This window comes from Lutjanus erythropterus, chromosome 19 (assembly GCF_056507025.1).
Source record: "Lutjanus erythropterus isolate fLutEry1 chromosome 19, fLutEry1.hap2, whole genome shotgun sequence".
In the NCBI taxonomy this organism is placed as follows: Eukaryota; Metazoa; Chordata; class Actinopteri; order Lutjaniformes; family Lutjanidae; genus Lutjanus; species Lutjanus erythropterus.
Genome location: NC_139335.1, coordinates 17,610,014 through 17,732,243, shown reverse-complemented (window position 1 = coordinate 17,732,243; position 122,230 = coordinate 17,610,014). Strand labels below are relative to the sequence as shown.

General features: G+C 39.6%; 3 protein-coding genes across 4 annotated transcripts; 1 reads left to right on the top strand and 2 right to left on the bottom strand.

The window, feature by feature from the left end:
- The first annotated feature begins 812 nt into the window (after window positions 1-812).
- On the top strand, window positions 813-11,104 carry bri3 (brain protein I3). The gene is made up of 3 exons (XM_084744437.1): window positions 813-1,436; window positions 5,127-5,235; window positions 9,688-11,104. The coding sequence occupies exons 1-3, from the start codon at window positions 1,292-1,294 to the stop codon at window positions 9,818-9,820; spliced, it is 387 nt and encodes a 128-aa protein (XP_084600563.1). The 5' UTR covers window positions 813-1,291; the 3' UTR covers window positions 9,821-11,104.
- Window positions 11,105-12,048: 944 nt separating this feature from the next.
- Window positions 12,049-61,787, bottom strand: baiap2l1b (BAR/IMD domain containing adaptor protein 2 like 1b). Its single transcript, XM_084743993.1, has 14 exons — window positions 61,360-61,787; window positions 55,903-55,978; window positions 54,809-54,895; window positions 43,205-43,266; window positions 40,081-40,152; window positions 38,180-38,314; window positions 31,915-32,067; window positions 30,536-30,691; window positions 29,335-29,449; window positions 27,508-27,715; window positions 23,833-23,895; window positions 21,560-21,785; window positions 12,566-12,612; window positions 12,049-12,473 (listed from the first exon to the last, which is right to left on the bottom strand). The coding sequence occupies exons 1-14, from the start codon at window positions 61,408-61,410 to the stop codon at window positions 12,401-12,403; spliced, it is 1,524 nt and encodes a 507-aa protein (XP_084600119.1). The 5' UTR covers window positions 61,411-61,787; the 3' UTR covers window positions 12,049-12,400.
- Window positions 61,788-83,427: 21,640 nt separating this feature from the next.
- nptx2a (neuronal pentraxin 2a) lies at window positions 83,428-102,120 on the bottom strand. Of its 2 annotated transcripts, none has more exons than XM_084744911.1 (5): window positions 100,979-102,120; window positions 98,082-98,325; window positions 92,948-93,192; window positions 87,008-87,187; window positions 83,428-85,614 (listed from the first exon to the last, which is right to left on the bottom strand). In XM_084744911.1, exons 1-5 carry the CDS (start codon window positions 101,426-101,428, stop codon window positions 85,387-85,389), a joined length of 1,347 nt encoding a protein of 448 aa, XP_084601037.1. In that variant the 5' UTR covers window positions 101,429-102,120; the 3' UTR covers window positions 83,428-85,386. The 2 variants fall into 2 exon arrangements, with proteins under 2 accessions (XP_084601037.1, XP_084601036.1); XM_084744910.1 differs by having other exon boundaries at window positions 98,082-98,328; window positions 100,979-102,119.
- Window positions 102,121-122,230: the final 20,110 nt, after the last annotated feature.

Sequence of the window (122,230 nt, the reverse complement as noted above, 5' to 3'; positions counted from 1 at the left end):
AGAAACATGGAGCCTTAATAAATACACCAGGGTATCCCAGACAGAAAAAATATATTGTGCAGAAAAATACATTTCATGTTTATGTTGTTGCTTGATTTATGTAGCTTACTTTATGCTTTCTCTTTGATCCTGTGGTTGCTTGTTTGCTCACATTTGTGGATTACTTGTCATTTGTATTTGATTATGTATAATGCTTACTGAGGTGAGATTCCTTCTATAAACCCTAAGTTTTTTTTTTAATATTACCAACACAGTTTCAAAAAGAATCATATCATAAAACATTCCATTTAGGAGAAGTAGAAGACAAGACAATAAATCCAAAAGTCACAGAAAACGTCTCAGACATTTCATTTAGAAATACCACATCATTTAATGATTGGGAGCCAAGATTTTAATAATAATAATAATAATAATAATAATAATAATAATAAAAATCCAGTATCGCCACCTCCAGGTGGTGGACTGATTTTTTCTGTCCTTCAAAAACCTGCAGCCTGCTCCTCTGATTTAATCTGATGATGTGAAACCATTATTATGCAACACTGAGGGTAGCCCACTCATAATGAGGACAGCAATTATGTAAGTTACAGTGTAAACAAGTTTGCCCTCCACACACTGGGTCTTCTCAAACTGTGATCTTGTTTAACTAACCTAATAAGCTATAAACACATACAAAGACTGCATTGTAGGATCCACACAGGCCTATCATGACCATCAGTCGTGTGCTGCTGCTGCTGTGGAGCTGCTGGCTCTGCAGTGCTCTCTCTGCACTGCATGCAGCCTTTTATTTTCATGAACTGTCGCTTTAAGAAGCCTTTCAGTGCGCAGAGGCGCTACAGCAGCTCATCACATGATTCTTCTCTTGTGACAATCCAGACAGAAAGGAAAAGCCTTTCTCACTTCCAGCTGAGTTACAAGGTGCTGCGATGACAGATTACTGTTGTTTTGGCACCGCAGGACCAACTGTACGGAGGGACATGGAGTTAAGTTAACCACTAACAGACTGACTCAGCCCATTCCTGCCTTCAAACTGGACGTTTGGTGAAGATTTAGGGTTGTTGCGCCGACGGGGACAAAGTTGGCGCATGGAGAGGGACGAAGTTTCATTTTGGCGCAGCGTCTTTTCTTTGTTTTCTTTGTTTTTGTCGCCACTGCGTGTCAACCAGCGCCGCACGGCTCGTCTGGCAACAGAAGACGAGTAATACTTCAAGTCTTGACCGTTTCTGTTGCCGAGTTTGTTAAGTTAAGGACAGAGAAGCAGACAACTTGAGGACGCGTTACGTCGGGTGAGATGGTGGACAGCAAACCACTTCTTCAGGACAGACCTCCCGCCTACAACACCGTCCCCGGGGCTTATGAGTACGGCCCGCAGCAGCACGGCTATGGAGCCATCCCGCAGCCCGCCCCGCCGCCGTACCCGTACCCCGACGGCCCAGGCAAGTACCCAGGTTATGTTGCACTCCACACGGTCACGCGTTCACCAGAGACGACCCGGGAGGGACGAGGGGGCTCACTGTGTCCACCTCAGTCTGCGTATCACAGGTGCTTGTGTTCAGCCTCTGGGAGCGTCAACAAGTCAAAGGTTATATTTTGAACCGGCTTAAAGTTATAAACACCGTCAAAGAGTCATTAGTTTCGTTTATCAGGCGGTCCAGTGTGGCGCATGCGCAGTATGACGATAGCGATGTGTTATTCACTGACCGGTTTTTTGCATAGATTAGAAAATATGCGCTTTTATAAACCCTTTGGCAGGCATCAAGAATAACTGTATAGGAAAACCCAGTCTTCTCGTGGATGATGTTGTTTGCTTATGTAGGTCATGTAGAGGAAATAAGTAATAAATAATTATTCCTTGTAGTAGCTTGAAGTAAAAGTAGCAATTTTATTTATTTTATATTACCTTTATTTAACCAGGCAAGTCATTAAGAACAAATTATTTGCTGGCAAAAGGCAAGAGTCTCTGGAGGAAAAGGAAGCAGAGACACTGAAAATTCTCCATCACAAGTAAAAGTCCTGCATTCAGAATTTCAACAAAGTAAAAATATGACAGAATTAGCAACAAAATGCACTTTAAATATCAGTAATAAAAGTAATTATTATGCAGAATGGCCACTCTTCTGTTATATTATTAGGTAATTATTATTGATTTGTTAATATATTGTTAATATATAAGTGGCACTTTAATGTTATTGCTGTCAAAGTGGGCCTAATTTTAACTATTTTGTGTACTTTTGGTAGTTAATCTGTATTAATTGATCTTATTTTCATAACTGATCATCTGAATTTGAAAAGTAACTAGTAACTATAGTGTGTAAATAAATTTAGTGAAGTAAACAATACAATATTTCCCTCTAAGTTGTTGTGGAGTATAATTATAAAGTAACATAAAATGTAAATACTCAAGTAAAGTACCATAAAATGCTAGTTAAATACAGTACTTGAGTAAATGTACTTAGTTACTTTCCTACACTGTGGACTACCATGTGCCATACTGAGTCTGCAGGTTGTCATCGCCTGAGCAGGTCCCCTCAACTTGTATGAGTGCTAAATAACATTCAAAATGTTTCCAAAAGTTTTACTCACAAAATGTGCTTAAAGTATTAAAAGTACTCACTGACATATTATTATATGACAGTATCATATAATGTTAATACTGATGCATCGCTGTGTCATTTTATGTTTTATACAGTTAGGCAGTTTAGTTCAGTGGCTGTCAAAGGTTAGGGTGGATCCCCCTGCAAAGGATCACAAGATAAATCTGAGGGGACAATTTGTACTCGTACATTTGACTTTTGTTTTTGCTACTTAAGTGAAATATTAGATAATTCGACCTCACCTAGTCTGTGCTCTTATAGTAATCAACAGAATGTGAAATTTGTTCATGTTGAAGTTTTGGCAGTGTGCAGGAAGCTCTGCATCACCATGTTGAGCTACTGTACTTGAACAGCATGTGTGTGTTATATGTGAAGGAGGCAGCCTTTGTATTAGAGCTGCAGTGAGTGCAACAAGGAAGTTATACAGTCCTAAAACGAAGCTTCATTTCTTACAATTGCATGTAATTTCCTGCCTGCTCAGTCAGGTGGTTTTGGTCCTCTCTGAAGATGACAGTAGTATGTTGCTGCAACTGAAAGGGATAAGTGTTATTGAATAGTGTATTAATAAAGTCTGTAAAGTAGAGCAGCAATGGTTAATCAATTAGTTGTTAACAATTAAAGTAATTGCAAGCTATTTTGATAATCGATTAATTGGTTTAGCAAAATTTAATGAAAAAAGTTCAAATTCTTTGATTGCAGGTTCTTAAATCTGAATATTTTCTGTTTTCTTTAGTCTAAATCTGAATATCTTTGAGTCGAGAACATCATTTTGACCTTTTGGGAAACACTCATCAACATTTTCTGACATTTTTAGACCAAATAACTAATCGATAATTGTGAAAATAATCAAAAGTTTAATCAACAATGAAAATAACTGCAGCTCTATCGTGTTCTGTCAGAGTTTTATTGTCCCTCGCGGGGTCCTTATCAGACTAAACGTGTTGATAAACGTTTCTGAGAAGTTTGGTTGTGGTATCAAAGTTCACTGTGTCACACAGATATCACTGCAGATGTACACAGGTGGGAGAAAAAAAATCAATATGGCCCGAGAGTGAAATGAACAGTGAATCGTTCTGCAAACACAGCCACACTCTCACTTTCTCCAGCCGGATTTTGGTTTTAGAAAATAGATTATAAGACATGCGAGGTTGTTTGTTAATGATTGAAACTTCCTTGTAATTACTGATAGAGAGATAGACGCCCCCAGTTTGAAGAAGCAGCAGGAGTAGTGGTGTAGGAAGCTAAGTAATATACTACTGTGGACAGGGTCAAAATGTGTTCTAAAAAAAAAAGAAAAAGGTCCCATAATATGAGTTAAGTATGTGCTATATTTAGGATATATTCATCAGTTTTCCAATAGGAAAATGCTGCGTATATAAGCCAAATATCGCCCTTTCCAAAGCAACCAGACTCCTTCGGCAAGAGAAGAAATATTACCTTGGGAGTTGCTGATCTAGTGCTGCCTCCTTTGGTTATTTTGTTTGTGTTATTGTGTGACTTCTGTGAATACAGACTAGCCATTTACAGCACTGAAGCCACACAGTAACACAAGCTAACCATTTTAGGCAGTGGTCATAGAAGTATGATAGAAACTAGACAGGGCTTTTCCGCCCAGCCTTGTCTCCATTTTTTTCCCGGTGGCTGTGGTGTTGCAGCAAGAAATTCCCCTGCAAGCCAAAAGCTTTTTCCCCATAAGCCACCATTATAAAAGAGACGTTTGTTAAACTGCTGACAGGACACCTCGAACTGCAAATAAGGTCAATTATGACTCATTATGTGATGAATTGTGAAACTTTTCTAGAGCCAAGAAAAACGATTTAAAATTCAGTGACTTCATCAGCATTTTAAGTCTATGGGCCAAGCGGGAACTTGTGGGCGGTGGTAAGGAGGGAAACACTGCTGTGCATATTCAGTTTCTTTATGCTCAGGAAGTAAACCAAGAAACTAGAAAACTCTTTTGGAGCATATGGAAGGCTAGCAGTTCTCATTAAACTGAATGGCCACCATCTTTGCGTGAAAATAAACTAAATTCACCCTACGCTTAAACTGATTTTGATTTTTTGTGGCTAAATCATGTCTTGCTGCTGACCCTGTCCACACCAGTACATTGCTTAGCTTCCTGCTTCTTGCTTCTCTAAACTGGGCACGTGCCGTCTGCCATCTACTTTAGGAAAGCTTAAGTAGCTCGTACTACTCCACTTAAAATAATCTTAAATATCCCTTTAACTCGACTTTAAAATGGCAAGTACCGACTTGCACAACCTGCAGTGTCACGTCCTTTCATTGTATCAATACTTAAAGTAGTTTATTACCTCATGTTTTGTTCCTCTCTACTTCAGTACTACCTGACTGTGTTGCTGAACGGAAGTGCAGTCTCTGGTTTTGAGTGTGTGTCACTGCTGAGTCTGCAGGGTCACAATGATAACAAAATCATTTGAGTGAAACTTAAAAATCACAACATGGGATGTTAATCTGGCATAAAATTACACGTGTATATATAACATGAATGCCATCTCCTTCTGTCAACCACAGGATACCCATCAGCCCAGATGGGCCCTGCCGTATCCCAGCAGCCCTATGCCGGTACTTACACCATCATCCAACCTTCTGTAGTGGTGGTGGGAGGCTGCCCCGCCTGCAGGTGAGGACACACACATACAAACATACATATTGGAGTGTGTATATTCTATAATCTGTGGTCTTACTTCTGTCTAAACTTCACTCAGTATTGTGATGTCAGAAATATGGTTTATTTTATTGACATTTGTTTCCAGTGAGAAATGTGACTGTTGCTGCTGTAAAAGCAGCATTTATGTGAAATATCCAGTTCTAATCCTGTTCTGAAAAAAACAATTATTTTGTAATGAAAAGGAACCAACAAAAGTACTCTTAAAGTACCAGCTCGATAAGCGGTGCTGGTAAGAGTGGTAGTATTAATGAAATCCTACACTCTTAAAGGGTTCTTCATCCTGTCCCCATAGGAGAACCCATTCTGGTTTCTGGTAGAACCCTTTATAAAGGTTCCACTTTGAAACCTTGGAAAGGTCTACCTGGAACCAAACAAAGAATTATGCTGACAACAATCTGTTAAAGTTTTCACCCAGATGAGTGGTTCTACAGAGAACCCTTCTATGGTGTACTGGTTCCAGCCAGAACTGTGCCTGTGGGTTCAATCCAGAACCCTTCCAACTAGTAACAAGAACGCACCATGAAAGTTCTACCAGGAACATTTTTGTATTGCAAGGTTTTTTTCTAGAACCGACCTAGGGGATTATACACAGAACCTTTTTATGTTCCAAGGGTTTTATCTAGAACCCACCAAGGGGGTTCTACCAAGAGTTTTATGTTGAGCAATGTCAGGCAACATTTTTGTATTCCAAAAATTTTCTGTAGAACACACTCATTGGGTTCTACATTTTATGTTACGGTACAAAGAACCCTTGACGAAAGAGTTCTTCAAGGATTGTTGAAATCCTTGAGGGGTTCTCTGGATAAAACGACTGAATCCTTAGTCTTACAAAGAACAGTTCTTCTTCAAAAAAGGATTCTTCCGAAGCTAATGGTTCTGCATAGAACTTCAGCCCTTCAGTAAGAACCCTTATTTCTGAGAGCGTGATGATATCCATCCCAGCAGAGGGATAATATGGTCACATGACGTCACATGAAGTGTCCTACATACATCAGGACACTGATTTACAGTTTGTACACAGAGAGCAAATAAAGAGAACAAGTGAAATGAGACGAATGACGCCCACCAATGAAATGAGACCTTTAGATGAGCACGTGGCTAAATATGAGTGTCCCATGCTCACTGTGACTAACTGTGGTTTCTGAGCATAGTTCCTGTTGAGGCTCGATTCATCGCTTTCTCTCTGTGTGTCTTTATTTGCACGGTTATATTTTTACCATCTGTGCGTGAGTCTTCGTCTGCGCGTGTGTTTTCAGACCCACAGTGTGACCTGATATCAAGTGGACGTGACCTTCATTTTTGGAAGACAGTTTTATGTTGGTTTCACTGTGCTTGAGTCAACATCCTGTCAGTCAGATGATTTTCAGCCTCAGACATGTGACGGGGTTGGTCAGGTCACACCGAGGCCCAAGGTTGTTACAGGACACAGTTCACAGGAGCAGCAAATGGAAATTCGACGTGCTTCCACCCAGTGGTTGAATTTGAATAACCAGACGATGCTGTATAAGCTATTCCAGGAACTACAGGAATCTGGTTGTGTAGCTTTTAATTTCAGAGCAGTGCATCAGGATGGTTTATTGTCATGAAGTGAATGATTACCTCGTGAGCGCAGTTCTGTTTGAACTGAAAGGTTACAGTATTATTTTTGTTCTTGCTTAGTAATCATCATGACTGGCAGTTTCTGAAACTTACTGTATTGTGAAATTACACAACGGAGAAACCTCAGTCTTAAAGGCTGAGGCTGACTGACTCCACTCTGTAATTAGCCAAGACTGCAGTGTCTTTCCTGTGACTACAGAATAAAAACCACAGCAACGCTTTCTACACAGGTCAAGACTGTAATGCATTATAAGCAAATTCATAAGACATTACAATACATTTATAAAACCTCTTATAAATGTTTAGAATGCTGCATGAAAACCTATAATAAGTTTTATAAAGTATTATAAGTAGTGTACATAATGTATCATAAATACCTTTATACCTTCATGCCAAAGTGACAACAGTGTCCTGGGTTAGACAGCACATTATAATTAACATAACTTTAGCCACTTATAAAGACACAGTTTCTGAATTGGAACACTTTATACAATTACTAATAACCGTATACTTATCCCATCACTTTACTTCAAGCTCACAATATCATGCTACAGTGTATTATTGATGTTTATAAGACATTATTTGAGTAAAGAAATATAGAATTTATAATCACTTATGATGTGTTTGAGCAGTTGTCTATATAACTGACCACAGTTAAAGCAGTTATAGTGTGTTATAAGTGTCCGTTGTCACTTAGGCATGAATATATAAAACATTATAAATGCTGAACTTAATAATATTTTATAAACAGTCTTAACATGCATACATATTCTAGACATGGTTTGCTATGCTCACAATCTGATTTATTGTTTTGCTGTTTACATTATGCTTTAAATGTGATATTTATCAGATTCCAGTGTGAACTGGTCACAGTCCTGAACTGACCTGCACGCACAAAAGAACAATAACAAAGACGTCACATGCAGCACGCTGTTGTATGGAATAAACATGGAGACCATTAAAGTGAAGGATTACGGTTTCATTTATAAGTTGACGAGCAGAGGAAGCCAATGAATTCATGACCAGATGATAATGAGGATGAGGCAAAGAGAACCATGTTTTTGTGGAGCAATGGCTGCTACGTCTGTGTGCCAGTTTGTGTGGACACGAGTCAGGAGTGGTGGGATTGTGACGAGAATAGCTTCGCAGAATAAGATGTCATCCAAAATTTTAGGATGCCAACGGCTACTGTTAACTACATCTGTCAGCGCCTCTTCACAAGAGTCTTTCGAGAGGCGAGTGAGTCACGTAAAAGTTACATGAATTCTGATCTGACTGTTCAAACTGAGGTCTGAAGTCATGGGAAAATGATCTGATTCACATACGAGCAAAAAAAATCATTTATTTGGGCCACTTTTGCCTGTAGTGTGAATGTAGTTATGGAAAGGGTTACCAAAACCAAAACCTTAGAAATAACTACATGACAGCGCTTACATGCTACTTCCTGACAGTAACATCCAGTAAGTTGTGTAAGTCTGGAGTATGTAAAACACTCAGAAGTGTCTGGTACAGTTTTAGTCAGTATTTGCATCATAGCCGTGTGACCTCTGTCAGTGAAAGCCACAGTTACTGGCACCAGTGTTCAAATACATTGTGCAAATACAAATACTTGTGACATGGCACAGCAGCACGGTGTGGTGTGGTGTGGTGCCATGGTAGACCAAACTGTGTTTGCCGACAATGCAGTGTAAGCAAGCCTTTTTTAATAAGGTTAAACACAGTTCGTCACTGCAGCAGAATCTAATATGATCAATGCAATTAAAGCCTATTTATTAAGATTAGTTCTGTTTCATCTAAACCCCCAAAAATCCAGAGTTACGTGACACTAATAGCATTAGAAGCAAGTGCTTTCCCAAGTAGCTTTTCATTTCCCGTCTCGTCAGGAACGAGGTTGATGCTTTTCATTTGTTAATTCCTTCTCAAAGCCTCCAGCTGATTTACTGGCCACGCTGGTCGGCGCGGTGCGGTCATGAGACCACGGTTAGCACTTTGTTCACCGTGACTCTGGATGAAAGCTGCTGCCTTCGACACACAGCCTTCAGAACTAGTTTTTTCATGTTCTCTTGAAAACCTCATACAAAAAAACAGTGTACTCCTCTCCTTTCAACCTTTTTGCAGTAAAACTATTAAATATCATAAGCCAAATACTTAACAACCATTACATCTTCCACACAAAAATATTAAAGATATGGAAAAAGTTAATGTTTTGTAGATGGTCTAAACAGTCTTTCACATTAGGAGAACTAGATTTCTTCTGACTTAAAAATAGAGAACTATAGAATGTTTAATGATTTTCTTTCTTTGTTTCTGGGGTTATGAAAAGAAACTAAGAAACTTGGCGATAAAAGGGCCAGACTCAAACTGAACAGTGTCGTCTTGATGGTTGTTTACTTTGAAATGTCAGAGCATGGCTCAGATTGGAGATAATAACTACAGATAAGCATCCAGTAAAGTTTTATTAGTGTAACAGAATTACTGGTACTGATATGTGTCAGTACTTTTGAACTGGGTCATGACGGTCACGGGGCACAGTCATAAACATTGTAAAATGAGCAAAATGTGTTAAGACTCTAGTTTAAAGCCCGGAGTCTGTGTAACAATAAACTGCACAATTATATTGCCTCTCTTTGTAGCCATTCTGTGTCTCTTTGTAGTCATTTTGCATCTCTTCATGGTTGTTAAACCGTCCAAAAAAAAATATTCAACAACGTTTGTTGTGATTAAAATCCTGTGTGTGTCAGTATTTCTGTAATGTCTGTGCTCCTCCCTAATGCTTTCTGGTGTGTGTGTGTGTGTGTGTTGTAGAGTTGGTGTCCTGGAGGACGACTTCACCTGTCTGGGGATCCTGTGTGCCATCTTCTTCTTCCCCCTGGGGCTCCTCTTCTGCTTCGCACTGCGTCAGAGAAGGTGTCCCAACTGTGGCGCCACCTTCGGCTAGAGGGACCAAACCACAACTCTCACGCACCCGCTCGTGCTCCCATGCGTACACACATCTACACACACATAATCCAGCATTTTTGTGTCTTTTATTTTGTTATCTTTTCTTAATATTGCACATATTGCTGTTGCCATTATGTTATGTACAACAAATGATCAAGATGATATTACCATGAATTATGACGTGAGTTTTTTTTATTAGAGGCACGTATAGAAATCTATTTTCATCTGCTAGTTGAGGATATAATCTAGCGTAAAGTAAGTGTCCAGCTGTCGTCAGTGCCTTCACTACATGCTGAGTGATCATCAGAGATTCCATCAGTCATGATTTCTTCTATAGATTTAGCTCAGTTATCTGAGGATCTGAGCAGATTCCTTTATGTTTCGACAAGCCAGAATTAACTGAGGCACGTGACATTTTTGTGCCTGAGTTTCTGTTTTCTTTTTGGTCTTCGTTGCCATGCTGCATTTTTTTTTTGGTTAACATTGTGCTTAAGAACATTGTAGTCACCACAGCATCCTTGTAGATCACTGATATATTAGCTTCTTCCAGAAACGCAAACCTTTTTTTTTTTGGCTGTGTCACATGGAATAACACATACAACATGTTTAAAAAAAAAAACAAAAAAAAACGATCTTTGGACGTGAACTGTCCCGGCTGGAACAATGGACTTGCCTCAGACAGAAAGCCTGCACCACTTTGTCTGTTTTTGTTGATATTATTTCTTGGGGCCATATTTGCACTGACCGTTTGTTTGATGATTATTCTGCTGGGTTGTGCTTTTCCAGGGCCAATGCAGACCTCAGGTACATACAATCTGAAACGCCCTCGACTTTACAACCTCAATCACTGTTTGACTTCAGACTTTTACCTACTATAAGAGGACTCTTTATGTCAAAGCTCGGACTCCTCCTTTAATGTGTGGCGTTCCGCTTTGAGGAAGCATGCTGAGAGTAAAAGCTGAAGGAATCTCTCAATAATGTGTATAATCTCTGGATTTTTATCTTAGTACTGACAAGTCAAGTCACCCTGCCCCATTCCTCCCAACCAGACAATCAATCGAGAATGTCTATGTCCTTGTATCTGCAGTATGTCCATGTCTATGTCTTCCATCACAGCAAGAGGTTATAAAACTGTCCATGGCAGAAGAGAAGGAGAAATAACTGGGTGGGAGGTATTTAAAAAAAAAAAAATCTTGCTTTAGAAAACACACTACGCACGCTCGTATGATTGAGGTTCTTACTTTTTATATGAGTTACTGTAATTAAAAATGAATCCTACTTACTGGCTTGATTTGATTTTTTTACCTTTTGCAAATGCATGGACATCACTTCCTGTAAATACATGAAGAAATATAGTTACTTTACTGTGGAAGCCCATTTCTGCCAATGTGATAAGAAAAACAGACCTTTCTCAATAATAATGTAGTATCTTTGAATAATAACTCGAAATAATGGAGTGAAAATCTAAAAATAATGAGAAACTATCAAAATGACTGATATCTTAAAATGAGAACCTTTTCCAAAATAATGACTGAGTAGGTTACAATAATGAGAAACCATGAATAATTTTGAGTTTCTCATTTGAATGACTTGCAGGATCTTTATTTTCTCATCAAATATGCAGAAATAAGCTTCTATATTTTTCATATAATAAGAGCACTGAGTGAAAGACAACAAACTAAACAACACGTTGAAGAAATAAATCTTTATTTTTCATACAGCAAATTCTATTAAGGGTGTAATGAGTGGTTCACACTGTGGTCTTAAAATGCCATGTGTCACCATGATTCACATGATCATGTGAAGATGAGGCGACTGTCACAACTCATGTTCACAATTTAAAGAATGCAACAGGTACATGATACTTGTTTTTACAGTAGGTATGTGTGTCATTAAGGCAAAAGTCCTGTCTCCACGATGGTCTAGCTCTAAAAAGGTTAAGTTGGATGGCAAAGGACAATATTTAAAGCATCCGTTGTACAAATGTCTATACAAAAAGGATGAAGATCACTTGTGTGCCTTTTTGGATGCACCTCTTCCTCGCATCGGGGGTCACCAGCGTCTTAATATCACCACCAAGATGCAACGTTTTCATGAGGACCTGAAGGTGAAATGCAGAGGTCCTCTACAGTACATTCTTTTACTGTCCTATGGCAACAGAAAAGATTCCTAACAGTCATTTGGACGATGAACAAGCAACATCAACGGTATAAATACATTGCAGTATCTTCTTTGACCATTTTTATTAATCCATTTCAGGTAAGAATGTGGTCATTTAAATATCATCACCACAAACAGAAGGACAAAAATAGACATGGAAAATATATTTATATATCTTAAATATATGAGCATCTGTTCTGTAAAATAAAACGGTCCCAAAAGACTTCCTTAGAGAGTTTGCAGCAGTAAGAAGGGGATCCCAGATTCAAATGGCATTTTTTTTTTCTCTCTCAGTTCTGGCCAAGTTTTGTTTGGTTGCATCCAGACCAGGAGGGGCTGCTGCATGTCCTCGGACAGATAACACAGGATGGTGAAGGAGAGCTTGTGGGAATCCAGGGTGTGTAGAAATGTAGAGAGATCAGATGACCGGTGCTGAGCGGTCATTGGTGACCGTTGGACGTAGTCTGACTGTGGCGAATGGGTTTCCTCCCCTGTGGAGAAATGCAGCAGAGATGAGTGGTGAGTGTGTGTCTGAGTGAGGGGGAAAAGCAGACGATCTTGTTCAAGTTCTTAGGGGACTTACGCGAGGTAAGCAGGAGGAGGTCTCGTGATGCCGTTAGGCTGGGTTGTCTGTGGAGAAAACAGAAAGAAGGACTTAATCACGCCTTCTGATGCAATGCCTAAATCAACCCCAGATGCATTTACATCTGTTTGATGCACAGTAAAACCAAACACACACACACACACGCATAGTTTAGGCGGCTGAAGGATTGGACACACTGGATGAATGGATGGTGAAAGGCGTGGGAAAGACGGCATGCTGTGTCCCATCACGGGACAGTGTGAGGAATCTGGACCATCTGGAAATTCAAGCCTGTTCTTCATTCAGGTGCAGAAAGTTTTCTTATGATGAGACAAAGTCAGGAGGATGGATGAGGATTTTGTTCAAGACAGTAGCCATTTTTAAAATATATCCTTTCATTTAAAACTGTTATATTGCAAGTGGTTTTACCAGGGGTGGAAGTAACTAATTACAACTACTCAAATTACTGTAGGTCTTTGGGTACTTGTACTTTTATGAGTAGTAAGTCTGTAACTTCAGTCATACACAAGTACACATTGGGTAACATCAGTGGGTAAAAAGTTACTAATACTCTGATTAGTTTTTGTGAAGAATACTTTGTTAAAAAAAAGACATCAGTAGTTTTACTTCTAGCTGAGTAATATTTCAGCAATGTACCAATACTTGTACTTGTAATTACTCTTAATTATTACATTATTCCATGGCTATTACTAATATTCATGGCTCTCTTGGCTGATAACACCTTTTAGATGTAATTTTATTAATTAATGAAATAGAAAAATGCATTGGGTTATGTCGTAGATTTCATAATGTGACTGGTATTTGAGAGAGCAACATCATTCAACTGCATTATTTTATAACAATTTTATATTTAATTTTAGCTACAGATTTCTGCAGACCTTTTAGTTTATTGGACTTGTGAGCTCAGGCCTAGGCTGATGCTGATTATCTCAAAATGCCAGATAATCTGCCTGATTAATCACTAAACTCCTTCTATCACTGAACTACACCCAAAAATGCATCCTCTATTACATCACTGAATGACGGCAAAAAACACGTGACCATCCCCACCTGCTGCAAACAGAAAAAATATCCACCTTCCTGTGAAACACGGAAATGTACTTGCTGTCTTTATTCCATTATGTTTTACCTCATTGCATGTTCTAAATAAAAAAATCCAATGCATTTTATTCATTTATTCATTTCATTGGTCTTCATCTTGCCATGTAAAATAAAGCTATTTTAAATTTGCACAAACCCTACATTATGCCTTGAATTGTTTTTGAAAGAGATTTGAAGAGTTTTTTAGACCATGCAGTGAGCCTTCATAAGAAGGACTAAGCACAGTACACTTGAAGTGACAATGAATCCTAAGAGTTAACTCAAGGTTTAGGCTTTCTGACTACACTCTTTTCAAGATGTAGAAAAGAAAAATTCTAAAGTTATGAGTAACAAACACATAATGTCCTATGCATTTATTTTGTATTATCCAGTCGTTGCATCTTTCTGGCAGCAGGTGGCAGACTGGTGAGCTGAACAAGCAGTGCCTTTACTCAAATCCCCTCTAAACATAATTTGGGGTTTTCAGGACGATTAAAAACACACTGCAGAACACTGTTGTGCATCGTTAATACTTGAAAAACAGTTTTGGGGAATTATTATTAATATTATATTCCCTGCAATGGGATGAAATATTTAATTTCAACTGGTGTTGAGGTGATTTTTCATATAATACTGGAAATGTATGCACACATATGTACGTATGTTTGTATCTGTGTGTGTGTGTGTGTCTGTTGTAAAAATTATGTTTGAGAGGCAAGATATACTTGCTGTTTATTTTGAGTCTCGATTTAAAAGAAAATATAAGAAAAGACTCATGAATGACTCATTTCAGCCACTGTTTTCTGAACTATTTGTCTTTGTATACATGCTGGAGATAAATTGTTGATCCTCCTGACAGCCATCACTGTCTTCCACTTATCACCATGCAGTACTGCAGGGCTGCCACTAGAGGTCAGAAGTGTATAGAGCGACTGATGAGTCTGTCTGCAGATTTTTCTTTTTCCATCTCACTGTGGCCACTGTCATTTCCCACAGGACAGAAAGAGTTTCACATCTGTCCTGATGTTTGGATTGCAAATCATGTAGCAACAGTCACGCCACATTTCCTTATCCATGTCAACAGGTCTTATTTATTCTCCAAATAACATTCAGGGTCTGTTTACTTTTGTAAAACCACGACTGCAGTTTAACGTACACTTGAACAACATGCTGAAAACTCAAAGCGTCTCTTCTGTATGTTCTGTGGTCGTCACGATAGCAGAATTTTATTTTGCAATGCTGCAAGCCAAATTTCAGGCAGGACAATAAAGACTGAACTGAACTAAGGTCTTAGAAATTATTTTATAGATTCAGTACCTTCATTAATAAGGTTAGCAGTTTTTAAACATGTAATATTGAAAAAGTATCGGTACCTTGATACTTTTGACAACCTTGTCTGTTCCAGTCTTTAACTTTGAGTATCAACACTCGAGTGCTCCGCCCACCTCCTTCCTTCACACTGATACTCACTTAGGAGGTCAAAACCGTCCGTCTCTTAAACTTTCTCTGTAGATGTCAATCTCTCACATTTCTGTTTTTCTCTCCGTCTCAGCCCTTTAAATATATTCATTCCTGTGAGTCGTTATCTTTTCCTCAACACAAAGCACCAAACCAGTGAGGGTGCATTTTTTCTCATGGTGACAGTGCATTCCACGGTAAGCCCTCCTCCCCCGGCCCTCCTGTCTCCTCTCCCCTTCCTGCCCTCCTCTCACCTTTCTCTTTTTCTGGACCAACCTGCAACGCTGAAAAAAGTTTTTTTTCTGATTATGTCACAAGAATAGTCAAAATAAGAAATATTTTTGGGCTTAAAAGGAGAAATATGTAATATATTTACTGCAATGAATCATAAAATGACCATGTCATCAGAGAACACGGAAACATGGCAGGTTGAAAGCTACAGCCTCGGTGTCCTCCTTTGAAAACTCTATTCTAGTGTGTATTTTCAGAGCAGCTGGCTTTTGTTTTCAGGATAACAGGCTTAGCTTTACACTGACAGACAAATGACAGTTATAAACAGCTGATCAACTTACAGTGTGGGACTTATCATCACTTGTTACTGTCAAATTATAAAGTTGTGCTCATCTTTTGCGCCTGCAGTGTCCCTGCAGCCTGCCTGAGCTTCCTCGAGTCTGAGGAGGAGGGGGTGCGTGGGACTCAGTCACTTATATGCCTCACTATTGAACTGTTGTACTCATTTTGAATGCACAATTGTTACATGTTGCTCCTTTAAGATAATTCGGATTATTTGATTTTAAACTTTTTAAGGTCCTGCAGAAACCCTGAATGATATATGACAAAAAAAGAAGGAAATCCTCACATTTAGTTTAGTTAGTCAAAAAGTCGACTAATCATGTCAGCTCCAGTGTTTTTTTTGCATATTGTTGGAGTGTAATTTTTACAAATTCATCAACTAATAATAAACAGAAGAAAAAAACAACAATAAGAGTAAAAGCACAAAAACTGATACAGCAGCACACATATCATACTGACAATAATGTTCATGAAAATTGCGGCCAACTAACCCAACACACCAACACACAACCTCAGCCACCTACTATAGACTACTGTAGCCGTGGAGAACTTTTTCCCACACACAAGTCTATTCTGGGATCTGTGCATGTGTGTGTTTTGAGCAGCGTTAAAGAAGCAGTGGTTTGTGAGTCGCGACAAATGAATGGAGGATAAACATCCCTGGAAGCGACCCTTGTTTACCCTGGAAGCGGAGGGAGGGACAAAGCCGAGTGGGGGAGGGAGAGGCATGCATTGAACGATGAGTGTGCAGAGGTGGAGATAAACAGACAAATATCGACAAGAGGAACTGAAAGACGTGAGGAGAGAGCGACAAAGAGGGAAGCTGGGTATCGGGTTCACCCAGAGTGGAATTCCATCATAATGCCGAGTCTGAGGGGAGAGACGTCTGCTGGGTGTAGACTGACAGCAGAGATACAGACAAAGGCAGACAAAGGCAATCGTTGGCTCTACTACTGTACGTTTGCATGACTGTGGTCCAGATGAGTGGTAAATAATGAATACTGCAGGGGCAAACAGAGAAAAGTATCTCCATTTACCATCTGACCATTGAACCTCTAACTGGGTCAAACATCACAACCCACCAGAATAGACACATTGGCCATGTGTGTGTGTGTGTGTTTTGGTTGTGTAACTTCACTGTTTTTGGATTCTGTTGCCAGTCTAGGCCTTCCACGTGGTTATAAGTAGAGCTGTACTGAGTAGCTTGAAGCTTCATTTGTAATGTTAGCATTCAAATTCTAAAACAACTTTCAAGCACAGCGTAGTTTTCATTTTTCTTTTTAACTTTTCTCTTTGAAACTAAACTGAAAACAAAACAAAAAAAAGATTCAAGGCACTCTTCGGGCAAAAAGTTAAAAAGCCTTTATTCAGATGGCTATTTCATGATGAAATTCTGAAATTCTCTTTCACCATGAAATAGCCATCTGAATAAAGTCTTTAACTTTTTGCCAGAAGAGTGTCTTGGATCTTTTTTCTGTTTTGGACTTTTGCTTTCCCCACCAAAGAGCACCTTCATTACACTTGTTTGAACCTTCGAGCACTCCAGTCTCGTTCTTTTCTTTAGATACTTTTTATCAGTTACAGGGTTTTTCGAATTATAATATGGGGATTATTTGTCAGGGGCAAGCTTTAAGAAGTTCAGAGTAAGTATTACAAAACACACAACACTTTGTGAAGGCAGTCGACTCACAGTCATGAAGACATCCCAGTCTCAAATAAAATATAAACTGGAAAATTCCAGATAGTCCTGAATTACAAGCAGCTGTCCTAAAACCTGTCCTATTTGTCCCAGAAATTAACAGTTATAGATATAGATCACTTATGCAGGCTATAATAGTTACTACAAAATGCCCTGTCCATGTTTGTAAAAAAAATTACGTCATTGTTACTGACGTGTTTTCATTTGTGTATTGCACCGATCAAAGATAACAGATTGTTGATGTCATTCAATCTGATTTAAACCACATGACAGAGTGCAGACACCTTTAGTTAATAATTATTTCACTGTCAACCAACAACATAAAGTATTTGCTCATGATTACCACAATAGATCTGTAAACATTTAATAAATCATTACACAGAGAGACTGATCAGATATTTCTAGCCGTCTACAAACATCATTGGGACAGTGATTATAAAGTTGCAACTAATTATGTACTTATATATGTAACTTATGTACTATTTCAATCCAAACCATGATGTTTTCCTAAACCTACCCAAGTAGTTTTTGTGCCTGTATTTTTAAAGTCTATCTGGATTCAGCACATTCATTATAGCTGCAACACATAGGGCCACTGACCAAGCCGCCATATTTGATGAGTTGGTACTAGGAATGTGTTATCTGTAAACATTGTGTGGATGGTTAATGCAAAGTTGCGACTGACGTTTATAACACTTTGTGAATGGTTAAAAATACTATGTAGTGCGTCTATAAACATGATTTGGATGGCCATTATAAAGCTGCAACTGATGTTTACAAAACTTTACAAATACTTAATAAATGGCATATAATATTTATATAAGATGGTTATTATGAAGTGTTACCTAAAGGTGAAGTAACAAACAAGGTAAAAAAAGGTTATGAAGTGTATTATATACATGACCTAGACAGCTTTAGGCCAACAGCTAAAACATGAGGCTTGATTTGACTTGCAAAACAGCATATTGATCATATCATCCTGTATGTTCATTTCAGTTCACACGGACCTTCAGGAACCAACTCATTGGTATATTCAGTTCATCAGTCTAGCCTGGGGCTAAGAGGACTTTCATGTTAGCACAATCCTGGCCCCTTCCAAAGTGGGCTAACCCCAGCTTTAGCCTAGGGCTTGCTGGCCCTGCTCCAGAGCAGGGTTACCCTGAAGTTGTGGATTTACCTCCTGAAAATCGTTTGAACCTAAAAGAAAAAATGCCAGTGTGAGACAGGGCTAAAAGAAAGGAGTAGTCATGGAATGTTTTAAAATGTTCACATCGGCTGGTAAACCAACAGACATGTAAGCCTGCAGAGCTAGTAGAAGTGCAGTGATAATTATACAGTCCTGTGCTTAGCTTAACCCTGGTTTAGCAACATGTGTGTTAAAATGGGCTAATTAGCCCACGTTTGCAGTGTGAAAACCCCCATAGTGTGTCTAACATCCCAGTGTGGCTATGAATGTGATGGCTATGTAATGTCATCAACAATCAACAGGTAGACTGGAAAAGCAGTGTCCATGTGATATAATGTGTGTGTGTGTGTGTGTGTGTGTGTGTGTGTGTGTGTGTGTGTGTGTGTGTGTGTGTTCGTGCAGACCGGGCAGGTGCATTTAACCCTGATATACCACAACACATTTACATTTATGCAGCTCTGGAGAACAACACATGCTTTCGTAGAGGAAAACCGCTCGTTTGGTTGATGCTTTGCATGGTATGCAAAAGCATGAGCATTCATGAAGTAATGACTATAGGCAAGTTGGTAAGGGAGATAATATTATTTAATATAATATTCCTGTGCTAACGTTTTTGAGGCTGGACATATTGGAAAAAACTTGCTGCTCAGATACAAGAGGCATCATTCGTGATCATGTGCTGTGTGTGCACTGTCAGACTTCAGTCGCCCACACTGACCCACACTGTATGACAGTGACACTGCCTCTTACTGGAGACGAGACTCCGGGCAAATCATTATCAGCACACTGGGGATTATTGTAACAAAGGCAATCTTCTTTACAGCTGTGGCCTGCTCAGCCTCTGTCTGCAACCCCTAAAACCATGTAAGGATGAATAGAGTCCTTTTTCACCCTTTTTTTTTGTGAGTCAAGCTGGTGGTAGCTTTTTTAAGACAGTTCTAATCATTTTATTTCCTATAACAATAGAGTTTCTCTGTCAATCATAATCTAAGGTGAGATTTCATGGATCAAAACTTGTCCTAGTTTCTATAACCACTTACCCTGTTCAGGGTCACGTGGGGCTGGAAAGGGTCCAGAATGCCCTGGGCGAGAGGCACGCAAAACAGACAACCATGTTTCTACTCGCACTGATACCTGAGAACAATTTAAAGTTTCCAATCGACCTGATTGGGGGTTTTCATACAAGTAAGTCTCTATATATTTGAAAGGCCGTGTTCTACCTTTTCCAGGAAGATACACTCTTTTATGCTTCTCAGTGCTTTGATTATTTTTCCAGGCTGAGATCACAAAGAGTCAGATAGGTTATCAACAGAGGCGACAAGCTTTTATAGGACTGTGCTGGAAAATGAGTGAAAATTAGCGGGGTCAACCCGGGTGTCACGTTTCCATCACTGCTAATCAGAGCTGGAACAGGTAAATATCCATAACTACTGCAGAATGAATGCTGATTATACCCTTTCCCACTGAATACAAAAAACAGATATTAGTAGGTATAAAAGGGGCTCAAGTGTGTCTCCTCATTTTATCTCATTTTGAATTGTAATAAGATAAAACCGTACAAGCTCAGAATTTGTAGTAGCAGTACCTGCAGCAAACTCAGTGTTAAACTGTCCCAGAGTCCCAATAAATGATTTTTTATTGTGTACGTCAGCTGACACAGAGTGTATTGGAGAGGGGTCAGGTTTCTAAGGCAGACATAAAAAGCTCATCTGACACCACACACGCCCTCGTACCGTCATCAGCACTCAAGATAAGGCTGCCCAGCTGAAGGTACAGTAGGTATCAGGTGAGACGTAGCCTCACACTGCCAGTCCTGTCACGACACTCAGGCCAGGCTGTGCCAGCGCAGCAGAAAGGTCTGCCTCAAGACAGTAGGTCATATTGTTCAGAGCTGATTGGATTTCTTACAACAATACTTTTTCACAAGACAGCGCTTAAGTGTACTAGGCTTACTGTAACATCTGGCATAGACTGAGTAACATCAGCGAAGATGAATTTGATCAAATATCAGTTGATCATTTACTTTAATTTGAGTAAGCATGCATCTCTACAGCTGTTAAAGTTTGAGTTCACGACTAAAGTTTTTAATTGTGCAACAGAGCTCTGCTTAGACCTGGATTTACACATGTAAAACCTAGTTTTGCTAAAATTTGATTCCAGACCTAGAAAGTACAAAAGAGGAGCAGACAACTGTTAACTTTTGATTGCTCTGTATTCCTTAACAAAATGTTGAATTGTTTGCTAGCTGGCTAAAAATAAAAAATAAAAAATGGGGTCATGTTTGTTGTGTTTACAAAATGAGTCCATCTGAACACCCCCTCATGTTGTATTCACAACATTATGGATCAGAAGGTTTCTGTTAGCTCTGAGTTCATGACGTCGTGTTCACGACTGTTTATGTCGAGTTCCATTTAAAAACAGCCATTATTTGCTAACTAAATAAAAAGTTAACAAAATATTAACTGAACATTACATTACATTATTTGCTAGATAGCTAAAACATTAAAGCATTATATTGTTTGCTAACTAGCTAAAAACTCGGCCTAGTCAGCCTACCCACGATTGCTTGGCAGAGCAAAATGGTTTGGCAGAGAAATTTAATTTTGTGAGAAAACCTGTTGGCTGAATTATCAGCTGGAGTGAAAGAAAGAAAAGACGCATCAAGAAGTTCAGCTGGGTTGAGTCAGTCTATTAACTCTCTTTGATTATTTTGCTCAATCCATCTCAAAAAGGCAGCAACAGAATTCAATTTAAAGCCAAACTGAGGTTTAAAGAGAGGTTTAAATTTAATCTTTCTTAATTTTAAGGTAGTTTTAAAGTTGTGTGCAACAGAATTCTAATAACTTAAACCATGATTTAATCAGAGTTTAAAAATTAGGCTAATCCTTATATGTGCAACCCAGGCAAACTCTGCAAAAACATGTAAAATGTGAGATGATGTGAGCACAAAGACCAAATAATTGGCCCGCTGACTGACCGTGTTGTGATCAGATGAGGAAGAGGAGGCCGCAGAGGGCGTGGGGGAGTGCTGGTGGTTGTTATTTGTGGTGACGTTGCTTGTGGTCGAGGTGCTGACAGTGTTGCGCTGCTGCGGGGCGTCACAGTAGTCCGCCGGGGGGAGTACCATGGTCGCCTCGTCTGTCTCCGTGTCCTGATGGTGAAGGTTGACCACACTTCTACTGCGGTACGGGGTGGCAGACACACTGCAGAGGAGCAGGAGGAAGAGCAGGAGAAGGGGATTGAAACAAAAAGACAAAAATAGAACACGGATTTATGGGGGAAAAGGACGGATGAAAGATGGAGTGGAAGGAGAAGAGAGAGGAAGAAAGAGAAGGAGAGGGGGAGAAAAAGGCCACTTAATCAGACTAATTACAGGACTTTGCATGAGTTTCCTGGCATGTGTGTGTGCTCCTGTATTTCTATCTTCAAGGGCTGTATCTTGGGTTTAAGTTACCAATAGAATTAAAGTAAGGACGGTCTTAAAGTTGATGTTAGGCTTCAAGGCATTATGTTTAGATTAAGGACTAAATATGGTCTGCGGAGGGTCCTCATGAGGACAAAAGGGCAAGTAATGTATACTGTTGTGTCCCCCGGCACTGGTTATAGTTTAAACATCCTGTTTCCCCTAACTGGTAACAGTTGGCTGGCAGCCTCTCTGTGGGAGGTGCAGCACATTAAGATCTAATAAATTAATCCGACAGGGATTAGTCTCTTTGAAGAAGAGGCTGGAGTCGACTCTCTGAACCTTCTCTCTCACTCTCATCAGCAGCAAAATCTATTAATCAGCACACAACATCCTGTTTCCTGATATTTTGCTGAGCTTGTCTGAAAAGTCCAATTTTAGATTCATTTGAATTACACAGATTTGAGGGCTACACGATATTAATATGAGCAAAGAGATACTTAGAAGTGTTTTTAGGGTCAATGAACAGGGGGAAGTTTTCAAATGGCTTGTCCTGGGGATGCTTAAAGTAGCACCTAGGACACAAAGATACAGTGGGGACGGTAGAGAAACTTAATGTATGAAATTATAACGAACAACATTATATCACACTGGAAAACGGTGGATTTATCCCGCTGCATGGGGAATGATTCGCTGCCCCAAGCGAAGGAGTTCAAGTATCTTGGGATTTTGTTTATGAGTGACAGTAAAACGGAATACGAGATTGACAGGTGGTTTGGTGCAGCCTGGACATCCAGTTGGAGCTCAGAGTACAGCTACTGCTCCTTCACGTCAAAAGAAGTCAGCTGAGGTGGTTCAGGCACCTCATTAGGCTGCCTCCTGGACACCTCCTTCTGAAGGTTTGCTGGTTTGCTCCCACTGGGAGAAGACCCCAGGGTAGACTCAAAACCTGCTAGAGGGATTACGTATCTCCTCAGGCGTGGGAACGTGTCTGGATCCCCCAGGAGGAGCTGGAAAGTGTTGCTGGGGACATTGATGTGTTGCTGGAATACCCTGCTTAGCTTGCTGCCAACATTAACCGACCCGGACAAGCGGAAAAAAGTGAATGGATGGAACATTATATTATAAAAAATTAAATCATTAAGTTTGTGTATTATTGAATATATATAATTTTAATTGTTAGGCCTCATACTTGCTTTTAACTACATGTCTGCCTACACACCCCTATGCATTCCTACACATTATGGCTGCCTCCTGTATCCTGCGTCCACTGGAACGATGATTGCACGCGTCCTCAGATATCAGCATTATGCATGTGCAGGTTGGCATTTGCACTGCAGTTCACAATGATGTACAGCTAAAAATAAACCTGAAATAGTAGCTCAACCACTGACTAAATTAATAATGAAAACTGATTTTGGCTAAACACCTAGGGTGATTTAAATTTTTTATTCAGACAAAAGTGCAAAGAACAACCAGCAGAACTTCCATGGTGGACCAGAGTGAGTCAGTGAAGCAACGCAAGTTATGGGGAAAAAAGTTTTTAACCACTGTCCCAAATTGAAGTTTCTTTTTCATTCTACACAGTAAGTATAGTTTATGTTCCCCCTGAGGAATAGTATATTTCAAGCCTTGGATTGAGGTGACTGAAATGTGATTTCAGCACTGCAGGAATCAAAGGTTGAGGGATGGGAGAGTCCTCCATAGGATTCGAAAGGTTATCACTTTAACAGGAGTAACTAGAGGAAACACTGCCAACAATACAGTTGGCTGCAACATGAAACCTGCTGCTGTGTGTGTGTGTGTATGTGTGTGTGTGTGTTAGCTGCAACGTGGAGTCTCCTTACCTGTTGTTATTCACGAGAGGTTCGGAGAGTGCACGGCAGTAAGATGAAGGGAACCAGCCCCTCCTGCAAGACACGGACAAAGGGAGAGAGGCCAAGTTAGGGATGATTACATCTGTGGTCAGCTCTACTGCCGGTCTCCCTATCAGCTCTCATTGCACCGGAATCTGACAGCTTCTCTAGATGATTAGTGAAGAGCTCTGCTGCTCTGCCCTCAACAAAGTGACTTCCTCCACCTCTTAACCTGAAGATATAGAGACATTCAGGCAGATATTTATTTTCCCAATTAGTATTCATTTAGTGTTGTTGAGATAGTAACCTTTCCAAACTGCGGGGATGTCCGTAGGTCTAGTCTTCCAGAGGCTGTGACAACCTCAGTTTTTAAAGCTAGTGTGAAGATACTGGTAACATGAAACTGGAAGACCTAATGAATTCACTGATACCATGGAACTGATATGTGAAAACTGAAATTAAATAGAATTTAATCAATTAGAGATGCTTGCTTACTCGCTTATTAAAATAAAACTAAAATAAAAGATTTGAGAGCTGTAAGGACCCCCTAATTATGAAACAGAGGGGAAAAGCTAGTTAAAAAAAAAAAAAATAAATAAAATGTTACACTGTTTGCTAGCCAGCTAAAAAGTTAACGAAATAGCAAAATAATTTTCAGCTAAGCCATAATGAGAAGGCTAACTAGGCTAACCAACTTTTTCTCTGCTAGCAAACAATGTAATATTTTTTTTCCCTCCTTTTTTCCCTCCTAGCAAACAATAACATTCTTTGGCTTTGTAGCTAGCTAGCAATTTTTGTTAACTTTTAAACTAGCTACCAAACAATGTCACATTTTGTTAAAGAACACAAAGCAGGGGAAACCGAACAGCTCCCTGTCAGAACTCAGTTTGGACGAAGCTTGCACCAAATCTGCGTAATAAACGGGATCAACCCTAAAACTGGCATGACAGAGCCACCATATGCTTCAGTCACAATGCTACTATACACGTAAAATTATCAAAATCTGAACCTGCATAAGGATTATTAAAGGTTTATGACTACAAAAAAGGAGCGCTGGGCTACATCTCAAATTAATCTTCAGTTTCCCAGCTTTCAGATAGTATGTACCAGTTCTATATGGCATGCTGTGTTGACCTGCTATCTCCCCCTAAAGACCCTCTGCCTCCCTGAATGCAAATGACAAAAGTGGTTCTATAGTAGGGAGTGAAGGAGTGGAAGAGGTCAAAGCACTATTATAGTTCTCTCTATTGTTGTACGTACTGTGTGGATGTGTGCCTATGGTAACTATGGTAGCAAGAAGATGAAATTCATCACAGAAAAGACATCCTGATAAATGAATGCATCTGATTTGTAAAGAGAGGTGAATGTGTACTTTTTCCAAATTGCCTTTCTCCATTTGATTGCATCTTTCCTAACAACACATTTTATTCTCAATCTTTGCTAAGGTGCAAAGAAAATCAACAACTTGAATGAATCTAGGACTTGTGGTCAAGGTCTTATCTCAAAGTCACTGTGCTGACACAGAAGTGTGTTTGCCTGGAAGCTGAGTGAATCTTTGCTTTATTAAATCATTCAATGTCTCAGTCAGATGAGAGACCTGTGAGGTTTCTAGTGACCTCAGTATGAGAATTCAAGCAGCCATTTGTTCCTGCCCACACACAAACACACAAAAATAAACATGACTTCATTACAGAGTTGAAAAACAGAGAGACAACAATGTGATGAAGCTCATTAAATAATGACATTAAATTAATTCGACGTCGCTCCAACAATTTCTCACCTTGATTTGAAGAAAAATTGGCTTATTTCATTTAAAAAGAAGTCATGGGAGAATGAAAAGGTTTAGAAAATATGAGTCACAGCTTGTCCATAACACAAGCTCAGATCAAGGACTATGTGTCATTGTGCTGTTTTTCGTAATCAGTATGTAGCCAGCCAGCCTCTCCCCTATATGTGGAGAAATGTTAATATTTGCACATGTGGATTGGAGAGTAGGTGTTTTCTTCTTGTACCTGCGATAAAAAGGCTCCTACTGGAAAATACACCTCACTCAGTCATATTAATTTATTTATTCAGGGAATGGTTTTCCACTGAGAACATGTGCTCAGCTCTAATGATACCGCTGGCCACCTGACAGGTTCACTGAAAAAAACAGGGCATAAATAAAAACCTTGCTCAAGGACAGCTCACTAGTAATGGGAGTGTTTACTTTCCTCTAACAGTATTTTCCTGGACAGGTGGTCTGATGAGTCCACATTTCAGACTGTATTTGGAAATCATGGACGTCGTGACCTCAGGGTTGAAGAGGAGAGGGACCATTCAGATTGTTAGCAGCAATAACTTCAAAATCCAGCATCTCTGATGGTATGAGGGTGTGCTACTGCCCATATCGCCCAATTAGCGTCCTCAGTTCCCAAATGCTTACTGAGCGTTGTTAAAAGAAAAGGTGATGTATCACAGTGGGAAACATGCTTATGTCCCAACTTTTTTGGAACATGTTGCAGGCATCGATTTCAGAACAAGTGTATATTTACAAAAAACGATATGTCATCATGTGCCAAATGTTGGTTTATTACCAGTGCATTTTTCAGCTTTCTGTGATTAAAATGTATCTCTGCCTCGCTGACATTCATTCCTCAGTCCACCCATAGTGTGTGTGGGTATCTGAATCAGTCTAGGTGTTGCCAGGCGCGTTGCTGGGATACAATATCAAAGCTGATGTAAGACAAAGGGAGAAACCCAGCGAGAGACCCGAACGCATCAAAGCCAAGCCTCCTGCGGGACACCAAGTCCATCTTGTTAGATGCTGTGCTCTGATAAACATGATGATATACACTTTTAAAGCCTTTAGGTGCTCAAGCTCGTCCTGCCTTGCAGCCATGAGGCAGTAAGACCAAAGTTTTACTTCATGGCAGCCTCCCTTTTGATGGCAACTCAGAAATGATTCCTGTCTGCCCTTGATCAGTTTTTTGGATGAATTTGCCAGGTAATTTCCCTTGATAGTGATAAAGGTCAAACCTGATGAATGATTCAAATTCAAAAACACACTTCCAAGGGCTTCAGATCAAATTCCTGTTTAAAAAGCCAGACATCAGAGAGCCGGGGAGACCAGGCTTGCTCGGTGCCTGTCTGTGTGGGAGAGCAGGTGGTACTCTGAACTTCCCTCTCTGCCTCGCTCCAGTCCGCTACCGTACATCCCACCCTCAGGCCATACTTTACTTTGATTTCCTTATCAGTGGATGTTCCAGCTCAAGCAGCACTCGGCGAGCCTAGAGCTGCGTGCGTGCATCTACATGGTCAGCATAACAATCAGACGAGGGACTATCTGACCAGTCAGGACAGTGCAGTCCGACTCATATCAATAACCTGAGTGGTAGTCGAACAGAGGAACATGACAGGTGGTTTAAAATGATTGATGTTAGGCCATCATGAGGTAGGTTGTGATTACAGTCATTCCACACATACGAAGGACTCATTTCTTGTTAATATTCATTGAAATATGAAGGCAGTGGAGGTATATATTGATTGCATGTCCCTATACATGTAAAGCCTGTCCTTTTGTACTGTTCAGTATAGCGTGTACATATGTCTTCCCTTAATGGCGTAATTATAGTCTTCTGTAACACATCTGTTCGGCACAAATGCAACACGTGTGATTGCACTCACTTTCCGCTCTTCTCCAGTTCACCGTACATCCACCCGTCTCTCTCGTCGGGGATCAGGAGGATGATGACGTCTCCCTCGTCGAAGCTGAGCAGTGTGCTGTTGTTGCCGGCAGTGTGGGGGAAGATGGTGCGCACACGTGGTCGCTTCACTATATTGTTGAGGCCCGTGGCGACGGACACTGACCTGGCGAGATTGTTCTCCTCGTGGTCTGGTGGGGGGGGGATGGAGGAAGAAAGGTAAGGATGAAGCGGTGCTTTAAAGGGACAATTTGTATTATTTGATGTGGGGCTGTATGAGGTACTTACTGTATCTATAGATCTAGTGTCAGTGCATTACCTACAGTAGATGCCAATCAGCAAACCAACTCCATTGGCAAATCGGTTATTTTACCTCATAGAGCACCAGAGTTGCTGGACAACCACTGCTTAAATCTGTATTTGCATAACTGCGAGATTTCAACTAACCTTTCTTAACACCAAACTCACACAATAACACAAATAAAGTAAGAAATCGAGGCAGCAGTAGACCAGCAACTCCTGTATTCTGCAAGGTAAAATAACTGACTTGCTGTCTGATGACAAAGTATTTATTTTTTTTAGGTGGACGTTTTATAGTAGTTAAAATACCGTTTGTTGCTGACCCTGTCCACAGCAGTTCAATACTTTTTTTCTGTGTTTCTGTGCTAGTACCCCCCTCTGCTTCTCTGAACTGTAGACTTCAATAAATCCAAAGTATCCCTTTAAAGTTAATAGTCGCATCAACATTGCCAACATGCTCTCATTGACAATGTTAAGAAATAATGCTGATGTTCAGCATCAGCTCAATATCTATCAATTTATGATGAAGGGCAGTGAATCAAAGTGATTACATTTCATCCTCTGAAGACCGAGCACATCTGTAAACTGCATGGCGAACAGCATGGCAATTCATTCAATAGCTGTCAAGATAAGTCAAAATTTCAACCTCAAGTCATTAGAATGTATTCTCTGGGGACCTTAAATATCTGTAGCAAATTTCATGGAAACCCACTGAGGTTTTAAATTCCTTTTTTTTTTATGCTAGCATGTTTTTCTGAAAGTTGGGCATTGCAAAACACTGATGTCAAAATCCAATTATCTACGCTGCTGCAAACTTATAACCAGCAGGACTCATGGCAGAGAGGAAGAAATTTTGCAAAGCATGATTTCATTTCATGAAGAAAGATGCCTCGGTACTAGCTATAATGTCTGTACCATGATTCAAATAAGGGTGAAACACCAACGATATGCTAAAACATCTTTCTATACAATATGGGCTTAAATTCCAAGAATGATATGTATTTGACATTCTGCACAGTAATTCCACCTTCCCAATTGAGCGGCACGACTGTCACTGAGGGTAAATATCTTAATAACATTAGCGCCACACAGGCAGGTTTAGCAGATTTTTTCTTTGACCAAGAAACAAGAAATGGCGTACAAATATTCACTCATTTCATCCATTTTAGATGATGACAGACAGACTGTTACTGCAGCTAATTCTCTGGTTACAGCCAGCTCAGGAATCAATGAGGGCACTGAAAAATAATCGGATCGATAAGCAGAATCAATAATGGCATTGGTAGAAATGAAATCTTATCAATTCCCATCTCTAGCAATGAAGTGGGTGCAAAACTGAAAAGAAAAAAAAAAAAGACATCTAAACCCAAACTCAAGTGAAGCCAGTGCCATTATTCTTGGCGTCTTCACATTTAGGAAAGAACAGGCAGTTCTACTTGAAAAGCACAAGCTTAAAGGTACAGAGGGAGGTGGTAACTGAAAACCAGTGCCATACTGCATGGTGTGATACCTGTGCCGTTGTTGGAATTGATGGTTACACTGGAAGTGTTGTTCTCCTGGGTGAACATGTTAGCCAGAGGACTGGTCTGAGCCTTCAAAGGTGGGGCCGGTGGAGTAGACATGTTCTGAAATGAGGACATTAATCATAACATTGGCTAGTTGGGAAATGCACTTCAAAGTGTGCTGAATCGCCAACACATCACCTAACTGTTAACAGTAGCACTGGCTTCATCAAAAGCTAAATATAAACCCATAAAACATCCTTAGCAAGATACATATATTTGAAAGTGCCAAATCCAACATGAAGATCGTAACAAGTCATTTTAATGTATTATTGTGTTGCAGTAGTCTTGAAATAAGGACCTCCATTTAAGGGATAGTTTGGATATTTGAAGCAGGGTTCATACTTGTACATAGTGTATTACCTACAATAGATGGCAGTCAGCGTGCTCCCAGTTAGGAGAAGCAGCAGGAGTACCAGTGTAGGAAGCTAATCAGTGTACGGCTGTGGACAGGGTCAGCACCAAAACTGATTTTTACCACTTCAGAAAGTCTAAAAACCCCCCCCCAAACAATATGAATTCAACTGGACACTATATTTATAAGATTTTCCCCACTTTACCTTGATGTTAGACAGCATTTTCTGACAGGAAACCACATTTACATGAGCCAAATATTGCTCTCTCCAAACCAACCAAACTGTGGTGATGTTAGTAATTTTACCTCAAAGATCACAGGAGTTCAAAGCAGATCCAAGCAGTTGGAAAAAGCTGTCTGACAGTAAGGAAAGTGGTAAAAATATTCTAATATAGTGTACACTGAAACTCATATTGAAGTTTTTAATTTGGCCTTTTTTAGCTGGCTAAAAATGCATTTTGTTGCCGACCCTGACCACAGCAGAGCGTTGCTTAACATCTGCTTCTCCAAACTGTGAGTATGCCAAAGCCATCGCCATCTACTGTAGGTAATACACAATCAATATGTACCTCATATAATCCCACTTTAAATAATCCAAACTATCCTTTTAAGGTACATCATGCTTGATAAATGTAATGACTCCATGCATAATCATGGAAGTGTGATGTAATTGTTAGCTATCAGTCATGAATCAATCATCAAACACAAAGAAGAAAATACACTTTAAAACAAGGCAGCAACATATCTAGCAAAAGAAGATGTCTTTATTTGTCCCTTAATCCCTCCCATCATACCACACTGTGCCGTGACGGGGAGGGCGAGGGCAAAGGTGTGATGGAGATGGGCGTGCGCAGTCCCTCGATCATTGTCAGGACACTCTCGGGCATCTCGGTGGCATCATTGCACTGGTCCTGCCAGCTGCTCAGCTTTGCTGTCAGAATGTCTCTGGCCTGTCCAGCAGGCACGGACATGAGAAAAGATATTAAAAGAAAACATGAGTAATCAGTAGAGACACTGCACAAAGATTCTCATCACTATGGTAACATGATGCATCAAGAGTCCTGAGATTAAGGGTTTCTGAATAAATTTCACTAGCTGGTGTTTGGATGAGATTTAAAATGCTGAAGGTTTTGTCCAGTAATATATAAACTAACATAAAGACAGCTTTTCACCACAGCTGGAACACATGCTCTTAGAAATAAGGGCTCGTCTTGAAGTGCCGAGGTTCTACACAGAACCATTTGTTTATAAAGAATCCTTCTTCAGAGAAATAGGTCTTCAAAGATAACTGAAATCCTTGAACAACTCTTTTGTCAAGGATTCTTTGTTCCATAACATAAAAGGGTTGTCAGCAGGCACCACCAAAAATAAATTGGTTTAGAATCTGAAAAGTTGGTTCCTACCTGGAACCAAAAAATAGCATCAAGTTTCCAGAAATCTTAAACAGGAATAGTTTAACAACCATTTTGGTGGAAGAGCGTCTAAGGAGGGTTCTGGGTGGAATCATTACACCACAGAAGGGGTCTCGTTAGAACCTCTCATTAGGGGTTCTGGGTGAAACCCTTCACAGATGGTTCTAGGTATAACTTTTTATGTTGGGTTCTAAAGAGCACTCCCTGAGGACTCCAAGTGGAACCCTTCAAACTGGTTCTACCGGGAACCAAAATGGGTCTCCTACTGGGACAAACCAAAGAACCTGTCATGGTTCTAGTGAGCACCTTTATTTCTAAGAGTGTAGCCAGTAAAGTAAAATCCACAGACCTTGTTGTGAGTAGTTTTATGGAGGAACCAGTAGATTCTACAGCAGAAAGATCGTAGTTCATACATGAAACTACTCACAACAAGGTCTGTAGATTATCTTGGGTAACCAAGTCATGTTTTCTGGAAAGGGACATTGACCTTTCTATCTTTTTGGAGATTTAAGGACCACAAGCCAAGTGTCATTTAGCTCTAGTATACTAAAGACAAGGTAGAGATCTCTACAAATATGATTTACAATATCTCCAAAACTCAGCAACTCAAACTACAACACAAACAACCTAGACGGATAAAAAGCACTACAGGCCAGAGGATTAACGTGTTTTTGATTTTGGAGAGAACTATCCCTTTAAGTCGAGGAAAACATAATGTTCTGCTGGACTGTAAATAATGAAGGACTGGGAGTGTTTTGTACCTTGTCATGGAAGGAAGCGATCTGGTAGGAGAACATGCAGTGTTTGTCCACCAGGAAACAGAAGCGTCTCTTCTCCTCAAGCAGAGCCTCCTTACAGCCGTCTGCAATGAATAACTGCATGTCCATCTGACGGCTTGTCAACGTTTCAAGGCACTGAGAACAAACACACACGTACAGTATGCTAACATTAATATAATAAGTCCATTTGAAAGGATCGGAAACCATTATCGCTTGCTCACAAACTACCATCTCACATAGATCATCCTGTCTTATCTTCCCTGCCACATGGTTGCAGCCATCTAGCCCTTTTCACTGCCGATCTGTACACAAACCCAACAAGGGCAACTGATATGAAAGGAGCAGGGTGCCTTTCTGACACTCCTAATCTCTCTTTTGCAGGGGGAAAGGTGTCATTAGACTACAGTTTGTTGTTTTGACAGATTAAGTTGCACAGAGTGTTTAGTGAAAGAACAATACAAAAAGATCAAGAGGGGACAGGGCACAGCGGATGTCTTATCTACACCGGCAACCAAGGATTATAAAAGGTCAAAAGGCTACTGAAAGGATCCTTTTTTTCCTTTAAACATATACTTAATAAACTTAACACTTTTAAGATTTTCTTTTATCCACCATTCCTTGGCAAAGCTACACGTGAGATCCATACTGTCATCCTCATCCAACTGGCAGGTATCGGCACACCTGTAACGGCAGTTTATGCAGTGACACACACCCTGTCTATCCAGCTCTTGCAACCGTCTTCGAGGAAGCTGTGGTATGTTGGTGCATTTATATGTGAAAGGTTCAGGTTCTCATCTTTGCCCAGAAACATACTGGACATAGAAATGTGGCAGGTATTGGGTGGGAGAATGTTAGTGGCTTCAACCATATTACTGTGGATTTATGATGAAAAATGCTTAATTTGCTTTTCGGTTACTTAATTATGTTTGTATTACTGTTCCTTTGGGTGTAAAACACCCAGAGTAATCACACCCTCACAACTCATACAGAGAAATCAATACCACTGCATTATTTCTATAAATAATAACACCAAATAAGTGCAGTAATGATATACAGGGTGTCCACAAAGCCTCTTTACAATTTAAAAAAATATTACAGAGGCAGTTGATGATATATGTTAATCAGATTTGTCTATACAAATATATGTTTATGCTTTTGATTTTCCAGTCTATGCCTAATCCAACACAGGCCAACTCATTTTTTTCCTCAGCAGCAGCAGCAGCAGCAGCAGCAGCAGCAGCAGCAGCACCATAATAAAACATGAATTGTGTACGTCTGCGTGCGCACACAGCTAAGTAACTCTCAGTAGTGGTGAGGTCATCCTTGTCCACATAGTACCGCCTGCCTGCCTGACCGAATGAGAACCTGTCTGTCTGTCTCTCTGCCTCGTCTCGTCTCTCTAATGCCAGGAAGTCCTCGCATGAATCCGTCCGTTTAGAGCTGATGATATCTTGCTCCAGACCCGATGTTTTGATAACAGGTTTACCTTTGTGGCTCCGTGTCAGCGAGCAAGCAGATGCAAATGAATGCTGCCAACACGCACACCTACACAAATAACAGCAGAAACTGCACTTTTCCTCGTTAGTGCTCAGCTAACCCTCCTTTATTTCTCTTTTCCTGCCTCTGTAATATCACGTATAGGACCAAAGTCTGACTTAGGAGAAAACTTCAGGGTTCTCTGAGTCAAAATTAAGAGAAGTCAATTTAGTCAAGTTAAGACCTTTTTAATACCACTTAGAATGACATTTAAGTCCAACTTCACGGCCATACCTGCATGTACTTTTAATCTGTTGCAGTTACTGAGAAGAAAAATTAAATTAAATTACAATTACTCTGTGTACTTTTACAATTTTGTGCTTGCTGAGCTTGTGAAATGCCCTCAGATGTACTTAAAGCAAATTGTAATCTTGGATAAGGTTACTTGGAATACTCAGAACAGAGTGTGGTTTTATTCTCCCTGGAACAAGTCGCCTTTAAATTTTCAATGAGTCATACAAAAAAATATATATATCTTTTTTTCTGCAATTTCCACATGCTGCTGTAATTTAATTGCAACACAAATTTTGCTATGAAATCAGGCATTTTAGGCTGCAACAATCCAGAGATAAGCCTGTCAAATCCTGGATCGTGGATGGATAATAAACATGAAAAGAATCTGTATGCATATCTCTGCCATTGTGTGCACACAGTTTTAGTCATAAATGTACACACACTTTTATGTATCTGGCCCCAGATATACAAATATAATAATAATGATGTTTAATTATGGAGCACTTTTCCAAACACATGTAACAAAGCACTTCAAACAAGGCAGCAACTTCATAAAAAGCAGATCATAAAAACTCAGCCAATAAAACTCAAGCAAATAAAACAGATTAAACCAGCAAAAAGGGACTGTCAGTGAAAATCAAAGCAATTACAACAAATACAACCAGCAAAAGACAATCACTAAAAAAGCAAATTAAACCAGTAATGGGTAGTGAATGAAAATCAAGTAAATGTGTGTTCATCATGTGCATTCATTTAGCTACTTGAGATGCTTTCTATGGGATCATTGTAATTTTATTACTGTCGAAAGTATGTACCAAACTCACCACATTCATTTAAATTACTTTTGATTATTTTATACATTCTTGTGTTTTGTTTTGTTGTGAAATAATGTAGCATTTCATGCCAATAAAGATCATTTGAATGGAAAAGAATTAAGGGAAAGACCGAGTAAGAGAAAAAGAGAGAGTGAGGACCTTTCCAGAACTATACAAGTGGGCGGTATAATTTCTCCTAACAAGTGCTATTTCAACACACACATACGCATGCACGCATATACGCACACACCCTCTTAATCACTTTACATCTGTCAACACTGCAGCAAGCTTGTTGCTATGGACAACCTCTGTTTATCCTGAGAACTATGGGTAAGAAAGAGAAAAACACACTATGCATTTCCTCAAAAGATAAATCACAGTTTTCTTTCCTTGACACTTAACAGCCTAGTACATTTTTCAATCTGCTTTAATCTTGTGCACAGAGAGAAAAAACTTGTGCTCACTTTTTGTTGGAGAGTGTTTTAATCAATTGTTTGACAGTTCTGACAGTTCTTTATTTCATTTTAAATCCTGTCTCTGCTCTCTGACAGATCGTTCCCTGGCTTTGAAGTGTCTTTGGTGTCTCGTGAATCATCTTCTGCTGTAAACTCCTGCTTCTAAGCCCCGACACGCTGTCTGTCTGTTTGCCGGCCCCTCTCTGTTTTTGTCGGGTGTCTAAAGCCTAATACCTGGCCTAAAATCAGATAAGTGAGCACAGCAGCGAGCGAACAACACACTGACTCATGGCTTGGTGGGAAGATGAGGGGAGAGAGGAGAGGTGAGAAGAAAAGAAGGTGAGGGAGGGTTAGTCACACTGTACAGTGGGAAAACAGCGTGAAGGAATGAGGAAACATAAGAATGAAAGACATATGACAGAAGAACAGGAGAGGAGAGGAGGTAAGTTTGTAAGAAGACGATGGGAAAGAGTCATGCTCACACAGAAGCTTGTTTTTTAGAACTACATTAACTTCTTAATTTCAGTTGCTTTTTTGTAAAACACAGAGTAGCAATTAACTTTTTTCATCATCAAGTAATCCCATTTAGCCAATGAAATATATTTTTTTTAATTAAAAAGTTAAAAAATGCCTACCCAAACTTCAGAGGGCCCAAAAACGCAAAACTTTTTAAGACAATTATGAATGCAATTTAAAGACCTTTTCCACGTCCATACGGGCAAAAAGACTACAAAGGCTGTGGAGGAAAACTGGTGTCCCAGAAGTACTTGCAAATTAATTCTTTATGTTTTTCCGAGGGCTGTCCCCTACAAAGATTTTTTTCAGTCCAATCAGAGTGTGTCCTGCGGAGCATTTCTCCCTCGACGTCCAGCATCACTTGCCCCACACGCTCCTAACTCCTTTTCGTAATACTGTCAGAAACTTATAATAACTTATAAGTCACCTGCCCTGCGTGCTCCACTGTTGCTCCCTGGGTGAAGTGGCTGACAACATCTCACCTGCACTCCATTCCTATCTCTCCGCTTCACTTCCATTTCAGTTAGTTTTGTGGTTTGTGGTGATTTAGAGCCTCCGGTTGTAAAGTTTACAGCCTGTCATGCGGTTCCATTTTTATGTGCAAAATCACGCAGCTAAAAAAAAACAACCAACCCCTTGTTTCACTTTCTCTCATCAATTAACCACAAGCGCATGTTGTCAGCGGGATTTTTTTAATAAGCATGAGAGCCAATATAAAAATATACTTATGATTGTTACTTGTTGAAATGTTCTCTCTGTGCATTTTGTATGCTTCTATCTGTTTTATCCTGTCAGCTGACTGTAAGCTGACTTAAACAGTAATAAAAAAAAACACTGGTCCACTTGAAGAATCTCAGTCAGCTGAAGGGTCTCCAACCGATGATTCAAATCTTCAACTTTAAGGGGGCAGCTATTGTGTTTTTTCTGACTTTGCATGTGTCTTTAATGCCTTGAGTTCCCAGAATTTGAGCATTCTCTTGCTCAAAAAGACTTTTCTACACTTTTTAAGGACCCATGGAAACCCTGTGTGATAAATGACAAAGAAATAAAGGAAATCCTCATATCTGAAAATCTTAAACTTCAGAATGTTCAGCATTTCTTTCTATATTAATGCTTGAAAAATGACTGAAACGATTATCGATGATCAAAATAGTTACCAATTATTTTTCTGTCATGCAAAAAAAATGTCAACTTATCGCGTCTGCTCTGGTTGACACCATGTTTACACTCTGTGATTCTGGTTTCTGGATTCTGGAGAAAGTTAATTTTTTTTTCACCACTTTGTTTATATCAAGCAAATTTTTTTCTGGTAAGTTAATAGAAGTAGGAGGTTAAAGTTGCAATAAACCTGTATCTGTAGTGCATTTCCTTTTTGTTCGTTGCTGTCATTTTTAACTCTGCCAGGATAGGGGTAGGGTAGACAGTGTTGACAGAATACACAAACCCTTAAACATTCACAGACACACACACACACACACACACACACAGGAGAACAAGCTGCCTGACTGGATCGATGGTAGGAAGGTTATGTAAGATCTAACGCTGCTGTGCTCTCAGGGTTGCAGCTTTGAGATTACACTCTTCCAATTTTCATTGTGTGGACTCAGTGTGAGGGTGTGGTGGCGCCACGTAACGACGCCTCAAACTGTCTGTAATAACTTAACATTCCACAGTGGTTAATTGTGTACACTCAGGTAAACCATAAACGTAAGACAAAAATCCAATCAAAGATTTCTTCAGCTGAACATTTCCAGCCAGCTAACTGGCAGGTCCTGTGTTGTTTCCCTGTGAAACATCAAGCTATCTTTCTGCCAGTTCTGCCTTAAACAAACATGTCCTGTCTCCTGAGTCCACATATATTAAAACTTCCAGCAATGGGAAGTCCACTTTACATATTTTTTTCTATGGTTGTCCAGATACCAGGTCGTGATCGGATGACTGGCAGCCACTATGTGTTCAGAGGGTGAAACACTTAAAGGGTTCCTTCACCTTTTCCAAAGTCAAATTCAAGCATGTTTCAAGCATTTTCAAGGTGTACTTTCTTTTCCACCACTGTACAGCTCAGCTAAATGACATATTTATATACATAGAGATATGCTCCAAATGATTAGGCTTTATTTCATGTTTTCATCACATTATTTTATTTGCACACATATAAAATTAAAGCAGGCCTTATTGTGCTTTCAATATTAAAAACTATGTTTCGTGACAGAATTGACCCTTCTTATGTCCCTCCCCTTTTTCCAAGCTTGCTCAACTGTCATTGGAGCACAGAGAGCAAGGGGGTGGGACTTAGGAAGGGTTGTACAGTAGTCTATCTTTTTTATTTGAACATTCTTCTTTGTTTGGTTGTTTGTGCATGTGTGTGTCCACTTTCATCAGTAAGCATGCGGGAGGAGCAAGGTGGTGCAAGAGAGGACTGCATGCAGGTGTAAAAGAAGTGAACAACAAACACAGACCTTCACCTGCATGACTGCACAGATCAGACACTTCACACATTGTTCCCCACTACTGTTACACTGGCTTTGACATTGTGCATCTCAGGTGTCGAGGTTTGTGAATGAATGTGTCAGAGTAATTATGTCTATCCACATATGAATACACCTGTGTGTGTGTGTGTGTCAAAGAAAGAGCATCCATGTGTGATGTGTCACGTGTCTGTTGTGTTGGGTGCGTCTACGCCCAGCTCACCTCACTCTCTTTGTTCTCGTACTTGTTGGCGTTCTTGCCTTGGCTCTTTCTCCTCAGCTTCTTCAGGTCTGACTGGGACCTCTCCAGAGAGTCCTGCTTCATCTTGTGCTCCATCTGGTACCTCTTAAACGTGGCCTGGAGCAGAGCAAAGATCCACGTGAATGCTGGTACATCAACCTGGTGTTTGCTGGAACCATCTCGGGCAGCAGAAATCGTTTTGAGGGAAACTGTCTCAATACAGTTTTGAAATTTCAATTCAGTGGAGTAAAGATTGATGAAAAAAGTGGCATCTAACTCACATATAGGCGATATGTGAGTTAGATACCACTTAGCATATTTATACCATACATTTTCAAATAGTACAAACTAGAGCTGGGTGATACGAACAAAAAAACAAATATCACAATATTTTCGACCAAATACCTTGATATCAATATTGCAATAATATTGCAGGGATGACTATTGGTGGTTTACCAAAATAAATAACAAGATTTCTGATAAATCACCATCAGTAACGTGAATATAATGATTAAGTAGATAAGGACAAATAAAAGAACAGCTAGAACAGTCAGGTAAGTTCAGAAAATTACCTCACTTTACTTTAATGCATCCTTTAAAACCAGGAAACTTACCATATCATGATCTAACAATTTTAAAAGTCTAAGTCCACATTTGTTATTTCATTTGTCATACCTGATGTTTTATCAATACGTTTATTTGATACTGTGATACAGTCTTGCAGCTTGATTCTACTGGCCACAGCTGCGTCGGTTGACTCACACTACTGCTGGAAAAATAGAACCTTCTGTGTTGCGTAGCAGCAATAACTTCCATTAGGACATAAATTAATTGACATCTGCAGTCATAATATAAAGAAAATTATAGCACTGGTATAGCATTGGGTATTAAAGGGGCATCCTTTAAAGGCTTAGTCATTTGCTAGCATGGATGGTCGAAGTTCACTACTTTGTGAAAAAGTGTTTGGGGATGTAAGAACGTTTCTCAACAGGAAACAGCAAGGAATTCAGGGATTTCACCATCTACAATCCATAATATCATCAAAAGATTCACACAACTCAGAGAAATCTCTGCACGTAAGGAGCAAGGCCAAAAATCAACATGGAATACCTGTGACCTTTGACCCCTCGGGCAGCGCTGCATTTAAAACCCATATAATTGTATAAGGCATACTACATGGGCAAAGGAACAATTCGGAAAATCATTTTTAGAAAACACAGTTTGTCACTGCATCTACAAATGCAAGTTAAAATTCTAAGCTCATCTGAGAAGGACGGATGCAAAATTAAAAAGTGTGCTGTGGCCTGACAAGCCCACAATTCTAATTGTTTCGGAAATCATGAAACATCATGACCTCTGGGCTAAAGAGAAGAAGCACCATCCTGTTACCAGTGCTAACGTCAAAAGCCAGCATCTGTGATGATACCGGGGTGTTAGTGCCCATGGCATCATTCCCAAATAATTACTGAGTGTTGTTAAAACAAAAGCTGATGTGTCACGTAGTAAAGAAGCTCCTGTCCCAACTTTTTACAATGTGCTGAAGGCATCAAATTCAGAATGACTTTATAATTTCAAAAAACAATAAAGTTAATTAGTTTGGATATTAAATATATTGTTTTTGTACTACATACTTCAATTGAAGGTAGGCTGCAAATCATTGCATTCTGTTTCTATTAATGTTTTACACATTAATACACATGTTGCAACTTTTTAGGGGTTGGGGTTGTAGACAACAAACCAATGATGAGAACAAAAGCAAAACACACTTTTATACGACAGTGTGTTCTCATGAGGGGGATGGATGGAGTGCTGCTGCACTGAATGACTCACAAACAAACATGCATATTCGCTGTTGTGTGAGCGCACGCACACAAAATACTCACTGTCATGTATTTGACGTCCATGTCGGTCTTTCTCTCCAGCTCAGCTATTATCTCTCTGTGGAACCTCTTAAACTTCAGGTGTGGAGGAGGAGGGACCGGAGAGAGGAGAGGAGAGAGGAGAAGAAACACTGGTGATTAGAAACTTGATGGGGGGGGGAGGGAACGCAACAGTTTGTTAGCTTTGCTGTCAGTGGCCAACAGGGAAAATACTTAAAGTCTCAAAGAGAGAAAAGAAGAGCGATCATTTCAAGTGTAGCAGTGCATGTGTGCGGGGGTGACAGCCAAGTCCGAGGTTGCGCTTATGAATGAGTCAGAAACAAAGCGTGGGAATGCCCACAGACTTCGCTCCGTTTCTATCCAGCTCCCTCTCATTAGTGTGAGGGTGTCGAAGCGTTCCCATCGCCGAAGCCTTGTTGAGACGCGGTAGCAGCGCCCACATGGGACGGAGCAGCGAATTGGAAGACCCCATTACTGAACACACACAGATGACCTTGTCACATACACAACGCACAGCCTCATGGAAGTCTGTGAAAGGTTTTTTTTTCTCCATCATTTTCTCTGACCTGAATTGATGCTGTGACTCACCAACTGGAGTCCATTAACAAGTCAACCCACTCACTGATGCTGTTAGAAACAATGTCTCAGAGGAGTGCCTTGCAACTTTTCTGCCCCAAAGTTCAACTATAACAGGTTATTTTCAAAACTCTGGCATTATTTATTTTCAAAAACACAAAGCTTGTGCAACATCCTAAGAAACAAATCTTGAATATCTAGGCTAATAGTTCTGGGAGGACTCGACAATACAAATATTACCAATCATTGTGGTACAGCTCTGGAACTCCTTTTCCTTTAGTGCATGGACAGAAAGTTAATCAACAAGTATCAGTTATCTGCTGCTAGTTAGGTATGAGCAATTACATCTGTTTTCATTAGAGCTGCAACGATTAATCAGTTAATAAATTATTGAATTAATTGCCAACTATTTTAATAGTTGATTAAATGGTTTAGTTAATTATAAGAAAATAAATGAACAGACAATGAAAATATTTGTTAGTTGCAGCCCTAGTTTTCATAGCAGCTAGTTGTGGTTATTTGTGTCGCCAATACAACATCCAATCACCAGGCATATGGTGAGAGTGGGGAAAACTGACTCAAGCATTTTGGAATATAAAGCAGCAAACTTTCAATTCAGTACAGCACTAGGCCTAAGCCTGATGGGAAATGTGGGCTGCTACTAGATCTCACACAGTTAACCTGTATCATCCTTTGGGGACTGAAAAGTTTGAGAGGAGAGGAGACAAGCAGAACCATGAGGACTCAAGAGGACCAACACAGAATCTCTCGTCTACAAACAAAAAACAATGTATGTAGATTATGTCTATTATTGGTGATAATGAACCGGGCCAACAGATGCTGAGAGTCTGTGGGATTACACTGGAGCTTTCTCTGTCTCTGTCCAGAGAGAGCAGCACACTGCACCCAGGTTGCAAACTATAGCTTAAGACATTTATTCAGTGCCTTTTTATTGGCATCAATACAAATCATAGGGGAACTTTAACTCCTCTTATGGAGTGCAGAGCAAAGTTTTGGCGAGCAAGAAGATGGAAAAGATGAGATGCAGGAAAGAGACAGAAAACTGATTTGTAATTCAGAATTTAAAATTCACTTGTCACTTGTGCTGATTAATGGCGCTCAGCGGCTGCCTCACTAAAACATCTCTAAATGTGAGGGGGGCACAGATTCTAGAGATTATAACATCTTAGTTCTGATAGTAATTTAGTTAAAGCCTTAAGTTGCCTTAATATCAGCATAGGAAGAAACAACTGCTAATCATGCCTTTAACTGTCCATATACAGTAAGATCCCACCACCAATGGCACAAGCCTACCTTAAGTTATTTATCAAATAAAGATGCCAAAACTTATTTTAGTGACCCTATTCATTCTGACATTAAATCTTCCGCTAAGAATCTTGGTTTCACCGTTGATCAATACATGACTTTTGACCATCATATAATTAAACTCGTTAGCCCTGTCTTCTCCAGTTAAGAAACAACTCAAAAATCAGAAGTATTCTGTCCTCTACAGATCTTAAATTATCAGTCAGCACTTTCATCTTCTCCTGCCTCGATTATTGCAACTCCCTCTACACATGTCTCGGTCTAAATCGTCTACAGTTGGTACAAAATGCAGCGGCCAATTAGTTGTTGGCCTCACATTACCCCTTTTCTAGCATCCTGCCGTAGGTTTCCTGTAAAATATAGAGTAAATTATGAAGATCCTGTTGATTACATATGAGGCACTGCATGATCTTAAGTTAAATTTCTGATCATCTTGTTCAATATCCCACCCCTCAACGTCTCCATTATTCAAATTGTGGCCTTTTATCCATCCCTCGCTCCAAGTGCAAAACAAAAGATGACTGCACCTTCGCTGTTTTAGGTCTAAGCCTCGGGAATGTTCCAAATGAGATTTTCTAGCTTTTTTCTACCTCTTAACACCACAAAGTAAATCCCTTTGTTCAGTTCTTCAGCTCTGGAAACTTGTGAGCATTTGTCTCAATTCCGACCGTTTACAAATATTTACTGTAATAGCTTGATTGAAAAATAATTAAAGATGAAAGGATAATGAAAATAATTATTATTTGCAGCTTTACTGTGGTGTTAGCATGCCTGCAGCTTAAATTAGACTGCACTCTCTTAATGCACCAAACTGTAACAGCTCCAGCTGGTGTTTTCTCAGGGCATGTTGAGGCCTGTCGCCTGTTTTCAGCAACAGGTGCTCCTACCACCTAAACCTGTTGTTCCCTTCCTCACTAAAGCCTTGCTGTACTTTGCTTGGCCATAATGCTACTGTTGTAGATGTAGGTGAGGAGGGAGGAGAGGAGGCAACGTCTGTCTATCAAAGGTGGGAGGAAGAGAGTGAAAGCATCTGGCTGACTGTGTGAACAACTAACTGGTGTTTACTGCACAGAGGCTTCACTTGTGGCTGTCTGGAAATCTATTGAGCAACAGGTTCAGAGAGCGACTGTGTCTTGGGTGAGGCAATGCAATTATGAAGCAATTAGGTAACGCAGGAATTTTGAGGAAGCGCGTTCACAAGGGCAAAAACGTATTAGGCACTCACATTTTCCTCCAGCTCGAGATGAACCTTCCTGTGCATCTCGGAGATTTCCATCAGCACAACACCTGCCACACAGAAAATAAAATGTACACATTAATGTCAGCAGAAAGACAGCAGTGATCTATTGTCTGGTCTTCTGTCTGTTATCTAAAGATATTGGGCAACACAGTAACAGCAGTGTACAATGACAATGAACACGATGTATACACTATTTACTCTATATGGAGGAATCTATGCTGACAAATGACTGGCGGCATTTCCACCCTCAAACACCATTGAATGTTACCGGCTACAGATTATATTACAAAGGATTTCCTCTGGTGCGATGAAAGGAAAATAAATACATGTGCCTGGACCAGAAAAACTGGACCACCTACTGCTCGGCTAATCAAAAAGAGCTCAAATGGCAGGCAGCCACAAATTATAACCTTCTGCCTGAGCATGTTGCTCACAAAAGCCATCAAATTAGGATTAAGGAGCACCGTAATTATGTGGAAAATTGTAATTAAAGTGACCTCCCCAATACAGCACACAGCACACTGTCGGTCAGTGACTTAAAGGTCATCACAGAAATGACCAAAATCATAGTCGTACCTGAATTCACAGGACTTTGTGTTTCTCATAAAAACAAGCATACAACAAATATATAACATGCAAACTTTGAAGTCCTTGACTTGACTAGAATTACCACCTCATGGTTGTATGACTCCAGGGAATAATTTCCAGCAAGAAACATGTCGTCTTCACTTAGAGACTATTTTTACAGGGGACTACAGAGGTTTTTTATGAGACCACATTGACGTTACTTTGTTACATTACGTCAGACATTGCATCCACTAGAAAGGGACTGATGTGACACAGTGACCCCAAAATCTAATCAGTTCATCCTTGAGTCCAAATGGGCATTTGTGCCAGGTTTGGAGAAGTTCTGTCAAAGCGTTCTTGAGATAACACGTTCAGAAAGCATGGGACGGAGAGACACTGTTGTTGGTGTGGAGGTATAAAAATTTACAATTTTCTACAACCAGTAATTTAATATATAATAGAAAACAGTAAAGTGTCTTTGCTGTGCAGCGTCATGCAGTACTAAGAGCAGCAACTCTGCTCTGAGTCAGATGGCCTTCATTGCTGACTTGTGTCTAACATATTGTCTGTGGCCTGGACGGTGCCACCCACGGATTGAAAAGGCGTTTTTGGCTGTTGAGGTCCCCTGACAAACACCAATTTTAACACCCCTCAGATGTCTGTTTGCAAAAATGTGTGTGGTCCAATGGCTCTGATAACTTGTCTTTGCACAGATGGAGGGTCCTTTAATAGTAAGAAGCAAAGGTGAAAGAACAATGAAGAAAAAAACAGCAAAACTACAACACTACAATTTAAACTTCTCAACTTCTCTAATTTAATTTTTTTTTTTTTTAGAAGTTCCAGTGCCCAGGTTAGCACAGATGATCAAGGCTGCACATTTTAGCTTTCCTTGCATTATTGCTGGAAAAGGAACTAGAGACGCAGCGTTTCACTTTTTGTCTGTTTTGATCCGATTTCGATATCTGAATCAGGATATCTTCTGATACCAATACCTTTCCAATACCAGAGCTCTTTTTTCATTGTTGTTGTTAGTAAGATGACATGAGGTGGAAACTGAACTTTGGTTTTGTAGTGAAAAATTTTGTGGTGAGTTTTATAAAGTTAATTATAAAGTGTACTGTGTATCTTTTGTGTGCATGCAGGATTTATGTAGGATGCATGAGAGACTGAAGACTGGAACATGGGATCATGGGTCATCTTAAAAGCCGGATGCAAACTGTCAGAACGGAAACTTTATACTGCAGTTATGACTTTTTCCCGCACTGAGTTTTTCCCATGGGCATTTATTCTCCATGTACAGAAAGCAAATGCCATGACAAAAAACCTTCTTCAGTAGCCAACAAATACAGCTGCAGTGTACACAGGGGTGTCCACAGTGATGTGACCTTGAAACAATCTTTTAAAAACTGATTTTCCACTGTGGCTTCTGCTTCAGAGCACACGAACAGCCAATTTGTGCGTAATAAACAGAAGACATGGGCCCTCACAGAGGCTTCGGCTTGGTGAATAAACAACACTTTAGTCATTCAATATTTCCATATTTGTTTAGGTTTGTAGATGCGGTCAACTGATCGCGATGAATGCGAATAGGAGCCATCTGCACAAACCTCACAGAAAGGCTTTATAAAGAATAATAAAAGGGCAGCCGTCTTTCTCACTTCCCTGACAGGAATTACAACCACAACTTCAAAAATGTTAGGATGTTGCATAAAACAAATAAAAACAGAATGCAATGATTTACAATTTTTTTTCGATACATGATTAAAGTGAATAGGGCACAAAACAAGATATTTAATGTTCAAACTGATCAACATTATTGTTTTTGTAAATACACACTAATTCTGAATTTAATGCCTGCAGAATATTTAAAAACTAGCGTCTGGGAACTAAGGACACAAAATGTTGATGTTTTGAAAGTGAAATCCTTTTGTTATGAAGCCACTCTGTTGTAACACGTGCTGTATGTGTTTTGGCATTGTCTTGCTGAAATAAACAGGAACGTCTCTGAAAACGATGTCATCTGGATGGCAGCGTATGTTTCTCCATAACCTGTATGTACCTTTAATGGGGCCTTCTCAGATGTGACAGTGGCCATGGGCACAACTGTTTTCCCCAGTGTTCACGAGTGCAACGGTGCATGAAGTATCCTTTTTACAATAATGTGGGTTTTTAATGCAGCAGTGTCAGGCATTTAATAAGGTTTTCAGCCTTGGCCCTTTACATGCAGAGATTTCTCTGGATTCTCTGAATCTTGTAATGATTTTATTGGTTGTAGCGGTTGAATTGCTCCTGTCCCAACTTTTTTTTGAAAAATGTTGTAGGCATCAAACTCAGAATGAGTGTAAATTTACAAAAGTTTATCAATTTAAATATTGAATATCTCGTCTTTGTACTGTGTTCAACTGAATATAGGGCAAAAAAGATTGCAAACGTTTTAGAAATTGGGGTATTTGTGTTCATATACATTAAATCAACCCATCAAATATCTAAAATTATACAATTCCATCAGAGGTGGCGCCTCCAGAGGAAAAAAAAAAATACAATAACCTTTCTGTAACAGCCGTCTGACGTGTTATAATTTACTGCACAATCCCTGACAGACGTTCAACAGGCTGTCAGTCTGACCTATCACTATAACCTGTACATTCATCAGCATGTAAACAGTGCCCTTCCCCATTCAGTTTTTCTACACCTCAACTGCCCCACCTTTCCTTACAGCATGACTGGCTCTGTCAGTCAGCACAAACCAAGGCCAACAGATCATCCCTGTAAATCTGCCCTTTGACAGAGCAGAAGAAACGGGACGGAGGGGGGTAGCAACAGCTGGTATAAGAAGGGAGGAGAGTGTGTTAATATTTTCAGTGTGGCAGGGAAAGGAGCAGCAAGTGTTGGAGAAAACAGGTGAAACGTGATGGATATAGCAAGACAAAGCACCACATTACTCAAGAAGATTGAATGCCTCTGACCTTAAAGTCCTCTTATCTCAGCATAAGAACGTAATCTTAAAAAATGTCATCAGGTGTGGTATAGAGTCAAATACCTGATAGACTGGTTTATTTGTAGGAAACAGAAGTTGTGACTCACCAACTTATGACAATATCTGAATCAATGCAATGTGTCATGTTACTGGCTGTACACAAATGTCTTGGCTACAGTTAACGTCACAGGAATCAACAGTCTTTCTCTGGCAGTTCACACTCATTTGTTTATTGTTGTCACGGTCTGTAGAAAACGTTGCCAAGCAACAGGTGTTCTGAATCGAGCAAGGTGCAAGGGCAAAAGTGTGTCATGATGTGGATAACAGCCGAGGCAATCCAACGCCATTAGCTAACAAAACAAAACCAAGATAAACCCACACAATACAGACGGGCTGCCCAGAGCCCTGTTTAACCAGGATGTAAATGGGTCTGGAGTCATGGCCGGACACACTGTGCCTTGTGGAGCAGTTTTATATTCACTATTACAGGGCTGATAGCTGTTACTCTCAAAAAAAGGCTAGCGCTGACAAATCAGCAAGCTTAAATGAGAGGTTAAAGGAAAAGTTTGGATCATTTGATGTAAGGTTGTATGAGGTATCGTTAGTCAGCCCCTGTTTGGAGAAACAGAGAGATGCACCAGCACCGGCGCTAAGCCAATGTACTGTTGTGGACAGGGTCGGCAAGAAAATGTGTTTTAAGCACTTAAAAAAGATCCACCTAATCAGAAAAGTGTATGCACAATTTTCATCACTTTATCTTGCCGTCAGACAGACGTTTCTGATGGGAAACTGCCGTTATACAAGACTGCTATTGCTCTTTCGAAACCAAACTCCACTGGCAAAATAAGTAATTTTACTTTGCAGAACACACAAACAAACAGATTGAGACAGCAGTCAAATTACTTAATTCATCTATGAAGTTTGGCTGGTTTGGAGAGAGCAATATTTGGCTGATAGTGATGTTTTTTTCAGGTGGATCTTTTTAACTACTAATATAAAGACCCTGTCCACAGTAGTTCATGGCTTAGCTTCCGTGCTGGTACCCCTCTCTGCTTCTCCAAACTGGGGGCGTGGCAACCACGGTCTACTGTAGGTAACACACTGACTATGGATAAGTACCTCATACAACAAATAATGCCAACTATCTCTTAAGTATGTCAAGTATAACTTTTGATTTAGGTGTTGGGAGGGAAGGAGCCACACTGTGAAATGTGAAACTGCAGATTTAGAGAAGATCATCAGGAAATTAGTTTAACTCAGACATTTGTAGCAAACTCTCAGGACTCCTCTGTTTCAACACAGCTAAGTTATGGGAACGTTAGCACAGTATCTAGAGTGAGTGCGTACTTGTCCTTGGGGCACGGTAGTTCATGTCACAGTGTCAGAATGTGCTGTTTGAACAATACTACTTAATGATTTGAATCTGTTTCACCTTGCCTCTGGTGAGGTGTAAATCATGCAAGCAAACATGTCAAGTTCTGATGCGTCACCCTATGGGAGAGGCAAACTTAAGACTAAGAAAGACGAAAAATGCCATACGCCTTTCAGGGTTTTTCCCCAGCAAAGTTGTTAGGCCTGGTGGCAAGTGTCTTTTAGGAGGGCCCCAGCGTGGACCAGCGACAGACTCATGGCAGCTTTAAGGTAAAGGCCTGCAGTTTCTGTGATAGCATTATCACAGTCGGAGACACAGAATTGGGAATTTAAAAAAGCCGTAACACAGATTTCATACTTATTTCATCATGCCCTATATGAAATGTCCATAAATCTGGTGATAAAAGCTGATTGGAGATTTTACTACATATATTATAATGTATATCAGTTTATCTTAAAAAACACTGGATGGCAGAAAGATTAACATATAAAAGAAAATAAACATTCCTAAAATCTATTAGAAATTCCTAAAGAGATAGGACAGGGGTCTGCAACCTTTACCATCAAAAGAGCCATTTTTGGCCAAAAAAGGGGGAAAAAATCTGTCTGGAGCTGCTACTATTAAATGTTCTCTTTTCCCTGAAGACTTTTTTTTAACAGCCATAGCTCATGGAGACTCGAGAAGATGAGTCACCATCACAATTTAGAGGAAAAAGACACTGAGCCATAGACACAGTCTGATATTTTAGTTGATGAAATATTAACACTTTTTTTGAAATTTGGTGTACAACATACTGCAATAGATTTTTGAGTTTTGTGGCCAACTCAAACTTTTACAAACTTTCAGCTGACCTTTAGCTGAGATAATTTACTATTCTTCCTTAGATAAATTTATAGTAAAAGTTAAAGTTGGTGCCTCTTGGCCCCCCACACAGCTCGTCTTTGCCCAATTATTGATCGAGCTGAACAATTATTTACCTCACAATGTTTCCTACGCATTATTTAGCCAATACTGTTCCCTGCTTTTATATTCTGAATGGTGAATGTTGGGGGGGACTGCATGATGTGAATCACCAGTTTAAGATGACCGGTGCAATGACATGAGTGCCACCTGCTCTGAAATACTGGAGATAAACGGAAACAGTGAAGAAAGAGTTAAAATTAGGTAGAAAAGAAACCCACAGAAACTAGCTAGCTCCTCCGTGTGTGTGTAGAAAGGCAGAGACCCAACCTTGTCATTATAAATGCAACATATGAACAATGAACACTTGATTGCAACAGATATGACATTAAAAAATGTTTTCAAGCTCCATTCCTGAGCCCTGAGCTCTGTGGCTCGAATACAGCAGATTTAAAATAAAGAGAATGCAGTGTGAGAGTGAAATAAACCGAACTGAATGTGTGCAAAAAATAGAAAAAAAAAAAGAAAATAAAAACAACTCCCTACTTCAAGCTGATTTTTAAAAACAACATTTTGCTGGTAGCATGCAAAGCATCCCACAGTTCCTCCACTGTTTTTGATTGTGGGCAAAATAATCCTGGCATCTGAGAGAGCCACCTGACACACCATGCAAACATGCTTGGATTATGTAAAGTGGGCCTGATGCCATTTGAACAACAGGCCAGGACCATCAAAGGACAGCATGTGTGTTTGTGTGTGTGTGTTGGGGGGGGTCTGTGAAGCATCTGCAAAGCCCTTGCTGCTGCAAAAAGGACAAGATTGGACGAGATTCAATTCCCTGCGGATAACAAATTGCTGCACGGTCGTGGTGGCTCACACGCTGTTAAATACTCTTCAGATATTTTTTGGCATCAGTTATAGAGTCCCTATCAAAAATCTCAAAAGGAAAATGACAACATATTTTAGGCTCCAGCATCAATAACACTTAGTTTCACCACAAATACACTTAGAAGATATGAAGACTGAATGAAGCAATGCCCAAAATGCATGGTGTCTGTACATCCTGGTCCTTCAGATCAGATCTTAAAGGGATAGTTTTGAAGTGGGACTGTATAAGGTACTTATCTATAGTCTACAGCACGAGTCCCAGTGTAAAAAGCTAAACAATGTACTGCTGTGAACAGCAATCAATCAAGCAGCCTTTTTTCGATGAGGCAGTATTATTGTGTTTTTTTTAAAGGATTGTACTCTAACAGTTAACGTGACAATTAAAATGATAATACTAATCATTAGGAATCATTTGGAGAGAGTGAGATTTGGCTTATATAACTGCAGTTTCCCAGTGGAGAGGCTGTCTGAGGTAAGGCAAGGTAAAGCGATGAAAATGTTCTAAATATAGAGTATGCAGTAGGCAAATTATCCTTTTGACATTGCTAGTTGACCCGTTTGCCTGTTTTTTTTCTGATATGCGCTGCTGACATTCAGCTCATGCCTGTGCAGCAGAGCAGAGAGAAAGACGATTTTAAAACTCTCTATGTTTAGCTCTCAGTGCTTTTGCAGCTTCTAACTGAATCTCTGCAGTTTGAAGTTTAGTTTTTGCCCTGTGTTACTGTTTGTACTTTCAGGTATTTTCTTTATTTTACTGTTTTGTGTTTGCTTTCAACTGATAGGATTTGTGTTAAACTACTGCTGATGAAAACCCAACATTTCCTGGTTTTGCTGCTTCATTATAAAGGCTTTCGAATGACAAAATAACAAGGTACTTTTATTGTGAAGAAATTTTAGGAAATGAGACATCCACCATTTTATGACGCTCAACTGCAGACTAGCACTTCATCAGTACGTTACCTACAAGCAGGTGCAAACTCTGCTGAGTCAAACCAAGTCAAGCCAAGCAGCACAACTATGAAAAAGCCAGATGTTAGAGGGTGTTACGGAGTTTTTTGTCCAGTGAAAAAGTATGTTTTGCCACAGACCCTGTCCACAGCAATACATTACTTAGCTTCCATGCTGTACTCCTCCCTGCTTGTCCAAACTGGGGCAGTGTGGACCGCCATCTACTGTAGGTAAAACGCTGCCTATGGATATGCACCTAGTATAATCCCTCTCCAATTAATCTCAACTATCCCTTTAATTTTTGCTCCTGGTGTGACCAGGGAAGGAAACAAGTCAGATACCTGAGTGCTTGAATGAAACTGTTGACATCTGACCTCTAGCAGAGGAGGAGGGGGCGGGGGACTAAAGGAATTAAAGGAAGCAGGTAGGAGGATGAGGTGCACCGGTTGTCCAATGCCTCTCGAGAGTATCTGGTTTCAGGTTGGCTACGCGTCACTGAAGTTCAGGTTTCTGACGGGGCAGCTTCACTACGTCCAGGCTCCGAAACAAGATGCAGAGACTTTCTCATTCCTTGTGAAACACTTCATGTTTCTAACCAGAAATTCTGCTTCCTGATCGTTCTTCAAGCAGAGTTTACATTGTAGAAGAAGAGCCGCAGGTTGGACATCCTGACTCCAGCTATAATGCATCTGAGTTAAAAGGCCCGGTTCATTAGATTAGATGACTGTTTGCAGTGCCTATTTAATCACCCCCTGCTCTACATAATCTCCCATAATGACTCAGACTAAACTGATCTGTCATGAAACCAGAGTGCCTCTCCCCGTCTCTGTCTGTCTCTCTCATTCAGGGATTAGTGGGTGCTGGAGTGTATCCACAGGTCAGGGGTGAGTGTGACTCAGCCGGGACATCATGACTTCCCCCTACGTAAAACTGTTTTGTAATGCTAATGGCATGTCTACATCATCCCTAGGACTTATCCTTTCTACTTTTTACTTTTTCAAAAAAGGGGAATTTGTTCCTTTACTCTGAATATTATAACAGGCAATAATTGGGTAAAAAATCTGACTTTTTTTAATTACTTAGATGGAGACTGATAACAATCAGCAGTTTGTTTGTGTCCCTCCCCTCATTTCCTCTTCACTTCCTATTACAGGAAACATATTCCAAGCTGTACTCAATTTACTGTATACCGCTCTAAAGAATGTCCTGTGACAGCAGGAACCAACAACTTTTACAGCGTCAAATACAGGTGAAAATCAGTTCAAAGAGATTGGGTTTCTTTAAGTGAGTTGGACATGTGAGGGTGACAATTAAACACTGTCAAGCTTTTATCATGATGGCAAGGTGTCATGACATGCTTGTTGTTGCTTTTTTCAGACGGAAAGCGAAAGTAAACCTGCAAACTGAGTATATTTTATTACCTACAGATGACGAAACAAAGTGTTTCTGACATGTGATTATGTCTACGTCTAGAAGAAAATATCTGGGAAGAACAGAGACAATCTTAAGAGGACAGGAGACACAAATACAGTCACATTCACAACCCGATCTATTAAAGTAACTTTATGTAGCTATTGTACCTTAACAAACAGTTTAAAAATCATTTTGCTATATTGAATTGTAAAAGGATGAATGCTGCCTCTATCATTTCCACATTGTGCACCGTCAGCCTGTTCTCTCACTATGTAACTCTGGTGGCTGGTTCAAGTGCATAACGCTTTACAGCTAGTCGCATACCACCAACTATTTAGCTGATTCAAGTAAACATTAATGATATTTTAGGAAGAAAATGTTTTCTGATTTTCCTGCTCTGCCTCTGCTTTGCTAAATGTAGGTGGTTTTAGCTGGTTAGCTGTTAGCTTTGTTAGCCATACAGCCCAGACTTGGTGTTTACAATGCTAGCACACTTTGCACCGCTGGGAAGAGGAGGAGGTTTTCAGGCCTGAATTTGGGGGAAATACTGGTGGGAAGTGATGCCAATGCACCACAGGGCTGTATTACAGAAACTTTCCAACTTGCAGATCCTATCTTTAAGGAGAAATCTGTGACACATTTAATGTAATTTATCATAAAATGACCATGACAAAAATAACAAATATTACATAATGTTGCTTTAGTGTGATGGGCCACCCAAAATCAAAATTATGATTGATTTTGTTATTGACATTATGATTCACCTGTAGATTTCTGCAAAGCAGGCTGTTAAACATCAGTGGAGAAGCAACAAGTTTCAACCATGGTTGAAAGTATCAAAAATTCATTACAACGTCTCAAACGACTCCTGCAGCATAATTCATTTCTCAGTTATCCACTTTCTCATATGCTGCAAACACTTGAGTGTTTGCAACAAAAACAATGACTGTTTCCAACATGCTGAACAGATGGGACAGATGGCGCGATGGAAAGCTGAGATGTGAATCTATAATCACACTTTTGTGCACAACAAAGAGTTTTCAGCATTAGAATTCAGCGTAGCTAACATGAATTCAATCTGACCAGCCATACTTCTTCATTAGGGAGCAAACTTTCACAGCCAAACTTTAAGTCTACATGAGGTGAATGTTTCATTTTTTGGGTGGAGTATCACTTTAAGGACGTCAGGAAAATGACACCAGTATAACACCAGGCACGTCCCATTGTGCTGGTGAATTTAATTAGCAGTTTTGCTGCTAATCGGCAGGGGAGCTGAGAGACATGCAGCGGTTAAATCAAAGTGTGCCACTAGTGACTATGAGTTAGGATGCCAGACATCTTTGGACTGCAAATGAGCTTGTGGGAACTGAAGCCTGGGGAGTTGGCTAGAAACAAACAGAGAACCAAACAAACCCCGATGCAACAGTGTATTTCTGAGCTTACAACATGCACAGTAGTACATCCATCAGACGCATCACGCTGGCATTAATCAAAGTATGACTGCTGCTGTGTTCAAGCTACAGCGCTCCCTGTTTTATGTGATAATGAGACAATTTGACAGTTCAAACTTTTACTTATTCTCATTGTTTGCCTTCTTTCATCAAAAAAGGTACAACAATTTGCTCAAATTTGCAGATAATGCCACACAATGACCACAGTCAGTTTTAGATTTTGTATGTTACATTTAAGGATTTGCATGGATCCCCCAATGTATATCAAATATTTGATTCCTTATGAGACTCACTGCAGAATTCTCTGTCCACTGATATTATGCTCTTAATCCTTTATTGTACAGTGTTAGCTCTATGCAACATACTCATTTTTGGTCTTTTACACTCACAAAATATGTCCTCAATTATGGCACAATAGCAGTTTTTTAAAATTTGTTACATGACAAATGTTGAATCCCTTTTTGCATCCTTTCTCACATGATTCAGCTCCACCAAGTCTCTCCACAAACAGAAACTGATAACGTCATTTTACAATTTGGAAAAAAGTATTGTAATAAATGCCATTTAAATTTTAATCAATAATCTTTTTTTTCATTACTTACCATCATGTTACTGTGTTCTCTTAAGGTAATGCACACTAAAGTTTAGCCCCCAAAAATATTTGTTTAGAATTTCTTTAAATAATGTTTATTTGTTCTAATTAATAACCAAAACATCCTCTCTGTTTTTTTTTAACAACTGGCATCACAATGTATACCATAGAGGGTTATTTGTGAGGCACTACAATTAAATGTAAACAATACAAAGGAATGGTAGAATGAGAAATTTTGGTCTGATGTAAAGGGAATAGAAGAATTTATCTAGAAAATGTCTTCTGCTAATGTCCTTAACTTATGAACATTTCCAACACAAATACTGTATAAATACACCCTTGGAAAACAACAATAATTCTTCTGAGACTCAAGTGAGATAAACAGCTACTTCAAGAAAGCACGAACTATCTCCACAGTCTGCAGATCTCCCCCAGTTTATCCCAGTAGAGAGTCAGAAGACAGGGCAACATGGAAACTTACCTAATTCTCTGGAGACAGGAGACACTGCAGCACTCTCCCCAATCTTAGACATTGCATCAAAATACAACTTTCCTGCCAGGGTCATTGCTGGGAAAATGATAAAATGACCATTAATGTTTGTCAGAATAGTTTGGGAAATGTGTAGGCTCCCTAATAAGTGGTGAAGACCAGAACCAAAACCCTAAATATTATCTAAAATGAGCCATTTCATGAGCCTGTACTTTAAGATATGTTTTCTGTCGAAGTGGACTAATAAGTAAGAGGATCAGCTCAGTGGTAAAATCCTTTTCTCTCTCAGCCACCATTCAGTTACAAGCATCTGTTTTAAATACCTTGTGTTTAAAATGATACAATATCTGTTAATTATAATATCAAAAGTATCAAAGCTATTAAAAAAACTCTAATTTGACTTCAAGCATCGCAAAACCAGACAGTGTTGAATGATTTTCAGTGGGGCTGTGTGAGGTACTTATGGATAGCCAGTCTATTATTTACAGTAGATGTCGGTCAGCACGCCACCAGTTTGGAGAGGCGAGGAGTACACCAGCATGAGAGTTACGCAATGAACGGCTGTGGACAGGATCGGCAACAAGAGGTACTTTAGCCACTTAAAAGAATCATTATCAGTTTAAATGTACACCATTTTTAAAATACTTTCGCCACTTTACTTTGCCATCAGACAGGAAACTGCTGTTGTATAAGACAAATATCACTGTCCCCAATCCAACCAAACTCCTTAGGTGAAATCAGTTATTTTAACTTGCAGAACAAAGGGAAATCTGAAAAGGCTGATGGAAAGATCAAGCAGTGAAAATATTCTAAATATAGAGTACACTTACACTGTTATTGATTGTTTTTAGGTTTGGGATTGTTTTTAGACATTCTTTCAACTGCCTAAAATACCTTTTGTTGCTGTGCCTGTCTTTAGCAATATGTTGCTTTGCGTCCATGCTGGCGCCCCTCTCTACATCTCTAAACTGGAGGCAAGTTGACCAGCATCTATTGCAGGTAATACACCGACTATCGATAAGTACTTCATACAACCCCGCAACAAATAATCTGAACTATCCATTTAATGTAGTAAAAATGCTCACCAGCCACTGATTTCTCATAGTTCTTGCCCAGGTTGACCAGATTCCTCAGTCCTGGGTTGAACTGGTCCATCACACTCTGGGTGGGCGGAGACAGACGGAGAGACAGAGTTAGTCGAAATCTCACTTAAGGCTTTAATGGTCATGCGGTCGACACACCACCAAAGTTAACAGGTAGGTGACTGTCCACCTGACTGAGTGACATCAGGTGTAATAAGGTGGGGAAGAGTGAAATATACACAGTCATGTTAGACTCTGCTGACTATTTATTAACAGAAACTATAAACTATGACCTTTAGGCGCAAATTCAACTGCATGCTACAGAGTGTGACATGGAAAATGACACAGATGGAAAAATGAAAGACAATCCTGCAACAAGAAAAGAAAGAATAAAAGTACGAGAATGAGAGGAAACAAAGTGAGGTCCTCATTCTTAACATTCCTTGATCAACTATTATCCCTAATCATGTCTCAGCACTTATCTCTGTAATTATGTAAATTACTGAGCTATGAGAGGATACAGTCTTAACTCAGGTTCTCACCCAAGACCAGAACGCAGGAAATGATACAACTACGGTAAACCACCTTAAATAACACGTGGCAAACAGTTTTTCATGAGGCAGCAGGGATCACAAAGAGGGATGTAAGTAAGTATTTTCATTGCACATTGATCTGTCAATTATTTTCTCAAACAATGGATCAGTTATTTTTAAAATGTCAGACAATGGTGAAAAAATGTTGATTATCATTTCCCATCTCTAGAGATGACGTCCTCTGATGTCTGGGCTTTTTTACACAAAGATTTTCAGTTAACTGTGATAGAGGACTAAAGTAATCAGAATATATTCACATTTCAGGAGGCTGGAATAAGTGAATTTTGACTTTTTTTTTCTTAAAAAACATTACTCATACCGATTACCTAATTATCAAAATAGTTGATGATTAACATAATAGTTGACAACTAATTGATTAATTGTTGCATTTCTAATCACAAATATCTGATTCAGACCTTTATATGTAACTTATAAACAGGCCCACACAGAATCTGAACCATAGAATTCAGACACTTCCACAGATTTTAAATTAACAGAGATGCCGCTTGTAAAACTCAATGTTGTGTAGAACATTACCAGTTATTCATGCATTTGTTTGCATATGTGTCGAAGTGGTAACTGTTGAGAGATAAATGATTTATGGTTTCTAAAATTAAGTTTTGGTTCCTTTGCCCCACATTGATATTGTCAGACTTAGGGCTTTGAATTTTTATTTGAAATTCAAACAGTCATTCAAGCATTAGGCAAAAAGTTAATATTGAAACTAATGTCCTGTTTGGATTCAAAATTTACAGTCTACAAGCACAGCAGACCATCTGAAATAGTCTGCATTGTGATTCAGCAGAGAACTGTCAGCTCGATCTGTTGCATGCCCTGTTGACAAATCAGTTGTTTTGTTTGCCACAAAAGAGGAGGACACAACAAGCAAAGCTGTCTTGAGCAATTACAGGACTCTAAAAATTTTAACCATATGGGCAGGATTTTGTAGACGTGCACACTTTGGCAGATCAACACTAAGTTGGACTAAGAGGCAAAGTATAGGCTAGTTTGAACAATATATATACAATATATAACATATTTTGTTGTTGGACATAATCGGTAATATTGTCTAGTATAAAGTTATGATGGTCAATTTAAGAATTAATCTACAGTAAGTTAAAAGTCGCTTGTGTCAAATGTGCAGGAAGGTCTAATGTTAGGTGTGGTGCAGTCATGTCAGCAGTACAAGGAGCCAAAAAGTGTATCTTTGTAAATTGCTGATCACATAAATATATATTTAAAAAAAAAACATCTTTGTTTTCAGTTACAATAAGGCATGAGGTCTGCTGTGTGTTTAATTTGGGGGTTAGGGCAAAGAGTAGGTTAGTAAACAACATTTTAGGTTAGAGTTTTGTTAGTTTAGCCAGAAAGTGACAAGATGGCCCAAAGCAAGCTGACAAGATCATCCATCAGGCACACAACACTCTGTATAACACAGCACTCTGGGAAAATACCAAGTTTTTATGGAGCCCTGGACAATTACTACAACAGTGAGCTTATAAAACAACGAAAATAATGTTGGCAACAACATTTGATTGAATGTTGTGTTATTTCAAATTCATTCAAACTTGATTTTTGGACAAAAGTGACAGCCCTAGACAGAATTCATGAAATATATATAAGCATGAGATCATTCACATTACAAAAATCCTCAGGCAGCAAGGACATCATATCTTGGCCTTTGTTTGCTGTATTCTCATGTAAACAGAGAGCATTCTGGGAGCCTTGGGCTCCTGTTGATTATAGCTGCGAGCCAGAGGTGAGGGCTGCCGAGGAGCCTGCTGTATAATCTTACCACACAACACACACAGCCAGCTAAATTATTAAACCTGGAGTCTTTTTCCTGCATTTCATCACACACAAGGAGCTGTGGGGGCTGTCCCAAGAGGAGGCTGGAGAATAAAAGCTAAGCAAAGAAATGCTTGTGAGAAAAGCACTAGGTCTGTTTTTTTTCACCTCCACTCTTTGTACATACTCACCTTCACTTTGCCACCTGTGGAGTGCAACATGCGCACCTGGCTGCAGTGTGGCAAGTTAAAACTCTTCTTTGGAGAACTGAACGGTTTAGATTTATCTTTTAATCCCAGTGAAGTCACATAGAAAGCAGTGATCCCTAAGGAGCTACTGACCATTTATTAAAATAGTTTTGAAGGACACTTTCCCCACTGTCAAACAGTGCAAAAAAAGTAACAGCAATTCACTTTCAAAGCAGCCACTTATCTTTGGAAAATAAATTCAGCTTAATTACTGGAGGCACAGATGCCAGAGTACACTAAAGATCAGCTCAAATGATGCTGATCAACCGAGGCAGCACTTTAATGAGGAAGTGGCACTCCTAGGGTGGGGCTATTTTCTTCAAAACCACTGATCCAAACTCACTAATAGTCAGTTAATTACTGGCTCCCAGAATCTCTCTGCACTCCAAGTAAAGACAGTTTCATTAAACTGTTGCAGCACTGTAGTCTGTCTGTATCTGAATGATGCAGAACTTAAAGGGACAGTTCCAAATCAAAAATGCACATCTTTCCCCTGGGTTGTAGGGCTTTTAATCCATCTAGATTGTCTTGGTGTGAACTGCCGAATGTTGGCGATATCGGGCCAAGTGTCAACTTTCCTATTATTCAAGCAAATCTCTACGGCCAATATCTCCAGAACTCTGCAACTCATACGAAATCAATCCAAACACATAAATAGAACACAGGCAACAATAAAAATACATACTTTTGGTTTTTAGGTGAACCGTCCCTTTAAATGGAGAAGAAGTAAGACTAGGGATTAGTCTTACTTCTTCTCTACTTCTTCTAAGTGATAAACAGCTCTGGAAAAAAAAATTACCACTCCAAATTTTCCTCAATCAACATCTCTTCATGTGTGACAGCTATTTCAGCGTCTGTTGAATTCTGTCTGGGAAAAATGCTAATTGACGCTGTACGCTAGATAGCATCTCAGTGTTACTGTAAATAGGCCTAATTATCTCCAGGAGTAGCACGCTAGCTCAGTGTTTGTAGCTAGAAACAACAGCAGTGCATCGAAATGATGTCATTTCATTTTTCAGCAAAAATACATTCTGGATTTGAAACTTTTCAGGCAACACAAACTGAAACATCATTTATTGTTACTGTGACTTTAATAGTTATTCTACTTTGTATATCATTGTCTTAACAGTTGGACACTTGAATGTCTGCTTGCCAGTAATAATCAAATGCAGAGGCAATTATGCAATATGATAACGATGACATCATCTCACATTTAGAACCGGCCTTTTGAGGGAAAGAGTGATGCTCATGTGACCCAGGATGAAACCGAGTTTTACAAACCTGAATTAAACCGTTTAACTATTTTGACTATCCATTAATTGTTAAGAGTAATTTTTATGCAAAAATGGCAGTAAATGCAGTTTTCAGCATCTCAAGTATGGAGGTTCCCCACTTTTCTCCATTTATTATCATATTAAATTGAATATCTTTGGATTTTTGACTGACAAAACAAGACATGTAAACACAGCACCTTAGACTTTTCATTATCTTCTGATATTTAATACACATTGCAGCCCTTGATTAAACAGTAAAGTTGATATCAGCTGATAAATAAGCCAATTTGTTTGGAGGCAAAAGAAAATTGACTTCAGGCAAGTAAATTTCTGACTCAGTCTTGCAAGTGAAAATGCAACCCATTAACAAAGAACACTGTTCTGTATGAAGAATATCAGCCAGCACAAAACAGTATCAGCCCCAAAATCCAGTATTGGACCCTAGTCATTAGTGTACTAAATAAAATATGTTCATTTTATTCAAACACATACCTATAAATAGTAAAACCAGAAAAACTTGTAGTGGTCTCTATTTTTCAGGGTCCAACAATACTGGATTTCTGGGGCCAATACCAATATTAGGGCGTAATAACGTTCTGTTATTGATATATTATATTCTTTATACAGAACATAATAAACAAAATATAGCATATATACATAAATAAACATTTTTGGCAATGATCCCTCAAACACTTGGTTAACACTTTGACAAAGATAAGTAATGAAGGCAGGATATTTTTATTAATGATTATATTTTTCTTGATTAATTGATAAGTTTATGGTCCATAAAATATCAGAAAATTGTAAAAAAAAACAAAAAACTTTCTTGTCCACAATGATATCAGGGCATTTATACATAAACGCTCACTGGTATTTTAGTAATTATAAATAACTTTAAATAAAAACAGAAACACCACAAATATACGTATATATTTAACCTGTACTGAAAAAAAAAAGATCAAATACACAAAAATTGCTGCCTAAAGTGAAAAATAATCTGCACTGGGTTCTGTTTGAAAAAAAGTTTTCATCTCAGCACATACCATATATCAATATCAATATAGACTGATATAGCAGAGATATGCCAATATCAGGCTGATAATATCTGTCAGGCTCTTCTGTATATTATATTCTGTATGAAAAATAATAATTAATGATGTAGCTATCAAAATCTGATTTTTTCCCCCACTCCCTCATGTCAGTATCTGTCGAGCATTAGTCATTAGTTTACACAATGAAAAAAGTTTATTTTATTCAAAAACACACTTATAAATACTAAAACCAGAGAAGTGACTGACTATTAAGAATCAAAAAGTGGATTTATTCCAGCTTGAGTTCACCTCTCACTCCATCTTTGTTACTATGAGCCAGTAAACGGTTTGACCACCTGAGCACCGCTGATTAGAAACACCTGTTAACCGCTGCTCAGGCGGTAAAAGTCGGCTGAAAGTTGACCAGCAGCAGCTCGGACCGCTTCAGCGGTGGACACACACAGGTATGGAGGTATTTTTGTTCTGGTGTCGTGGTCACACCTGTTGTATTCACACCAGCACCCACCTTGTATGTACTTTCAGTCAGCTTGGACACCTCCTCCACGCTCCTCGACATGTTGAACGTTAGATCCTCCAGACGCCCGACAGAGGAAAAAACAGGAATAATTATTTAAAAAAAAAAAAAGAAAGAAAAGAAAAAAAAAACAACAAGTGACCAAACCTACGGACACATAAAATTCCTCATAGCCAGCAGGAGACGCAAGACGCACACACAGCAACAACAAAAAAAAAGATAAAACTGAAGAGGGGGAAAAAAAAGTATATAAGCCCAGAGACGGAGCTGCTGTCTGTCGGTGCTGCTGCTGCGTGTGAGCGCACAGAAAAGAGCTGAGCTGTCAAACTTGTTGTAGGTGGTGAGTTGAGAGGAGGGGAGGAGGCCTGTTTGTGGAGGTAGGGAAGTAGGAAAAGGTGGTGGACAGGTGTCAAGTCGACCGGAATGACGAGGAGGGGAGAAAAAAGACACTTCCGGTTGGCTGCCTTCAAATTAAACCTCCACGTTGTGGGTTTTCCTAAACCGTTGATCACAAAGTGTTGAAGCCCCCGAGGAAATCTGAACACATTGTGTGAAATAAGATGACCTGGTAACTGATATTTTACAGGAGATTAATATTTTTATTCTTTTTTATTTTTATCTATTTATATTAACATTGTATGATGCCGTCTGCCTCTTCTTTTATCCATATTTCTAGTCATTTTTTTGTTGACTTTTGTCTTGTTTTCATTGTTCTTATCTTTTTAGTACTCTCTTTGTTTTTTTACTATGTCTTAGTGTCTTTTGCTTTCTTTTAATTCTACTTCAATTTCAGCATGATTTTGTTTTGCTTCTGTTTGGCCTTACTGTGTTGGCTTACATTGTTTATTCTGCTCCTTTGCTTTGTCTGTCAAAGCACTTTGTAAACTCTGTTTTAAAGGTGCTAAATAAAGCTATCATTATTGTTATTATTATCATTGTTGTTGTTATTGATAAAGGCTTTCTTACCCTTAAATTGACAAGCATTTATAAATAATTTAGGAAACTAATTCTATTTTCTAATGTATGAAGGCTAGAATAACAAATTTTCATGATTTTTTTAAACATGATTTTTCAATTTACACTCTGTGTCTCTCGAGATAGCGTAGACTGGGGACTGTTGTGACAATTCCTTCAATCGGACACTTGCACATGTTCAGTTAGACCCTCTCCCCATGCAGGAAGACAGAAACATTCAACATCTGCTGCTGTATTTACTGAAAAAAATAATATTTTGAAGGTAAGTAATTTCATAAGCTGTATTGTACTGTTCTGACCTTTTTATGAATCAATCAAAACTCGCTTAGTTTTGAATCCTTCTTTTGTTGATATCTAATAAACATGATTAGAATGTGCTGAGCTTGTGTGTCTAGCGGGCACATGATGATCTGTCATGACTGATAGATTGGGGACAGCCGCAACATGTTGCCAAGCTGAGCAGCCAAATCAAAACAGACCACATAAGCCATTGTGGGGTACATGAAAGGAACCAAATCTAATCTTTGAATAAACAAGGAGCTATTAACATTTATAAACTAAACATCGTGTTCCTGTTTGTATTCTACCATCCCCCATGTGCTTCCACTACACAAGCAATGTCCCATCAGCAATGAAAGTTGAGCAAACAGGGAAAATGCTGTGAGAGTTTCAACCGTGTATAAATAATGCACATTTAAGAGTAAAATAACATCTCCATCAACAGTGAGCCAGTGGTGATGGCTGAGAGTTTCAAATACCTTGGTATCACCATTGACACCCACAAACGCTGCCAACAGAGACTCTCTGCCATCCGCACTTTCAGTCACACCCCACCTTCTGCTCCTCCTGTACAGGAGTATCACAGAACCCATCCTCTTCTATTGTTCCACATGTTTCTTCCCAATGCTCACCGTCACCAACAGATCCAAACTACTCAAAATCACACGATGCCTCTAAAATCATCGGTCTCCCTACCTCAAACCTCTCAGCCCTCATTAACACTGGCATCACATGCAAGACACTCACAATAGCACATGACCCCAGCGACCCCCCAAACTCCTTTTTAGACTCCATTTTCCATCGGGCCGCAGACACAGATCCCTGATCTGTAAAAGAGCATCTATCTATCTAAATATTTCATACTTTTGTATTGTTGATTATCTGTTGATTATGGGCCTCAAAACATATGTATATCTGTGAGTGATTGTTCCTGCTTTATGTCCTTATCTGTGTCCATGAAGATACAGACATTCAAAGCTTGATTATAAAGTTTTAAAAATGGTATTCACTATTTTTCAACAAGAACATACCTATAAAGTTAACCTTAGAAAACATTTTTCTAAAACAAATGAATCTGTAAGAAGGACCACAAAAATAAATGTTGATGTTACATAAAAATTACATTACATTAAAATGTATTACCTTGCTGACAGAAGATATATGAGGGGAATAAAATCATGAGCTTGTCAAATGCCAAGGCTGCCCTAAATCAAGGGAACATGTGCCAAAAGTGGCCTGGGGGCCCAAAATTGTGTGGTTCTGCAATATAGAGTTTATACAGGAGGCTCAGATTTAATAATGATGATATGTATGTTTAAAAAAACAACCTTGTGTTATGAGCATGTCTGTTTCATAGCTGGTTTCACTTCTTATGACTCCACTGTCGATTTAACATCCCTTTTTGACTCTTAAAATCTCGTTTAATTTTTGTGCTTTTACTTTGAAGGCCTACTTTGAAGTATTGTCCCGGATGTCTCTGTCTGGCTTGACAGTTGCTGCAGGCAGGTGGAAAAAAAAGGTGGACAACAGACGGAATACTGGAGATGGGCGCTCCCTGGAGGCAACTAATCCATAATACAATGAAAGCACACATCACACCATCTACTGCCCCTCTGCCAACCAGGGTAAAGTTTTAAAACACACGAATTTAAGATATTTAGACAGTCTTAACTTTCTTTAACTGTGGAAGTGTTAGTAATAATTTATGTGGACAAAGTATCTTCTTATTTTTTATTTTTTTTCCTTTTATACATCAGTTTCTTCCCTGTTTTTACCAGTGGTTAAAACTGACAGAATTGTGCTGTCCAACTTAAGCTTCAGTGTTACAACTTAAAATAGTACATAATAGATTTATTAGACTATTTTGCTAAGATTTTCTACAAGCTTGCAGTGATACTTTGTAAAAAAAAAAAAATTAAAGCATTATTTATATAAAGTAGCTTAGATGATATTTGTTGTCTTAAACAAGTAACAGATTGTTGGATGCAGGGTTCATTACACATATACCAGGCAAAACAGTTGTATTTCTGACATTAGAAGCTACAGGTGGGAGCTGCCTGTTTGAAATGGCACATGATGGCATGGACGAAGTTTCATAATTTACCACTAGATGTCCCTCATGGTCAGCTGATTTTCTCACAGGCTGGGAGAAGTTTCACAACCTTTGAGACAAAGAAAATCAACATATATTTGCATGACATGCGTGTAATTGTAAATACGAATCTCTTGCATGCTTTGCTGTTTTGCATGTTTTAATATTCAGTGGTGTTTTGAATATCTTTACTTGCTTTCTTTATATTTTATGACAAGCTTACATGATTAATACATGATCAATACAACCTCGCATACAGGCTGTGCACGTTTTTGTAGTATTTGGACGTCTTGACAGCAAATCAAACAAAGCAAGGGCAAATATCACGAGTATCAATTGCCAGAGTAAATATCCCTAGCCTTTGCTTTGTAAATGTCATTTGATGTTAAAACTATGGAAAGCTCCCCGCAGCCATGGGGAGCTACAAAAGGAGCTGAATGTAAAATGAGATTGTACCCCGAGGCACTGAACACATACCACTGCTTTTAGCCCCTCAAAATGCTGTAAGGTGACACATACAACGTAATTAGTCTCCAAAGACTCTATGTGAGTGGTATTCTATTTTTCTTTATCTTGCTGTTATCTCCTGCATCACAGCCGTCCTGACAACCTCCCACTGAGTTATGTTCCTGTAGGCAGCAATCAATACTAAGAGAATGTAATGCTAAATAAAGCAATATGAGGGTCAATTATAACCAGTCGCTCATATTTCTGAAAGGCTGAAAAGTAACTTCAGACTTTCACTAACTTCTGTGAGCTCACAGACAGATGTGAGGTAGTAACAGATTTCTACAGTGCTTTTTTTTGTGAAGTTATGGAACTTCATACATATGGCTCACTATTTCAAAGAAAATATTCAACAAATTTACAATGCAGAGTGAGAAAACGTAGACAATTTTAAGTGCAAACAACTGGATGGTGCATAAATGGCTGCTTATTGAGAGTTAGATTTAGAATAGTAATAGAATATAATTTAAGATGAAAAGGATCTTAGCAGTGTTTTGAGATCAGTCTTGGTTGCGACACTTTTTCAAGGGCTCAGTCTCAGAAATATCAGGCTTTGTGATGAGAGAAACTCATGTTGACACTTACGATCACATTTTTTAATAATCAGCTGATTATGTGAGTGCAGTTATCTCTCCCAGGTGGAAACAACATTCACGTTCATTAATCGCAAACTGATCTGTTCAGTTTACCGTTCACCAAAAAATATGTGCACGTTCAATCAACGTCACTCTTTAAGCACATTTATGCCACAAAGTGGCACAAAGTCTCAGTCTTGATACACTCCTTGTGCATTCATTCAATACCCATACTACCATACTATTAAGTATGGCAGAAAAAGATTTATTATATCCCATACAAAGTATGTCAAATGTGATATTCCAAAGATAACAGGATGTGCAACTGCATCTGGTCGCATTTTGCAGTATGGAAACCAGCATGCTTATCCGGCTTTTCTGATCCTTTGTGATGGGTGTATGAGCAATGGGGTCAAAGTTCAAGGCACCATGTTATGAGGAAGTAGTATATCCCAGTTGTATGCATACTTCATGCAACAGTATGTACTTGGTAAGGGCAGCTACAGTACATACTAAAAATAAAAAGGAAAAGAATGTGATTTGGAATGCAGGGTCAAGTCTTGGACATCTCTCGGTCTCAGTTTAGGGGGTCTTTACTACAACACTGCATCCTACAGTTTTGAGCATGAGGTGTACATCTAATCTTCCAGCCTAAGTGCACCTGGCCTCACTGAGTCTGCTGTTTACAGTAAATAGTCATGCCCTGACAGAGAACCTTTTTGACATTTGGACATCTAATTGTTATCCAAAGTTGACATGTCCATCAGTTGAACGCAGACACCCAGACAGTGTGCTGTGACCTAACTAAAAGACTGCAGATAATGAAGCACCTAAATGTTATTGTTATGACAAAACAGCAAATAAAATTATCTTTTAAAAGGAGATCAAAGAAATATTCGTACTATGATTCATATTTTTTCGAAGTAAGGTGCCATGGTGGCCTACTGGAAGGGGTGTTACTTTACCTCTATATTTGTAGGTCAGAGCATAGAGCTGATTAGATCACCCCTAGTAACTGAAATTAATGCCAACAAGTAATTGCAACCATGTTCAATTTTTGACGCATAGTGGCAGCATACAGCAGGGACTTATTCATCTTGTATGGAGCCTAACTTAAGTGTATCATAATGTATCAGGGGTGGAATTAATCTGCAGATGCTCTGGTTCAAGATGAAACAAAACTTTTCTATGGATGTCATTTTTTTGAGACATAGCAAAGCCCAAAGTGTCCTGGTAGTTGTTGAGGGCTTGCGGCCCCTGTGAGTTAAGTGGACTTAGGAGTCAGCAGTGTCGAGGTTTTTCAAAAACAGTGAAGAGGCCCTTGAGCCTACAGTCATGTGCACAAGAAATGTTAGCCTGATGAGTCTAGTAGTATGAGAGACTACTTGTGGACAAGGCTGGAAGATCCACCCCCGTTGGTCACTCAGGGATGTACACAGCTTTGCAGCCCCTTATGCCTGATGGAGATAATAACTCTCTGTGTCCCATCATCCATCCATTTACTTAATCAGTGACTGGGTGGACCAGTCAACCAATCATAAAACCTGTCAAACTACCCTTAATAAAGTGACATTATTAGCACCAACTAGGGACCAATAAGAGATGGACGAAAGAAAAACGTTGAAGCACAGAATACAAGCACTGCACAGTGTATTAATATGCCTTTGAGTAAGTTATATTGTTCTCTCTGCCAGTGTTGTCCAAGCTATTTGTAACCTCTCATTCTTGTCTCTGTCGTGCATGTCTCCTCAAGGACAGCCTCCCATCTGTTATGACGGAATAGTTAAGTCCACCAAAGCATTCAAAATTCAGTCCACTTATGCTGTGCCAGCAAGGCCACCTCCTTTTCAGACGTGCCATATTTTTTCTCGGCAGCGCTTCACAGTATCAGTAAGTAGACAATGGAGACAGCTTAAGAATTTGCTTCTTGCCCTTGAAGATGGTACACGATTTTGCCGTTTACAATCCAGGAAAATAGCTGGGTGAAATAATAATTTGCGAATATGCTTATTTTAACCCTCACTCTCTGAAACTCTTTGTTTCATTTGTTTATTTATTGACGTCATTCTACTATTGCTAAAATAGTGGTTGGAATAAAACCGAGGAAGATTAAGGTAAAAAACCTCAACTCCTCACTATGCTCAGCCATTTTGACCAGCACTGGGGTGCAGCAGTGGACAAGAGGGCTATTATTTCCTCACTGAGCTGCAATGCTGGAGCTCATTAGTTTCACCAAGCAAGATCATAAATCTAGCCTTAATCTGTGGGGCAAACTGGAGACCTGAAGCCAAACAACTAATTCTCAAATACAACATTGTTTCCAAGTAACAGCTTGACCAGATTTGGCTCTTTTCATGCAATAGAACAACTGCATCAGGAGGACGACAGATAGTGAATGCCATGGTGCATTTAGGGGAAAAACAACAGCCTAGGTGTCACAGTGGCTGCAAAAAATCCATTAGATGAGCAGTCTTCTTCAGCATCACCGTGTTCATAGTACAAATCATCAGTAAACACCAGGCGCTTAGCTCTGACAATCTCACCGTGATGGAAACAGAAACTGGGATTTTAGCAGCTTTTGCGTTGCACTGCATGAAATTATTCAGAGAAACTGTTTCCAAGTTGAGACAGGCATAAATCTCAGTCTAAAATAAAACAAGTCTTGAAGTTTAAATTTCAAACCCTAAACAAGTCATAATGCATAAACATAATTCCATTTCAACAACAGAGCCTCAACTTACCGTTCTTTGTGCATCTTTAAATGTCGTTTGAAATTGAAAGCGTCTCTGTGTAATTTTCAACCCAGTGTTTTGCATGCTGCACTTTGTTTTTTTGTTGATACATGAAAGAAATAATCTGTGGTATATTTTTTTCCGAACTGGACCGCAGTAACATAATCTCAGTTCTTCATGATTCTCTCCTTCAAAACTTGATTGGATGCTGTCTGACTGGTTCAAACAAAGTGGATCTGGGGAATTAGATGTCGACTTGCTGGGAATAAATAGGGCTAAAGCTATGATTTGTTGTGCATTAAAATATCTAAAAACACTAGATATATATTAGATATAAGTTTCCTACAAGCAAGATCATAAATCTGGCCTTGATCTTTATTTTCAGATACAACATTGTTTCCAGGTAACAGCTTGACCAGATCAGACCCGCTTTGTGCAACACAACAACTGCATCAAGAGGATGACAGATATTAAATGCCATGGTGCATTTAGCAGAAAAGCAACACACATCTGACATGCAGTAGCTGCAAAATATCCGTCACATGAGCAGTCTTCTTCAGCCTCACAGAATTCACGGTACAAATCATCAGTAAACACGAGGCGCTGAGCTTTGACAGCCGCATAGTGATGGATACAGAAACTGGGATTTTAGCAGCTTTTGGGTTGCACTGCACCAAATTATTCCCAGAAACTTTTTTTCCAAGTGAGGCAGACATAAATCTCAGTCTAAAATAAAACTTGAATAGATGATGTGTTGGTGCCTGGAGGAGGCTGGAAGTACTTGAGCAAGAGAAAAACTTCATATGTGAAAATAGATTTTTAAATGAATGGATTTAAGGGGGTCAAAACTATTTCCCACGGATTTAAAATCTTATTTTTTACAGGGCTGCAGATAGACAAAATGCCCATTTTGTCATTTCTCAGTGGTGGAAGCATGTTTCTAAACTCATTCTTATTCCAAAGTGATGAGAACAAAGGTCAGAATTTTTATTCTTATGTGGAGAAACTGCAGCTTCACGAAACGGCTGAGTCATCTGTGCAGGTTATTCTTCAACATTATACTGAGGAAGACAAGAGGGGCTGATTTAATGAACAGCAGGCTTACTACAAGCCAATAAGTAACAGAAGGATTCTTGTAAACAGTGCAAGTCACACTTTTTGCCATTTTATTTTCCACTCATGTCCAGTAACATCCACATTTAAAGGTGAGTTTGACTTTTAATGACTAATCACTCTCAGGGCCAAGAGCCAGGTCTCTGTTGACCTTATAAATGGGTAAAATAAATCAGGAAAGTACCTTCAGTGTTGGAGGTGGAAATGGCTTCGCTGGACCTCTGAAATGATTGTACACACCCTCATGCAAACACTCGCACATTCGCACACACACACACTAGTTAACAGGCTTGGGCACCCGGGGGTACACAGCAGCAAGCGTTTGCTCCTGATGATATTGCGGTCAGCAGTGTGTGAAAATTTAATAACATAGTCGATGTCAGGCGCCACATCTCGCTGGATCAGCCGTCTCGGGTAAAACTGCCATGTATGAGCTCTCCATGCTTCAGTGACACCACAAAACATTTACAAACAGTGAACAGAGCAGCCATGATCCCTGTATCAACAACAACTGGTATTTTTATCCATCGGAGGACTGGGTTTATTTGCTTTAGTTGAAGGCTACTGAACATTTTGACTGTTGTGTTTTTACAACTGGAATCTGAACAAATCTGAGGGTCATTCTGTTTTGTGGAGATCAAGTCTCAAGTCTTTGAGTCCAGAATCAAGTCTCAAGTTCCAAGTCCTAAACTTAGAATTTTAAATCCTAAACAAGTCATAATGCCCTCATCACAAAATTATGGAAGTATAATCTACCCTGATGTTATTTGTTAGCCCTCCAGCTAACATATTTTTCATGGCTAACCAACAGCTACAACCAAGTTTATTGCATATTAGTTTATGGTATGCATTTAACTGTATTGTAACAGGACACTTCACCCCTTATGAGTAGGATGTTTGCTAAGAGAATTGGATCATTTTCATTTCATAATAGCTATACACAGAGTAAGCATTTTGGAAACATTTTAATTACTAAATTTAATTACTGAAAAGTTTCTTTTTTTCCTCGCCAGTTTAGCTAGAAAAATTATCCTGGTGAAACTTTTTATTTTCTCCAACTATTTTTTTCTTTTTCTCTTGAAAAAGATTTTTTTTTTAACCTGTTTCAAAGATGAAAAAAAAAATACAAGAACTTTTCCACTAGCCCTTTTGTCCATGCTGAATCAAACTTTGCCACGGTTGATTTGTATTTCCATTACTGCTTTTACTGCGCCAAGCCGTGCAGAACCGTGCCTTAGATGGACTTTATCTGGAGTGGGGCCAAAGTGAGCCCAACCCAGGCAGCCTGTGGTGATGTCTGGCTGACTGTAGCCAACCCGTGATGAACCCCCCTTCTATCCTGCAAACAAGCCTGTGTTGCAAGTTTTGACTCTCAGTTTCAGTCTCTCAGCTTGTGTCTCTGGAGAGCAGAGGAATATATTTTTCAGCTCTCTGTACTTTTATAGCTTCTAACTGAATCTCTGTGATTTGAAGTTTTGTTTCTCTCCTTTTGCTGCTTCATAATTAGAGCTTTTAGATAACAAAATAACACGGGGACTTTTATTTTGAAGAATTTATCAGAAACTTAATGCGTATGTGTATTTGTATCCAGTGTTTTACAGCTTCTCAACTTGAGCTGAGCTGAAATGCAAATCCTTGCCAGTTTGAATCCAAGTTATGTGACCCAACTGCATATCTCTGCTGTTTTGAGCAGGAAAAGGAAATCTGGATGCAGTTTGCTTGAATATACAACCATAATCAGTAAAAGTCATAGAGAAAATGCACCCATTAGTGATGAATAATATTAAACAACATGAGAGCAAACAATGATTGATGCAGCCCTGTTTGAATCAGGGATGTGTGGGTCCTTTTCTTGACCTGCAGTTAGAGCAGGCTTATTGGGCTAATCGGTGTAATTTTGAAAATGCCACAGGTCACAAATGAACTTTTGTCGTCAGGAGAAACAAATGGAAACTGAGCCCGAACACCGTGCTCTATACATCGCTGCCTGTGGCCTTGTGCACTGTAGTTCACATTTAAAGTCACAAGCAGTTGCTATTTTGAAACTCACCTCCATGCCTGGTGGCAGCAGACTTTAACGTGATCACTGATCCCATAATCATTGTGTTTATGCAGAACTCCCTGTAGAATCCAGACATTTTTGATCACACCAAACATCTCAAAGCTGCGAACGCTCGTAATGCGGCACTGAGACATCTCGCCCACGAATCTTGTCTGAATGAGACAAGAGCTGTCATTTTCTTTAGCAACAAAGCTCTGCGCTCAGGGACCTTGATTCCGTGTGTTTGAAGGCTCTTCACACACAAACTCACACACGCACACACACATGCACTAATTGCTGTTTCTGTCATCACTATGCCTTCCCTAAATACTCAAGGTTTGTATTTGGGTTAATTACACTTTCCTAATCCCTCTGAATCTATGACTTGCCATCCGAATCTTATGACAGACGAGAGAGGCTTTATACTGATTTTGTAGTATCACCATCCAGACATTAGATGCATTTTTACTGCAAAGCGAATAGGGCATAGGTGGCTAAATGAACATCTTGTGTTTGTGTTTATAATTTATATGAGAGCATGAGATGGTTTCCAAAGCAAGCAGCTCTTTATCATTTATATGAGAACATGATATCTTTAATTCTCATGATTTGCTATATGAGCTGCATATTCTGGGTGTATCATGGTCCCTTAAGTCCACGTGTCAAGAAAGATTAATAAGCCATGTGGTTTGGTGAGCCGTAAACTGTGCTGAAAAATCACAGTCAAGAAGTGTCCCTCATGTCTAATTCACTGGTCTGCAGGATAGACAGACAGAATAGAGATTCAGGCAGAAAATCATCGTGCATTTTGTACACCAAAGGTAAAGGATGTTTAAAGGTGTGTTTGTGTGTGTGTGGGTCTGAATTTTCCTGCGGTTGATTAACCATGGATGTGCAACTCAACCTTGAGTGGGTACATATTTACACAGGCTTTGAAACCCTCCTCAAAGGGCAATGTGGAAAGCAGTGGAAATAATGCAATGTCCTCCAGCTCTTTGAGCATCGCACCATGTGGCTCGACAAATCCCCTATGAGCATATTAGAGATGTCACAGAGATATGAGGATCTGTAAGACAAACTTTGTTTTACAGAAACACTGGCTGAAAAAGGCAGCAACAGATGCACATCAGAATTCAAAGCAAAAATGATTATCTGGTACCAGGCTAAATTGTTTCAAATCATATTTACAAGATAGGGATTATTTTGTGTCAATTACTAATTATGAATCTGAACAAACAAAAATCACATGCAGGGTTCCTTAAGGCTCCATACTTAGACCTCTTCTATTCAACATCTATGTGCTCCCCCCTGCTCAGATTATGAAATACTATCACATCGCTTAATGCACTTATGTAGATGACGCACAACTCTACGTACCAGAGTCACCAAGGGCAGGAATTTCATAGAGGCCATGAAGGCCATCGCTGCTGTACAACCTCAGTTTGGCCTTAAGTCTATAAAAAAATTGTATGTACTGAAGCCACAGTGGCCATGATGTCCTGCCCTCGCTGCCCCAGCTGTTTTTTCCGTTTTCCCCTCTGCCTCGTGTGTCTTTTGTTGAGATTCTTAATCATTATTTGGCAACAGCAAATAAAACTAACCAGTCGTCGGTTTGATTTCTTGCCTGGGAAACTGGGCTATTTATGACTATAGTTTGATGAATTAGCAAATGAGCTTAATTTAATGAGTTGAGTGAACTCAGAGCAGTACATTAATTCAACCTAAAAGGTTTCAAGTCAGAACAGCTCATGTTTATAAGTTCTGAAAATAAAAAGTTTAAATTGATTTAACTACAGTATTACTAGACTAGAGTAACTAGATTACTAAAATGTATCCATTTACATTAAGTTAACAAGAAATTAGTAGTTGAGTTCATTAAATTTCTGTATGTTTTACAGTGTAGACACTTAACTTCTTCTTAGAATAATCTGTAACTATTGTTTTATATTTGTGTGCTTTCATTTTTTGTTTTATCTTTTAATTGTAATTTTAATGTTTTCTTATGCTTTCTTGTCTTATTTGTAATTTATTTTTTGCTCCCGTGAAGCACTTTCAATTGCCTTGTGTCTAAACGGTGCTATATATAAGTAAACTTGCTTTTCACTTTTTGCTTAACATCTTTGATGAGCTGTGTGAGAGCCATAAAACATTTTTTGCACAAACTTTAGGTTCATAAACCGTATGTCCATATTCATATCCAGCAGGATTACCTCCAGAGCTGAAAATGCTATTAGTGAGTAAAAGGATTGCTTCTCAGTGTCTATAGCCTTGTGAGGAATGACTTGTCTAGTACAAGCCTTCCATCAATTATGCAAAATTTACCACCGTTAATGTGAACAACCTTGAAACTCTTGTGGGGCTTTGGCACAATGAGTCAGTCCAAACTCTCGTTGCGATCAATCAAAGCCACTGTAACTCAGGTGAATGATGGGCTGCTTGGCACAAACCAAGCCTGCGCCAAGTGCCTGCTTCCCTGTAAATCTCCTCCGGCTGTGCATATCAAAAGCATTTGCTGTCACCCTACCAGAATATATGAGCGTTTGATTATCTAATGGTGTCTTCTACTATTCATGAGGCATTGTTATCAAGATTGCATTGAGTAAAGTAGAACAAGGCTAAAACATGATCAAATTATGCAATTCTCCTTTGATTCAGTGCATTGCCTCATAGACCTGCTGTGTGTGTCTTATTTTGCGATGCATGCTTGTATGCAGAAAACTCTCATTAGCTGTACATCTGTGCATGGCTCCGAGTTTAGTTTGAACAAATACAGACTCGCAGGATTTCTGTGAACGCTGTGACAAATAACTGACAGAGTGGGCACACAAATCACTGACTAATCCAATCTATCCAGTCACTAATAATGTGTTTAAACGGCATGAACGCAAACACATTTAGATGATAAACTGTCCACTTTTCTAGTGTTATGCATACATGAAGACACTGCACATCTGTTTCAACTTTATCCAGAATCCTCTCAGCCACGTGGAGTCTGCCGGAGGAACATATGCGTAACGTGATGACACTGACCTTGGCAGTGAGGTTGTTGATCTTGCCTGCCTCATTCTTATCGTATAATAACCATTCCTCTCACACTACCCTTAGACGCACAGATGGTTATTTTTCATGCTCTCAGTTACTCTGTCAATCCCATTTGCTCCCTCAGAGTCAAACGCTCAAGCATCAAGCTCGAACTATTGTTGCTTTTTCAGACCATTCACTGAAACACGCTCGGCTGTCCATGCTCCTCGTCAACCTGTAGCCTCGTCTGTCTTTTGTGCAGACTAAAGTAATAAACTAGAGAGTTTCCCGCTTGATCCAAAGCAGGATGGGCTTATACTGTCAGCCAGTGGGAACAGGAAGTTCATGTTCATAAATAGTGCACTCTATAAATAGGGCCTACATGGATTTATGTCCACAAATAAAATGGTTTTATGTCCTCAGATCCCTCTCCCGATGAAAGTCACATGATCTGCTAATGTCAGTAGAGAGCAGGGCTTAATCACACCAGCAGGAGTGTGTGTACGTGTGCGCACACGGTCTGTGAGCTGGTTGGAGGGAGGGTGGGTTCATCTCTTGGGTAGGAAACGTTGGCTGGTGGTGATTTTGTTAGCAGCGGTGGAATGATCTAGATAATGCACTTATCCATGGCCCCTCTGGGGGAAGGCGAGCCACCGACATCTGATTAGATTCCACAAAGATAAAAGGATCATGATGAGTCACATGTCTAGTTTATTACTGGGTGACTTTGGGAGTCTATCCCATGAATCAACATCAGATAACAAAGTGATGACTTTCTGTGTTTAATCTCCAGTCAAGAAAAACTGATTTGTTTATCTCACTTGCATTTTTTTTTTATCTTAAGCGACTGAGCTGGAAATGAGGTGAGTTTTATTTTCACACCTGCACCAAGTCAGATCATATCTTGTTCTCCATTTTTCCAAATAAGACACAACTGATTCTCACTACTGTTCATAGATTTTTTGATTGAGGGGAGAATCGAGGAATGTGAATTTAGGAGAAACCTGAAATTCCCATGTGAATCAATTACAAAGCATGACAGTTTGACAGAGCATGCAACACTAATAAGACGTAACAAGGCGTAAGGTGTACTTTTTTATCAAATAAGACAAAAAATAGAAATAATATGTTCTTTATTTGACTGCAAACAAATACAGCTATACCCTAATACACCCAATGGTCCACTAATAAGACAACAAGAAAAACTTGCTCTAAAATTAACTTAAAAATTGGAAATGTGTTCTTTATTAGAGGTAATTAGAGACACATTATAGCAGAACTGTACTGTAAACTAAAGTGAAAAAATCTACTACTAATATGTGAACCACATCTACCAAGTAAGTTGTATGTTGTAGCCACTTTCTGAAAATTTGTTGTCAGAGCATTTCTGCCAGCCAGCCAGCGGAGACATATCCCCCACACATTATCTCCCATAACACCATAGCATGTTGAGATGATGTGTTAAATAATGAGATTTCCTTTGGCAAATATTGACAGGCTACATATGGACAGAGCTCGCTGTTTCCTCTTGTTTCAAGTGTTTCTGCTGAGCTGAATTAACATGCTGTGGAGAGTAGCTTCATCTTTGCTGTACAGTGATGACAGTGGCATTGATCATTTCATCTAACTCTTGGCAAGGACGCAAATAAACATATTCTCCAAAATGTGCTACTATTCCTTTAAGACTTTAACACAGAATCATGTGAATTTTCTCCACAGACAGACTCCACATATAAAAGATATTGCTGCACATCTCCACCTTTCCCAAAAAGCAAAATTCAAGGCTCTCTAACAACCTTGAAACTAAGAGGTGACCCAACAGGCTCACAAATTTCCACTGTAAATTTTGTTACAGGCAAGAAAATAGAGGCAGACACGGGCCATTTTACAGTCAACATCTTTATTTGTTGCAGTGGAACACAGATGTTTTGGAGAAAATAGTACAGCCGCTTCAGTGATGCACAATGAGAGATTTGTAGCTGCAGAGCTTTACTGCTTGTTGCAAGACAGACAGAGGAGGGCTGTGTTAAATTTGCAGTCCACACAGGTGCTAGAAAGCATGATTTAAAGAGATTGTGGGAGAGATTTAAGCTCTCGCCTTTGCAGGCAGAAAATTCAGCCTATCTTCCAGGTTCATTATTATAGTTTTTCGGTAGAAATCCTACAGTCGGCATTGTTATAAATGTAAATGGTCTCTGTAGGAATATATTATATCATCCTCTGAAATAAAAGAACAAAGTGTGTCAGTAAATCTATTGGGCTTTGTAATCTGAGCATGAAGAGGTGTCAGATTTACAATTTTCTACTATGCTTGAAAATACTGAGAAATGCTTAACAGAATAAAGATGAATGAATATCTTCATCTTGCATTCAGAAGCACTTTGATCTTCAGAGAGATGGCGTTACAAACTGTCATACAGCAGCTGTTTCTTCTTTCTGTGCTGATTAATTTGTTCATCCCTCCCTCACGTCATCTGTCTTAAAGCTTTTTTATTCTCATTTCCCCAAAACAACATTTAAAGGGACAGTTCACCCAAACAATCAAAAACACATTTTTTTTCTCTTACTTTTAGTGCTATTTATCCATCTAGATTGTTTTGGTAAGTTGCAGAGTTCTGGGGGTATCGACAAAAAAAAAAAAAAAAAAGAAAGAAAGAAAGAAAAGGCAAAACATAAACGTTTGAAACTTTACAGCAGTGTCTCTCTACAAAAATCATGACCTGGTTACTGAAGATAATCCACACATGTCGTTGGGAGCAGTTTCATGTGGGAACTGTTTTATTTCTTCTTAAGTACATTGTACAACTGTATCACTGTGCAGAATAAAGCGTGAATCTAGCCATGGTTGAGAGGCTCATGCTTGTGACAGCGCGGGATGTAAACATTAATAGTATCCTCCTCGACTGAGCTGTAACCTCTTGTCTACACCATGATACAGTTGGCAAATGTGGTTTGGTAGAAGGATGATAGTCTCACATAGTCAGACCTATCTCCACCTGTTTCCACAGCACTCAGCTCATGCTAGCTTGTTTATGTTTGTAACTTTAGCAATGAGATGCTAACTTGCCATTTTCAGTGTGTAGGTTGTTGTTGTTTCCTGTGGTGGAGGGTATTTTGAAAAAGAAAAAAGAAAAGTGGATAGGGTATATGTCACCTGAAACACCCACAGTGTACATCCGGTGAGTCAATGCATTTTCATCCCAACTCGTCACATACCGATGAAATGCCAGTGCACCTCGGCTTCTGATACTGAGGCAGAAGGTACCCTTTAGATGCAGCATCTGATGCATGCTTGCTCACTCATGTGTCACTCCATACTCATGACACAAAAGTCATGTGACACACATCACATGATGTACCTTAAAACCTTTAATAAAATGAACCCTGGTCTCGTGGGTGAAAGTTCTATGTTTGCTTGAACCATGTTCACCCCACCTTCTCGATGTGTGGACTTTCTCCCTCTTTATATTACGTCAACAGCCCGGGGCTGTATACAGCATCTAGAGTATTTCATGATGGGAGTGAGAGTGCACTGGGTGAGTCACGCTAGAAAGAAAGTAGTTCCCGAATGAAACTTCTCAGTAAAAGGTCTGTGGATTATCTTGAGTAACCAAGTCATGATTTCTGGGAAAAGAGTTTTTCAAGTCATTGCAGTTTTTCAAATGTATTTTTTTTTATGCTTTGTGCATCACAAGCCCAGTGTCATCTAATTCCATTGTATTGGAGAGAAGGCAGACATCTCAATGTCTCTAAAACTCTGCAACTCACACCAAAACTATCAAGATGGATAAATAGCACTATAGGTAAGAGTAAAAATGTGTATTTTTGACTTTGTGCTGAACTGTCCCTTTAAGTTGCTCTCCACAACTGACTGAGTATAAATAAGTAAAATTGTGTGAAAATATAGAGCAGATATGTTTGGCCTCTTCTCCTGCAGAAAAAATGTGTGCTGTCCATCCTCCTAAAATGAGTGAATAATACTGTACCAACGGTGATCTGATAATAATAATAAACAATGTCATTTCAGCGAAGGCAACATATTGTGAGGAAAATGAGAGCACTTCTGTGTCTAATTTAAAAATGGCTGCCAGACAGAACCAGAGACGGGAACAGAATATAACATTTTTGATGCATAATTTTATAAAGGCAGTGATACAGGCTGAAGGGGGTTTGCGGGTCTCACTAATAGTCTGTGACATCCAAGAAAACAGCAGTTTTCGAATGCCTTGGAGAGCTGTGCCTTCTGCACGGGCTTTTCTTCCATCAGGCTTTAATTACTAAGCCAAAGGACTTTTCTTCTCTCAATTCTGAAACTTGTTTTTCTCACAGTCTTTACAGAGCTCCTTCTTTGGGGCTCCGTGGGGACTCCATGTGCGAGAGAGGGTGCTAGGAGCAGAATGGCACTCTTAACTCTACCCCCTCCCCCCCCCCACACCCATCTCCTTCAGCTCCTTGTAGATCTGTGTGTGTATCCAGTGGCAATCAAATACACTCGGTGTGATTTGATTTTAATTATGGGCTTTTCACACACTTTAATATGACCTTGGGCAATGTTGGAAAAGCCACATGATCCTGAGCAGCGAGAGAAGAGCATACGGATGTGAATGAAAGCTTTAATAATAAAAATGTGCCAAATAATTATTCACTGTCACTCTATCCAGTCATGTGTAATGGGTAAATGGACAAGCTGGCAACGCCACTGAATTGGTAATTTGTTTTTAGTGATGTACTGTTATCATTACATCTGGAGCAGCTGCTCAGATCATTTCTCCACAAACCCTGCAGGATTTCCCTGGCTGGAAATCTCCCTTTCAAACTCAACCGCAGTGGGAGAAAAACTCAATAACTGGAACAAATCTACTCTTCAGACCCGATACACCGACAAAGTGTTGCTTTCTGTCACACACCCACAGACACTGACACACAAACGAACTCATTGTTTATCCTGTTGAATCATACCGCTGTCAGAGAGACAGATGATATCTGTAACAAAGATGACGCTTTTCAGTTCAATTCCCCTCTCAGTTAGTTCTGAAAGATAATTTGTCTTACACACAACATTCAACAAACCTGAGGGAGAATGGTTGCAATTAAAGCAGGGGGTATGATGTGACAGCAGCAATCAGTTGTCATAAGCCCTGCCACAAAACTTTTGTTGAGTGTCACAAGCAGACGCAATGCCTCCTCAGTCTATCTCTGCTCTGCATTAATAACACGACGGAGGTTGAAGTCACCACATTCACACGGTGGCCATTTTCCTCTGATGTCACACTCAGCTCAAATGTCGTAGTGCTGCGTTCCAGATTCCAGATTACAAGTCATGCAGAGCCTTTTAGTGCCGACGTCATGATTATGTCACAGTGTTAGCTGCTGGCAAACAAAGAGGAACCTTGAGGCAAACTGAATCACCTCAGAGTGGTAGACCACATAACCAAGTGATCATCCCGCTGTATTGTTGGGTGCCAGAATTTAAGGCGTAAAGGCTCAGAAGTTTTATTGCATCCCAGCTGCCATTGCCGGTCAAAAATACAATGACAGCTGGGGTTAAATGCAATAAGACGAAACACACACTTTATATCACATAAGGTAAAAGTAACCTATTGACTGTCTGCAATACAAAAAATAAATAAATGTGGCCAAGATGTGGGTTCATATTTCAGAATTAATCTAAACCTTTCTTACGATATTGTGCAACACTATCAAACAGTAATGTTAGCTAAGAAGTAGATGAATGCTAACGTTACCTGGTAGCTAATGGGATTTCAAATATGGGCTTGAAATATGTCTCGATCTCCCTCGATTTTTACAGTCCATTGTCTTTTTTGTTTGGCAATCAATCAAGATGCTGTGAAATGAAGATGTTTTGTCCAATTCTCTGCGTTTATGTGACTTGGAACCTAGAACACAGCAGTACGACTTTCGAGCTTCCCGCCCTGAACGTGGCATCGGAGAAAAATGGCTGCCGTATGAGCATGGCGAATGGGGTCGAGACTCAAACGCTCATGTTGTGGAAAAAATGAAAAAGATAAACCAGATGTATAATTTTATCTCTTTCCTTCTTTCTTGCATGTGAGCGTAGGACCCATATTGTCTTTTTCTGCAGGAGTCTTTTGTTCCTTAGACTTCTGAGGAGAATTTACAATGTGTTTTACACAAACTTATGTATTTATCATTTATTTAAACACCAGTTGTTTTCTTTAATAATTCATTTCTGCATAACTTTTGAGAACATCGTGATGTGCAGGGATTGTTACAGTAGCAATGCAATGAAAATTAGAAGCATGGAATATGCTAAAAAAAAATGTCACACATACATATTTCACATTGCTAGTTGTCTGTCAGAGGCCTCAAATTGTTGTTCTGTTTAAAAAAAAAAACAAAAAAAACAAGGAGCCCTGTGGTGTGTCACCACCAACACACTGACAGTAGCATCAACAGAGAGCGCTGAGGAGAATGAAGAAGGCTCACAGTGTCCTACATTGTAGCAGCTCCCATAATCCGCATGGGCAGATTTTTTCATTTCCACCTGGATGTCTGCCAGTCCAGAGGATCTCTCCACTGCTGACAACATTACATTGCCCAGATGAGAGGCTGTATCCTTCCATGTGTATTATGGCTAGTCCTACAAATGATATGGTTATACCAACTGGACAGACATCTATATTCTTCTTTTTTTGTGTGTGTGTAACCAGAAATGTCAAAATACTGAGCTTTGTTATCCTCCATTAAAGAGGAAGAGGAAAAGAGGAATCCTGGTGTAGGAAGCAAATTAATGTACTGCTGTTTGCAGGGTCAGCTTAAAACATATTTTAGCCACCTATAAAAGCTCACCTAAAATAATATATACTAGTTTAAATGTATGCTATATTTAGAATATTTTCACAGCTTTACCTTTATGGCAGAATCCTGTCTAACCGATCTAATCCTGTTTAACAGAAACAGTTAGAATATTGTAAATATTGAGTTCCCTTTAACTGATATTGATTTTCTGCAAACACCCTGCACTGTCATGATTGTGACGTTTCATTTGCGACGTAACAATGTTACTACAACATTACAGTTCTAATGTCACCATTGGTTACGTTGTTGCTGCTTTGTTAAAATGTGACAACATAACAGGTATTCTGTTGTATTTTTACAACATCTGTTCGACGTCCTCTGCATGATGTTTCCTGTACTGCAATATTAACAACAGTAACATAACACTAATGTTACATTGCAATGATGCTCCGGCAACACTACACTTAAAATATTACATCGCAACAGCACTCCTGCAACATTACACTTAAAATGTTATGTTGCAGTGACATTCTTGCAATATTACACTTAAATATTATGCTGCAGAAAAATTCCGGCAAGGTGTCTGTCTTAGTTGGAGCAAAGGCATGCGACATCCCAACGATATAAAGTGATATTGTCTAGGGATGCATGTGATTAGTCGACTATATTATTAAATGTCCCCACCCATGCTAGTCCGGACCAGAAATACTAGTCGTTTAAAATATTTATCAATATTTCATTCATGCATGATGCCAGTTATCTGTTGCCTCTAAGATTTTGTGCAGCCGCCCACCACTAGTCGGGCCTGCGGCTCTGTCAGACAGCAGCCCCTCTCACCCAGCGCGTATGAACCGATCACCCTGGCAACTCCAGATGTGTATATCAGCAAAGTCAGACAGATGAATGTAGACTGTGACAGAATAAGCTGATATATATTCACTCGACTGGAGAAACGTGCCCACATTAAGCACATACATGGACTTAAACCTGCAAGTAGAACTGCTGCTGCTGCTGCTAGCACTGCTAACGTTAGCCACACTGTGTGTCAGGCTGACAGCTAACATTAGTTCTGGTTCCTTTACCTGCAGACACTGTGACCCTCTGACCCTGTCTGAAAAGGTGAAGCGTTTATTGAGTTGTTGTCATGTTTTGTACATTAATGTGTAAGGCTTGTGTTGCACAGTGCAAAGTAGGCATTTAAAGTATGATTTGGCGATTGTAGACTGTGATTAATGGCTTCAAATGGCTCTTAATACACACAGTATTTTTTCAGACAGTGTTTAACATTATAGATTAATAAATACTGCTAAATTTTAACTGCTTTCTGAGTGTTTTCTTAGTGTTAGACTAGTCTAGTTAGATTAGTCTAAATTAAATTTTGCGTTTAATCGACAAAGAAATTAGTCGCCAGGAACATCCCTAATATTGTCACAACATCTCTAAAAAGAGATGGGAGTGTTGACAACATACCAGCGATGTTTAAAATAATGTGCTGACAATGACACTCTGGAATTTTACATGGTGGGTTTCCACAATGTCATAGAAATTACGTTGTTTCTGCAATGACTTCGTGTTAATGGGGTTAGGTGTCCCGTCTTTTAGGGGGCTAAAATATGTTTTGTTGCTGGCTTTGTCCACAGCAGTACATTGCCTTGCTTCCTGCACCAATACTCATATCTGCTGTGGGTAATACACTGACTATGGATAATTACCTCACACAACCCCACTTGAATTAATCCAAACTATCCCTTTAAAGTACAGTATGGTTTCCTTATTAACATCAGTGAAGATTGGTGCATGACCTTGGTAGGGTTACACTCCACTCTGACTTCATCACTGATGCAGTGCAATGATATTTTAATCAAACATGCTTCAACTCTTCAAACAGCTGTTTAGCTATTCCGTCACATTATTGAGTTTGTTGCTTTAATTGCCACACCTCTGGAACTTGTTCACTCTTTTATTGGGTGCAAAAGGACATTCAACCACATGGCAGAAATTTAAATGGGCACTGCACGCGAAGGTGACTTTAAAACAATGACAAGCAAACACATTTTTTCTTGTTCTTGTGTCCCTCATTGGCTGTGCTGCTAGAAAAGTTTGAAGTGTCCACAAGCAAAAGCACATATGGTTCTCACAAAAGGCCATTCACCATATTAACAAAGCATTTCTATTCTGTTGGTTTTTTTGTTCTGTTTTTACATCATGTGCTGCTAACAAACAAAAATCATGAGCAGAAAAAGCAAGAAAAATACACTTCCTACAGGAGACATCTCTTGGTTTTTACATTGACACATTGCTAACAAAGACACTCAAAAGAGGAACAATCACAACATGTTGGTGACATATCCAACAAGTCCTGCACCCTCACTTCTATAACATTCTGCGCTGTCCTGTAACCTACTGCATCTTCTCTAGAATCGACTGCATGTTTTTCTAACGCGGATAGGAACTTTTTAATGGCTTCTGAACTAGTGCCTACTCAGTAAGGAAATTCCACACAGAGGATAAAAGCAGATTTAATGTCTTTGTTGCCTCTTTTATATTGTTTCCTTGTGAGGCTCCAGCACCACGCTTGTTATCAGTATTTTACTGTTTATGAAGAACAAACAGCATAGAAGCAAATGTCCATCACGACATTAAAGACTAACATAAATTAAGCTGCAAAAAGCATCAATTTTATTCACTATGCACTGCCAAAATCCATTGATTTCTGACATTTTTAAAAAATATATGATATCCATGGATTAATTAAAACTATTCTTCTTGGTCAGTGAGAGGCAGTTAAGTCCATCAGAGAGCGACATTCATAATGTCCATAGAGTGCTGCTCTCATTTGACGTCCCCTCTACACCTCTGCTACACTCATTCATAAACACAGATAATTACTACCCAGATGAGGAATTAAGGATTGTCCTTGAAGGTCAGGCTTAGTCCCTGCCCCCACTGGGCACTCGGCGTCCACAGCTCTGTCGATATGCCAGTCCTGGGCAGCTGTCCGACATCGCTATTAACCTGAGCAGAGCCAGCCCCATCCATAAAGCTGTTTGGGATATGGCAGCTGCTCAAGGGGCAGAGAGGTATTAAGCGTAGATTTACAAGAATGAAAATGTCCTCCCTCCCTCATAATCTCTGGTCTTTTTACACGCAAGACAAGCCATACGCGCACAAACGTACACACACACTCTTACGTAACGTTGTCAGCGCGCTGCATGGGCTTGTTTGGACGCACCAGAGACAGAAAGCATGCACTGTCACTGCCGGACTGACTTCCACTCGCCGCCCGGGCTCATGCATAATATTTAGACGTCCTGCTGTGTTGTCTCAACATAATCAACAGCAAGGGTTTGTTCTCGTCCACTCTGAACTCATGAGCATCTGCCTCATTTCACTGGCTCGGCGCCTCATTGCTCTTTAAGCAGCGAGGGGGCTCACAGCGTCTACAGTACTCTAGCATGTAAGTCAGGAATAGTGTTCCACAGCACATCAAAGCCTGTTTGAGCTCACATTCACTACGAATACAGTGCAGCATTGTCAGTATAAGGAATGCAACCAAAAAAGAGCCGTTTTCAAAGAGGTGTCAAATGAAAGCTGATCTACTGAAGAGAAAACACAGATTGACAGTAGGTCGTATCATTACAGCAGACTGATGCAACAGCATATCTTCTTCAGATGACTAATTTGAAGTCTCCTGTAATGCCTCCAGGGTTCAAATTGAATAGACACATCAACATGTGAATCTGAGTCCAATAAACATCAAGTCTTTGACCGGTGTGAGCATATAAATATGTAGAAATGTTGCACTATACCCTTTCCTTTGGGATTTGACTGAAGCAGCAAACAGTCAGAATACTTAGCTCCTCGATCCCAGTGATGATACTGGATTTCTTTACGTCAGATCCTTTAGGAATCAAAAGCACGATCTTCACAGATTTCCAGAGCAGCTTTACTTGCACCACCAAACACTTCCACATTCGCATCAATCCAAGGAACCACGTTGCCCGGCATGTAAGCTGAGCAGTTAGCCAGACCCATGATGTCCACAGGCCGCAGTACTCGGTCCCACATGTTGAACTGGCTCAGCTCCCCAACGAAGGCCTGGGTGGCGTCAAATCGGCCTCCGACTATGTCCTTTATAGAGAGACAGGAAATGAAAGTTTCTGAGTTTAACTTCTGAACAAAATGTAAACAGACTTTAATTAAAATGAATCAATTCTGTTTGATATGCATCAAACTGCCAAACGAGTCTGCATATTTTTCACTGTACTGCCACTTTAAATACACTTTAAGTGTTGAGCAATCTGCAATATTGTGCAACATGCGGCAATCTCACCTTGTGTGAATGACTGAAACATAAAACACCACAGCCCTCCAAACTAATGCTGCATGAGTCCACGATGGGAAGTAACTATGTACAAATACGTACTATAATTAAGTATATTTTTTAGGTATGCATACTTTACTTGAGTATGCATTTTTCAGACACCTCTTTACTTTAACTCCCTACATTGTAACACAAATATCTGTACTTTCTATTCCTTACATTTTCAAAATATGGTCACTACTATTTTTAATCATCACTGCACACCACGTTCCCAACATCAAGATCGAACACAGAGAAAAAATGACCTGTATCCATCAGTGCATATCATGTAACAGATACAATTTTACAAAAAAAAAGATGTAACAAAAAGAAAATAACATAAGATGAAAAACAGAACAGAAGACAACAAAACAAAAAAAGATGTAAGAAGATGGCAGAATCGTGAAAGACGCAGCAAGAAGAAAAACAATGTAGAAGAGGTAACAAGATGAAGAGTGTAACAAGACAACTGAGCAAGAGGTACGAAGATGAAAAAGATGCATCAAGATGAAAACGATGTAAAAGACGTTATACGGAAAAGACATAACAAGATGTAAAACAAAGTAACAAGACAAAAATTACATAACAAGACTTAAGAAGATGAAACAGACAAGAGTGGTAAACTTGACTGTGGAGAAAATGTGATGTTCAGTTGTCTGCACAGAATCAGGTGGTAGAAATGTCCTTCACAGGGCTACTTTTTACTTTTATATTTATATCATATACTTATACTGAGTGCATTTGAGAGCCTGTGCTTTTATCACTTTACTGCAGTAAAGAAAGTGAATCAGTACTTCTAAAACAAAGTATCTGTACTTCTACTTGAGTAAATAAAGTGTGTACTTTTGCCACCTTGGGGTAACAGCCCTCTGTAAACGTTATTCATACATCACTGTACATTTCCTGTTTATACATGGTGCTGTCATGGAGCTAACCACTAGAACAACCCGCTAACGCAGCTCCCAAGGGCACCAAGGTGCAGTTTAGAGGTAGATGAATGAGGTAATACTAAGAGGGCCAGGATAGCGTGAGAAGAGCCTCTCTGCCTCCTCTCCCCCTGCTCCTGGTGCCTCGGGCACTATGCTCAAGGGAGGATCCACACCGGGAGAGAAAACACACACACCTGCTCTTTACCACCTAAAGCTTCTCTACCACGCTCACCTGCTCCTGGCCGAGGATGATCACCCCTCCAGGTTTAATTGGGTGCCAGGGGGCCAGGTTGTCCCCAGTGCCCAGGCGCTCGCCATCCTGGTAAGCCTCCCAGAAACCGTCTCTGGTCGTCCAGGTGATGCAGATGTGGTGCCAGCGGCCATCACTCACTGACAGAGGAAGCTGGGCCACCTGGACAGGAGATCAGGGCAAAGGGTGGTGTGACACGAGGGCCAGGAGGAAGGAGCAAGGACCAGGGAGGTGGGGTATGAGGTGAGTCAAGAGAGGTTTGAGATTAATTGCGGCACGTTAGAAACAAGGACAGCAATTAGCGGGGTTAGGGCTTCAAAGAGACAGCCCTCTGCAGAGAATTCTCCAGATGAGCCAACACGACATAAAATTTAGATTACCCAGGTGACATCAAGGGATAGAGCATCCTTCAAAGCAGTCGGGTTGCTAACAGCAAAACATTGTCCTCTTATGCTTTTGCGCTTTGTACACGGATCAAAGAAAAACAACTGGTTATTTTTCCAACCAGTGACATCATAGTCCTCTGAGGATGCAGCGCAACACATGAGACTGTGAGTGTGTAACTCATTAGGCTTCGTCTTATGAGCCTACAGAGCCACTTCACACTCACATGTTGCTGCAGATGCACATAAACCTGAAAAGATGGGAAGAGACACTGAGAATAAAATTCAAGTCACTTGCAATTACAGATGCAGTTGACCTGGTTAACGACGCCAGGTGGCGTCTTTAAAACCACTGGGACTAACTGGGAACACTGGCAGCATTGTTATAAAGTTTCTTGGAGGAGTCAGAGCTTCGCCTTACTGTTTAAAGATTTAGCATCTAGGACCAGTGTGAAGGATTTAGTGGATGTAGCGGTGTGCTTACAGATTGCAAACACCTTCTCTCACTCTCCGTACTCCACAAATTGTCATTCTGCATATTAAACCACAATCATTCTGGACTGCATTAAGCCAGGATGTAGCAATGGTGCCCCTGCAAAATAGTATTCGTGGGAACTTTTGGTGGAACATTTTCACATGGAGCAAGCCCTGGCATTAAAATGGATAAGTTCCCTGCAAAAGAAAAGGTAACAGCAGCTGGCTTGTTTTTCATTCATACTGTTAGCAAACCAGGCACTAACTGTTGCATGTTCTGCCTTTCATGATTTATTGACCCCCTGACTGGTTTTCATTTCACAAATCTGGTTACCATAGTTGTGGGCCACTGCAGAAACATGGCAGTGCAACATGACAGCCTCCATAGCAGAGTAACAACGTCCTCTCTATGTATAAACAGCTCAATCTAACATAATGAAAACACAATAATTCTTATTTTCCGGTCATTATACACTAATGAAATCATACTTCTGAATATTACATTGCATTTCTGCCATATTCTGCAAATAAATCCCCATAAATCTTACACACTGGACAATTGAATGAAAAATAAATTCTTGTCAAGTATTCTGCAGCCAAGACAATTTGTACACAAAGAGCTTAATATTAAAACACCATATCCACAGGGCATACACTACAATGAATACATGACTCACTCATCCTCATTTAAATGACTACAAATGAGCTCTTTCTCAAAGCATAAAGTGTTACAATTATTCCAGAATAGAAATTATTAATTCCCTACTGGCCTTTTTTCAAATGAGACTTTTTAATTTGCCCTAGCAGGTAAAGCACAGACATTTTGTCTACTTCTTTTTTCCTTTATTTTTTTTCAACATTCTTATTGATTGTAATTTTCAAAAAGAAAATAACAAGAACTTAATACCACAAAGAGAGTATTTGCATGATAGGTCCAGTATTAATGAGTTATACATGAACAAAAGAATCCCTTCTTCAATCAATCTTTATGCCAACCTAAACTTAGTTCTGAGAAAATTCAGACGAGTTCTTCCACTAAGATATATCTCAACTCAAAGTGACCGCATCTGACATCAGAGATTTCCACAACTGAAAGAGAATCATCGCCAACCTACTCTGTTGTTATAGCTTTTCTTGCTAACTAGTTTGGTCAGGTCATGGTAATCCATTTAAAAATTACGCACTTTTTTGCAGTAGGCCACTAACATTGTCTTGTTCCCTTTTAGCCAGTTAGCATGAATACTTTAATACACCTGCACAACACACACAGACTTGACCTCCACGCCACATTTCAGCCTCGGACGGCAAAAACTGTGGCCGCCAAAGTGTGGGGAATATATGGACCTACCAATGGACCGATGGAGCGACTGATACCATTTTTACACCAAAATCAGTGTGTATATGCAGTTTTTTTAAACGAGGGTATGCCTGCATCTCTGCTGTGCCGCCTAATTTTATAGTTTCATGTTCCCTTTTAGTTGTTTAGGGAGTTGTGTTAAGTCACTGCTGATGGAAACCCAACATTTCCCGACTTTTCCTGCTTCATAATAAAAACTTTCAGATAACAAAATATCAGGGGACTTTCGCTGGGTAGAATTTATAGGAAGTAAAATGTTTATACACCTCATTTCTGGTGAAAATGTTGTGTCTACCCAGGTTAAATCACTGCAGAGACTAGAGACAATAAATACCAGTGACATTTGACCTGTGAATACATGTCGATTGTACTCTTTCCCATTGATGAGAAAAGTCAGATGTTGGCAGGTGTTTATAGGTTTTCATCCAGTGTAAAAAGGACATTTATAGAGCTGCTGGTCGCAGCTAAATATAATTTAAATATAATTTTTCTACCCTTTAATTTAACTACTTGAACCACTATACAAATATAAATGTAGCTGTAAGCTACTGCAAGGTTTAGTTAAACTACTAGTTTAATTATATGTAGTTCACTATTCCCCAACACTGGCCATGGCCCTGTACTGGTACATAAAAGTAATGCAGGTGTTATGAGGTACATCTATGCTTCTCCTGCTGTAAAATGTCAAAATGTCTGCTGTGGAAAAGGCCCATGATTTATTTTACTAATGGTGGAAAGGACATTTTGTTCCTCAGCTCCATAAGGCTGTAGATAGGGTTCTACAGATAAGTTTAAAATGTTTTTAGAAGGTCACACAAGAGGAGAAGAAGTCAGTAAAGTATCTGCTCCGACAAAGAAGTTTACAACAAAATGAGCTCACATGCTTTAAGGGCCAGACTTGTAAAATGTTTACTGTAATAAATCATAAAATTAAGAAAACATGCTGAAATATTCTCTACTCTGACAAGAATATCACAGCTCTTGTGTCCTTCTTTGAAACTTCACAGAATTCATAAGTCTCTTTTTGGATCAGTGTACTTTTGATTTCAAGATAAAAGGCTTAACTTTACATTGACAGGAAACGGACAGTTATAAACTGCTGATCAACTTTATAACTGACAATTATAAATAACTGATCAACATCGCTTGTTATTATCAAATTGCAGTGTTGTACTTGTCTTGCACTCCTGCAGTGTGCCTGAGCTTTCTCGAGTCTGGGGGAGGAGTTGGGGAAAACAACTCACCTCAGCCATAGATTGTATATAAAATAGGATTTCAACCTATTTAATATACTGTCTATGGCCCCGACTCGCTATTTGGACAGCTGTGCTCTTTTGCATATTAGTTACATATTGCTCTTCTAAGAAAAAATATATGGATTGTGAATGGTATTTGGAAAACTCTGGAATAATCCATAATAATCTTCATCTTGAAGGTTCTAAAATTTGGAAAATGGTCCTCCAGATAACCCCAGATTTATAAGCATCAGATTATACGTGCACACATGCCAAACAAATTCAATTTGAATGTTGTACAAGACCAGTTGAATCCATTACAGATTAAACTCCTGGCAGCCACATTTGATTGGAAAACAGAGCTTGGTTTACTCATTTTTAGCGTTGGTGGAAAAAAAAAAACAAGATATCTGTGATTCTCTTGAACAAACAGACTGACTAACCTGATGAAGATGTTACTTTATCTCACAGTAAAGATTCCCTTTCTTCATAACCGCCCACAAATAGAAAATACAGACAACGTTGCACTTTTTAATCCTGTCGAGGCAGCTTTTTGCTTCCTGCTTCAGTATGCAGCTAAATCAACAGCATAAACAATGTTTCCCAGTGGACCCTGTTATCACTGTGAACAAGTTCAACACATGGATGTGCTGCAGCACATACGCTAATCATATTCACAAATCTTGTCTCGCTCTCCTCCATCTTGTTCTCCTTTTCTCAATTCCTTTCCTAGTACTTCTTTTTGTCCTAGCATCTTCTGGTCTCTTCACTCTTCCTCTCCACTCTTCTCGACTTCTCCATCACCTCCGTTGCTCTGCAGCTCTTCTATTTCCTACCCCGTTTTCTCCCAGACTCATCCCTTTCTCCTACCATCTTTCTCTCATCTGTCTGACTTGAACACATGTATAATGCATGGTGAAGGGAAAGCTGTGAGGAGACCTGCCTGTGCCAATAACGCCCCAATGTAAACAAGACAGTGGGGGGAGAAAAAAAAAATCCTCTCCAGTGCAGCAGCGTTTTACCAAAAAATCCCACAAATCCAACATTACACTGCTGCAGAAGCAACCGTGCCATCAGGAAAACAGAAAAAAACACAATTCTTCTCTTTCTAAGGCTAAATGCTATAAAATATTAATGTATGTTTCTGCCACTTTGTTTTATGTGGTGTTAATTAAAACCTGTTAGTTGACTGAAGGCTCACAGTGTGTGATATCATAGCTACAGAGAGCAGAGGAGGCTCTCAAATGAGCACACACGGCGGCGTAAAGTTCTCTAATGAATTACTGTTATTCTTGGGTGAGTGTGGAATGTAGGTCAATGATATTAAATGTTTATAAGGTGGAAAATTAAATATTCAGAGCTGATGGTCAGTGTTTCTCCTCTGGGCTGTATCATTATTGTGCTCACATGTACATACAGAGCAGACCAACATGAGCATTTTCACATGTTCTTTGCATTTAACGAGCATCGCCGCCGTCGTTACAGCCTGCAGTGTGTCGGGGCACGTAATGAAATATTCTGAGCTTCAGACTCAAGTATATCTGCCCTCATCAGAAAGTAATCAGGACAGAGCGAAAGAATCTATACTCTTAGAAATACAGGCGCCAACTAGAACCATAGAAAGTTCTTCGAATTGTCTCCATAGGAAATATGGTTGCTGGTAGAACCTTCTGTACAGGTCCCATTTGGAAACCTTTCAGAGAGAACCTAAAATATAGGGTTGTACCTAGAATCATTTGTGAAAGGTTTCACACAGGACCCCTTATGAGAGGTTCTATAGAGAACCCATCCAAGGTGTAATGGTTCCACCCAGACCATTCTGTGGGGGAAACTTCTATTGAACCTTCTAAAGGTGCTAATAAGAACGCACCCAGGGGGTTCTGCTGAGAACCTTTTTATATTAAAAGGGTGTTATCTAGAACACACTCAGGGCATTCTATTGAGAACCTTTTCATATTCCTAGGGTTATATCTAAAAGTCATCAAGGGGGTTCTATTCAGAACCTTTTTACATTTTAAGGGTTTTATCTAGAGCACACTCAGGGGGTTCAACAGAGAACATTCTTATATTTCAATGGTTTTATCAAGAAAACATTCATGGGTTTCTACCAAGAACCCTTTTACGTTGCAAGGGTTTTAACTAATACAGAGAACTTTTTTAAATTGGAAGGGCTTTCTCTAGAACCTACCCAGGAAGTTCTACTCAGAACCCCTTTACAATACAAAGAACACTTGATTAAAGACTTCCAGAAGGATTTCAACAATCGTTGAAGAACACTTTCTTCCAAAAAGGGTCTTGAGGTGAAATTAATCCCTTAGTCTTACAAAGAACCCTTGACTAAGTCCAAACACGGCTCTTCAGAAGTGAATGGTTTTGGGTAAAGCCTCAGCTCTTCAAGAAGAACCCTTTTAGAACTGTTATTTCTCAGAGTGTATCAACACCATGAAGTGGGATGGTCACATTATGGTCTTACCTTATCATTAACTAGTAGTTCGATGGGGTTGTTCCCCCATTCGATGAGGACTATCTCGTTGGCTTGGCCTGGCACACCGTAAGAAAACGGGGTTCCTATGCCGGGACTGGCGCTGGACTTGAGCCACATGCACACAGTGAAGGCATACATTTCTGGGAGGCTCTTCTTGATGCGTCCGTACAGGTAGTTGGTACGGAGAGGGAGGGACACTTTGAAATCCTCGGGCGACTTGAAGGCGTTGTTACCTGTTGATGGATAATGAGCACATACGATCATAGGTTAAAAGTTTTAATGTGTTATGACAAGCCCTCTTTTTGTCTTTGATGATGATGTTGAAGCCTGTAAAAAGAACTGTACTGTTGTAAGGCCCAGTGCCATGAGGGGTCGTAAGGGCTGTCCACACCAAGATCTATAACAACTACTATAAATACATTGATTTAAAAATCGTTCTAAATCAAGTGGATGGCAGAGATTGGATGGTGTGGTTGCCATCCACTTGAATTGCAGGATTTTTCGAACATGGGGGTGGCAGGGGGAGCCATTTCCACCATAACTGACATGCACCCTCTCAATCTCATGTTCTATTGAAACTGCAAAAATTTTTCATCTCTCCCTCTGTCTGTCATGCCACTGCTGGCTTGCATCAGTATCCCTGCCCGATCTCTCAACCCCACCACCTCCCCAGCATCCACCTGAAGGCTCCGGCAGGGGGCTGAAGATATTTGCTCATCGCTCCTCAATATCTCTATGTAAACACCTGCTGGGAGTTATAAGGTCAGAGCCAAGAAGCCAAACTCTAACCATGTTCTGCTGCTGTTATAAACATTTTAAAACATGAGTTGACTGATTGAAGTTGGTTTGAGGTGAATACCAAGACACTGCATTACTCAAACAACTAACATTGGTCATTGGCTTTCACCACACACACACAGTGAGAACACTGGTGATTTTTAGCTCTGGGCTACTAAATGTAAATCATTTTGACAACCAGTCTGTCTTGTGCAAGATGAGAAACCAATGAGCCACATTTAGTCCCAAAACACAGCAAGACTAATGGTGTTTTAAACAAAAAAGAGTGTGTATATGCAGATTTTTTAAATGCGGGTAAACTTGCAAAAATAGCCAATTGAGTCCTTTCCCATTGCCAGGATGAGCTTTTCTTTCTGTATTTTTCCTGTCACATTTGACGTAACAAACGTGCCAGAAAACAGGGTTAGTAAACGGCCCAAAACAGCATAGAGGCCAATGACCGTGGTTACTTTTTTGTATAATTTACTTCAGTCTCTGTTTCATACTCAGCGCTGAATGGAACGATGTTCAAACACTGCTTGAACGGAGACGGATGGAATTTGGGACTGAGATGACAGAGAATCGCAAGTTACCTACTGACGGAGGTAACAATCCTTCATAGCAACGTGCCAGCAAAGGGGCCAACCTGGGTGTCATATTTCCATCACTGTTGATCAGAGCTGGGAATAAATGTCGATTGGTACTCTTTTCCACTGAAGGGCTTCAGCTAAAAGCTAACATCAGCCTGCTAACATGCTCAAAACCACTTTTATAAAAACGTAGATACTGCATTTGTGATTTGTTGTGCATCTGCCTGTCCACCATGCTGTGGAGGTCAAGATCAGCTAGTAAATAATATAATATGCAATGATAAATGCAGATTTCACAGCAAAATTGTCTGCAACTAGCTTAACTCTGGAACAATTTTCCTGAAATTTGCTTTGTTTTAAACCCGAGAAATTGAACATGATCGCATGGCATCGCAAAGACTCACAGCAGTGACTAATGAGGTAGCGATGTTTCTATATCTATGCTCACAACAACAACGCTAGCATGTTGATATTTAGCAGGTATAATGTTTAGCATGTTCACCATCTTAGTTGAGCATGCTAGCATGCTAACATTTCTACTTAGCACAAAAACAAGTGAGGGAGATGGGAATGGCATTAGCTCCCATCTACCATGATTACTGGCAGTTTGGAAAACTAAATTGTCATGACAAAATAGTAAACAGAGGTGAAGAGTCTGAAAATTACCTACCCAATGACAATAAAGTATGGTACTATATCATATTGTGTTGTATCGTACCGTACCGTACCGTACCGTATCGTATCGTATCGTATCGTATCGTATCGTATCGTATCGTATCATTTTGTACAAGTGCAGGTGGCTACTTCAGAAGGTCCAGTGACATGTCCACAACACCTGCTAGCAAAACAGTAAGGTAGTACTTGGAGAGCTCTATATTGTCTGTCTATATTGTGGAATTTGGTATAAAAAAAAGTTGAAAAACACTGCTTTAGGGAATCTGAATATATGTGGCAAATGTCACAGCAATCCATTCAGTGGTTGTTGAGATATTTCAGATGGGATCAAAGTAGTGGACAGGCAGACCAACATCCCTGGAGCCATGCCGCTAGCACGGCTATAAGTACAAAACTCACTATGGCAGTGATACTGAGCTGATTAATATTATTTCAGGCTTCCATTTTTGTGCTTTAGCTCACCTGGGGGTTTCATACTGGGTCAGTTTTGCCCGACTGAATCCCAGCTTATAAATGATGTAACTGCTGGTCAGTTAAAGACAGATTACAAGATGTTTAATATTTAAAAGACTCTGAATAAAGAAGTGAAGAAGAAACAGTAAACACAGCTGGTAGATCAAGAAAGGAAGAGAGAGACAATGCTTACTGAAAATTTAAAGAGAAAATGAAAATAAAAGAGGAGAAAATCTCTCTTTCCCTTTCTCTGTCTCTCTCTCTCTCTCTCACACACACACACAAACACACACACACACACACACACACACACACACACACACACACACACACACACACATACACACACACACACACACACACTACTTTGCAGTGGTTTTGCACCAAGGAAACATGTTGCATATTTTAATGGGATTGAACCACAGTTTTATCTGTGTTGAGCAGTGTTTGAGGCTTAGCTACTGTTCAAACCACCATTTCTCTGGCTGCATCGTGCAGCTGTAACCCTGAATCAAAGGTTCACAATGTGGGCTCGTGCTTGAAGCAGAGTTTGTCATGCAGAACCAGTCAAACCACTCTGACCCACAAGTCAACACAATAGAAAAGAAAGAAAGAATATCACGTAAATAAAAAATGTCTTCTGCCACTCCCTCTGAGCTCCTCATACTGTCTCTACAAGCTGAGGCTCAGACTTCTAAGGATCATAGGGTGTGGACTCCTTCCCAGTATTCTTTATTGTGAGCTCAGATCAAGAAGACAACCAGAACATTACATTACAAATTCATCGTGAAGCTATCATCTGATTTTGGGCGTAACGGATTGCATGTGATGAGACTGAAAGATGCATAACTTGGATATAAAAAAGGCAACTATATTACATTACAGTTACAAAAAAAAAGACTGAATGTATCAGTAATTTGATTACTGATATATTTATTAAAAACCATATGCAGTACACACACATTAAAATACTTCATGGGTCTCACAGCACCACTTGGTCTCAGTGAAACCTGCTAATTGTCAGTTCATTACCATAGTTTCTAGTGAAAAAATGCTTCACTGGGTGGAAATATTACTTTATTTTGTCTTTAATTTCTGCCCTCAACTGAAAATACTGTCATCATGAGGACTCAACATCTAATTTAAAGAACCATTTATGGGTAAGAACTAACAGCTAATAGTAGCACAACAACCATTAACGTTAGCCAAACAGGCAAACCGTTACACACAACAACCACTAAGGTTAGCTACACAGAAATCCACTCATCTAACCAGTCAATACTACTGCAACTACAACTATTGCTACCACTGAAAAATATTTTGGGACTGTAGGTGGTAATGCTGATGACTGGGATGATGTGTGGGTAAAAATACAAGCTCCAGGGTAAGTTTAAGGCAGTTTGAGTGTTGAGCATGAATAGCATACTTGACAGGATACATTTAAATGCGCATAAATACTGCAATTAGCCTAAACGTGCATTGAAGCATAAAAAAAAGAAAGGAATAGCTGGACAAACAATTAATAAACATAACAAACATAAAACATTATATTAGGCTAAACCAGGGGTTAGCAATCTGCAGCTCTGGGGCCACATGTGGCTCCTTCGTAAGTGGTTCTTACATTCTCCAAGATTCTCCAAAATGTGTCGCCTACACACAGAGTTTCCAAAGGGTAGCTATGGATGCCAAGTACAACACTCTCAGAGGAAAATTTAAATTTAATAGTTGCCACTCCAGACAGATTTTTTTTCTCTTGTTCTGGGCAAAATGGCATTTTTGGGAGTAAAGGTTGCAAACCCCTGAGCTAAACCATATTTAGCATTGAGGTAATCCAAAAGTAATGGAAAGTAATCAAGTCACTTTGATATTGTGAACTTTGGATTAGGTTACTGACTACATTTTTTTTTAAAGCGGGTAATTAGTAATTGTGTCGGAATACATTTTTAAAGTCACCCTCCAGACCCTGCGGGTGGGAGAAACCATGCATTTACAGATGACAAAACAACACTGCAAACCCCAGCCTCAAAAGTCACTGTAGAATTGAATCAAAACCTGTCTGGCACCGTCTTGACGTAAATTGAATGTAATAAAGCTCACAAAGGTAGTATTTAGCGTGACTGACTCATTATATTGTAAAGGTGGTTGAGCTGTGGAGCCCACCTCTTTTAAATCTGTGCAATTAACTTTGGTTAAACCTTGTATCCTCAAACAGTCACTGACTGATTCAACTGAGCCTCAGGGGACATGAGCCTGCAGGAAATGTCCAGTGAGTGGTGAGATACAATCTTCTAAAGTAATTTTTCCTTTTGGGCAAAGATATTTTGTGTTATTTTGACGTCCACCATCAAAGTGATAGCCCAGGGTGTGGACATCCCTCCAATATTTCTCAAACTAATTAAACATTCAGTGTTGCTTTCCAAGCCTTATTTCCAAGACCAGGAGCCGCTCCGAGAATGGCTCTGAGAGGAAAAAAAAACTATGTTGTGAGCTTTTTCCTTGCATCATCAGAAATTTGCACAGGGATTGACTAATTAGTGTTAAATCTGCCAGACTAAAAAAAAATTCCCCCTAAAAAAGTCTGGCTTTAAACATGGCCAACATTGCACAGCACCCATTGTATCACTTACTTTTCTCGAGCTCAGTGATCCTCTCCAGGAGGGAATTGAGAGTGCTCTCGGTGCGTTGGCGGTGGGCCGCTGTTTCATTGTAGAGCTGGCTCTTCTCCTCCTCCAGCTCGGCCACCTTCCGGAGGAGCTGGGTCTCCAGCGCCCCCAGACGCTGGCGCAGCAGCTCCCGCAGCTCCGGTGGCAGGGGAGTCAGTGCTGAGACACCTCCAGCTGACACATTCGTGCTGGGGAGACGCAAACTCTGCTGCTGGGAGGCAGAGTGGGAATGATTGCATGGGCAGGACAGATAGACAAGATAGACAAGATAGACAAGATAGATAGATAGATAGATAGATAGATAGATAGATAGATGGGTGACACACAATTTAATCCAGTTAATCCCATGAATTTAAACAAGCATTCAGTCTCCATAGAGACCTAGATTTGCAGTAGATGACTGATATCATTTATCTTTTAGGTCTGATATCCTTTTAACACCATTGTTTTTAATATAGCAATATCAAAATGAAGACAGCATGTCCCCGCAGCAGACTGGTTGGTGACCTGCCAAACACCCGTGGCTGGGTTGGGTATTAAAGGTAGGCGCCACACGTGACGTCACCCAGAGTTCACACCGGGCGTGACTGCAGATGTTTGTTTTTTTTGAAAAAGGGGGACAACAGCTGCATAGAGGCTTCTTCCAAGCGGTGCTTTCACTGCGCAGGCCCTCAGATGTTCATTTCTAACGCTGTGGTTATGTGGCCCCTGCTGTCTGGGTTTCAGACACTTTGTGACAAATTCACAGAGTTAGGGTTATCCTTCTCAAAATCTACTCAGAGTATTACTGTAGTTACTTTTAAACATTTGATGTTTAATGCATTATGAGGCGCAGGCATTCAGTGTCATATTTTTCATTTGTCTATTTGTGATCAGACAGCCTTATTGGCTACAAAAATGCAGATGAAAGGTTTGAATTTGAGCCAGTCAAATATATCGTTTGGCCTGTACTATTGGCCCAATATCAATCTATCACAGCTATATTCATTTTTATAAGCAGGATTTTATGTCTATGTATGTGTGTGTAATATATATTTGCACTGCTAGAGAGTATATAGTATATAGAGAATATAAATAGAGTTTATATATAGAAATGTTGGTAATTGTTAAGCTAGGTAGCACCTAACTTTTTAGCTACCTTTAACTGTAAAATATCCTGCCTCCATCACAGTACATATACGTAAGTAAGTGGAAGCACGTTTGACTACATCGGCTGATATTTTGATATTGGAATTTTTATATTTCATAATATCATTAACAACATCAGACACAAAAGCTCTCTATTTTTCAGTCCTTAGTTTGGATATAAATTAATATATTATTTATTAATTAAAATTAATTAATTGGATTGTACTCTGTAAATCATTTTAGGCAGGTTCAACATAAAAAAGCTCTCCGGCTACCTTAAAAATGTGAGTGGACTGAACTTAGGTTAAATAATTAGTTTAGAGTTGTCTAATGGCAGTGTTTCTTCTGAAATGCAATTTGTTGAGTTGAGTGAAATCACTGCAGTGCATTTATTCAACTCGTCACCAGACCAACTCATGCTTTTAAGTTCTTGAGCAGTTTGAAAGTAAACAATTTGAATTTTCAAGTTGAATTGAGTTGAAATTAATGAAACGTTAATGAGTTAATGAGTAAAGATTAGTTGATTCCAATTCATGTTTGATGTTTTACAGTGTAGGCCTACTCAGTGGTGTTATACCTAAAATTGTCTAATTGTCTATAAAAGATGTGTTGAAAAATACTCATAAAAGTACAAATACCCCAAAAATGACTTAATTACACTAATTTGAGTATCCGTGGTTCCATCTTCCATCTGGATGTTGAGCTATGCAGCTGACTTTGATTCAGTCTTGCTCCAGGGAGCCATATGCTTTAAGCAATAATCACCATGTTAAGCAGATGCAGATCGATAGATATGTGATTAAAATGCAATATAATATACGCTCAAAGCGGCAGTATATCTTTGATTTGATCGGGGTATTAGAGCTTCCAATCAAGGAGAGAGGCTGAGGGGGGAAGGGAGTAGGGAGATGAATGGATCAGCAATGCAGCACACTGTATATAGAAATAACCTTGAGTTTAAATACACAGCATTGTGATTGTTTATAGCATCAGGGCTGTCAGATGGTGAAAAATGTACCGTGGCGATATGGTCTGATGTGTTATGACATAAGAGATAAAGCCGCGGCTGCCGTATGTAAAGCACTCCACTATAGGTGACCTCAATATGAGTAGTGATCTCTGAGCCAGGAGTGAGGTCTCATGGGAAGTGAACAAAGGGCTGCTGGAGCTGCAGAGCTCTCGGGTCAACAGAAAGATCAACGACTGGACCAGTAAACATTTTGATTCATAAAGTATTGACGCTCTGATGCAGGTGAGATCTGCGGGGATGAATTTCATTAGCTGCTGTGCATAATGAGTCACATGACTGCAAATAAAACCTTATGTGGAACACACACACGCACACACACGCACGCACAGAGAGACATATATACACACGGTGCTCATTAATTATTCAAGGTTGCATTTCAAACCCCTGCACCACATGCATGGTTACACGTTTGACAGGGTTTTTGTTGCTCATATCTTATTGATGACTCTTGTGCAGCGGCTTTCAACATAATTTATCTTATACTGATTAAAAACGTATTGATGTGACGTGTCAATTATGTGACCCTTTGATCTCACGATTCTACTGAGAGGTCCCCTCTTGCAGCCACGAGTATTGGACATGTATTCAATCCCCCATGCTGATGAGAATCGATATAAGTAATTAATAATGTTGGTTGGGGGGTGAAACCAAACAAAAGTTATTTTTTGGCACGTTTACGCACGAGCTGCATGTGTCGTCTTACCTCCAAGTTCTCCAGCCGACCCTTGAGACTTTGCATGGTCTTGCCCAGCTGGTCAATGGTCTCGCTGGGGTCCCGGGGCAGGTCCCCCATGGTGTTCTTGCCGTACTCCTTCCGTCTGGAGCCCTGACCCCGGGACTTGCCCTGCGACGACTCGTCGGCTGCCGCCTCGCAGCGCGCCAGCTTGGAGTTGAGCTCTTTGATGGTCCCCTGCTGGCTTACGATGGTCTCCTTCTGCTGCAGGATGGTCTCCCGGAGCTGGATGATCGTGTTCCGCAGCTCGTCCTCCACGGGGCTGCTGCTCTGGACGCGGTTCCCCGTCGGACCGTACCCGCAGCCCGGCTCTGCGCCCGGGGGAATGGCGTTACAAACGAAGCGGCTACCTGTAGCATCCTGGCTCCGCACCGTGCGTCCGCTGACCAGGTACAAAAGTCCAACTACTAAAATCAGCATTCCGACTTTAAACACGCAAATCCCACGTATTATCAAAGAAAAATGCTCCTAAATGACTGCCTGAGCGCTTTTAGTCTCCCGTGAAAAAAATCAAATAAACTTATTTCAGCAGCAACTCATTAATTCAAGTGGCTGCGGACATGCTTCTAGACTTCCAAAGTCTAATAAAAAAAAAAGACCAAACTTAGTTTAGGGTATAACCATGGAAAAAAAACCAAACCAGAATCCGCAGTGAAACATTATAAAATCATACATCCACCAACCACATGGTCGGTCCTGCTTGAAAAATACACCAATAAATCTAAATTCTTACTTTCAGCAGGTGGAAACTCGGTGGATTAAAATCAGAATTTGATAGCTCCTTTTACCGGGGAAAGAAAGTTGTACTGAATTGTTATCTTGAAGGAGAAGAAAAAAAAACATCCACAGAAGGTTGCAGAGAAGTCAGGTTTGCCTGTCTTGCCTCTCCGGTTGGTTGGGTTGTCAGTGAGTGGTGCTGAAAAGACAGCGACGCTGCTCAGCCAGATTATTATGGGGAGGTGCGCACTGGCGCTTCCGCTCATCATCTGTGCGCTCCGGTTATTCAGCTTCAGCCCACGTCATCACTGAATCCCACGGGGTCCAAGACATGATGGATCTGTCTCACTGACTTTTTGTGACCCGTTTAAATGCGCTAAAGCTTACGGATGTCAAACAAAAGGCTGGTTTGCACCAACAATTATTCATTTTAAACCCAGTTATTCATTTTGAAACTGACGTTGCACCAAACTTTTCAGATAGCCTAAAATGAAGTTCAATTTAAACGAGTTTTCTTCTGAACCTAGATCAAATTTATTTCTCTTGCACCAAAAACTTCCATTTTAAAGTGTGATCCACTATTTACCTTAAACTTAGTCTTAACTCTTATTCTTTAACTTTATAATGGCTTTCTTTTAGAGACGGATTTAGCAAAATAAACATGTCACTGAAAGCAAGTTTAAGGACAGACTACATTCAGCTGAGTTTAATGATGTGTCTCCTGTTTTTTTCACTTCAGTTTATCTGTTAAAACAAGCCAATTACTGCCAGGCAGTCTCTTTTTTTCCTAACTGTGCTGCTGTCCTTTTTCAATCTTCTATTTATTCCACCATATTGTTCCATTATTTCAGCAAACCGTTTTTTCTCAAAGGAAATCAGAGCTTATTTGTTGAGCCATCATGAGTAGGCAAAATAGGCTAACTAACCTTTTAGGTAGCTTGCAAACATGTAATGTTTTGTCAGCTTTAGCTATAGCAAACCACGTAAGGTTTTGTTAACTTTTGTTAGGACCCAACAACTAATCAGCCAGAATGACTGAAAATACCTGTGGGGATGTTCAGAGGCTTTAACTTTTTAGCTATCCATAGCAAACAGTGTAAGGTTTTGTTAACTTTTCAACTATCTATAGCAAACAATGCAAAGTTTTTTTGAGGAGTACAACCAAAAGTTAATAGTTACATCCATCTTTTATACTTAATAGGTGCCAACAGGATGCAACTGTATTCATTAAGGTAAGCAAGAATCTCCACACTGATTATGCTCTAATTTCAAGTTAGTTAAACTGAGTTTTTTTTATTGTGCAACAGAGCTCTAATTTTAATTTAAAATTTGGATTTACTCATTTTAAACTTATTTCGCTAAACTCTGATCAGAAGTAATGTTCGATTATTCTGTGTTGGTGCAACCCAGTTTAAGAGTTGATGCCATGTCAAGTCAAATCAGATTTTATTTGTATAGTCCAACAAAAGCTACTAATACTAACATAATACCAGGAGTGGGATGTAACTATGTACAGTTACTCAAGTACTGTATTAAGGACAAATTTGTAGTAGTTGTACTTTCCTTGAATATTTTTTGTTTTATGCTACTTTATACTTCTACTCTACTACATCTTGAATGCAAGTGTATGCATGTATACAAACATACATGTATATACAGTACATATATTTTCACATGTACTTTTGATACTGAAGTACATTTAATATAATAATATTATGTACTTTAAGAGTTACTAAAGTATAATCCATATGGATGACCTTTACTCACTTTTACTAAAGTAATATTTTAGTATGATATCTTAACTTTTATTGTAGTTTAACTTTTGGGTATTTTTCACTTAACAACATAATGCTAATATTAACATTATACTTATACTGATACTATATAGCCTGCTGGAAGATGTTGTGCAAGAGCAGGAGTGACAGGTGTGTACACAATATTACACTTCATGCATCAGTCCTTTGCACAGGGGTAGAAAATAACACTATAAATATGTCAACATGTGTAAGAGTAAAAGTAAAGTGACAAGTGTATACAGATTGTACATTGGATATGTATCAGTCCTTTATTTATTTTTAATTTATTTGAATGATTATGACTTCTTTTACTCTTTAAAAGTATTCTGATAAATCTATTTTTGGTTCTGTACTGTAGTGCTTATTAATAGTCTCTTTATGATTTCTTTAGCTATGATATGGAGATATGGGATTGGGTAGGTGGATGGGGGTGTGTTCATGAAGTGAAATATTTTATAACAAAATGTTGGACAAGAATATTTTGAAAAAGATATATATCAGTCCTGGTACAGTAGCAGCAGTCAAGCCTCATGGTCTGGTGGTAAAACCGGTCATTAAGTGTGCTGGTATGTGCAGCCACGCTCCTGTATTGACGGTAACGAGGAGGACAGTCTCTGTGCTGGGTGGCTGTGGTCCTCGGTGATGCTGTGTGGTGAAGATGTCCTGAATGGCTGGGATTCTGTTGCCAGCGTCTTTCCACCACTCGCTCTGGTGATTTGCAGCTGTGGCCAGAACACATCCTGGTACTACACCGTGATGCATCAGGAGAAGTTTGCAGTTGCTGCCTGATTTTAAATGTAGGGGGGCTGCTTCTTAAAGACCGTAAATCCTGTATAGCTAAATAGGGATGCATCTGAATCTAAATACATTATTCAGGAAAGCACAAATAATGTGATGGAAAAGAATATGTTCTTTTATCTGACGTTGGTCATTATTATTCAGGCAAAGTCAGCTCCGCGATTAGCACGGCATAGGTAAAAAGGTCACATCTACCTTAATCAGTCACTGATTTAATGCACCACGATTATTCTCTTCACCTGAGAGATATTTTTATGTACTTGCATTTCTGATTTTTCAATAGCCCCCAGTGAAGGTGGGTGGGTTCAGACAGCTCATACAACTTAGTTAATTTAGAAATAAGACTGAATTTGAACTGAATGTCTTTTTCTTCCATCAGACATGCATGGCTTAAGGTCAAACTTTAAGTATTAGTAAATCCATAGTTCAAGTGGGAAGCTTAATAGTGTGACTTGAATTAAGACCAGATTCCCATTGCCTTCGCACATTTACACACACTGAAGAGGAGAGGGACTTTCATTTTCTCCACAGCATGTTCTGTGGCATTAGTGAAACATCACACTTGACTCTAAAAATGACAGTACTCGTGTCTTGTCTCCGTTGACTCGTTTCTGATTCTCTGCGTTTAAATGAAAGAAAAAGTTCAGACTGCTGACATATCAAACCCACATCTTGCAGTGAAAATATGGTGCTCAATGCTGAATGGAGCCAAGGTCATGATGAATGAAGTCACAGGTTTGCTCTAGTTGGGTATAAAAATTTCATGCTGATAAAGAATATAAAATATGAAAGAAGTCTTTCTCTTCAATGTTAATTCTACAGTCGGTACACTCTGGAGGTCTCTCTTTGGCCCAGGTTGCTCTCAGTCTTTATGTTTTTCACTTTTCTACTTTTTAAAAAGCTGCTTTTGTAGATCTAGTCAACATCACATTTTCATTCTGTCAAGTTGATGGGGCACATTATATAACTATACATGTCATTATTTTCATTATGAAATGGCTGAATATATAGCCAGCGAAGCTTTACTCGAAATTCTCGTTCATGTTTAATTGTGGCTCAATTTGTGTGTGTTTGTGGCAAGTATGTTCTTGTGACAGGAGCCAAATAGTACTAAGAATAATCCTCGGTGTTTGCTGTAATCTGGTTGGTAGGAGGTTATTCTCAAACCATTAGATAACTATGGAAGCTCTGAGAGGCAAACAAAATCTGGTGATCCATTTTTTAAGTCTGATCTAAATTGTTTTCTCTCCTGTTTTTTCACTTACAGGTGGGAAAAAAGTTTTGCCAGTATAATCCTTGTAAGTTTTTTCGTCTGTAAAAACAGGCTTAAAAGTTTTGGCAGGCGATTTATTTTATTTTATTTATCATGATAATTTTTTGGATTTGCGTTTGTTTTGTTTACAATGTATGGAGAAATTGAAACTCACCTGGGAGAAAACATCGATCTTTTTAGGCCGTTAAGAACATGTGATAGTTTCACTTCACCCTCTTTTGGCCAAAATGAGTATTACAGAACAAACACTGTTTTTTAAGGTAGCATGCTAACCATCTAGCTCCACCCTGTCTTGTCTAGTAAAACACTTTGTCACCTTGTCTGATTCCCCAGCATGGAAATGTGTATGAGCACGAGGTTGCTACTTTCACAAGCTCCCTTAACTAATAAATGAACAAAACAAACCCAAAAAATGTTAAGAACGGAAACATCTGTTGTCTGCAACTGTCCACCTTCTCTCTTTTACTGGACTAAGACGAGCTTGTTCGTAAAACACACTTCAAACAGAAACAAAACAAAACCCACCAAAAGTTTCGATTAGTTTTTTCCACCATTCAACAATCACAAACTCTGGATTGGCTGAAATAAATGCTTACCGCGTTCAGCACTGTGTGTGTTGAAAATATTCTGGCTCCCAGCTCCCTATCTGATGCCTGACCTCCCTTTCACTACTCGCCGCTTCTCGTCTCTCCTGTCCTCACTTGCTGTATTCACTGAGTTACTGCTCCACAGAGCAGAAGAGAAAGAAACCTGACTGACTCCTCTCACACTGAGCTAAAATGTCTTTTGACTTGGGCACAATTGCAGAGGAAAGGTTTTGGCACCTGCTACTTCACCAGTCACCAAAACAGAAGAGAAAATGTTTTTAACCAATAAAATTCCACTTACAGCGGTATGCTTCCTGTGATTGGTTTACATGGTGTTCCCACAAGAAATAAACTGCTCCAGTGTTCACTTGAAAGGTGGATCTGAGTGTTATGGTTTAATCCGCACCAGAGTTGGAGTGTCCACACCGAAGGGGGAAACACTCGGGGGTTCAGGTCAACAAAACTAAGCAAAGTTGAAGAGAATGGATAACCAGAGTGTTTTTGCCTCACTTGTCTCTCAGGGCTTCTGTATATAACATTTCTTTAGTTTAAAAGTTTAAAATAAAGAAAATAAGAAATTAGTATGCCAGATTTGTGCTTTGTGATTCAGTTTCTTAAAGTGTCAGTTGCAGTCTGGATAACAGTTTGTAAAAAGTTCACAATGCGACAAACACTTTCTAATATTCAAATCCCGTCCTCCCTGACACAAATCTCACCCCGATATCCTATTTCATGTGGAAACATGTCAAACCTTCGAAGAAAACTATGATCTCGGAGCCTTTTCAGGATGGGATCTCGTCTCGAAATAACCCAGAGAGAGAGAGAACGGTATTTGGAAGGAAACAGAGGATTTTTTTCGGCAGCCACGTACGCAGCAGTGCTATGTCTATGCTACTGCATGTGCAGCGTGATTCAGTGTCATTGTTTCTATATATTTAGAAATCTGAAGGCAAATGTTCGTCTGTAGCTGATGAAGCCAGCCAGCCAGACAGACAGACAGTCAAAAGGATCACAGCGGGTTTTGTTTGGAGCTCCCTTCATGTTTTGTCAAACTAAGACAAGAGAGCAGGCGTCTGTCTGATACCTGCTATGAATTGTGGGATATGAAACACTTCAAAGCCAGACGTCGACTCAGTTCAGATTATGAATCGAGCTGTTATCAAGCTCTGAGACATCTTTTTCCAAAACTGCTTCATCAATCTTTATTTCCTCAAGATGTTTCCCTCAAAGTTTGAAGCAGTGGGACAGCGATAGCTCATGCGGGATGCTCTCTTAACGTGGTGTGCAATATTACCATGCTGCCCATCACAGCCGTCATCTCCTATCTGTTCGCCGGGCCTGAGAGCTAAATGTCAGCCGGCATTAATGCAGACTCAGCGTACAATGGGCACACAGCGCCGGAACTGGCAGGGAACGGCCGGTAAAGTCACTGCTAAAGAAGGCAGTTTCTAATATGACAGGTCCCCGGGGAGCAGGGACAGACAGTCACCATGGAAACCTTATCTCCTCCCTGATCCACCCTCCCGCCCCCATCTCAGCGAGCGAGGAGCTGGCAGAGGTGAAGTGGGAACGCAGAAGACTGAGTGGAGATGACAACTTTCACTTCAAAGTTGATGGGATAAAGTTATTTCCCTTTCATGTTGCAACTGGTGAGCGCTGGGGTGAAGTAACTTTACTTTTTTAAGCGCCTTCAGGGATTCAGGGATTGCACTCTCATCCTAAACTGAGTTTCCCATCTAAATTAATACTTTTCAGTGATAGCTTGCCTTGCTTGGCACTTTACACAATTCAGTTATACAACTATACAAACAGGAGCACTGACCTACACATTAAACACACTGAAACGGAAACACTGCTGTACCTTCTAATAAAATGCAATAGAGTTACACTGAAAATGCTACTTTTCCTAAAATGTTTGGGATTTAGTTAAATTATATTATAAATAGCAGTGGTAGTGATGTTATTTTAATCAGCTGTATTAGAATGTTCTATCTAATACTAGAAAAAATAAAACTGCATTTTTTTGGGCCATTCCTGAAATATAAGTCATTTCTTTTAAATCTTTGACAGTCACAACTGAGAATTTTTATCAAGTTTTAGTCTTGTCTTGCTTTGCTTACTGTAAAATTCCGCTTTAATCTTCTTATCAGCTTCACTGAATTTCAATCCGTATTAGTTTAACTTTACACTATATTTAGAATATTTTCAGCACTTTACTTTGCCAAGAGCCTGTCTTGATGGGAAACCACTGCTATATGAGCCAAATATCACTCTTTCTAAACCAACCAAACTCCACAAACCAAATCAGTAATTCTACATCGTAGAACACGGGAGTATTTGTTTTGTTTGTGTTAATGCATGATTTTGGAAGGCAAACAATAACACAAACTGACAAATCAAGGCAGCGGTAAGACAACAACTCCCGTCTTCTGCAAGGTAAAATTACTGATTTGTTCCCACAGCAAGGTAAAACCTGTTAATTGGAGGCAATGCAAAATTCTTTTCCATATGGACAATACTTCACATGTGTGACATCTTATGAACAAGCATGTTTCACCATCTAGGTCATCCTGTGTACACATTCTTACTCACCATTGTGCTATTCAACCACTCCACCTATTGAGAGTGACGTAAGTGCAGCGGATGCTGAGGCACACTCGCTCCACGTGACGCAGTCCCATGGCCGTTCGATCACTCGGCTGGTCACAGCGTCCAGAACACTGAGCATCTCTTCCTGTGTTCTCACCATCGCTCCATGCGTGAAACCTGCTGCTGGCTACCTGCTCAGCAGCTTGTTTGTGGCTGACAGTCCTGTGAATCACAACTCCCACACAAGAAAGGACACAACACACCCATTTTACACATGACGACCACATACAGTACACATGAAACTGTCTGAAGACACTGAAGCACGTGGAAAATGTGAAATCTATTAGTCAGATTTTGTAATACAGGCTATCACACACTTCAGTCACGTTTCTGGACACTGGTGTATGCATGTACGTACACACACACACACCTACACACACACACACACACACACACAGCAAAAGAACAAAATATCAAAGAAAATACACACACACATTCTCCTAAACTCACTCACTTTCCCAAACACACTAACACACGCATAGACTGAGCAAAATAAATTTAAAAAGTGTCAGACATGCTCTCATTTAAAGTTGCCAGAACTGAACTAAAAGCCCCGTAATAACAGGGTGTAGTGATAGGATTTTTTAGGAATTAAGTCTTTGTTGCAGTGAAGGATGTTGTGAATTAAAAGCAAGAAACAAAACAAAAAAAAACAAAACTGCTGTATACAAACACTTTGAATGATAAATTAGGAAAACTGCAGTCTTTGAAATTACTCTCAGAATGTGTAGGTTATGCTTAACAGACATTTCACTGAAGTGCTCAGAAATATGACATTATAAAAAGAAGGTAGCAGAATACAAACGGTATCAAGTGGCATACAACAATTTACACGATGTAAATGAAACTGCTAACACTTTATTTTACAGGTCCTCATTTTCAAGGTAGGTAGGTGGTAATTTGCTAATAACACACTTGAAATGTCTATGAAATTACCCCCAAATAACCTTAACATTCACCTCAAAAATATTTTCCACACAAGATCAGTAGTGATACCATTAACCTCACACACAGAGCTCATTTATATCTAACATGCACATCAGGGCAGCAGGGTATACTGTGTAACTCCTTACATTATGTGTAACTTCTGCATAAAAGGTGAGTGAATAGTTCTTTCTTCTGCTGATCATGCCGGCTTGATTTCTGACCAGTTTCTGTCTAACATCTGATGAGCAAACCACTAAAATTAGGGATACCGCTTTTTTTTCAGACTGAGTACTGAGTACTGAGTATTTGGGTACTTGCTGATACCAAGTACTGATACAAGTACTTAATAATGCCATTAAAAATCTTATAATAACTTTTAAAACATGTTTTATTTTCATTAGATGGTCACTTTTTAAATGTAACAAATCATTGTTGCTGTTTCCTGCTATAAGTGTAACCATAGTTACTGTACACATTATATTTTTAGGTTATTTGTAGTAAGTTACTTTACTGACTTTTTGTTCCTTATTAAGCTGTGCAGTTTACTGTGTATATGATATATTTCAGTATAATAATTTCACAAGATTTTTATAGACTTGCAGAATTAAGTTTACTATTATAAATGATGTTATATATGATTATAATTTCATTATCATTTACAGTATTTTAACTAGTATTTTAGATACATTTACATGTGTAGTATTTAAGTTTCTTGTCTAAGAGCTAATTAGTTCCTACCTGTCATTGTTTAGAGGGGACAGGTATGAGTGTGGCGCCATGTGTGCAACAGTATGGTTTCCCCTGCTGTGAACCCAAAGGGAGAAGTTGCGTGTCCTGTGCTGTCAGGCTGTTTTGTAGAAGAATAAATACACAAAGATAAGTTGTAGCAGCTTATTACGAAGAAAATACAGTTACAGACTGATGGCGGCGGTGTTTTTTCTTCGTCTTCGGATTAATTTGCCGACGCATTCAACTAGTTTACACCCGCCGGGACTTCTTGGACAGCGGCTGTCTGCGGCCTACAGCTGCTCTCTGTGTATTTATTTCAGTTTTACATGGACTTACATGGAGATTCACGGACAGTTTCCAAAGTCTCTGTGGTCATTAATGGATGATGTTGAGGACAAGACCAAAAAAAGAGGGTAAGCTTCAGCAAACGCCTTGAACTCTGCATCATGGCGGCTGCTTTTCGTGACGTGGTATCCGGGGTGGGGTTTCGGAGTAGTTTTATGAGTACCAGTACGTGAGGATGGTATCGGTATGAATGCATCCCTAACTAAAATGAAGTGAGTTGCTGCAGCTCACTTTCCAACTAGTTTCTGTCTAATTGCTGTTGACCATATCAACATAACTTCCAACTACTTTTTTAATTTTTTTTTTTTTATCAAACTGCTGCTGATCATGCCAGGATTAACTTCAAACTAACTTCTGTCTCTGCTGAGCAGGCCATTAAATTTAAGCAAGTTTCTGCAGCTTAATTTCCAACTATTTTCTAGCTAATTACCACCAGCTTACCATGAAAATATCTTAACAGTAGTAAATGTTAGGGTAAAAATCTCATATATGTTACTCGTTCATTACCACCTATACTTACCATGACATTGGAGACCTGTAAAATTAATTGTGTTGCCATGAAATTATAGAAGGAGTAAAAACAATCAATCCTAACATTGACAGAATAGACATATGACGAGTGAGTGGTGTAGCTGCACTCACATATGACATACTGTACGTGCTGTAAGATAAATCCAATGCACCTTTGCAATGAAGCGGTCTATTTAAATGGCAGAGCTCTTTTGCAAATGCCACTGTAGCGCTGATCGTGTAGCATTACATAAGCCAACTTGTCTGCCAACGTTAATGTCACTTAAGGATGACTTTGTGGGGGAATAATCGTGTTTGCGATACACTCCCCGCTGCTGCCGCTGCCACTATTCAGTGACTCCATCCATCCCTCATATCAGCTGTCAGCCTCCAACATCACTTCAAGCCAGAAGAATATCGTGAGCTGATGTCTTGGCTTTGTACAGTCGGTGTTTGTGTGCTTGGCAATATGCTGCTGGCTGCTTTATTGGTCTGCTGCAGATCTGCTTGTAGGCGATGTCTTGGCATCTGCTGGCTGCTAATCACTGCTCTTATGTTGCTGCTGTCTATCTATGTATGTGTATTGGTATTAATTGTAAATGCACAGCCCAGAGAGCCTGAGCTTATTTTTCTTGTTGATTGTTGTTTGGCACTGTGCTATATTGCGCTCATACTTTTGAGTATTTGGGGTTGAATTGGTTTTGCAGCATTCTTTCTCCTGGGTTTTTTTTTTTTTTAGCACAGTGGTTCTAAACCTGGGGGTCAGGACCTCCACAGGGTCAGACACAAAAACGAAAGACGAAATATCATTTGCATTTTTTAACATGCAAACTTAAACTCCTCAGTCCAGTCTGCATGATGGGAAATGAAGCCCAGTATTATAGACTGGGTAATGTTTTTTGCGTTATACCCCCTGTACCAGTGATATAATGTACCCTATACAAATTATAGTGATGGGACTTCTAACTAAAACCATTGAGACAGGAGGAGACAGGAGGCATTTTATACATGATACACAGGTTATTGCTGTGGGTCACACACTTTTTAATCTGATAAAGTACATAGAATTGGGTACAAGCAGCTTTCGATCTATTATTCAGGGAAAATACCAGTGCATACATGCATATATGTTATTGTGGTTACAAAATACACATGGCTTATACAGATCAATAATACAATCGCTTCCTGAACAGATTTCACAATCAGCAGGGGTATTTATTAGTTTTTAAAATCATGCTATAGTCACTTATCCGCCATCATAAAATCCTGTGGTTGGTGCGTTTGCTTTCAGACCACAAACAAACCACACCAGAGTTCACTTGGAGGCAGACCAGGTCACTTTTTCAAGCGGTCTTGGGTTGTGTGCTTGGTCTGTGGTTCAGAAATATAGTCCATTAAAGTGAGCTGAATACAGTCTTGAGGCAGTTTTGTGGATCCATCCGGACAACTTAAGGAGAGCGTTCCTGCAGTAACAGGTCGACCTACATAAAGTAGCTAGCAAGCTAATGTTAGTGTTTTCAAGAAAATGTTACTAGGCAACAGCCTTGTGTAACTGTTTGTTTTGACAGAGCCAAATAAATGAGTAAAAAAAACAAAATAATCATAATCCCTTATTGCTTACTACTGTTAACTGATAAATAGCACTATTTTAACTGTTGTGTAAAAGCAATATCACACTCAAGGTCATGCTGTTGGACTGAATATCATCAAGGTTGTGATTTGATCGTCGTGGTGAAAAGCAACTGTACATTTACTTAATCTGATCTGATAGTTCTTTTGTGATATTGTGTGACTTTTGTGAATCTCGACTGTCCTTTCAAAACACTGAAATCACGCAATAACACAAACAAACCAACCGGCAGCTCTCTTGTTCTGTGAGCCAAAGTGACTGTTTTCACCCATGGAGTCTGGTTGGTTTGCAGAGGGCAATATTTGGGTTTTATAATAGTGATTTCCTGTCAGAAAAGGCTGCCTGACAGCAAAGTGAAGCAGTGAAAATATTCAAAATATAGTGTACACTTAAAGTGGTATTGATTTTTTTTTTTCAGGTTCATGCCCTTTGAGTGGCTCAAGTACCTTTTCTTGCCGACCATGTCCACAGCTGAACATTGCTGATCTTCCATGCTGGTGCTCCTCTACGTCACCATCTACTGTAGGTAATACTGACTAAGGATAAATACCTCACATAACCTGATATTATATAATCTGAACTATCCCTTTTAGGTGAAAACTCACAAACTGTAGTGTTTTGCCCTCACTGAAGTAAGGTTTTGTAACAGAGACGTACACCCAACTCATGATTACCCTTTTGAAATGAATTGGCGGAGGAGGATATGGCATAGAAAACAGACACAGTAATCTTTGCCCCCTCCAGTCGCTGTGCTGTGTGACACATCCCACTGAAATTAGGTTAGAATTATTTCTCCACATGTGCATCATTATTGGCCTTTTATGCGGCAGCTATCATGCTGGATGTAGGACAGCTGCCTCCCGAAAAAAAGAGGTCTGATTGACTTTGTTCAAAAGCCCGCCAATTCCTTTGATGTCGTGAGTGGCATTGAATAGAGGCAGTCAAGAGAATCATCCAGTTCAAATTGAAAAGAACTTAATCTCCGTCTGTCTTGGGAATGTTACCACACTCTTGAAACACTCACCTTTAAAGAAGTGGGTAGGAACATAGCAAGGAGAGGTTGCAGAAGACATGTCAGCTCCTCTTGACCTTTCTCGTGACTGAAGATGACAAAAAACCGGCGTCATGAGATGCTGTCTGAAGTGGTAGGCTGAATCAGAACATTTATTTTTTTCACTCAGGAGTGTTTGGATGCATTTATGCTTCAGTTTTTTTTTCCAAAACACTTGGCATTCAAACAGTGCTTGCATGCCTCTGAGGTGTTTTGTTGATCTTCCTATTATCAGGTGAACTATTATGAACACACCTCAAGGTCTGCAGTCATTCTTAACAGATTCATTCTTTATATGCTTAGGAGCTGACTCTTTGTTCTGAGCAATATGCTACATTGCTCTCAAGGCTGTGAGCATTGCATCATGTGGAAGGGCAATAAGGTCCAATTCACAGTCTGCGGCCTAACACCCGGCTCTTAATGACTTGTCCGTAAATGAAAACAAACTCACAGGTTGCCCTTATGTAATTTACATGCTGCCATAGGGAATGGCTGCCCGCAAACACCACATGGTCTGCCATCAGCGCCTGGCGGTAAGTCTTGGAGTGAGTCAGTCTTAACACGTGTGTGTTCGCGTGCGCATGTGTGAACGCTCTGCTGTGAATGTTCTTATAGATAATTGCAAAAAAAAGAAAATCAATTACGTAGCTCTAACTTGCTGCAATAGAAATGCTCAGTTAGTCCTCCAGCGACCCTCCTCTCCATACCTCAGTTGCTGAGAGTAATATAAAATACGCCCAGCTCTCACACACGGGCCCCTTAGCACAACAATGGTGGATATTATTAACTGCTGAGAGAGTGTTATCTCTTTCTATATTTTAATAACTGGCCAGTGTTTGGAGGGTTATATGAGGAATGTGCCTGCACAGCCCGGAGAGAATCGCTGGCCTCCTCTTTCAGCTTTATGATCAGAAAAACAAACGCCCACTTTAAATTAAGCAACTGAAAATCAATTAACCTCAAAGGTAAGAGCAGTCCATCCCATGAGTGTTTAGACGTCTGCGAGATGAGGTAGTATGCCTCATTTAGAAGGCGATGTACTGCAGGTAGCGTTTGAGCTGTTTATGTGTTTCTAGAGTTTCGTGTATTTATTACTCCACGTAAATGTGCTGTCATCCGGTAATAATTGATTTTCTGTATTATAATTATTCATATAGAGTGCTGATTCTTCTATACATCGAAGGTGACTACCTCCAGGATATATATGTACTTAAATTCAGGCACTAATCAAAATGTTGGTGACTACAAGGAGGTTACATACAAATATTAAAAAATTTAAATTAGGATGGCTTATCTCAGCTATGAGACCACTTTATTGGGGACGGCTTCTCCAGTTAGAGAAAACAAGCTGTGTTTCTAATGGGTAAAAAGATGTTTTTTAGGTCATTGGTCAAGGCTAGGGTCAGATTAAGGTTGAGTATAGGCTAAGGTTAGTGTTGGGGAAGTAGTGGTTATGATTATGGTTAAGGTATGAAGTGGTTATGGTAAGTCACCGAGGAACAGATGTAGCTGTAGAATAGATACCCCTGACTTGTTGCTGATGTTGACAGAATACGAGGCCATGGTTCTATAGAGCTTGAGTTATGATCTTAAACCTGTAGGTGTTTACTAGGGTTGAATAATCAGTTCTTTTAAGTGTATCATGTACTACTGAATACCAATTCCTTTAAATAAATGGTACCAAATTTTGGTACTTGAGAGTGCACATATGTTTAGCAGTTAGCGCATAAGCTTTATAAGTCTTCTACACTTTGAACACAACACAGTTAAAGGAGGACTATGTTGCCGTTTGTTTAAGTCAAAGTGAGTTAGGCCAATGGCAAGACCATAAAAAAAGTCATATATTTGGGCCAATATGGCTTTTTTCATACAAACCATCCATAGGAAAAAAGATCAATCAGGAACATGTCCGATTTGAAATTGATCAGTCTGTTACTTGCATTAAAATAAGTACATTTTTTAATGGCTTATTGTCAAAAGATAAAATGGCGCTATCCGCTGTTTGCTTCTTAAAACTTAAATAGAGTGCAAAACTTGAGGCAATAATTTTACAATTTCTTTTCAGACATTGTCATTACGGATCTGTTCAGTGTATCCTAATGATGTTTCTGTGGCTGATGAATGTTTATTACTGAGCTGGCAATCAAATCAAATGATAAATGGTTTGGGTAAGACAAATCATATCAAACTAATTGTCTGTTCTGATTTACTGTTGAGCTGAGAAGCATGCTTCATAACAACATTCCTTTAATTATCTGCCATTTGTTGTTGATGATGGAATCAAAATAAGTTGGAGGAAAAGAAAATGTGTCTTTACAAGTTAACTTCACAAGTTAATAGTTTTTAAGATGGATATAAGGACAGTAAAGTGTAAGAAAGCCTCAACATGGCATCACATTCAGAGTTACTCAAGAGGAAATGTAGGTGATATAAGGGCAGTAACAAGTGCACTGCACATTTATTGACAATGGTACTGGAGCCTGTTTAAAATTCCCAGCCAAGTTCTGGGACGCACCCCAAATAACTGACCGCCCAACACGCTCTCAAAAGGTCTGCTGCTGTCTCATAATATCATAACTGCGGGTGCTGCCTGCCAACTGTGGCTGTTTGTGATTCGCAGCAGGCCACAGGAGACGGAGCACGGCAAGGTCCAGCTGCAGGAGGTCGTGGCTGGGCTCGGGACTCGGACAGTCCTGGAGGCTACGCTGCGGGGGAGGGTTGGGAGCTGCAGGCCTGGCAACGTCCGCACACAAGGGACACAGGAGATTGAGACAGAGCCTTCTGGATGCGCAAGGTTGCCAGATGTTGTCTGGACCGAATGTAAAGCCGCCCGGCCGAGCAGGCGCGAGCCAAGAGAAAGGCAACAGCCGTGGCTTTGTCATGGCATCCAGTGGGCTTTACTCACCGACTCTCAGCTGCCAGAGTTTATGAGGTTTGGGTTTGCTCTACACCGTTGGAATAACTTTGGGAATGTTTACTACTTTGTTTACTGCTCAAACATACAGAGTAGCCACCAGACATGCATTGTACTGAATCAGTCTTCTGCTGCCTGTGTTGTTCAGTACAACGCACAAAATGCTGTGACTATGTTTACATGCACAAAATAGGCTGTTCCAGTATTTACCCTTGTTCTGAAAAAGAAAAAAAAATCCTGTTAAGCTGTTTGCATGGCTAATGGAAATCAAAATGTTACTAATATTGCTGTTTACATTCAGCCGTGCACACTCTGGTTATGAAAAAGTGGGATGGATGGATGGATTTGCATCAAATTTGGATTATTTCTCATCGTGTTTTACAGGTGGCGGACTTGTTTGACAATGTGACCACAGCTTCCCTCTTTCATGCGTTCAACCACCTTCTTGAGAAGGTCAGCATTGCAATATTCGCACATATCCGGAAACCTTTTGATGTCTAAGTCTGTCCAAATGGGTCTGTTTCTTGTTCTGATGAGAAATGTGGGCGGTGGCGGATTAAGGTGGCCGTGGGCCCCTAGGCTACTCTTTGTGTGGACCCTCCTTACACATCATGCTTTATCAAGAAAAAGCAATTTAGTATCATGTGTAAAGGTGTGCTTGAAATATTACACACATACTCAGGTTGCACTGGTATGCACATTCTCATTGAGACAGCCTTTATTATAAACAGCAGTGCTACAGAAAAGTGCGTTTGTAAGCTTTCTATTTGAAAACCAAAGCGACCTTAAGAACCAGGCCACATGATGTGGCCAGCAGCATGTTGGATGATCTGGGCCAGATCTAACCAATCAGCTGCTTAATTTTTTAAATGTTTTTATGGGCCAACAGGGGTCATTCTTTTGGATTTTTTTTTGTTTTCTTCTATGATGTAAACTAAAATAATTAAAAATAATAGCCAATCCGGGGCTGTTGCACATGTGGGGCCCCGAGGCTGCAGCCGAGGACAGTCTGTGTATTAATCCTCCCCAGAGTGTGGGATGTTCTTTTGTGCATGCATTTGTACCCCAGCCAGTTGGCTAGTGTGTTTGTTTACAGCTCAGAGTTGACCATAAACAGGCAAGTGGCTGTGTCACATATTGCTGTAAAAACCCTCCTGAGACGTATATTCTCAAGGTGCTATATGCATGTTCCTAAAACCTGAATAATGCCATCATATCCCACATGTCTTAATCAGATAATGCTCAATTCAGAAAAAGGCCTAATTAAAAATATCCAAAAAGAATATGCTTTTTTACATGACCTGTATCAAATTCAGAATTTTCATATTCTGATAACAGTGGAAAATTAGTGTGCATGTAAACATAGTCACCATAATAACGGCAAACAGTGGCAAACTGTGACTACTAGAGCTTTGACTTCAGTTCAGAACTCAGCCAGACACACCAAAAAAAGCAGCAAATTACAAAATATTTGGCTGGAAACAAGTGACAGGCAGCCAGGTAGCTTGTGACAACAGCAGGTGTCTGTAGTGTGCAGTTGTCACGTGTTGAACCCAGTAGAGGGCAGCAAACACTAGACACAGAGAGCAGAGTAAGTAACATTTTACTAGAATTTTCTGCAGTCAAACTGTTGCTACCCATCTGGATAAGTTATAATTAAGTGCGTGTGACAGTAAGATCTGTAACAGTCTATATCCATCATTCTGAGTTTCTTATTTATCATTCTTATTTCTCTGTTTCAGCACCACACACATAATTACATCTAGCATATATCCCCAGTGATAGTCTGTCTCCTAACACAGCTCTGGCTACTGTGCTGCACTATTGGAAGTGGCTTTAATAAAAAAGATTCAAGTGCCTGAAAATTGTTTTGTGACAAACTCGGGGACAAACCTTATTTCAGTCTCCAAAATGACACAGTCCTTTGCAGGTCCTCCACTGTGTTATGAAAGCTCACCCTGAAAAAGACAATGCTGTCAACCTAGCCACCTCGCAACAGTGTTGGTCTTGCTGACCCTCGGGAAGGTGGTAGGAGAAGTCCTGGTCCCACCCACTGTAAATCAAAATATACACACAAACACATATATATTAGAGGTCCCTCTGATAATGACTATACCATAATTAAATCGTTGCTCAATGAAAAATGATGTAAGTGTTGCCACAGAGCTCTGGAGTTCCTCTGTGGGCTGTGAGTGCCACATCATGTCAAACAGGCTGCCAGGCTGTGATCTTAGATCACAGTTCTCACAGTCCAAATAAAAGGTCAAGATCTTCTCATAATATATCATCACATTACTGTAGTAACCAGACTGCCAGAAAAGGTTGCAGAGTACAAATTTACAGTTGTAGCCTACAGGTTTTTTTTCCCTCCGTACAAAAGCATCATTCAGCAGCTGTTTTTTTTTTTTTTTTTTGACCGTACTGTACAGAGAGCTAAATCTGTGGAGGAATTATGTGTAGCTTTGTCTGATGCGAGTAGAATTCATTGTCTTTGTGTTTGTCATTGTTTTATTCTACTCTGGCTTCCACTCCAACACCTCCTCCTTTCTAGCATATCTTAAGGCCTACTCTCTGATTTTGCGCTGTTTTTCATTGGTGTGTGTGTGTGCGTGCGCATGCAAGTGTACCAAATGTGTGTAGCATGAGTGTCATAATGTGACAATCTTATCCAACCATATGTCTAAATCGTACTATTGGTCAATAAAGAGAAACATGCCGTCGGTTTCTCTTGGGAATAATGACTTTAGAGGATTTTAACATAAATACTTGTGGATGGTGATGCATTTTGTTTTGCTCTAGTAAAATAAAATGGAGCTGTTTATTTTTATGAGCTGAATTATACCAACCAAGAAACCAAGTCTGAAAACACAGCAGCACAGTGGCACTTAACATGCATGACCTGTGTGATGATGCCCTAGAATAAAAATGAAGTGCTGTCGGCACATAAACAGGTCTACACAGCATATTAATCAAATAATATAAAGTGGATTTTAAGTACTGCAGCAGTTCTACGGTGACAGAAATGAAACTATAATTTATTTTGTTGGGTTTAAAGTGCATAGGACTTGTGAAGCTTATGCACAAATCAAAATGTACAGCATCTGTACAAAATAAGCAGAATGTCTCTGTGCTCAGTTAACAAACATTAAAGGGATAGTTCAGAGTATTTGAAGTTGGGTTGTATGAGGGACCTCTGCAACTAATGCTGATCTTTTTGGGTGAACTTTTCTTTAAGGGGCAAAAATACATGTTTTGCTGCTGACTCTGCCTGCAGCAGCACATACACAATCCAAACTATTCCTCCAAGAGTTAACTTATTTTTACTTTTACAAGAAACTCCTATAGAAATATGAGTGCTCAGGATGTAACAAGGATGCAAACTAAAGTTTAAATGTGCCCAAAGAAGAGCAGATTTTGTTAAATGGAAACTATTGTATTCCTTTGTTTTGTCCCTATGCCTCAAGCAAGATGCCGAGGGTCAAACCACACGAGTATGAAGAGCTGCAATTTGAATTTGTGTACATTTAGTTCCCATCAGCTGGTCCATTGTGCTTAAAACTTTCCTACAGACCATCATGCATATGTATGTGAGTGTACATACATTTTTGCCTGCTGTACCACCTCCAGTGTTTTAATTGCTTTGGGATGAGTCCAGTATACCGGCAGCTGATTGATTTTCTGAGTCATGTAAACAGCACCTTAGAGGTCATCAGAGGTCACCCATAGTCAGCAGAAAAATGAAAGCGAAGAAGATGGGTTGTCGTGTAAGCTTGTAACAGATTTTGGATCAGTGCAGATTTGGCTCAGCGTCAGAGCTGTCTTCTGTCAAATGCTGTATGCTCAGTGTGCTTAAGTGGTTGCATGTGCAGTGCTGGGGTATGGTTATTGGTAGCTATAGCTGCCCCTGGATGCTCCATTCATGCTTGAGAAAGTGGCATTTACTGAAAGGTAAATGCTGACGCTGAATATATTTGAATAGCAATACTTGATTTGCATAAAGGCATAATACATACTAATAATATTGGCAGAAAACAGCAAGCACAAAGCGTATATTATGCTGTGTTCTTTAGGGGCATATACACTTAATTGACGCTGTTTGTGCAATCATATCTTAGCAACCGTAACTAAGCATGACTGACCTGTCAAGCATCGGGTCTTTCCGAATGCAGAAGCAGTCTCTATAGGGCTCTGGAAAGAGTTTTTTGTGTTTTGGAGCTGCTTAAATAACCTTTTCAAAACCAAAAATACATGACAAAAAATCAAAAGAATGGATCAAGCAATGTGTTCATCTGCTTTAACGCTGCAAACATCAGGATAATATGTCAGGTTCATAACTCTCCCGGTGTTCTGTTATGAAATAACTATAAGGTCGTGTTGAAAGGCACTTCATTGAGAAGTGGCAGCTGCGAATCCAAGGGTATTACATCTTTGCAACCCACATGGAATCCACATGACGGAAAGCTGAAAACATTTGGTCAGCTGCATATGCAAGTGAGTAGATATTCAGGAGTAGCTGTAACCATGTCCACAGAATCTAAACTTGAATCAGTGGTGAGATAGAGGGATAAAACTGCATCGATATTACACAAATTGAACAACACATCAGGAAAAAATTGGAATGCAGTTCAAAGAAATTGTCAAACTGACTTAGGTAGATCCGTAAAACCGGAGAATAGAATCATGTCTCGAAAAGCCTTCACAAAGCCTCCAAATAAATGATCAATTTTGAACATAGAACATGATTTACCCCTGTGCGATTACAAAGGAAGAGTGTATCTGACTATCTTTTTTGGTTCTGCAAACAAGATAAAGGTACTTTTTATCACATGGTATGGACGTGCACTAAAGTTAAAACGTGGGGAAAAAGTTACTGGTAAGACTATTAGCTATATTGTCCATTGTAATCCAGCATTGTGCCTTTTAAATACATTACATTTTTTGAAGGAACTTGGTCTAAATTCAACAAGCGAGTTTTAACAACTGGATGCATGACAGAAAGACAAAGACTGATAGCAAATTGGAAGGATGCAGATCAGGTGGAAGAGAGACTGTGGCTTCAGACATTCCTGGAAGGAGCGGAATCCAACCTCCCTGAGCTTTATCATGAAGAACAACAGCTGTGGTAAGTTATAGACATATACTATATATAAAGTAATAGATATAAAATACTGACATTCCCAAGAATATTGAAACATACACCTGTGGTAACATAAATAGCCCATGTTTCCTTTATTTATTACTCAATTGTATAGAGGTTGAACTATACTGTTGTATTCTGTCAGTGGGACCACAGGGA

Coding starts and splice junctions, on each gene's coding strand:
- baiap2l1b (XM_084743993.1), bottom strand. CDS start 61,410: ATGTCGAGGAGCGTGGAGGAGGTGTCCAAGCTGACTGAAAGTACATAC. Junction 40,153..43,204: donor ATCTCGAGCTGGAGGAAAAT/GTGAGTGCCTAA, acceptor CCACACCTGAAG/TTTAAGAGGTTCCACAGAGA. Junction 23,896..27,507: donor GAACTGGAGAAGAGCGGAAA/GTGAGTGCAATC, acceptor CGTGTCTTGCAG/GAGGGGCTGGTTCCCTTCAT.
- bri3 (XM_084744437.1), top strand. CDS start 1,292: ATGGTGGACAGCAAACCACTTCTTCAGGACAGACCTCCCGCCTACAAC. Junction 1,437..5,126: donor CCCGTACCCCGACGGCCCAG/GCAAGTACCCAG, acceptor TGTCAACCACAG/GATACCCATCAGCCCAGATG. Junction 5,236..9,687: donor GGAGGCTGCCCCGCCTGCAG/GTGAGGACACAC, acceptor TGTGTGTTGTAG/AGTTGGTGTCCTGGAGGACG.
- nptx2a (XM_084744910.1), bottom strand. CDS start 101,428: ATGCTGATTTTAGTAGTTGGACTTTTGTACCTGGTCAGCGGACGCACG. Junction 93,193..98,081: donor GATCACTGAGCTCGAGAAAA/GTAAGTGATACA, acceptor ATCCATCAACAG/GTAACAACGCCTTCAAGTCG. Junction 87,188..92,947: donor AACTACTAGTTAATGATAAG/GTAAGACCATAA, acceptor TCTCCTGTCCAG/GTGGCCCAGCTTCCTCTGTC.